Source organism: Sus scrofa, chromosome 3, assembly GCF_054392235.1.
Source record: "Sus scrofa isolate SSC_HxYL_T2T_F1_AM1 chromosome 3, Sscrofa_HxYL_maternal_Yorkshire_Landrace_v2.0, whole genome shotgun sequence".
Classification (NCBI taxonomy): domain Eukaryota; kingdom Metazoa; phylum Chordata; class Mammalia; order Artiodactyla; family Suidae; genus Sus; species Sus scrofa.
The window spans coordinates 138,081,710-138,223,658 of NC_139385.1; the positions used below are offsets into that span (position 1 = coordinate 138,081,710).

At 49.0% G+C, this 141,949-nt stretch overlaps 1 protein-coding gene and 1 pseudogene across 4 annotated transcripts; one reads left to right on the plus strand and one right to left on the minus strand.

Moving 5' to 3' along the window:
- Positions 1-13,143: 13,143 nt before the first annotated feature.
- Positions 13,144-108,129, plus strand: NOL10 (nucleolar protein 10). 4 transcript variants are annotated; one of them, XM_021087848.2, is made up of 21 exons: positions 13,144-13,342; positions 18,979-19,024; positions 21,133-21,231; positions 23,155-23,232; positions 25,443-25,480; positions 28,094-28,230; positions 29,317-29,382; positions 31,775-31,835; positions 34,039-34,124; positions 38,543-38,621; positions 40,949-41,098; positions 43,803-43,869; positions 51,966-52,018; positions 81,196-81,322; positions 85,213-85,292; positions 85,481-85,579; positions 86,953-87,042; positions 94,558-94,731; positions 94,986-95,233; positions 104,627-104,729; positions 107,405-108,129. In XM_021087848.2, the coding sequence occupies exons 1-21, from the start codon at positions 13,277-13,279 to the stop codon at positions 107,522-107,524; spliced, it is 2,067 nt and encodes a 688-aa protein (XP_020943507.1). In that variant the 5' UTR covers positions 13,144-13,276; the 3' UTR covers positions 107,525-108,129. The 4 variants fall into 4 exon arrangements, 1 of the variants encoding a protein (XP_020943507.1); XR_014842553.1 differs by lacking the exon at positions 81,196-81,322 and having other exon boundaries at positions 94,986-95,619; positions 102,055-104,729; XR_014842554.1 differs by lacking the exons at positions 81,196-81,322; positions 104,627-104,729; positions 107,405-108,129 and adding an exon at positions 96,366-96,407 and having other exon boundaries at positions 94,986-95,850.
- On the minus strand, positions 39,723-40,149 carry LOC146404966 (small ribosomal subunit protein eS12 pseudogene; annotated as a pseudogene).
- Positions 108,130-141,949: the final 33,820 nt, after the last annotated feature.

Consider the following 141,949-nt stretch of genomic DNA (forward strand, 5'->3'; position numbering starts at 1 on the left):
AGCCACAATGGGAACTCCTAATCATTTTTAATTTAATTATTCATTTATTTATTTATTCAACAGACACTGAGTGCTATCATGTATCGTAATGAGGGAGAGATTTCTATAACCAAGCATTCCATGGTTGGGAGTTCCCTGGTGGCCTAGTGGTTAGGATTTTGTGCTTTCACCACTGTGGCCAGAATTCAATCCCTGGTCTCGGAATAGAGATCCTACATCAAGCTGTTACATGCCAGGCCCCACCCTCCCCACCCCCCAAAATTCTATAGTTTATCTTGCTATTGGCCATTTGTAAACAGTGAAAATATTAACTATTTCTTTCTCTTTCTTACCCAAGTCACATAAAATGGACAAAAGGCATAACGTAAGGCCATGCAAAAGGAGAGGGCAGGGGGGAGTTCCTATTGTGGCTGAGCGGTAACAAACTCCACTAGTATCCATGAGGATGCGGGTTTGATCCCTGGCCTCACTCAGTGGGTTAAGGATTGTTGTTGCCAAGGTGTGGTGTAGGTTGACGATGTGGCTCTGGCCTTGCTGTGCTGTGGTGTAGGCCGGCTGCTGTAGCTCTGATTCAACACTTAGCTTGGGAAATTCCATAAGCCACAGCTCTAAAAAGCAAAAAAAAAAGAAAAAGAAAAAAAGGCAGGAGTTCCTGCTGTGGTACAACAGGATCAACAGCTCCAGGTCACAGGTTTTGGTCCTCAGCCCAGGATTTAAAGGATCTAGTATTGCCGCAGCTGTGGCATAGGTCGAAACAGGCTTGAATCTGATCCCTGGCCGTGACCTCCATATGCTAAGGGGTGGCCATAAAATTAAAAAAAAAAATAGAGGACAGCACCAGTGTGCAAACTGCAGGTGCATCCCTGCAAATGTTAAAATTATCCAATATATGCTCTGCAACCTGTGTGCCAGCTCAGCCCAAGAGAAAGACTTCCAGGTAACGTCTTATTTTTCTACAACAATGTCATCTGCAAAGCTTTTTTTACGTGTCATCTCACTTGAAACCTGCCTTCTAGAAACTTAACTTAAAGCAGACATATTGGCAAATGTCTGAACTACCTGCAGTAGTAACTCAGTAGCTATTCGTGGACTGAGTGTATGAATGGATATGGTTACAGGACATGTGAGAGTAAAGCTGTATTAAAATATTCCAAAACAGGAGCTCCCTTCGTGGCTCAGCGGTTAACGACCCCGACTAGGATCCACAAGGATGCGGGTTCGATCCCTGGCCTCGCTCAGTGGGTTAAGGATCTGTGTTGCCGTGAGCTGTGGTGTAGGTTGCAGATGTGGCTCGGATCCTGCATTGTGCGGCTGTGGTGTAGGCCAGTGGCTAGAGCTCTGGTTTGACCCCTAGCCTAGGAACCTCCATATGCTGAGGGTGTGGCCCTAAAAAGACAAAATAATAATAATAATAGTAATAATAATTAAGGTTACTAACCACTCGATCTCAAGGTCAGGTCCACCTACTCACGTGAACCCTTTGGAAGAATCTTCCCTGCTGGGCTTCCCATTGTGGCTCAGCAGTTAAGAACCTGACTATGAGGTTCCAAAGTCATCCACCCACGAGAATGTGGGTTTGATCCCTGGCCTCGATCAATGTGTTCAGGATCTGATGTTGCCATAAACTGTGGTACAGGTTGCAGATGTGGCTGGGACCCGGCATTGCCGTGGCTGTGGCATACGCTGGCAGCCGCAGCTGCAATTCAACCCCTAGCCTGGGAACTTCCATAGGCTGTGGGTGTGGCCCTAAAAAAAAAAATCTCTGCTGGATAAAGAAGGGCAGTCAGAGACACACACCCAGACAGGCCTGAAAGGACCCAGGCATCCACGCTGTGGGCTTTCCATGAGGTCACAAAGGAAGGACCTGAGAATGGTTTCAGGAGCTGGGAGTGGCCCCACGTGACAGCTAGCAAAGAAACAAGGGATCTCAGTCTAACAACTGCAGAAGACTGGAAATTCTGCCGATGACAAGAATGATCTGGAAACCTCTCCCCAGAGCCTCCAGAGCAGCCAGCTTGCCCGACGACACCTTGATTTCTGCCAGAGAAGCCAGCCATGCCATGCCCGAATTCTGACCTGCAGAACCAATAGTTACGTTGTCTTAAGCCAGGAAGTGCCTGGTAATTTGCTATATAGAAAAAGAAAACTAATCTGGTTGTTTATCGCATTTTTAAGGTGCAGAAACTTTACGGGGAAACCCGAGCGATGATTCAGAGACGTGTGGAAATGGGTGGGCTTGGTATCCTGGGCTGGAAAGGGAGCAGCTCCTTGACAGGCATCTGGATGTTCTAATGTGGGGCCCGACGGGCGAGAGGAAGACCCCGAGGTGTGCAAAAGCCTGGAAGACAGAAACCTGATCTCTGGGCGTCACTTTCAGCAGCATCTTCCTCTTTCCCTCATGCAACGAATACTCACATTTGCCCTGTTCTCCGTGTTGCATATAATTCCATATACCGCTAGCAGTCAGACTGATAGTCCTCACGGGGCTCGCATCCTGGCACACACAGAGGAACCAGAGGAGGGGACACTTGAAGTGTGACAGAGCAAAGTCACTTGAGGTCGTAAATGCGAGAAAGACAAGGAAGCCCAAGGATGCGATGGAGGCTGCCGGGTGGGGGCGGGGCTGCTGTGGCTCTGAGAAGCCATCGGGGTGGAGGTGGGGGTGGGGGTGGGGGTGGCATTTCAAGTGAGACCTGGACGGTGCAAAGCAGCCAGCTCTGACAATGCTGAGGTCAGAACATTCTGGACAGAGAGCACAGCGAGTCCGAAGAGCCTGAGGCCAGAAAACCCAGAAAACAGTGTTGCTCAAGTCACTGGCGAGAGGGAGGTAGGCTGGAGCATCTTGTCGGCTCAGGAAGGAGTTTGGAAGACGTGAGTGCGCTGGGTCCTGAGCAGGGGAGCGAAACCATCAGATGTACTGCTTTCAAAAGATCGCTCTGGGGCTGAGGGTCAGGGGGGGATGAGAGCTTCGAGACCCACCGACGGCTCTGGGCAACCAGGCAGTAGGTGGCAGTGGTTTGGGCCAGCGGGTGACCAGTGGCAATGGAGAAATCCAAAAAACCTTCTTTGGAGACAAAGCAGATGGGACTTTCTGGTGGCTCTGATTTGGAGAGTGAACAATTTGGTGCCTATAAGCCTGTTCTTGAGAGGGGCGTGGCTATGGGTGAGGGGCGTCAAGGGTTCTGGTTTTCCAGGTGAAGCTGGGGCTATTCACGAGCCTGCTGTGAGTCTTCATGGAAGGAAGACAAGGAAGCAGCTTGTAGAAGAAACAGAGACCTCCAGAGGCCTGGCAGCAGAGCCACCGGACACCTGGCTTCCCTGTGGAGAGCACGATCGGTCAGGTGTGCGGCTCTGGCGAGTCCTTCTCAAGGCCCAGACCGGACAGCTGCTCCCAGCCTTCTTCAGGCCCAAGCCCTCTAGGAATCTGATGAGACGTGCCTGTTCCATAGGGAAGCGCACACCTACAGATCTTCTCTGCATCCGTTTGGGGGTCTTAGAACCCCTGAAACCCATCCATGGACTCCCAGCCAAGGGGCCCCCAGGTCGGTTAGCTGAACTAGGAGGGCCTACAGTGGACTCACCTAGGGGAAAGGTGTTAAGAGAATTCACGTTGACCAGAGGCCTGGAATGCATGCGTGATGGACACGTGTCATCACTGACTGCCCAGCATTTGACCTACCTTCCAAGGTAAGCAGAATCCATCTTGGTGCAGAAGCTGAGAACACGAGGTATCTCCTTTCAGCCTCGCATTGACCTTGAGCATGGACCAGGACCTAGGTGTTCTGGTCAGATGTAGATGGGGTCTGAAATGGGAGGAAGTGGTGTCAGGACGAAAGAATGAGGAGTTCCCGTTGTGGCTCCGCAGTAAGAACTCGACTAGGATCCATGAAGATGCAGGTTCGATCCCTGGCCTCGCTCCATGGACTAAAGATCTAGCCTGGCTGTGAGCTGTGGTGTAAGCCGGCCCTGCAGCTCCTATTCAGCCCCTAGCCTGGGAACTTCCATATGCCGTGGGTATGGTCCTAAAATCTAAAAGAAGAAAAAGAGGAAGAAGGAGGAGAGGGAAGAGGAGGAGGAGGAAGGGCAGCACCCCTCCTTGAGCTGGTGGCTGTGTGGCAGCAGAAATGTTGAGGTTTCAGGGGGTGCACATTATGGAGTTTCACTGGCAATGACAGCAGTGTCCTCACGAGGGAAGGTCCAGCTTCCCTTATTCCTGCGTGGTTTCTGGGTTGGATTCCTTGGTTCTAGAGGACTCTGTGTCTCTCTACTGCTCCCTATAAATTCCCTTTCTTTTTGGTGTTCCTGCTGTGGCCTAGCGGGGGTGGGGAGTAGAGCAGCAAAGATGCGGCATTGTCTCTGCAGTGGCACAGGTTCGATCTCCAGCCTGGCGCAGTGGGTTAACGACCTGGTGTTGCTGCAGCTGTGGCTGGGATTCAGTCTCAGGAACTTCCATGTGCCACGGGTGAGCCCCAAAGAGAAAAAAATTGGTGCAAATCTGTGACAGTTGTTTGCAACTGAGAACCCTGACAGACATGAGATGAAACCACAGAACAAGGGAAAAGGCAAAGGGATGAAGACTGGGGTGGGGGGAGAGGAGGGGGCAGAAGGAGGGGGAGAGAGAGAGAAGGAGGGGGAAGAGGAGGAGGGGAAAAGGGGAGGGGGAAGGAGGTGTAAGAGGAAGTGGTAGGGTTTGCAGCCTGCCCCTCTCATGCATCCTGGGGCAAATTTTTTTTTTTTTTTTTTTTTTTTTTTTTTTTTTGGTCTTTTTAGGGCGGAACCCACAGCATATGGAGGTTTCCAGGCTGGGAGTCAAGTCAGAGCTGTAGCTGCTGGCCTACGCCACAGCCACAGCAACGGTGGCTCTGAGCCGGGTTTGCAACCTACACCACACACAGCTCACCACAACGCTGGATTCTAAACCCACAGAGCGAGGCCAGGGATCCATAGGGATACTAGTCAGATTCGTCTCTGCTGTGCCACCATGGGAACTCTCATCCTGGGACAAATTTGTTTGCTTTTCTTTTTAAACTTTCGAAACTACAGAAAAGTTGAGAGGCCTATATTTTCGACAACTCCCATGCCCCTTACATAGATTGGACAATTATTAACATCTCTGCAAGTTTCTTGTTTTGTGACCCTAAGTTTCATTTTCTTCATTTGTAATGAATTAATTAATGAATTAACACTAACTCCATCATAAAGTTTTGGTGAAGATTAAAAGGGGTAACGCATGGAAAAAAATTTAGCCTAGAGGGAGTTCCCGTTGTGGCTCAGTGGTAACAAACCTGACTAGTCTCCATGAGGACATGGGTTCGATCCCTGGCCTCGCTCAGTGGGTTAAGGATCCATTGCTGCCATGAGCTGTGGTGTAGGTCGCAGACGCGGCTCGGATCCCGAGTTGCTGTGGCTGTGGTGTAGGCCGACAGCTGTAGTTCTGATTTGACCCCTAGCCTGGGAACTTCCATAGGCCACAGGTGCAGCTCTAAAAAGCAATAATAATGATAACAATAATAATAATAATTTAACTTAGAATGCTTGCAGTGCATTCAGTGAACTTTGGTGGGTTTGTTTTTACTAATTCTCCCAACATACACTTCTGGAGCATTGACATAGGATGAGATACTTTCTTTCTTTCTTTTTTTTTTTTTGTCTTTTTAGAGCTGCACATAGGGAAGTTCCTAGGCGAGGCGTTGAATCAGAGCTACAGCTGCCGGCCTACACCACAGCCACGGCAAGGAGGGATGCAAGCCGCATCTGCGACCTGCACCACAGCTCATGAAAATGCTGCATCCTTTAACCCACTGAGCGACGCCAGGGATTGAACCCACATCCTCATGGATACTAGTCGGATTCATTTCCCTGCACCACAACAGGAACTCCCTTTTTTTTTTTTTTCTTTTCTTTTTTTTTTGAGGATGAGATACTTTCTACTTTCAAGGCATCGGGGATTTGATATGATATCTTGCAGTTTGGAAATCTATGGACAAATGGGTAAGTACATAAAACATTACAATAATAGACAGTGTTCTTGAGCATTGAATACTGTTCAGCCATGAAAATGGAAAAGAAATCACAGACTCAATGCTGGCTTAATCTTTAAAAAAAAAAAAAAAAAAAGGGCTCTTGTATTTATTTATTTATTTTTAAATGTTAGGTTGATTTATAAGAGCAGCTCCAGGCAGTTAACACAGTTTGTGTACAATGAGGAGTTATCTAACTCTGAACACACCGAATGTGGCAACCAGAAGTCTGGCAATTAAAAGTCGTCGCAGTTAAGAGAAAACCACAGCCCACCTGCCGCAGCCAACACAAAAACAGGCAGAAACAGCAGTGAAAATATAGGGACCAACGGTGGGGGTTTTAGCATAAAAGGAAAAAAAAAAAAAAAACCAACTCCTCAGGAATTTTAGCAAAGGAAGGGAGTACTTCATGCTCAAAGAGAATAGACTCCAGAATACAAAATTACAAGTGTGTGGCCTCTCTTCAAGACCCACTTCCCCCAAGAGCAGAGAGGAAGGAGACGGCTGGAGCAAACAAGCCATTCTGGAAAACAAAGACTTAGAAACCCTACAAATATGATTAAAATCTAAACTTCTGTTTTGCTTTAAAAACATTTTTTTTTAATATAGCAAAAGACCTGCTTTAGGGACATGCTGGTGCCACCGGAAAATAACCCCAATACCCCCTCGTCAGTAACATGCTCAAGTGACCAGCCAACTCAGATTTCCAAACCCCTGTGTGTATAAGTACATGTGTATCTTTTTAAACCAAAGCCCCAGGGATCAGGGGACAGCTCTTGCTGTCACCTGTTAACCAGCCAGTGTTGCCCCCCTCCCCTCCAAGAAGGGTGGGCTGAGCACAGAGAAGCCCTGAAGCGGTCGTGAGGGAAGAACAGCCCCAAATAGCTAACTTTTCATGCACCCCACCGCCACCCCACTTGGAAGGACATCCTTTTTTATTTTTTTTATGGCCACACCCATGGCATATGGAAGTTCCCCGGGCCGGGACTGAATCCCAAGCCACAGTTGCAGCAACTCTAGATCCTTTAACCCCCCTGCACCTGGGTGGGGATTGAACCTGCACCTCCATAGCGGTGCAAGCCGCTGCAGTGAGATTCTTCACCCACTGCGCCACAGTGGGAACTCCAGAAGGTCCTTCTTTCTGCTCAGACTACCTTCTCAGATTTGGCTACCAGGGACCAGAATGGTTTTTTCTCTCTTGGGGTAAAAAAAAAAAAAACAAAACCACATTTATCTGCATACCCATATATATAATTTTTTTGTTTTTACATTTAAATATAAAAATACTACTCTTCTTTGTGTTATTAATGGAGGACCAAACAGAACTTGTTCTTTTTTTTTTTTTTTTTCTTTCTTTTGTCTTTTTTTGTCTTTTGTTGTTGTTATTTCTTGGGCCGCGCTCGCGGCATATGGAGGTTCCCAGGCTAGGGGTTGAATCGGAGCTGTAGCCACCGGCCTACACCAGAGCCACAGCAACGCGGGATCCGAGCCGAGGCTGCAACCTACACCACAGCTCATGGCAACGCCGGATCGTTAACCCACTGAGCAAGGGCAGGGACCGAACCCGCAACCTCATGGTTCCTAGTCGGATTCGTTAACCACTGCGCCACGACGGGAACTCCAGAACTTGTTCTTTTAAGGTAGGGTTAGCCATCCATTGCCACTGAACTTATCAGGGCATTTAGCCCCAGGCAAGGGAAGTACCACCCCAAATCTAGGGCATTTTCCTGCCTCATTTCCCACCCTTCCTTCTCCCCTAATTCTCACCCTTAATAGAAAGTTGGTTCTAACCCTCTAAGCGATGAAATTTCCACCAACCAAGAAGGGGACTTCTAACCCAACCAGAGTCAGATCCTCTGACCCCCACTCAACTACCACTCAGAGAAAGTCTGCCCCTTCCCTGCACAAAAACTATGTTCTCTGTCTGGATAGCTGTGTCTACTGGACAAACACACCCGATGAAATGGAAGCAGGAAAACCCTTTTATTTTGAAATATTTTTGGAGGTTCAGAAAATTTGTAAATATACTACAAAAAATGTCCATATACACTTCACCCAGCTCCGTCTATTCGTCTCATCTTACCCCTGGCATATTTATCAAATCTAAGAAATTGGATTTCTGCAGTAGCTGGGCAGGTTAAGGATCCAGTGTTGTCACTGCAGTGGCTTTGGTTACCCTCGTGGCACAGATTCAACCCCTAGCCTGGGACTTCTGAACAGGTGCACCCAAAAGAAACCCAAAACAAAAACAAAAATAAAGACAAAAAACCCACAAAAACCCTAAGAAATTATCATTGGTGCAGTACTATTAGCTAAACTACAGGTTTTATTCGGATTTTTGCCATTTTTTCCACTACTGTCCTCTTTCTGGTCCAGGATCCAATCTAGCATACCATGTTACATTTATTCTTTTTAGTGTTTCACTTACGTAAGTACAAATGTAAACCTAGCTACGTTTATTATGCTTTTAGCTCTTGGATTCCTATACCCCAGAATACATTTATACATCATTTCCATGCAAAACTTTAAAACTTCAAACCAATATAATTCAAATTAATTTACTAGGAAGATTGATACTGTTTTGAGGAAAACGAGTTGCCGCTTGGCTTGATGAATACATAACACTACTATGGCATACGTTCTTTTGTGTTCTCTAGCCCTACCTGATTTACTTCTTCCTCCCACTGTCCTCTGTTTGATCAATTACAAAACCTTCTTTCACACAATGGGCCCTGACGTCATTGGGCTCTCACCTGATGCCCACTAGTTCCTATCATATTACTTCATACCATCCCCTTCTACTTCCAATCACTGAACCAAGACAATGAAAGTAGTGGCACATGGCACCGGCCAACTGTAAACTTAAATTCAAACTTGGCACTGACAGGAGCAGTAGGACTTTTCAGAAGATGCCAACCAGATAATCAGATATGCTTATAGCAATTGTTAAATCGATGTAGGCAGAAACCAAACAAACCCTTGAAATGTTTTGCAATTACAAGTGTAAGCCCCAGTTTAAGAAACACTGCAATGAGATTATATGTAATGGATGATGAGAATTTAGACAGCTAAGGCCTCATGGAAAAGAGGAAGGAGGCCTGGGAGTTACTGAGGTACAGAGAGGTAAGTGTTAAAAGTAGTTGAAAGCGAAGGTGCAAAGACTCCAAGGAGGTCTGAATTTTTCAAGCTGGAAGTAATTTAGCATGGGGACTCCAGGAAGTGAGGGTAGGGGGTGAGAGAAGAGATGGGGAGGGGGCAGCCTCAAGGAGCATGGCTGGGAAAGGCAGAAGGGGCCAGCGAGGGTGTTCGGATGTGTTCTTCTAGGTTTGGGGAGAACTAAGGGTTAGAGAGATGACTTTGTCAAATCAGTTAGAGAGATGACAGATTTGAGGCAGGAAGACTAGAATAGAAGGATTGCAATGGGCCAGGTGAGAGGGGATAGGATTTGAACTCCTCTGTAGGAACCAAGAAGACTGCATTTGACATCTGAAAGTTAGAAAGATTTGGAAATGGATGCAACCACTATGGAGAATAGTATGGAGCTTCCTTGAAAAACTAAAAGCAGAACTATCATATGATCCAGCAATCCCACTCCTGAGCACCAGTCTGGAGAAACCCATCATTTGAAGACACATGCACCCCCCTGTCCATCGCAGAACTACTGACAATAGCCAAGACATGGAAGCAACCTACATGTCCATGGACAGAGGAGTGGATGAAGAAGATGTGGTGCAGAAATACAATGGAATATTACTCGGCCATAAAAAATGAATGGGGAGTTCCTGTCGTGGTGCAGTGGTTAATGAATCCGGCTAGGAACCATGAGGTTTCAGGTTCGATCCCTGCCCTTGCTCAGTGGGTTAACCATCCGGCGTTGCCGTGAGCTGTGGTGTAGGTTGCAGACGCGGCTCAGATCCTGTGTTGCTGTGGCCATGGTGTAGGCCGGCAGCTACAGCTCCGATTGTAGGAACCTCCATATGCCGAGGGAGCGGCCCAAGAAATGGCAAAAAGACAAAAAAAAAAAAAAAAAGAATGGCCATTTTCAGAAACATGGATGGACCTAGAGATTATCAGACTGAGTGAAGTCAGTCAGAGAAAGACAAATATCGTATAATATCACTAATACGTGGAATCTAATTTAAAAGGGTACAAAAGAACTAACAAAATAGAAACAGACACAAAGATCTTGAAACCAAATTTATGGTTACTAAAGGGGAAAAGGGGGGTAGAGATAATTTAGGGGGTTTAGATATACACTACTATATCTAAAATAGGTAGGTAACAAAGACCTAACTGTTTAGCAGAGTGTAATCTACTCAATAGCCTAAATGGGAAAAGAATGTGAGAAGAAACGATTTACTTTGCTATGCACCTGAAACTAACACTACTTGTAAATCAACTATACTCCAATAAAATTTATTTTAAAAAATTTGGAGATTGGCAATGGAGGTAAAGAATTGGGAGAGTAGGGTGTTCCCACTGTGGTTTGGTGGGTTAGTAGCTACTCAGTCTCTGGCCTCGCTCCGTAGGTTAAGGATCTGGTGTTGCTCTGAGCTGTGGTGAAGGCTGCAGAGACGGCTTGGATCTGGCATTGCTGTGGCTGTGATGTAGGCCAGCAGCTGCAGCTCCCATTCAGCGCCTAGCCTGGGAACTTCTATATGCCATGGATGTGGGCTTTCAAAAAAACTTTTTTTAAAAAGTTGTATACAATAAAATAATAAAAAAAACTTAAAAAGGAGCCCATCCGGAGTTCCCGTCATGGCTCAGTGGTTAACGAATCCAACTAAGAACCATGAGGTTGCGGGTTCGATCCCTGGCCTTGCTCAGTGGGTTAAGGATCTGCTGTTGCCGTGTGCAGTGATGTAGGTGGCAGACTCGGCTCGGATCCCGCGTGGCTGTGGCTCTGGCGTAGGCCGGCGGCTACAGTTCCGATTGGACCCCTAGCCTGGGAACCTCCACATGCCGCGGAAGCGGCCCAAGAAATGGCAAAAAGACAAAAAAATAAAAATTAAAAATAAATAAATGAAATAAAATAAAAAGGAGCCCATTCCTAGTTTAACAAAAAAAGGAAGCTTTATTTATTTATTTTTTTAATTTTAGTGCCGTACTGATGGCATATGGAATTTCCCAGGCCAGGGGTTGAATCAGAAATGCAACTGCCAGCCTATACCACAGCGACAGTACCTGGTGACACTGGATCCTTAACCCACTGAGCGAGGCCAGAGACACATCCTCATGAATACTAGTCGGGTTCATTAACCACTGAGCCACGATGGGAAATCCCTATCAAAAAAAATTCAAGTGTAGTTCATTTACAAAGCTGTGTCAATTTTTTTCCTTTTCTTTTCTTAGTATGCTTTTTCCTTTATTTCCTTACTTAGTGAGATTGCCAGGAAGAAATTTTTTCTTACCCTTCTAGGTTCTTTTGACTGGCCTAAGAACTAAATTGATATCATATTGCTTAATATGAGAAAATCCAACAGAAGTTTAATAGCATGTGTACATGGGAAAGCCTCAGAAAACTAAGTCCCCTGACTGTCAACCTCTTCGGCTAAAGACAAAAAGAGATGTTTGGGGCAGTGGTTTGGGGCTTCAAAGGCAAGGAAGGCAAATCACAGGGAGATTAAAAAGCAAATGTTTGGTAAACAAATGCTGGCCTGGCGAGGCAGAGACAATGCAACACAGAAAGAAATTTTCACAGACTTGCAAGGGTCTTCCCCTTCCACACAGGTCTTACTAGAGTTGTCTAGGTCACAGCTCCCAGGTCCTCTATTTACATTCTTTGAAGCAGTCCAGGAGGTCAAAATTTCTTCCTTTCTTCATTATTTTGGGCTTTGATTGTTTTCCGCTGAAATCAGCATGCCAAAGAGACATTTTGGGGGCAAATTTTGCTCCCCTACAGGATGGATGTTAAATGAATGGAGATGAAAATAACCTTTTTTTTTTTTTTTTCTTTTTCTTTTAAATGGCCAAACCCAAGGCATATGAAGTTCCTGGGCCAAGGATTGAGTCCCAGACAGCCTATGCCACAACTGCCTCAGAGCCTTTAACCCACTGTCCTAGGCTGGGGATCAAACCCAAGCCTCCATTCCCTGCCTCCACAATAACCAGAGCTGCTGCAGTCAGGTTCTTAACCCACTGTGCCACAGTGGGAACTCCTGAAAATAACTATCTTATTTTATTTTATGTATATATATATATTTTTGCCTTTTCTAGGGCCGCTTCCACGGCATATGGAGGTTCCCAGGCTAGGGGTCCAACTGGAGCCGCAGCCACCAGCCTACACCACAGACACATTAACACGGGGATCCAGTCCTTGTCTGTGACCCATACCACAGCTCAAAGCAACGCCGGATCCTTAACCCACTGAGCAAGGCCAGGGATCAAACCCGCAACCTCATGGTTCCTAGTAGGATTCGTTAACCACTGAGCCACGATGGGAACTCCCCAACTATCTTTTAATACATCAAATCTTTTTGATTTTTAATTTTTTGTTTTTTTAAGGGTGCACCCAGGGCATATGAAAGTTCCCAGGCTAGGGGTCAAATCGGAGTGCAGCTGCCGGCCTACACCACAGCCAGATACAGCAACGTGGGACCCAAGCGGCGTCTGTGACCTACACCTGAGTTTCACAGCAACAGGGGATCCTTAACCCACTGAGCCAGGCCAGGGATGGAACCCACATCTTCATGGATACTAGTTGGATTTGTTACTGCTGAGCCAGGATGGGAACTCCAATACATCAACATTTAAAAGCATTTATTTTTAATGTAATGTTGTAGAAACACTGCTGAGAAAGGACCACACTTCCATTCTGAATTTGCTCACAGGCTGCATTCTCTCCCTGGGATCCCTGACCCCCCGCCCCTCAAGGCTTCGGTCTGCCAGGTCAGCACCGCCCTCCTTGGGACCTCGACACTTCGGCCAGAGCAGCGACCCTAAAGGCTTCCTCCGCTCCTAGCTGAGAAGAGGGAGAGCGGCTCCTGGCTGTCCCCACGTTAAGGTCGCCCAGAGACCCCCGGCCTCGCTAGTTCCTCTTCTCTAACCCCCCAGCTTCCCGCTTCCGGGATGGACGCGTCCACCACCCCCGGCGCCCGGAAGTGCGTCATCACTCAGCGCCCGCGCCGGCGCCCCACGCTGTGCATGGCCTCCACGCTCCCCCGGCGCCCCAGGAGGACCTAAGGTTCTGATGCTCGTGAGCCCTGTAGGGAGCGGGTCCTGGACAAAAACTCGGGCCGCAGCTTTTCGGCGTCGCCATGCAGGTCTCCAGCCTCAACGAGGTGAAGATTTACAGCCTCAGCTGTGGCAAGTCCCTTCCCGAGGTGAGTCCTGCCGGGTCCTGCTCCTCGCCGAGCAGCCGCCCCTCTCCTCGGCCCTGTCCCTGGCCGATTCCACCTGTTTCAGCGGGGCCCGGGTCAGCCCCAGACTCAGGGAGGGCCACTGGCGAGTGACGGTGCCCCGGGGGAGCTAGTCCGTGCTGGGGGACGAGGACTAGCTGTCACCGCGCCAGAAGCTGGGCCCAGAGGAGATCAGGATCGATGAGCTTTGCCTTAACTTTTTTGGGGTAAAGTTCTCTAGAACAGAGGAGGTGTCCCTTTGGGCTTTTAAGGATGTTCACAGTGGCTGCTACACCGAGGAGGAAAACGTGGACCGGTTGATTATTTCTTCCCATATTAATGCCCGCCCAACAGCTGCTGGTTGAATTCCTGTTATATGGCAAGTTCGAGAATACAGCAGTGACGAGAAAGGCAGACTTTGCATCTGCAGCATTTATGGTGCAGACGGCAGTATTTCTGAACCTTGTCTTGATTTCTTTGAGTCTTGGGACCTAAGAATTGGAAGGGGCTTGGAAAGTCAGTGATTCTCTTCCAGTCTTTCGTGTTTAAAACATGCAAAAGATCCACTGAGGGGAACGGTAGCTTTGTCCGAGTCACACACCTAGACTCTGAAGCTGGGATGTTATTTCTTAAAAGTCAGGGTCAAGCCACTGTCAAAGCACTTTTTGTAGAAGCTCTTTTTCATTTTGAGACTACTTGTTGTTTTAAAACATACCACTTTCTGGGGTGCTGCTGTTGGTCTGAGTCTTGCCCTTGGGAATCAGAATAAATGTAACTTGTCCTTGTGTCTGACCCGAAAAGATTTGGAGCCAGTGATTAGGTTCTTCTCAGATGGGAGTCTCTGTTGTGGCTCAGTGGAAACGACCCTGACTAGTATCCATGACGATGCGGGTTCGATCCCTGGCCCTGCTCAGTGGGTTAAGGATCCAGCATTGCCACAAGCTGTGGTGTAGATCGGAGACGAAGCTCGGATCCCTGAATTGCTGTGGCTGTGGTGTAGACCAGCAGCTGCAGCTCCGATTTGACTCCTAGCTTGGAATTTCTGTGAGCCGCAGAAGATTTTTCTCAGAATTTGGGTCAGGGGTTCCTGTCGTGGCTCAGTGGTTAACGAATCCGACTAGGAACCATGACATTGTGGGTTCGATCCCTGGCATCGCTCAGTGGGTTAAGGATCTGGTGTTGTCGTGAGCTGTGGTGTAGGTCCTAGATGTGGCTCAGATCTGGCGTGGCTTTGGCTGTGGTGTAGGCTGGTGGCTACAGCTCCGATTAGACTCCTAGCCTGGGAACCTCCATATGCCGTGGGTGCGGCCCTAAAAAGAAAAAAGACAAAAAAAAAAAAAAAAAAAGGAATCCAGGCAGGTAACTCCTTATGCTCCAGTTGTTTGTCATATAATATGATCTGTCTCATTTTGTTCTTTCATCCTGTGTATTTGCTGAGAAGTGAGTACGTGCAGGCAGCGCTGTTCTGAGTGTTGGGATACGTGATGAACGTGTCAGATTCGCTCCCGGCTGGAGAGAAGGATAACAAGTAAGCAAACAGAACAGCTTCACGTCCTGAAGTGCTCTGAGTGCTGAGTGTCTAGGAGAGGGCTCTTGTGGGTGAAGTGTTCAGAGAAAGTGGTTTTTACTCAACCCTCAGGGACGGCCTCTGTGCAGGAGGTGACACTGAAGCAGAAACTTGGACAGTGGGAGCATGCTCGGCAGGTTGGAGGAACAGCAGAGACATGGTTGTGGCTGCGGGAGGCTCAGTGAGGGGAGAGAGTTGGGCAGGTGAGGCTGCAGAGGGGGCCTTGTAGGCCAAGGTAGGAAGTTAGAGTTTTATTCTTTGTGCTGTTGGATGCTATTTTTTAAATTTATTTATTTTTAAATTTTTAATTAATTATTTTTTTTGCCACGCCTCTGGCATGTGGTAGTTCCCAGGCCAGGGATTGAACTTGTGCCATAGCAGCAATCTGAGTGTTGCAGTGATAAGGCCAGGTCCTTACCCTGCTGTGTCACAAGGGAACTCCTGTTGTTGGGTTTTTAACTGGCTGCTGTGTGGCAGAGTCCTGCAGCTGGGGAGGGTGTAAGTGGGGATGCATTAGGTGGTCCACTGGAGGCTGGTGGCTTGGGCTGGGGTGGTAGCAAGAAGATGCCAGTAATGGAGCTGTCTCGGAGGTGGGCTGAGAGTGATGGGGAGACAGCAGTTGAGGTGAAGGAAAGAATCGAGAGAGGGCTTGGATGGAGTTTCCACCATGGCTCATTGGTTAACAACCCCAACTAGTATCCATGAGGATGCAGGTTTGATCCGTGGTTTACTCAGTGGGTTAAGGATCTGGTGTTGCCGTGAGCTGTGGTGTAGGTCGCAGACACAGCTCAGATCTGGCGTTGCCGTGAGCTGTGGTGTAGGCTGGCAGCTGCAGCTCTGATTCGTTCCCTGACCTGGGAACTTCCATATGCCACAGGTGCGGCCCTAAAAAGACACCCCCCCCCCCAAAAAAAAAGGAGAGAGAGAGAGAACTTGGGAGTTGCTGATATCTTAGTGAGTTAAGGATCTGGTATTGTCATGGCTGTGGTGGGTCACTGCTGTGGTGTGAGTTTGATCCCCAGCCTGGGAACTTCTGCATGCCATGCATGGATGCAGCCAGAAAAAGAGAGAACTCTTTAGGCTTTGAATCCAAACCACTGGGTCCCTGGTGTTGCTGAGAATGAAAGTGGAGCATTGGTACTTTGGAGGCCAGGAGGAAGGTCATGAACAAAAAGGATCAAAAGTTCCCCCCCTTTTTTTTTTTTGCTTTTTAGGGCTGCACCTGCGGCTTGTGAAAACTCCCAGGCTAGGGGTCTAATTGGAGCTGCAACCGCCGGCCTATACCACAGCCACAGCAACGCCAGATCTGAGCCGTGTCTGCGACCTACACCACAGTTTGCAGCAATGCTGGATCCTTAACCCACTGAGCGAGCGAGGCCAGAGATCGAACCCACAACCTCATGGTTCCTAGTCAGATTTGTTTCTGCTGCACCACAATGGGAACGCCAAACGTTTTATTTTTGATACTGAAGGTTTGATGTTCTAATAAACATTAGGTAGAAATTTGAGTAAACAGGTGTGTGTGTCCTAGTGTGGGGATCTCTCTGAATCTGCCTTTTTTTTTTTTTAATTAATTTATTATTTTTGAAAATTAAAATATAGTTGATTTACAATGTTGTGCCAATTTCTGCTGTACAGCAAAGTGACCCAGTCATACATATGTGTGTGTGTGTGTGTGTATATATATATATATATATATGCATTTTTTTCTCCTATTATCTTCCGTGATGTTCTATCCAAAGAAAGTGAATACAGCTCTCTGTACTGTACAGCAGGACCTCATTGCTCATCCATTCTAAATGGACTGGTTTACCTCTGCTAACCCCAAACTCCCCATCCATCCTATTCCCTCCCCTTCCCTGAATCTTCTTTTTCTTTTTTTGTCTTTTGTCTTTTTAGGGCCGCACCTGTGGCATATGGAGGTTCCCAGGCTAGGGGTCGAATCGCAGCTACAGCTGCCGGCCTGCACCACAGCCACAGCCATGCAGGATCTGAGCTGCATCTGTGACCTACGCCACAGCTCATGGCAACGCTGGATCCTTAACCCACACTGAGCGAAGCCAGGGATTGAACCCGCCTCCTCATGGATACTAGTTGGGTTCGTTAACTCCTGAGCCACAAAGGGAACTCCCCCTGAATCTTCTTTTAAAGGAATTCTGACTAATCAACATATTTCCACTTTGGCTTTGCCTTCTTCGAATGTAAGGTCAAGTAGGGGCTTTTTTCCTTTTTCTTTACAACGTGGGGAGGTGCCTGTCCAGTGAGAGAATGAGGTCAGCAGCATTTCCAGAGCTCTTTTTCGAGGTTTCTGGTTAAACCACTTGTCATTGTCATTGGTAAAGTGCCAGTTTTTTCTTCTTTTTTTTTTCATTTTAAAAGTGCCATTCTTTACTAGCTGTAATTTTACAGAACCCAAAGAGGATGCCTGAAATCAGTGACAACTTTCAGTTCTTTGGTGGACGTTTAAAATGTGGACTTACTGTTCCAGTCCCTGCCAGCTCCCTGTCTTCTGTGCTGTCCTGTTACATGCTGTTGGTTTGTACAGAAACTGGAGTGAACTTTCTTTCCTTCCCTTCATCACTGTGGTGCGGAATTTCAGGCCCTTTAGGGGCCCAGGCTTCCATTGAGAAGGAAATTTTAGTCCCCTGCTCTTTGCCCCAAGCTCACGATGTGCGAGCCCAGTTATTGAGTGAACTGCCCCCGCCATGCATAACTCTCTGAGAAGAGGAAATTGAATCCCCTGTTAAGGAGAAGCCCTGGTCAGATACCTGTGTTTTGCTTGTATCAGGTTGATGTAAAGAAAACAGACAGAGAGAGAGACAGAGCGAGAGAGCACACGCGCAAGAGAGGGCCAGTACAGTTTAATGTCACTGTTAATCGAAGCATTATTGCCTAAGCTGAGGTCAGAGGAACAGAAACACAGAGACCAGCCCCGATGTGTAAATCAGCACACTAAATACACAGGCAGGTGGAGAGCTGTGGCTCGGACCCAGGCCCGTCGGAGGGGCACAGGCTCAAAGGTAGCCCTGCCTCGGCGTCACATGAGGGCCTTCAGGAGAGACTCTCTGTGACCAGAGAGTCCTGAGGACTGTAATGTCCCGTGTCTGACACCGGCTGTACATTGGGTTTGTGCTTTAGAAATGACACCTGCTAATTTTTCTCTTGCTGTTCTTTCATTTCTCGAGGGTAGAGTGTCTCACCCTCATCGTTATTGAGATTTGGGGCTGGACAGTGCATTGTACAGGCTGTCCTGCACGTTGTAGGAGCCGTGGCAGCATCCCTGACCTCTGCCCAGTAGGTGTCAGGAGCTACTTCTTTAACAACTGCCAGGGGGAGTTCTTCTCGGGCGCAGCAGGCTAAGGGTCTGGCGTGGTCACTGCTGTGGCTTGGCTCGCTGTGGTGGCGCAGGTTTGATTCCTGGCCCAAGAGCTGCTGTATGCCATGGGCACAGCCAAAAATAAACAAATCAATAAATAATTGCCAGGTGCCCTTTGGGGACAAAATTGCCCCTAGGTGAGAACCCCTGCTCTAAAGGAATCATAATTGATTAGCGCTTCCATGCAGCGGACTGAGGCGGCTCGCTGAAATGAGCAAAACCTGGTAGCAATGAATATGACTTTTAAGAGTGTTATTTTTTATTATCATGTGTCATGTATTTGTTCAGTTATCTATTTTACCTTTTGTAGAAGTATATTTTAAAGTCTTTAAGAAACTCTCTCCATTTAATGTTTTGCTCTTTAAAATTTCACTTAAAGTTGTTCCCCGTATTAGTTGTAACCCATGACGCCTGAAGCTCACTGCTCTCCCGTAGGTTGATCAGGTGGATTAGTTTTCTCTTGTGTAAATCTCAGTACTGACAATGTGTTGTCTAATTTTTAAAATATATACCAGGAAAAAAAATCCTTATACTGGGATATGTTAACAGTACAATTAGGATTACAGAATATTTTCATTTTCCATGTTACATTTTTTGGTGTGAGCATGTATTGTTTTTGTAAGCAGAAAAACAATTCAAGTACATAGGTTTTAAATAAAGTCTCTTCATTTTCTTTAGTGGCTTTCTGACAGGAAGAAGAGAGCCCTACAGAAGAAAGATGTTGGTGAGTACCGTTTTTCATTTCTGCTTCATTTCTGATTCCTGTTAGAATGCTCTTGCTCACATATTATTATCATATTTAAGGGAAGGTTTACAAAAATGCAGTGGAGTTAATGCAGTGGAAAATAAACTTTTTGCTCTTTTCCTTCTTAAGATACCTTTTTTTTTTTTTTTTTTTGTCTTTTGGTCTTTTTAGGGCCACACCCGCGGCATATGGAGGTTCCCAGGCTTAGGGGTCTAATTGGAGCTGTTGCTGCCAGCCTGCACCACAGCCACAGCAATGCGGGATCCGAGCCGTGTCTGAAACCTACGCCACAGCTCGCGGCAACGCCAGATCCTTAACCTGCTGAGCAAGGCCAGGGATCGAAGCTGGAACCTCATGGTTCCCGGTTGGATTCATTTCCGCTGCGCCACAATGGGAGCTCCATCCTTCTAAAGACATCTTTTGTTGTGGTTGATAGAGTCTGTGGGTACGGGGCTGGACTTACCTGCTTACACACTAGGAAGTTAACCTCTAACAGTTTCCTGGATGACATGAAGCCTGTAGCAGTTTCATGGATGACAGCAGAAGACTAGGACTCCCGGATCAGAGACAGGGACTCTGTTACTCACGTGACACAGCAGGTAGTATGTATGGGCCCTTGCGTTCTTCTGTCAGCCCCCTGGCCTGAAGTTCCCCAGGGACATTCAGTGTGGCCCACGTGGGTGGCTCTGCACAGAGTGGGTCTGTGTTGCAGCTGAGGAACACTGAACTTGGGCAGGCCGATGCTTTTATGGCCAGCAGTAAGCAAGAATGTTGTCTAGTGGCGACTCACCTGTCTAGGTTCCCAGCCACATACATAAAGCTGAGAAATGGCTCAGGTAGGGGAGGGGCCAGGGCCTTGCAGTCACGTGCAGGGGTGCAGGAGGTCCTGGCTCGCTCTCGGAACGGTTCCCTAATTGCTTTGTTTTCCAGTGTATCAAAAACTTTTCCACTCCGTAAATCCACTTGTCAGTTTTTGAGATAAAGAGACAATGAGCATTTTCTTTCTGAATGAGGTAATTTTACGTAGAAGACATGTAAACATGAACAATGAGAGATCATTGTAGGAGATTTTGGTTTTTTAGGTTATGGCAGTGGGGAAGATAGGCTTGTAAGATCAGTTGTTTTTTTTTTTGTCTTTTTTAGGGCCGCACCCACGGCATATGGAGATTCCCAGGCTAGGAGTCAAATCAGAGCTGTAGCCACTGGCCTACACCACAGCCACAGCAATGCCAGATCCCAACCGTGTCTGCAACCTACACCACAGCTCCTGGCAACGCCAGATCCTTAACCCACTGAGTGAGGCCAGGGATCAAACCCATGTCCTCATGGATACTAATCGGGTTTGTTCCCACTGAGCCGTGACGGGGCCTCGGCAGGGAGCCAGTTTTGGTATGAGCGCATTTCAGCATCCTGACCCAGAGAGGCTGCGCTCGGTCCCACTCCAGCCTGGATCCTCTTGGCTGCAGATCAGCACTGCCAGAAAGAGGCCAGAGTCATCTTGGTGGCAGTTTCTTACATAAACTTAAGTTTTTAAAGATTTAAACTTGTTACTCTTGAGAAGATGGTAAAGATTTTTGTATTCGCCATGGTTAAATAACAATAGTGATTAAATGTCTCTTCTTTTTATTTTGGCTGTGCCTGTGGCATTCGGAAGTTCCGGGGCCAGGGGTCGAACCTGCACCACAGCTGTAACCAGAGCCACAGCAGTGATAATGCCAGGTCCTTAACCTGCTGAGCCAGGAGGGAACTCCCTTTTAATGTTTCTTATGTTCCCCTGCTATCCAGGGCTTAAAGTTGGAGGTTTGATGCATCTTGTGGACATTAAAAAAAAACAATTTAATGATGGTACTTTTTCCTCTTTGAAAAGTAAAATAAAATACTTCGTTTAGCAAAATAAGGTATGAGCTAAGAGGAAACGTTGCAGTGTCATGGGTGGTGCTGTGTCGTGTGCCTTCCCACGGCTGGGAAGCAGGGCGCCGTTGTCCGCTGGTCTGCGGGGACTGCTCTGAGTTCTTGGTCTTCCTCTGACACAGGATGAGCACAGGGTCGTTAAACCAGTTCCCCGTTTTCTCTCTCTCTCTCTCTAGATGTCCGTAGGAGGATCGAACTCATTCAAGATTTTGAAATGCCTACTGTTTGTACCACTATAAAGGTGTCAAAAGACGGACAGTATATTTTAGCAACTGGTAAGCGCCTTTTCAGTTACGATTTACAGACATTTCATAGCAAGAAATGCTATGGTGGGAAAGGTCACTTTCAAAAAATTACCCTAACATTTTATTATTAAAAAACTTAATAGAAATGTGAAGAAGTTGGACCTACCATTTAGATTCTTCCGTAGCTTGCTCAATTTGCTTTATCACGTATCTATCTGTCCTTCTGCTGTCCATCAACCTATCCTGTTTTTGATGCATTTTCAGAGTACGTTGGAGATATTACTATACGTCACCCTTAAATACTTGAGCACGTACGTTGGTGCTAGAATTCAGTGTTTGCTTATGGCTTTTTTTTTTTTTTTTTTTTTTTAAGATAAATTTATATACAGTGGAATACACTGATTTTAAGTCTGGTAAGTTGGGGCAAATGCATACACCTGTTCAGCCCAAAAGATTCCTTTCACCCAGGAACTAACTTCATGGCCCTCGCCAGCGGTCCTGCTGCCATCCGTGCTTAGCCAGCCGCCACTGCGATTGATGTTTTCGCCACGGACACGTATAACCTGTTTCAGAACTTTATGCAAGTGCGGTCGTACACCATGTATTCTTTCTGTGTAGCCTTTATCTCACTTAGGACTTCCTAGTTGAGATCATTCCCGTCATCATATGCGTCAGTAGATTGCTCCTTTTTTATTAGCAAATGGAATTATTCCTTGTAGGAATACGCCCCTCTTTATTCTCATCTGCTGGACACCTGGGCTGTTTTCATTCTTTGGCTGTTATTGGTAAAACATGCATGAACTCGTGCGAGTCTGTTTTGAGGACATTTTTGGGGTCACAGGATAGGTGATTTAGTTTGATAAGAAACTGCCAGATGTTTTTCCAAAGTGGTCGCATCATTTTCTACGCCACCAGCAAGGAATGGGAGTTCCGGGAAAGGTCCCTTTTGTCGTGATGACTTTCTCTATCATGTACTAGTAATTTTTTCTGTCACTAAGATTTTACGTTGACAGTGCCATCGGTATCAAAAAGCCGGGGATAGAGGGAACTTTTAATGTATTATAATTTAGAGGAGCATTACGTACCCTTTTTTGGCGGTGATCTTGGCGCGTGAATCCTGTGTATTGTCCACCTACTGTTTTTGCTGGCTTAACATCGTCCATCTATATCACTTTCACAACCGCTTTCTTTGGCAGAACTTTCTACACCGTGTCCCAGTCTCTCTTGTCTTGTGTCAGTGGTTATTCAGCACTGACCTTAGCCATATCTCTCAGCCTTCAGTTTTATGTTTAGAATATAGACCGTAGATTATATATATATATTATATAGAGAGTATGTGTGTGTGTATATATATACTCTATGCTGTTTTGTGGGTATTTTTGGTCTTTTTAGGGCCGCACCTACAGCATATAGAAGTTCCCAAGCTAGGGGTCAAATGGGAGCTGTAGCTGCCAGTCTACACCACAGCTACAGCAACACAGAATCTGAGCCGAGTCTGCGACCTACACCACAGCTCATGGCAACACTGGATCCTTAACCCACTGAGCGAGGCCAGGGATGGAACCTGCATCCTCAGGCATCCTAGTCAGATCCATCTCCACTGCGTCACAGTGGGAACTCCCAGGCCAGGGAGCTCCTGAAAGCAGAACTTTTTTGAACGTCCTAATGCAGATATTGACCATCTTTCATCTTTGCCATTGAGTGTTTTAGTCTACTTTGTTAGAGTATTTGTGACGTAGGTTAGTTATTTGTGTTTTGTTTTCTCTGTCTCGTTTGCGTCTCTCCTTTATTTCTTTTCTCTTTGGCCTGTGGGGAAGGCTGCTTTTGAAACCATTTTGTTTGATAGGCTTATAAGGAATCAAAACAGAAAGTGTGTTCAGCACGTCTGCAGGATATTGATAATTAAAAAGTATGTCCTTTAGGTTTTACCGTCACGTTCCTTTTTTTTTACAGGAACGTATAAACCTCGCGTTCGATGTTATGACACCTATCAGTTATCCTTGAAGTTCGAAAGATGTTTAGATTCAGAGGGTAAGTAAGAGGTTAAATTTGAATTCATAAAAGTAGTTTTTATATTTGGCTGCTTTTTTGCTGTTCAAAATGCACATGGGGAAAAGAAAAAAAAAACAAGAGAAAAAACCAAAAACTAAAAACCAAACGTTCATGAGTTTTGTGTTAGTTTTCTTTGCTGTGTAACAAATTACTGTAAATGTAGCAAATTAAAAAATCTGTGGGTGAAGTCTGTCCAGGCTTTGCTGAAGTCTTTGTTCAGCGCTGAACTCGAGGTGTCAGCCAGGCGGGACCCCGCCCAAGGCCCTGGGCAAGATCCTTTTTCAGACCTGCAGGTCGTTGGCAGAGTGCGCTTCCTTGCGGTCGTAGCCGAGGGTCCTGTGTGCTGCTGGCCGCTCGCGGCGTCGGAGGCTGCCTGCGTTCCTCCTCGCCGGCCCCCTCCTTCCTCAGGCCAGCAACCGCCCACTGGAGCCTTCTTGTGCTCCGAGGCTCTCCGACTTTCCCTTCAGCCGTCAGCTGGAGAAAACTGCCTTTTTTTTTTTTTTTTTTTGCTGCACTGACGGCATGCAGAAGTTCCCGGGCCAGGGACTGAACCTGCACCAAAGCTGTGACCCAAGCCACTGCAGTGACAGCGCCAGATACTTAACCCACTGCCCCACAAGGGAACTGAAGAAAACTCTACATTTATTTATTTATTTTTGTCGTTTTAGGGCCAGACCCGAGGCATATGGAGGTTCCCAGGCTAGGGATCTAATTGGAGCTGCAGCTGCTGGCCTACACCACAGCCACAGCGCTGCAGGATCCCAGCCGCGTCTGCGACCTACGGCACAGCTCACCGCATCGCCAGATCCTTAACCCACTGAGCAAGGCCAGGGATCGATCCTGTCTCCTCATGGACGCTGGTCAGATTTGTTTTCCCTGAGCCACGAAGGGAACTGCAGAAAACGCTACTTTTAAAGGGCTCATGTGATTATAAATCTCTCCTTTGCTGTTTAATGTGACATAGTCACAAGGGTGGTGTCTCATCACTTCCCCAGGGCCGCCTGCACTCTCCAGAGGAGGGGCCTGTATGAGGCAGAAGGAAGGACGGGGGGCTGTCTTAGCATTCTCCCCGCACAGAGGGCGGTTTGAGGGAAAGCTCAAGAGTGTTTTTGTTTTTTTTTTTTTTTTTTTTTTTTTTTTTTTCTTTTTAGGGCCGCACTCTCGGCACATGGAAGTACCCAGGCTAGGGGCTGCATTGCAGCTGCAGCTACCTGCCTACACCACAGCCACAGCAGCGTGAGATCCGAGCCACATCTTTGACCTACGCCACAGCTCATTTTCGACCTACCCACTAGCAAGGCCAAGGATCGAACCTGCATCCTCTTGGATACTGGTCGGGTTCTTAACCTGCTGAACTGCATTGGGAACTCCAAGCTCAGGTATTTTTTTATCAGGTGGCCTCATACTTGAGAATGAGGGAAAAGAAGTTAATGAGATGGGTATTCTCCTAACTTACTTCACTCTTCTTAAAAAACAAACAAACAAAAAACCCAAAACAAACCAGGAGTCCCTGTTGTGGCTCAGTGGTAACAAGCTCTACTAGTATCCATGAGGATATGGGTTCGATCCCTGGCCTCGCTCAGTGGGTTAAGGATCCGGCATTGCCATGAGCTGTGGTGTAGGTTGCAGATGTGGCTTGGATCTCGCATTGCTGTGGCTATGACACAGGCCAGCAGCTACAGCTCCAGTTCGAACTGTAGCCTGGGAACTCCCATTTGCTGAGGGTGCGGCCCTAAAAAGGGCAAAAAAACACAAAAACCAAAAAAGCCAAACTCCATGTCCCACTAATAACTTTTCAATCTTTATTTTTGTTTAGCAGGTATATTACGAATGAGTAGGAAGTTACTGTTACCTATTTTAAGCGAATGTGTTTGTGTTTTTAATATCTGTTATTTTACTTTGACCATCTCAGAAGAACTGGCGAGTTTGTGTTTTGCGAATTTATTATTTAATTTGCTTCAGTTCTCTAGAAAAATCTAGTTGATCTTTATTAAGAAATTATAAAGCTTTATTTTGCATGTGGTGTTTTGGCGGCAGTATAGCATGACAACTCAGTTCTTGTTTTATGTGGGGCAAAAAAGAAAGAAGAACTCTGCATTTGTATATAATGTTTGTGTAGAATTAGAATCTTTGCATCAAGTTTTTATTTTATTGGTAATTTTTTTTCCCTACTATTTCTTATTTTTCAGTTGTCACCTTTGAAACTTTGTCTGATGACTATTCAAAGGTATGCTTTACAGCAGTGGTTCGTACTGCCTTTGCTCAAGAAATGAATGAGTGGCATTTAGTTTTATAAGTATTTTTATGATCCCATTGTTAAATTAAAAATGGCTGTGTGGGCTAGAGTTCCCGTTGTGGCTCAGTGGTTAACGAATCCATCCAAGAACCATGAGGTTGCGGGTTCAATCCCTGGCCTCGCCCAGTGGGTTGAGGATCTGGCCTTGCCGTGAGCGGTGGTGTAGGTCGCAGATGCGGCTGGGATCCTGTGTTGCTGTGGCTGTGGTGTAGGCCGGCGGCTTCAGCTCCGGTTAGACCCCTAGCCTGGGAACCTCCATATGCCGTGGGTGTGGCCCTAAAAAGACAAAAAGGTTAAAAAAAAAAAAAAAGGCTGAGTGGGAGTTCCCATTGGGGCGCAACAGAAACAAATCCATGGCCGTAGCGTAGGCTGGCAGCTGTAGCTCCAGTTTGACCAGTAGCCTGGGAACTCCCAAATGCCATGGGTGCGACCTTTAAAAAAACGACCGTGTAGTAAAATAAAACCTATTGTTTTCTGTTAGTATAGTTCAGTTTGTCCCATTACGTAAGAGTGGTGATAGAGACAGCCTTTGGCCAGTCTAATTACGAAACAGGTTTTCCGTATCACACATGAATGAAACCTTATCTATATTTTTAAGAATTGGTAGCTATTCACTCATAGAAAAGAATGAAATCTTGCCATTTGCAGCAGCATTGATGGACTTGGAGGGGCATTATATTAAGTGAAATAAGTCAGACAAAGAAGGACAAATACAAAAGAAAATACAAAAAGAAAGACAAGTCAGACAGAAAGACAAATATTACTTATATTTGGATCTTAAAAATACGACACATTAGTGAATATAGCAAAAAAAAGGCAGACACAAATATGGAGACGGGACTCGTGGTTACCAGCGGGGATCGGGGTGGGGAATGGGCCGTGGGGAGGCGGGGGATTAAGAGGGACAAGCCATTAGGTGTAAAGCGAGCTGCAAGGGTATAGTGGACAATGCAGGGGATACAGCCAGTGTTGTATAGTAACTGTGGACGGAGTGTCATCTTTAGCAGTGGGGAGTGCAGCGTAGTCATACGTACACCTTATGCGATAGTGTAGAGCCCCGATACTTCAATTAAAGAAAGAGAGTTGGTAGAAGTCGTCTTTTTAGACTCTTATATTCTGGATGTGTGCTTTTCATTGTTGCATTTAAACTGGTTTTATTTGCCAGGTTGCTTTCATTTTGTTATTCATATAAAAAGTAAAATAGCAGTGTTGTATGTTTAATTTTCTTAATCCTGCAAGTGGTTGTAGTATATAGTGAAACAGTTTAAGACATAGCTAATATACATACACACACACATATATAAACGTGTATATATATATATATATATATATATATGTTTTCTTTTTTTCTTCTTTGGTACCATTAGTGCATCGTTGAACCTTGTGGTAATTTTTAACAGTTATAAGATTGCCAGTAAAGTGCCTTATTCAGTTTATTTTTTTGACAATTCAAACCTCAGATTTATTTTTTTGAGCATTTACAAACATCATTTTTATTTTTAAAAAATTTTTTATAGTTTACCATGATTTTATTTTATTTTTGTTTTTTAGGGCCACACCCACAGCATATGGAGGTTCCCAGGCTAGGGGTCGAATTGGAGCTGTAGCTGCCAGCCTACACCACAGTTGCAGCAACGCAGGATCAGAGCCGAGTCTACGACCTACACCACAGCTCACGGCAACACCGGATCCATAACCCACTGAGTGAGGCCAGGGATCGAACCCGCAACCTCATGGTTCCTAATTGGATTCGTTTCTGCTGTTGGGAACTCCTAATTTTATTTTTTTTCCAATTTTAAGTTTTATTGAAGTATAGTTAATCTACAAGGTTGTGATCATTTGTGCTGAACAACCAAGTGACCCAGTCCTACTAAAATGAAAAGTTCTGAGGGATGTCAGATGCCACCTTGAAGGAAAGTAGAATGACCAGAGCTGACGGAGCTCTTGCGTCCTGCAGGCTGTGACGCATCCTTTTGCCCATGGTGGCCATGTAGCATATGTTTTGGAACATGTGATTTTTTAAGGTATTTTCTCTAGAAATTGATAAATTTGCTTTCGAATACCATTTAAAATCAGATTTTTAAGATGCCTGTTTTAGTACGTTAAGGTTAAGTTTATGTGAGGAGTATATCAAACCCTGTGTGATAATCGTGAGATGATTACAGTGTGTTCTTAGGGAAACTAGGAAATCACTTGTCGAGGTCACTGAGCAGTGTTCAGCATTAGGAAGTAAGTGCTGCTGCCAGGTCCGAGAAGGAGAGCTGCGGTGCGTCTTTGCGTTAGAAGGTGAGGTTTGCGAAAATCAAAAAACCACACGCACAGCTAGCTAGGATGCAGGAAGGCCTTCAGTACCTAATGGAGAGGTTTGAGTCTTAAACACAGGTCTTGACCGTGAGAACAGGTTGTGTGTACACGTGTGTTTACAGAAAGGCAGAGGAGGGGGAGAGAAATCAGTGGTCTTGCTTTGCCAGTTTCGGTGATGACAATGAAGTAAAACACTTCACCTGGAAACCTCAGCAAACTCATTTTCTTGTTTTGTTTCAGATTGTCTTCCTACATAACGATAGATATATTGAATTTCATTCCCAATCGGGTTTCTACTACAAAACCAGAATACCAAAGTTTGGGCGCGATTTCTCGTACCATTATCCATCCTGCGACCTGTACTTTGTCGGTGCAAGGTATTTATTGCGTCTGATCCTCCTTTGTTTTCTTCCCACCTCCCTAAGCCACCTGTGTTCTTGACACAGAGGAGAGGGATTAGGAGAAGAAGACGTGATCCCTGCCTCGCATTTGCTGGGGGGGCGGAGTTCCCGAGGGACTGGCCCACTGAGGCGTTCCGCCCTTGGCTTTTATAAGCATGGTGCTCTAAAGCCGGAGACATGCGGGTAACCCAGCAGGCGTGAAGTCAGTATCCTAGCCCCATTGCATGCATCTAAAAACTTTTTATTCCTAAATGCTGCCTTCTTTATGATTACAAAAATAATAGGTACACATTTTAGAAAATTGGGAAAATGTAAAAAAGTATACAGAAGAAAAAAATCCCATGATTATGCTATCCAGAGAAAACCTTTATTAATAGTATTGATTCGTTATTCCCCTGTAGTCGTTTTTTCTGTTTTTGGCTGCGCCTGCAGCATATAAAAATTCTAGGGCCAGGGATCAAACCTGAGATGCAGCACCAACTCCAACCACAGCAGTGACAACACCGGATTCTTAGCCCACTGAGCCAGCAGGGAACTCCCTTTGTAGTCTTGTGTGTGTGTGTCTGTGTGTATTTTTAGGGCCACAACCATGGCATTTGGAGGTTCCCAGGATAGGGATTGAATTGAAGCTACAGCCTCCAGCCTACACCACAGCCACAGCAATGCCGGATCCTTAACTCACTGAGTGAGGCCAGGGATTGAACCTGCGTCCTCATGGATGCTAGTCAGATTTGTTTACACTGGGCCAGGGCAGGAACTCCCTGTAGCCTTTTTGTATATACACTTACAGATACACTTTGTATCTTGTATTCCCTTGTTATTTGTAAATAATATTCTACTTGACGACTTCATAATGTTTCCTTGGCACCTGGGTGGTTTACATCAGTTTTATGTGGAAACAAACTCACAAGATAATCATTTTTTAGGTTTTGAATACATTTTTGTATCAGTTTTGCAGACGAAAATGATGCTTTATGATAGGTACATATTTCTAAAAATTTTATTGACTTGAGAAGTTCATTATAGTTTATTGGATTTGTAACTTTATTCCTTGTTTTGCAGCTCTGAAGTTTACCGATTAAACTTGGAGCAGGGACGGTACCTGAATCCTCTGCAGACTGATGCTGCGTGAGTATTTTAAGATTGGCGCTGTAATTCTTTCGGCCAGCAGGTGGAGCTGGATGCCCAGGCTATTGTCAGATAACATGTTGCGTTCAGTTGCAGAGCTCAGGGCAACTTAGGTAAGATTAACGTGAAATTTTTTCTTATACAAAAAATGTACTACAAGACCTGGTGATATCTTAAAATTAGGGGAAGAAAAGGTTTTTTAAATGTACGCAAAAAATTTCATACGCATCCCAAAAATTCAGTGTGTTATTTTTTGCAGTACTCTTTACATTTTTATTTACGGTTTAGTTTTGTGCTGTTTTCTCTTACGGCGAAATTTTGATTTAACTTGTTTGGAGTGCCATTTTTTAGTTTTTATTTTTAATGTCTTCGTTAGCAGGTACTTAAGGTTTTTTCAGGTTTTCTTTTTCTGTATTACGGTTTATGCTTTTGTTCAAAGAGAAATACTTCAGGAATGAGTCTGTCATAGTATTAATAATACTGAGTAATAGCAATAACAATAGCGAAAGCACCTACTGTGTGCCAGGCATTCAGCATTTTTAATATATATATTCACTCACTTTAAACTTAAATTTTTGCAGTAGGTACTATTATTACCTCCATTTAACAGATAGGGCAGCTGAGACTCAGAGGGTAGGAAGCTTGTTCACGGTCACACAGCTAGCAGAGTGGGAGTTGGATTCCTTCTCATCTGTAGATAAAGGACTTGGGTTTTCCTTATTGCTTTGAAAGGGGTTTTTATTTTTTATTTAAAAATTTTTTATTATTGTTTTTTTCTGTGCCCATGGCATACAGAAATTCCTGGGCGAGGGATTGAACCTGAGCCAACAGTGACGGCAACAACACTGAATCCTTAACAACTCGGTCACCAGGGAACTCCGGAAAGGGATTTTTAAGTGTTGAAAGAACATAGAGTGATAGAAACCAGGCAAACTCCTGGTATTTTTTTCACATTGGCTTAGAATACGCTTGTTTTCTTTCAAAAAAAAAGAAAGAAAGGAGGTTCCATTGTGGCTCAGTGGTAATGAACCTGACTAGTGTCCATGAGGATGAGGGTTCGATCCCTGGCCTTGCTCAGGGGGTCAAGGATCCCGTATGGCCATGAGCTGTGGTGTAGGTTGCAGATGTGGCTTGGATCCTGCGTTGTTGTGGCTGTGGTGTAGGCCGACATCTGCAGCTCCGATTCGAGCCAAGTCTGGGAACTTCCATATGCCGTGGGTGCGGCCCTAAAAAGCGGGAAAAAAAAAACCCAAAAAACTATGGTAACTTCATGGTGCATCATAGAATAGTACAAAGTTGGGAGTTCCCGTCGTGGCGCAGCGGTTAACAAATCCGACTAGGAACCACGAGGTTGCGGGTTCGGTCCCTGCCCTTGCTCAGTGGGTTGACGATCCGGCGTTGCCGTGAGCTGTGGTGTAGGTCGCAGACGCGGCTCGGATCCAGCGTTGCTGTGGCTCTGGTGTAGGCCGGTGGCTACAGCTCCGATTCAACCCCTAGCCTGGGAACCTCCATATGCCGAGGGAGCGGCCCAAGAAATAGCAACAACAACAACAAAAGACAAAAAAAAGACAAAAAAAAAAACAACAACAAGAATAGTACAAAGTTATTTGCTCTTTAGCTGCAGAATCTTCTGTTTGTAATGACAGCTTTTATTTATTGAGTGTCTTGTAAATTCTAGACACTGTGCTAATAAGCATTTTGTAGATTTTTTTATTTAATCCTCACAGTAGTCATATGCAGTTGGTGAAATAACCATTTTGCAGGGGGAAGAAATGAGCTTAGATCAGTGTACTCAAGCTGGTCACATCTCAGGATTGGTGCAGTGATGGCCTGTATTCTTTTTGTTTGGGAGAAAAATATGTTGAGAAATTGATCCCTGTGGTGGCGGAATAGTAATTTTGAAGAAAGCTTTCCTTGTTTCAGTCCCTAGAGTGTGCCCCAGGGATCTGAAGTCCTGGGGACTGTGTGCCGAGCGCTTAACCCTTTGATGGCTTGCTTTTCATATGCGGTTAGTGAGGGACTCTGCTGTCTTTTGTCCACAGAATTGGGTTGGCTGTTTATTTTCTATTTTTTTGTCTTTTTAGGGCCGCCCTTGAGGCATATGGAGGTTCCCAGGCTGGGGAATTGGAGCTGCTGGCCTACACCACAGCCACGGCAACACCAGATCTGAGCTGAGTCTGTGACCTACACCACAGCTCACGGCAACACCAAATCCTTAACCCACTGAGTGAGGCCAGGGATCGAACCCGTGTCCTCATGAATGCTGGTCAGATTCCTTTCCACTGAGCCACAATCGGAACTCCGGGTTGGCTGTTTATGTAGAAGCGTAATTGGGAGCCCTCTCTCTAAAGTAGTTGCTAATACTCTCTCCCTCATGACTTCGCTGTTTTAGGGAGAATAATGTTTGTGACATAAATTCAGCGCACGGCTTGTTTGCCACGGGAACAATAGAGGTAAGCACCCGTTGACTTTGTTTTAAGATCTTTGCTCTGCATTTGGGAACGAATGGAGTTTCGTTGGCAGACAGGCTTGCTTGGTTCCTAAGGGCAGGTGCCGAGGAAGCCGCTGGGGTGTCTTGCGTGTGGATGGTGTGTCACGGCCACGCAGACGCAGCCGTCCTCTGGCTGTAGACTGTCCCTCGCACGTCGGGTTTGCCGTGCGTTGGCAGTCAGCACCCTGAGCTGGAGCAATGTCGCTGCTGTATTGCCAGCTCCAGGGGAGCAGGGCGACGGCCACTTTTGTTCTCAACAGGGGGCAGTATGTCGTGGAGTCCCGGCTCTGCTGCTTATTCGTCTTATAAGTGAATTGCTTTCCCAGAGGCTTGTTTGTCTCATCGGTGAAATGGAAGTGATACTACTTATCACCTTGCCCCCTTTATAGAGGGGCTGGTGAAGAATCCTGTGCAACAACTATTGGAAAATACTCAGCTGTCAAAGTGTGAGGAGTTGCCATTTGTATGTCCTATAGAGTAGCATTCAACAAATGCACACTTTCTTTTTAAACTGCAATATCTTTGAAGCAGTGTCCTTAATACTTGTCAGGAGTTTTCCTAGATGTGCACGTTTTTTTTGGTTTATTTTTGTGGTCACACCTGCAGCTTGTGGAAGTTGCTCGGCCAGAGATTGAACCCACGCCACAGCAGCGACCTCAGCCTCTGCAGTGACGATGCTGGATCCTTAACCCATTGCACCACAAGAGAACTCCTACATTTGCATTTTAATTACAATGTTGTTAAATATTCATAGTCCAAAAAAAGACAAATATGTTAAAAACATTTTTTTAAAAAGTGCCCCTCTGTGCCTTGCAGGCACCACATCCTCCACGCGTGGTGGCTCTTTCGGGTTTCCCGTATTCCCCGTTCAGTTTTGTTTGTTTATGTATTGGCAGGTATGCATATGTGGTAGTCATAGGTTTTTTAAAGTTTTTCCCACAATTGAAATTATATCACAGATTTTCATTTGTCTCTTTAAAAATTGTAATGGTACATGGGAGTTCCCCTGGTGGCGGCGGCGGCAACTAATTCGACCAGTATACATGAGGATACAGGTTCAGTCCCTGGCCTCCCTTAGTAGGTCAGGGATCCAGTGTTGCCTTGAGCTGTGATGTAGGTTGCAGATGCAGCTTGGATCCCAAGTTGCTGTGGCTGTGGTGTAGGCTGGCAGCTATAGCTCCGATTAGACCCCTAGCCTGGGAATTACCATATACTGCAGGTGTGGCTCTATAAAAGCAAAAAAAAAAAAAAAGTAATGGTATATAATGTACATCTTTATATATTGGTGCTTGCAATTATAGAGCTAAACTAGTTTTTTTAAATTGATGCTTAATGGAGTTCCCATCGTGGCGCAGTGGTTAACAAATCCGACTAGGAACCATGAGGTTGTGGGTTCGATCCCTGACCTCGCTCAGTGGGTTAAGGATCCGGCGTGGCTGTGAGCTGTGGTGTAGGTTGCAGACGCAGCTTGGATCTGGCGTGGCTGTGGCTGTGGCGTAGGCTGGCGGCTACAGCTCTGATTAGACCCCTAGCCTGGGAACCTCCATATGCCGTGGGAGCAGCCCTAGAAAAGGCAAAAAAAGACGATAAATAAATAAATAAAATAAACTGATGCTTAAGATGCTATTGCTCGAGTGTGCTGCAGTTTATTATTTTATTAAACCAACCTTATGGATGAAGTTTAGGTTTCTTTAGTCAAATTATTATCAATTTTTTGTCTTTTTTTTTCTTTTTAGGGCCGCACTTGTGGCATATGGGAGTTCCCAGTCTAGGGGTCTAATTGGAGCTGTAGCCACTGGCCTACACCACAGCCACAGCAACTTTGGATCCAAGCCACGTCTATGACTACACAGTTCACGGCAATGCCAGATCCTTAACCCACTGAATGAGGCCGGGGATTGAACCTGCATCCTCATGGATACTAGTTGGATTCATTTCCGCTGCGCCACAACGGGTACTTCTCTTTTCTTTTAATTATGAAAGAAATGCAGCTCATGATAAAACATGTAACTAAACTAAAAAGAGTATAAGTAAAAAGAAGGTAAATTCTTATTCCCCATGAGATAGTGTTAATAAGTCTTTTTTTCTCTTTTTTTCTATGTATTTGTTTATAGAAATTTCTAGTAGCAGCTGTTATTTGTAAATGACTGTGTGTGTTTGTTCAGGGCCGAGTCGAGTGCTGGGACCCGAGGACGCGAGGCAGAGTTGGCCTGTTGGATTGTGCCTTAAGTAGCGTCACGGCTGATTCAGAGTACGTAGAAATGAATTTGCAGTTAAGATTTTCATCAGCTTCTGATTTAAACAAACATATCAATATGAAATTAAGATCAGTTGCTGAAAGGAGTTCCCTGGTGGCCTAGTAGTTAAAGACTTGGCATTGTCACTGCTGTGGCTTGGGTTCAGTCCCTGGCCCGAGAACTTTTGTATGTCATGGTCACAGCCAAAAAAAGCCAGAAATCAGTTGCTAAAGGAGGACATTTTTAGACATACCGTCTGTCTGAGGTTGTGTTTTGTGATTTTTTTATGTAAAAATCTTTTCTTATGAAAGTGGGTAGGGAATACAGAATTCCTTTCTAAGGAAATAGAGTGCCTGTTTATTTAGCTGCCATGGACTTTTGTTAAAACAAATAAATACACTGACGGAATTGATATTTCCAGTTCTGTGGGATCTGATGAGGGAACCAGGAGTCTACTGCTCCAGTTAACAAGCAAAGATGTGTGCTTTGAACTCTAAGGTGGAGAGAACCAATGTTTTTGGTATTTTCTTATTCCTGTTTGCTGATTTCCTGCCCTTTTTTTTTTTTTTTTGGAAAAATAATGTACGCTTAGAGGATAAAACTTCTAGAAGCTTGAATTAAGTAAGAAGTATAAGCCCCTGTTCTTACCCCACTCACTAGAGTAATTATTGCACTTTCCCTATGTTTTCAGATATTTTTCTATGCTCCTGTTGGCACACATGCAGACTTAATCACTCTCATTGTCAGATCCTTGACATGGGATTAGTTGCTGTAATTGGTTCAGAAACATCCTTTTGGGTCTTGCTATTCCTGGAGATGTCATTTTACCAGCGTGTACTCTTGCAGTTGGTCAGACAGTTATCTAGAGCTGTATCACATGGGAGGTGGAGTGTTTGTAAAAAGCATCCTTGACCTAGAAAAAAAATAAGAACCACTTAAGTGGAAAGATGTCTCTTTCTAATATGTACATTGTTTTCCTCTGTGGCAAGTAAAGTTCATTTTTTCCATCTTTTAATTATGACACTTAAAGTGAGTATAGGAAGGAGTTCCCACTGTGGCTCAGCAGTAATGAACTCGACTAGCATCCATAAGGACTCGAGTCTGATCCCTGGCCTCGCTTGGTGGGTTAAGGATCGGGCGTGGCTGTGAGCTGTGGCGTAGGTTGCAGATGCAGCTGGGATCTGGCATTGCCGTGGCCGTGGTGCAGGCCGGCGGCTACAGCTCCGACTCAGCCCTTCATGGGGAACTTCCACATGCCGTGGGCATTGCCCTGAAAAGATAACAGATAAATAAATGGAGTATAGGAGAATTTCCTTCCTGATTGTTATTGCCGAGTGTTATTAAAGTAATGCTGAGGAACAGCTGCATTAATCATGATGTAGAATATATGTCATACTATTTTAAAATGCAAAGTTCCATCTTTCTACATTTGCTTTTTCTTTTCAGAACTAATTAGACATTTTTATTGTGACATGTACACAGACAAAAACTCATAAAACATAAATATGCAGATTACTGAATTTTATGAGCTACTCTGTTAGAATAAACCCGTGGAAAATGCTTGGTCGTATTTCATCTTGAAGATGTGAGAGCAAATGAATCAGAAACGTCCTTATTTTTAGAAAGGAGGAAATCAGTTTTAACTGGAAGATATTGACCCACTCCCTAGGAAGCAGAGCGCTTAGTTTTCTCTCTCTCTTAAATATCAGCTTGTCTTTGTTTTTCTTTAAATTTAATTTAATTATTTATTTACTTAGTTTTGCTTTTTAGGGCCACAACCGAGGTATATGGAGGTTCCCAGGCTAGGGGATGAATTGGAGCTGTAGCTGCCAGCCGACACCACAGCCACAGCAACGCAAGATCCAAGCAGAGTCTTTGACCTACACAGCTCATGGCAGTGCCGGATCCTTAACCCACTGAGTGAGGCCAGGGATCGAACCCGCAACCTCATGGTTCCTAGTCGAGTTCATTTCCACTGCGCCACAACGGGAACTCCCCAGCTTGTCTTTGAATTAGAATAAAGAGACTCGTGTTCTAATACAGGCTCTGTCAATAATTGTTTCTTCTTAAAAAAGTCATTTAAGAAAGCAGGCCAGGGAAGGTCCTGCCGTGGCGCCGTGGAAATGAATCCGACTAGGAACCATGAGGATGCAGGTTCGATCCCTGGCCTCGCTCAGTGGGTTAAGGATCTGGCGTTGCCATGAGCTGTGGTGTAGGTCGAAGATACAGCTCGGATCTGGCGTTGCTGTGGCTGTGGCAGAGGCCGGCTACAGGTCTGATTAGACCCCTAGGCTGGGAAACTCCACATGCCGTGGATTTGGCCCTAAAAAGACAAAAAGATGAAAATAATAAAAAAGAAAGCAGGCCAGCAGGAGTTATTTGCAGTATGTCCTAAGGCTAGTTCTATTTTGAGTTTAATGACTGTAGTAGAAGTAACATAGGAAATTAAGGAAGGAAAAATAAAAAAGTGTGGTCTTGAAACATAGGCGTATTTATTCTTTTGCGTTTTTATTTTTGTTTTTTTCTTTTGTTGTAGTTTGTTTTTATTAATTTTTTGTAATTGTTATTTCACCAGTACAGTTTTTTTTCTCCTGTACAGCATGGTGACCCAGTTACTTGTACATGTACCCATTCTGTTTTCTGCCATTATCAGGCTCCATCATGAGTGACTGGACATAGTTCCCACTGCTACACAGCAGGATCTCATTGCTAATCCATTCCAAAGGCAATAAATAGTCTGCATCTCTTAACCCCAGGCTCCCAGTCCATCCCACTCCCTCCCACTCCCCCTTGGCAGCCACGCGTCTATTCTCCAAGTCCATGAGTTTCTTTTCTGTGGTCTTTTGCTTTTTAAAATTGAATATTGATGTACAAAAGTTTTCAGTGGCCTCTTGCCCTTGGGAATAGGGCATTTTTCAGCTGTCATGATGTCATGGGGGAGGTTTTTTGGTTTCTTTAGGGCCCCTCCTGGGGCATATGGAAGGTCCCAGGCTAGGGGCTGAATTGGAGCTGCTGCTGAGCGACGCCAGGGATCAAACCTATATCCTCATGGTTACTAGTTGGGTTCTCAACCTGCTCAGCTGCAACGGGAACTCATGGGGGTTATTTTATTTATTAAAAGTTTTAAAAAGTTATTTTGTAAAAATGATTTGTACTTAGTGTAAAAAGATACTAAGCGGTTTCACGAATACACAAAAGGAAATAAAAATGACTTTTGCGTGTACACAGACAGGTCTGTTTTAAGAAACAGGCCACTCTTGGTGCCCGAAGGAAACTTAGGGTTTTCTCTTGCTTCACCTTAATCACACGGTCACATCTGTGGTTATTTCCTGAGAAAAAATATCAAGAGTTTGGATTTCTGGATGAAACAGCGCATGTGTTCTTAAGGCTTGGGGCACCCGTTGCCGCATTGCCTGACGGGAAAGGAACAGCAGTTGAACAGTCGCCGCGCACGTGCAGATGCACCTTCTCCCGCCCTCCGGAGCCTCAGGCGGCCGTCCCGTGTCAGTGAGATTAAAATGTCAGAAGGAGCCCAAGGATATCAAGTAAAAATAGAGCTTGGTAGGAATTAGAGCACCAAGAAATGAATGAAGAGGAATCGACCGAAAGTGATGTGGCCGAGAGGCCTCCAGGCTCTCGCTGACGCTTCCCTGTGGGTGCAGGCCAAGGCTTTAGGTGGCGTAAGAGACTCGTGGATGCCAGCAGGTGGCGGCCTGGGCCGTAGGTCCTGGTCCAAGGACACAGAGACAATAGGTATTGAAATCAGGACTACTGCCCACTTCTGACTTGTCACCCAGGGCCCTCTCCACCACGGAGCATTACTCTTGCTTACTGAGTGAGTGAGAAGCCTATTCCAGAGTCGTAGCCATGAACTTCCATCATGCTGTCACTTTTAGAGGTACTAGGTCCCCATCTGGGGACTAGTCTGTTGTTTTAACTTGACATTGCTAACTTGAAAAATGAAATTGGTGGGAGTTCCCTGGTGGCTCAGCAGGTTAAGGATCTGGTATTGTTACTGCTGGGACTCTGATTACAGCTGTGGCGAGAGTTCATTCCCTGGCCTGGGAACTTCCACATCCTGTGGGTGAGCCCCCCCACCCCCGAAGGAAAATGGTTATGCTCATGCCCAATTAGAAAATTATTTCCTCTTAAACAAAAATGGTGATGTTTTTGTAAATACCATGTCCTGGCTTAATCAGAGTGAAAGGTGTTGGCGTACTGATGCTTTCAATTGGTTTTATATTTTCAGAAACATTTTTTTGTTTGTACCTACTTTGAGGATATTTAAGAGCTTTTAAAGAAGATAACTTTTAAACAGAAGACTAGAAATGTGCTTTTCCCATGAGAATTGAAGTGTTGAGTAAAAACGAATTTGTTACTTGGAAGCAAGTTTGGTCATAAATGCATGGAACATGAATATTTTGCCTTTTAGGATAAACAGTTTACCAACAATCTCTGCTCTGAAATTTAATGGTGCCTTGACCATGGCAGTTGGAACATCCACGGGGCAGGTAAATATGTTTAAGTCAGAAACTTCACACTCAAGTTACTGTTTTATTTTATGCTGTGTTATGTTACATTATTGTGTGTGGTTTTTTTTTTTTTTTCTAGGGCTGCACCTGCAGCATGTGGAAGTTCCCAGGCTAGGGGTCGAATCAGAGCTGCAACTGCTGGCCTACACCACAGCCACAGCAACACAGGATCCAAGCTGCATCTGCAACCTACACCACAGCTCATGGCAAGGTCACATCCTTAACCCACTGAGCGAGGCCAGGGATCGAACCTTCATCCTCATGGATACTAGTCCGATTGGTTTCCCCTGAGCCATGACAGGAACTCCTTCAGTTACTGTTTTAGAGGCGGGTTTGTATCATGGGAAACGTTCACATATCTGTTGCTAAGGCAGCAGAAAATAAGGCCTTATTGTTCTGGCCAGAGGAGAGGGTTGTCCGGCAGGCTGTGTTCTTTCAGTCTCTTGAGAAATTCTAGTTCTGGCCTTAATGGTTGGTCTGAGAGTCTCTCGAGCTAAAGCTGCCGTGGGACATGCCCCCGATGTTCTCTGGCCTGTGGTTAGAACAATGCTTTTCAGAGTGTGTGGAACCGAGTTCTGTGGTCAGAGAAGTTTAGAATTCTCCAGATTCCTTCCTACTCTGCCAGATTTATACTGTATTTCAGTATATGTTGAAGGCTCTGAAAATTCCTGTAGGTGAAAAGCGTGTTCCGTAAGTAAGTATCCAAAAAATATTTGCTCAAGGAGCCTCTTTTTTGACCCAGCGCTATTAGCGGTTTCCTGCGTGCAGCGCCATCAGTGGAGCTCCCTCAGCAGGCGCGCGTCTGAGGACTTGGACTGCAGGAGCCCCGGGGTGGATGTTGTCTTTCCTGTCTTCCTTCAGGGCAGAGCCCAGGCTCGTGAGTTTGTTCTGACCTCAGTGCCGGGCTGAACTCAGTTGCCAGTAGAGGTTCTCCCTCGGCCGTCCTGGTCTAGAGAGGATCCGCCACCTGGGGCTGAGGTCCCGCTCTCCGGGACCCTTGCCTGTCCTGACCCGGCTCGGAGAGACCCTCTGCCCTCCCCCAAAAGTCCTGCCTCCACCATCTGTCTTTTTCTGATTTCTTTAAGAGCCAGCTTTTCTGTTTGGTCGTTTCTTGCGTCTGAAGTACTCCTCGATGGCATCCTTGGCCTGAGACCCTTTGCCGTGGCCCTTCGCCACCACCGAGCAGTGGCAACCAGCCACTTGGCTGAGCTTTCCCCGGCCGTCGGCTTTGCGGAGGCCAACCCGCTCCCTCGTTTCTTGTCATCCTAGACCTTAATTAGGTGGATCTGCTGCTCAGCGCCAAGGGCCCCCCAGCTGGACGAGCCTCGGCCCCTCACAGCTGGGGGCCAGCGCGCAACGACGGGCTCGGCGCGGGTCTCAGGCTCCGGCAGCTTCGCGAAGTGCACGTGCTGGGCCGTCGTGGGTGAGGGCGGGCCTCGGCACCTCTTACACAGCGGTATCGACGGCCAGTACCCCCCCACCCAGCAGTGGGGCCTTCCTGGGCCATGGGGGGGGCGGGTTACGGGTGGAGCCGAGTCTTGAGCCCACCTGAGCCTCCGCCTCCGCGACTGGGCGGCCGGCAGGGCGGGAGCTCCACCGTCTGTCCTGAATCTCCCCGGCCTGTCTGCATCCTGCCTCTGGTTCTTGGTCCCGTCAGTTGCTGTGACAGTGCCTGGTGCGGAATGGCCCTCTTGACTTCCTTCCCGAGTGACACGACTTGGCGTGTGCTTTCCTTTCCTCTGGGCTCCTTGCTGGCTGTGTCTGAGCGGTTCTCACGCCCAGCGTGCCTGGAAATTACTCTCAGGATTGCATTCACGAAGCCATGTACTGGAAGGGGAATCGAGGAGATTTTTCGGGAGTATTTTTGCCGGCTGATTTTAGAGTCTTGAGTGAGGGTATTCATTGTGGTGACAAAAAAAGGTGATGAAACAAACGGCAGCCATCATTCTAAGTTCTCAGAGGTTTTGGTGTTTTGTTTTGTTTTGTTTTTTGTCTTTTTACCTTTTCTAGGGCTGCTCCCACAGCATATGGAGGTTCCCAGGCTAGGGGTCGATTGGAGCTGTGGCCTACGCCACAGCCACAGCAACTTGGGATCCGAGCCGAGTCTGCGACCCACACCACAGCTCATGGCAAGGCCGGATCCTTCACCCACTGAGCAAGGCCAGGGATGGAACCTGCAACCCCATGGTTCCTAGTCAGCCTCGTTAACCACTGCGTCATGACGGGAACTCCAAGGTTGTTTTTTTTTTTTAAATAAATGTTTATAATTTGTTGAAACAAAAATAACATTTTTCTTTCCCTTTCAGGTTTTGTTGTATGATCTTCGATCTGATAAACCATTGCTAGTTAAGGATCACCAATATGGGCTGCCCATTAAATCAGTTCATTTCCAAGATTCATTAGATTTGATTTTGTCTGCCGACTCACGGATTATCAAAATGTGGAATAAGAACTCAGTATGTATTTTTTTTTCTTATTAAAATGACTTATTTGCCCATTTTCCTAATGTTCCTTTTTTTTCTGTGGCCTGTCTTGAGTTATGTGAGTTCTTGAGAAAGAAGTACTAACTTATCTATTTGGAAACTTCTTTGGAAGTCAGGTACTTCGGGAGAGATACAGGTAATACTCATATTCAGAGCAGTCAAGAGTGTCTTCTTCCTGTTAAGAAATTTTCCTCATTTGCCAGAATTAGCATGCATTTTTACATATTAGGTAGAGAGTAAACCATTGTTTAAAGAAATTGATCTTGGAGTTCCTGTTGTAGCTCCGAGGGTTAAGGACCCGACAGTGTCCATGAGGATGTGGGTTTGATCCCTGACCTTGCTCAGTAGACTGAGGATCCAGCACTGCTGTGAGCTGCGGCATAGGTCACAGGTGCGGCTCAGATCCCATGCTGCTGTGGCTGTGGTGTAGGCCTGAAGCTGCAGCTCCAGTTCAACCCCTAGTCCAGGAACTTCCATATGCTGCAGGTACAGCCCTAAAAAAAGAAAAAAAAATTGATTTGTGAACAAAACCCCTAGATCTTGAGGCTCTCTTACAACCTTAGGAAAGTTTTGTGAGCCATACTCCCGCTCGTTCCACCCCAGTATTATTATGTCTCAATTTCTCTTTTCCCATCTCACACCATTGAATTTTAGGTATGACACCTTTACAATCATTTCTTACAGTGTTTTTCTTACAAGTAGTATTTCCTTAAAAATATTTGGTGCTCCCTCCCCTTCTCAGTGTCATTTACAAAGTAACAAAACCCTCTGCTGCTGGCTTTGACCTTCCTTGGGCTTTTCCTTTTTCCTTTTAAATCCTGCGTATTTTGCGAGAACAGTAGGAGGTGAGCTCATCATCTATAGGAGGAGAGTCCTTCGGCGGAGCAGTTGCTTTTACGAGTCTTTGCATTTACGGATTACAAACTTAGCATCTTTATTCCAAAAGTGTCCCTTTTTTCTTTTTAATTCATTTTCGAGAGGCGGGGGGTGGGCAGCCACTTTTTGTTTCAGCAGGAATGTGAGACGAAAGGGAGGCAGCTGTGTGAGTTTCATTGTCTTGATGGAACCCGGCTAGTGTTTTTCATTGTGCACAAAATCAGTGGGTTTTTTTTTTTTTTTTCTTTTTTTTTGTCTTTTTGTCTTTTCTAGGGCTGCACCTGAGGCATATGGAGGTTCCCAGGCTAGGGGTCTAATCGAAGCTGTAGCCGCCCGCCTACACCACAGACACAGCAATGCCAGATCCGAGCCGTATCTGCCACCTACACCACAGCTCATAGCAGTGCCAGATCCTGAACCCACTGAACGAGGCCGGGGATCAAAGCCTCAACTTCATGGTTCCTAGTCGGATTCCTAGTTCCTAGTTAACCACTGAGCCACGACGGGAACTCCAGAAATCAATGTCTGAATTGTTCCGGCACTTCATCAGGGAGCCTGCCCTAATGAGCTAGTAAATGCAAGAGGAGAGCTGGCGGAGGCCTTGAGCATCGGTTCTGAAAACAATGTTGTAGTTGCTGCTGTAGGTGTGATGTAGAAATGAGGAAACCCACCTTCTTCCCTAGACCCCAATGCCGCAGTTGTGCTGGACTGGCTTTCCTTGTTCATCTTTCTCGTCACCTCTCTCCACTTCCATCTTCGTCTCGTCTTCTCTTCTTTTCCTTAACTTCTCTTAATTTTTAAAAACATAGCATGTTTCTCCTACATTTAAACTAAAAATACTTTGGCCTTCACTATGTAGTGACTAATTCTTTGTGTACCTATAGGATTTGTAAGTCATTTCATGCTGTCCTATTGGACCCCTCAAGTCCCCATGAGACCCAGGCATGGCACCTGGTGTCCTCATTTTCCCGTGCTGATCATCTCTTTGGTTTCGTTGAGGACATGTGTAACTCAGAGGTATTTTCCAGATTATGGGAATCTTTTTTTCTTTTTTTCTTTCTAGGGCTACGCCTGTGGCATATGGAAGTTCCCAGGCTTAGGGACTGAATCAGAGCTGCAGCTACTGGCCTATGCCATAGCCACAGCAACGCCAAATCCATGCTACACTACAGCTTTCCTTAATCCCTTGAGCGAGGCCAGGGATCGAACCTGCATCCTCATGGATACTAGTCGGGTTCTTAACCCGCTGAGCCACAGTGGGAATTCTAAGCTTATGAGAATTTTTTTTTTAAGTTGATGTACAACTTTATTTTAAAACTTAACCTTTCCTGTTGCGTAGGCATTATCTTTAAAAGTTTGCATTTTCCTAGATAAATCACTTCTCCCTCCAGGCCTCTGTTTCTTTGTCTGTAAAATGAGAGGATTTGAGAAGTCGATGAAAGAAATTCTCTAAGATTTTTTTGGTGCTTAAATTCTGTGGTTTTATTTACTTGCTTATCTGTCTATCTATTTATTTTATGGGCCACACCTGCAGGATATGGCAGTTCCTGGGCCAGGGGTTGAATCTGAGCTGCAGCTGCGACCTAAGCCACAGCTGCAGCCACACCGTATCCTTAAACCACGGCCCCGCAGTGGGAGCGCCCCTTCACTGCTGTCATGGCTAATGAGGTGGTTTTCTCTGTTCACGTCAGGAGGTGCAGGGGAGCTAGGTGAGGTCTTCAGCTTCTTTCCTGTGTATCACGTTGCCGAAAGTTGTTTTCCTTGGACTGTTTTAATCATTCCTTTTTGCTTACTCTTTTAGGGAAAAATATTTACTTCCTTGGAGCCAGAACATGACATTAATGATGTCTGCCTCTATCCCAACTCAGGTATGCAATGCACAGCAGTGGGCTCTTCCGGGAAATAAATCTGGGCTAGGCCTTGTTGGGTTTCAAACTCATTTTATTTCTTAAGACAGGGTTTGGCTTGGTTGGGACAATTCTTGGATATTATATTTTCTTAAAAAATTAAGAGCAGGAAGTGGTGTGGATGACTCAGAAAATGACACTGCCAGTGACTCAGTTCTCAGCCAGCCCAGCTATTAGTAGAAACTGGTAACAGTCTATAGGTCGGTGGCAGGTGAGGTGCTATTTTCGTGTGTGCTTTTTAGCCTTTTATGTGATTAGTAATCGTGTGTGGAAATTGAGGTTAGGGATTTGCCTGATGATCCACCAGGCTCATGAGGCCATGGGTTTGGTACATTCGCTGGTGCCTGCTGCTCAGTAAATTACATGGCAGGTTTCAGGATTTAACAACACCTTCCAGGCAAATTCCAAGAATTTTGGGGAACGAGCGAAAACGAGAATACTTCCCATTCTCAAGCAGGGTTGTACACAGATAATTCTGATGGCGGGATGCGAGGCAGAGCGGGAGAAGTTCTGTTGTCTGTGTAAACAGCACTGGGACTGCATGGGGGGCGATGGTGTCAGCTGAGACAGGGAGGTTTTATTTGTACCGGGTTTGCGGGGCTGGTGAGATGTGATGGGCAGAGTTGGAGGTGAGGAGCTCCACACGAGGGGACAGTGTCAGGAGGGCAGGGACGGCCTAGGACCCAGCAGGATACACGGTGGAGCTGCCGCGGCTTCTGGGAGGAGTGAGGCAGGAGGCAGGTGGGGCCCGGGCCGTGGGGTGGGCGGGGTCCAGGAAGGAGATGCCGCATGGCCGGGCGTTGTTTGTGGTCGAGGTCTCTTCCGACCCTGCTTTCAGAAGGCTGTTCTGTCCATCTTGTAAAAGGAGGTCAGTTCTGAACTAAACTGAGCAGGAGGCGATATTCTGGGCTGCGATTGGGAGCACTTTTGGGGAGAACGGTTGTTTTCTTGGAGCATTTGAATATGAGGAGGCAGTGGCTCACAGAGGGTCTCAGAGCTGGCTGCCCACCAGTATGACCTGGGAGCTTTTTACAAAGGACAGGGTCCTTGGCGTCCTACCAGGGGTACTGGCCCTGGGTGTCTGGGGGGAGAGCCCAGAAGTGTTATTTGGAACATGCTTCCAAAGTGGTTGTGAAGCCTTCCCCTGGGAGCCACGTCCAGCGACAGTAGAAAAGCAGGTCTGCACACACGGTTTGGTCCACAGAGGTCACTTCCCAGAGAAGCAGGGAATGAAGGAGACGAGACCGTTGGGGACAATGGGGAGACCCGACATGAGCAGGACCTTTAGAGGGAAACGAGAAGGAAGAGCCAGCCCGGCGGCTCCCGGGAGTGGACAGGGACAGTGAAAGAACCAGCGGCGGCTGAAGTAGAGAAGCCGAGAGGGAAGGGGTGCCGAGGGCATCGCTTAGCAGGTACGAAGTGGCACAGAAGCGGAGGCAGGAGCGGACTCGGCGCTGGGCGGTGCTGCACTGCCCGTCTCAGTGATGGACGCGGCAGTATCATGTCATCTTTCTAAGAACCCTTTGTAGTTGGTGGCGCTTGTCACCCACACCCCCCTTCCCTCCTCTTAAATCTTTGGAGAAGAGAAAGCTGCTGTTTTTTGCCCAGGGCTGGTCACTTAGCTGGTGTGTTGCGGCGTCTCGATGAGAGGCGGCCGTTCCTGACTCTGGAGCCCAGGCTCTGTCTTGGCGACATGGTCCACTCCCAAGGGAGAGGTGGCCTTCTGCATCCTTGTAGTTGGCCTTTCATCGGCCAGAGTTGGGACAGGGTTTCATAGTTGTGAAGGTGAGTCGCATTGTGATGCGTGCAGGAGTTACTGCCTTCGATGCCGGGGTCCGAGTGCGAGGATATTGAATGATCTGAAACGGGGTCTGGGCTGTAAGCACCAACAGGAGTAAAACCAGGTGAAACTGAAGTTGGAACAAGAGTTTAGCTGGACTGAGGGAGTGGGGGTTTGACGAGGACAGACAGGGATGAGAGAGAGAGAGAAGTTCTCGACCTGGGCCGACCAGCTGGGGAGCCAGGAGCCACGTGTGGCCACCGAGCACTTGCGGAGTGACTGAGCTGAATTGAGCCATGCTCTACATGTAAGATATACACCAGGCTTCAAAGACATTTTATTAAAAAAAAAAAAAGAATGTGAAGTAAATCCTAAATTTTTTATATTGATTGCATGCTGAAGTAAACACGTTTTGGTCAATATATAAAAATTAACTTCACCTGTTTAAAAAGATTTTGGGGGCACATCTGGGCCGGGGATTAAACCCTGTGCCCCAGCAGTGGCCCGAGCCACAGTATTGACGGTGCCAGATCCTTAACCTGCTGAACCACCAGGAACTCCAAAGATTTTTTTACAGGTGTCTCCCAGAAAAATGCAAGTCACAAATGTGGCTCGCACGAGATTTCTGTTGGGCAGCGCTGGCCTGGACGCAGAAAGCTTTGACAGTTTGGGATGCTGGGCAGGAGCAAGGCATCTAGGCTGTGGGCACCAGGTGCAGCCTTGATCTCTGCCTGGATGCTAGAGGTGTTCTCCTAGCATCAAAGATGCCGTTGTCCCACCTGCGAAGGGAACGGTCACTCCCTGATAACCCCTTCGTCAGTCCATTTACCGTCTCCTTGATTGTCCTCCACATGCCTTTTTCAGGTCATTTTTTGGAACTAGGATATAATTGAGGTTGTGAATTGCATTTAGTTGTTGGGCCTTTTGTTTCTTTCAAACCAGAGTGGTCTCCCATCCTTTTTTCTGCCTCTTCCATGACACTGAGTTTTGCAATGATGACCAGGTCTGTAGTCTTTTAGGAGGTCCTGTGTCCTGGATTCCTGTGGTTGTTTTTTATGATGTCCTTTTTTGGGGGGCTGCATCCGGGCCACGGGTCGAACCCGAGCCACGGCAGTGACGACGCTGCATCCGAAACCGCTAGGCCATCCAGATGTGCTTCAGCTTCTTCCTCCGGCCCTGATGGTTTTTTTTCCAAAATGGAAGTTAACTGTAATGGCTTCATGCACCGTAGGTTAGATCTTTCGGACAAGGGTGCTGCACGGGGCGCTGGGTCCTCCGTGTGGATGGCATCCCATCCCACCCGCCATCCCAGAGCCAGAGGTGGACTGGGCGGTTCCCTTTGTGTGGCCACCCGATCTCCCCATTGCAAAGTACCCTCTTCTGGAGGGAGCAATTTTAAGAGTGAAGGTTTGGACAGAGGAAAGACTTTACCGTCAGATAACTTGCAAGAGGTTAATCAGACAGGAAACCCAGCCAAAGAGGCGATTGCACGAGCTGGCAAGCCCGGGAAGGCGGGGCCTCCGCTGCTCCGTTGGGGTTTGTGGCGGGCGCGCTTGGCTCCCAGGCCTGGCTGGCGGCCCCGGCTTTCCGCTCCTTTCCCTGTAACGCTGCTCTTGAGGGTTGTGCTTACTCACGGCGCGCTCAGTCACAGTTGGGGAAAGCCGGGGCCTGCCTTCTTTACCTTTTCACTTACTCATGTGGGAGTGATGAACGCCAAATCACGGGTGCTGTTTCGTCATGTGTTTCTAGTACGAAGGCTGCTCAGGACGCGGAGAAACGGACCCGCCTCCCGGCTCCGCGCACCTGCTCTGGCTGCTCCCCCCGAGGCAGCTGCTGGGGCAGCCGCTCGGCAGGTCGGGGCCCGAGAGGCCCCCGCCCCGCCCTGGGGAGTCGGGATGGCGAGTCCCCGAAGCCCTGGTGGGGAGGAAAGGCGATTTCCGCGCCGAGAGACCTAATTCAGGCCTCGTAATTATATACATGAGCCTGCCTCTTGTCTCACCTGCCTTCCAGGGCTGCTGCAGACGGCCTGTCCTGTTCGCCGTGAAAGGCCTTTTCTTCTCTGTCGGCAGCCTCTGGGTACAGAGAGAAAAGCTGTTCTGTCGGCCGCCTGACCCTGGGTGCCCGGGTCGGTGGATCACACGCTCTGCACGGAGCGGTGACTGCGGTGGGAGCGCCCGGCCTTCGCCCTCGGGCGCAGGCAGCTTCCCGGCCTGTCTGCACAGAGCTGCTGCAGTGCTGCTTAGAAGGGTCTGGTGCAGGACCAGGGCTTGGCTTTCAAATTTCCAACCCATTGCTGGCGAATATGTGAGTAAAATCCCATAAAAAGGCATAAGTAGAGAAAGGGTCGCACGTTGCATCTCGCTGCAGCGTCAGCCGGCTGTAGGTTTGGAGGTCCTTCCCCTCGGCTGCCGCACCTCCCAGCTCAGTCGCCGTCCACACACTGGCCCCAGAGCCCATGGGCACTAGTCGCAGCCTAAGGGGCTGTTGGATTCTGAGCTGTGACCGTCAGTGAGTCCTCGAGCCCTCGAAGCACAGGCAGAGGAGAGCTGTGCGCGCTTCTGTCTCTGGGAACAGCGCTGCGGCCCGCACAGCGCGCCGTGGCCTCTGCGCCGCTGCTTCCCCCCGCAGCCGTGTTCTCCTGACTCCAGAGGCTGATGACCTTTGCCTTCGCTTTCATTTATTTTTTTATTATTATTTATTTATTATTTATGTATTTGCCTTTTCTCGGGCCACTCCTGCGGCATATGGAGGTCCCAGGCCAGGGGTCTAATCAGAGCTGTAGCCGCCGGCCTCCGGCAGTCACAGCCACACGGGATCCGAGCCTCGTCTGCAACCTACACCACAGCTCACGGCAACGCTGGATCCTCAACCCACTGAGCGAGGCGAGGGACCGAACCCCAAACCTCATGGTTCCTAGTCGGGTTCACTCACCACTGAGCCATGATGGGAACTGCTATTTATTTAGGGCCACACCCGAGGCATATGGTAGTTCCCAGGCTAGGGGTCAGATTGGAGCTACAGCTGCCAGCCTACACCATAGCTCATGGCGACGCTGGATCCTTAACCCTATGAGCGAGGCCAGGATCAAACCCGCGTCCTAATGGATACCAGTTGGGTTCCTTTCCACTGAGCCACAACAAGAACGCCTGCCTTCCCTCTCAAAATTCATATTGCTTCTGTTGAAACCCTAATAAACATCAATATAAGAGAAATTTAAAGGGAAAATTTACAATCTCTTCATGAGTATCATTTTCATTAGAGAAATTCTTGTCACATTAATCAGGCATTCATGTTTTCAAATTGTCCTCACACTACGTATGTAATTGTCTTGCCTTTCAATTCGACATTCTATTGAAAATGTTTTCCTGTTGCTGTGTCTGCTTTTTCATGGTTTATTTGCTCGTGTGGGGAGCCTCTCCATTCTCTCTTAGCTGTTATTGGAGTTTTAGGGCCCACGTGCCATGGGTTTTAACGTCAGTAGAATATCAGCTACTCCTCCTGCTAGCTTTTTGGGGACCTTGAGTAAATTACCTGAGTTTGAGGCTACTTTCTTACCTGTGGATGTAGCCCGCTGGCTTCCCTCTTGCCTGTGATCGTCTTAGTTTCTGCCGAACCAACTCTTTCCCTGGCGTGGTTTTCCTGCTTCTTTCTTGTTAGAAACGTCGAATATTCTTTGGGCTTTGTGAAGTTATTTTTCTCCTTTATAGCTGGTGTCCGTCCTGACCTTTACCGCTTTAGTTTGGTGGTGGGTCAGCTTGTGTCATGGTCTGTATGTGGCCACGTGAGGTCCTGCTGCATCGTAGGAGACCATCGGCTGCAGTCAGTCGGAATTCTTCGCGTATCAGATGAGCGCCTCTTCGGTGGTTTGGTAGGTGTGGGTGTCTCCCCGTAGAACATTCCGTGCCGAACGTCCAGGGTTGCGCCAGTGAAGCCAGGCTTAGGGGATGTCTCTGGCAGGAACCTTCTCTTTGGTTGTAACACGTCTCCCAAGTCCCCAGACCTTCTCCTCCGGTCATGTCCAGCGGTTTAGGAGAGGCTTTGCAGTGCTGTTCGAGAGGCTTGGGAAGCAGCAGTCCGTCGAGGTGGTTTCTCCTGATACGACCTCAGTGAGCATTTGTTTCCAGGGCGAGAAAAATGTTCAGATGAAAGACTTTATAGAGGCCACCAGCATCGAGGACGTCTCTGCTTCTTGATTTGCTTTAATTTAGATGCATGTTCTTGCTTTCCTCCGCCCCGGTCTGTTCCTTTGCGTGTCTTCGTGGTGCATGTGTGTACTTCGTGGAGCTTGGTCCCAGTTCTGGGCTTGCCCCCCCCCCCCCCCCAGTCTCTGCGCACGCCGGGCTTCTGCTCAGGGAGCGCCGAGTCCCTGCTTTCTGGCTGTTAGTGGACCTCATCCATCTCAGCATTTTATTGCACTTAACAGCGTTAAATATCATCCCTTTGACAAGCTCTTGCATTAACAGAAGAGCAACGAAAAGTGCATTTAAAATCATGGAATCAAATCATTGTTCTTAACATTTGGTATCTTTAATTATGACCATGTAGTCTGATATTTCAGATGTCTTTCCTCTGTGGATTCTTCTATTATATTTTATAAATAGATTTATTTAATGACTGTAATTTGATCTGCCAAAGTATAAACGAGGGCTCTTAAGTGTGAATTTTGGCTCCAAAATTCTCTAGCTTGTGATGAGACAGTACTTTGAGCTTTATTTTTTAATGATCTGACAAATAAGGATGGTATTTGTTTTGAGAGTTGTTGCATGTTCACTAACACAAAAGGTTGCGTGTTAAGATAAAAGTTCTGTAAATTGTAAAGGACTCCCTGCATGGTTGCTGATTTCAGTTTTTTTGCAAGTGCCTCATTCTGGAACAGGGGCTGCGAGGACTGGGGGCCCATAAAGGGCCTGGGGTGGAGGGAGGAGTGGGTTGCATTTGTGGCTGAGAACTGAGAACAAGACTGAGATAGTCTGAGCACTCTGGTCTGTACCAAAGAATGATGTGGAGACGTTACCGTTGCTGCCAGGGTCACAGGGAAACCATTATTGAATGCCATGAAGTTGTCTTTTATTTCATTTTTACTTTCTTAAAATACTAATCCCCAGATGAAATTATTAACCACTAGTCTGGTTGATGAGTCTGTTAAAAATCCCTTGTGAGTGAATCATCTCTGGATAGTAAGGGTGTTAGATGCGTTTTTTGTTTGTTTTGGTTTTTGGTTTTCTTGCTTTTTAGGGCTGCACCTGTGGCACGTGGAGGTTCCCAGGCTAGGGGTCTAATCAGAGCTGAGGCCACTGGCCTACACCACAGCCGCAGCGACGCCAGATCCTAGCCACATGTGTGACCTACACCAGAGTTCACGGCAACACCGGATCCTTAACCCACTGAGCAAGGCCAGGGATGGAACCTGCGTCCTCATGGATACTAGTCAGATTCATTTGCCCTGAGCCACGGTGGGAACTCCAGGGCCGTTAGATGCTTACAGGTCTTTTCCAATGTAGCTACACATAGCATTTCCCCTTAAGTCATTTTGTTTTCTGTTCGGGTGTAAAGTTGAATGGAAACGTACTACTCTGCTGTGACATTTTTTGGGAAATACTTTTACCTTGGTTCTTTGATTCCTGATTAACAGAAAGAAGCCTTTTTTTTTTTTGCTTTTTAGTACTGCACTCGGGGCATATAGAAGTTCCCAGGCTAGGGGTTGAATTGGAACTACAGCCACTGGCCTACACAACAGCCACAGCAGCATGGGATCCGAGCTGCATCTTCAGTCTATACCACTGCTCACGGCAATGCCGGATCCTTAACTCACTGAGTGAGGCCAGGGATCGAACCCGCATTCTCATGGATACTAGTCTGATTCATTTCTGCTGCGCCACAACAGGAACTCCCAGAAGCTGTTTCTTAACTTCCTTGTTATTATCATAATCAAATGTAGTACATCAAAACTACATTTTATCTGTATGCCTGAAGCTTAAAACGTGCCCTCTTAAAAATGACGGCAAACTTTAACCAGACCTGAGCACTTTATGGTGGGAACCAGCTGGTCACTAACCAGTCTGGCCTGGGCACTTTGCAGATGGGGAAGCTGGTCTTCCTGATACTTAAGGTACCCTGTCTCAGAGGGTCAGGGACCTGACTCCGACGGTGCCTGGCTGCCGGCCCGGCTCTTCTCTACGCCCTGTTCCGAGCATCGCCCACACTGCCACATGTGAAACAGAGAAGGGAACGTTTCTTTTCCCCGTGTGTTTACCTTTTTCATTGTGTTTATTTTTAGGGATGCTTCTCACTGCCAACGAATCTCCCAAGATGGGCATCTATTACATTCCGGTAAGTAATACAGAAAGGAGTTACGCTAAAAATAGGACCAGCAGAGATACTGTGTTTCTAAACTGGCTGTGTTAAGGGACCTCGAGTCTGCATGTGGCTGTGTAAATTAGACACAGTGGCTCACTTGTAAATTCGCTTTGCTTCCTGGAGCCAGTAAGATGATGCTGAACCATTCTTTTATGGGAAACTACTTACTGTCCCATCAAAATAGATAGTAGACACTCATCTTTGTTCAGATTGACATTTGTTTTTTGTTTCCAAGTGTTTCAGAATCTTCAGCTTTCAACTCCTAGAGATCAGGAGATCTAATCCTCTAAAACACAAGTCTCATATGCCTGCCATCATCTCACTGCAGTTAGTTTCTTTTAAAAATGAGTTGCATGTAAGAGGCCGTCTCATAGACGGCCGTGGTCAGTGAGGACACGCGGTTTGCCGTCTTGTCCCTCTTTCCTTCCTTGAAGAATTCTTCTCTGACATATGCCAGAAGCTTCCCTGCATTTACCTAAGATGAGAAGCGTAGAGTACAAAATGAGCATTAGGTTACGGTCGGCAAACGTCTTCCTCTTCTGGGATTTGGGGAGAAGAGGGTGGGGGTGTCAAAGGTCAGACCTCGGGGGACGGACTGCAGACGGGGAAATTCTTCACATTGATGATGCTTCCTTTTTTTGAGAGGCTGACGGGCCTGTGGCCTTTACTACTTATTCATTTATTGAAGCCTGGTTGGTACACAGTGTGGTACTAATTTCTGCTGTATACAAAGTGACAGAGTTACATGCTCATATACACTCTTTTTGCATTCTTTCCCGTCATGCATCATCCCGAGATACTGGCTAGAGTTCCCCGCGCTGTATGCAGTAAGACCTTGTTGTCTCTCCCTTCTAAATACAGTAGTTCGTGTCAACTAACCACAAACTCCCAGTCCATCCTCCTCCCTCCCCACCACTCCTTGGCAACCCCAAGTCTGTTCTTTATGTCTGTGAGTCTGTTTCTATTTTGTAATAGCTTCATTTGTGGCGTATTTTAGATTCCACAGGTTAGTGAGACCACGTGGTACTTGTCCTTCTCTTTCTGACTTTACTTAGTATGAGAATCTCTAGTTGCATCCATGGTGCTGCAGATGGCATTATTTTGTTCTTTTTTATGGCTGAGTAGTATTCCATTGTGTACATGTGTATCTCTCACATCTTCTTAATCTATTCTTCTGTTGAGGGACATTTAGGTTGTTTCCAAGTTTTGGCTATGAACGTAGGGGTGCATGTACCTCCATACTGTGTTCCATAGTGGTTGCACCAACTTCTATTCCCACCAACAATATAGGAGGCTTCCCTTTTCTCCACACCCTCTCCAGCGTTTGTTACTTGTATTCCTTTTTACTGATGGTCGTTCTGACCTGTGTGATTAGTTTTGATTTGCATTTCTCTAATAATTAGTGATTGAGCATCTTTTCATGTGCCAGTTGGCCGTCTGTGTGTCCTCTTTGGTGAAATGTCTGTTTAGTTCTTCTGCCTATTTTTCAATTGGGTTGTTTGGGTTTTTTTGGTTGTTGAGCTGTTTATGTATCTTGGAGGTTAAGCCCTTACAAATATGTTCTCCCATGCCGCCGTTTTATTTGTTTATGGTTTTCTTTGTTGTGAAAAGCTTTTAAGTTTGATTAGGTGCCATTTATTTGTTTTTGTGATAGTTCTCTTCTTTTTTGGCCACACCTGTGGCATGTGGAAGTTCCCGGGCCAGGGATCTAACCTGTGCCGTAGCAGTGACCCAAGCCAGTGCAGTGACACCACCAGGTTCTTAACCCACTGTGCCACAGGAGAACTCCTGTGATAGTTCTTTTGAAATAGCTCAACCATGTGCGTCTTTCCAAAAAGAAAGAGTATTGTGTTTGATGTTGCTTTGCTGGGCTTTTAGGAACCTGACATGTTACTGAAAGCACTTTGAGATGTTTCTTTTGGTTGATGATGAGATGAAGGCCATTCAAACAGCAGCCTTTCCATTTTTCTAAATTGTGTTTTGTTCCTTCTCCCCCACCCCCGGACTCTCAGATCCTGCTCCATTAGTTTAGATATCACTTTCTATCAGTTTATGTATCTTTCCTTGTCAGTAAATATTTATGGACCAACTGTGTGTCAGGCACAGTGCCAGAGGCTGGTGATATTACAGTGTATAGGGCACTGCCCCTTTCTTTAAGGAGTTCATTATTAGGGAATAAGACAAAAAGTAGGCAATTTCAGGCCAGTGTGATGCCTGCTGTAACGGAAGTAAGGCGAGGTACTGCAGAGCACTTGGGAGGAGGAGCACTGAACCCACAGTGGGGCTGGGAACTGGTGGGGCGTGTCGGGGATGCTCGGAGAAACCTTCCCAGAGGAGGTGATTTCCAAGGGGAGACCAGGAGGATGGCTCTGCGTGTGGATGAAGAGGGCGGGGCGCAGAACGGGAGAGGGTCTTGGGAGTAGAGGGCACATCATGTGCCAGGATCAGGGAGAAGGGAATCCACGAGAGCGAGCTTGCAGCCGGAGGGATGGGGGCTCAGGCTGGGGAGATGCCCCTTGGCAGGCTGGGAGGGGTTCGGGGCGGGATCGGGGCTCAGGTTGGGGAGATGCCCTTAGGGGAGCAGGGCAGATGCGGGCTGGCAGCCCCACAGCCGTTCTCGGCGGGAGAGTGGTGGGATCAGACTTGCAGCTTTGGAGGATTGTTTTGGCTGCTGCCCGGAGAGTGGATTCAGTGGGATCTGGTCCGGGAGCTGCAGGAATAGGCTGTGGTAATCTACAGGAGAGCTGGTGCCTGGGTTACCTTTGCCAGGCCTCCCTTTTTAGTGCTTGGAGCTCTGGGGGTTCTGGGATGTTTTAGAGGCAGTCATTTCAGAAGTTCGCTATCCTCGAATGGCCAGGTGGCGTGTCCGGGGTGTCCTCGGCGCAGCTGTGTGCAGGGCTCGGGCGGTGCCTTCCCTCCGCCCAGCACGGATGGCCGCCTCCCAGCTCAGCCCCTTGGGGAGCGTCAGGAAAGGGGGCTAGGCCCGCTTGCCCCCGGCCTTCACAGCTCCCGGCTCGGGACTCTTCGCTTCCTCCTAGGAGCGCTTCCTCCTAGGAGCGCTTCCTCCTAGGAGCGCTTCCTCGGTCTTGATCTTCAGCAGCCGCCTCTAAGGTGGTGGCGTCTTGAATCCAGGAGCCTTTCCCAGTGTCCCAAGGGTGTAGACTCACCTGTGGGAAGGAGAAGGTTCTCGGAGGTAGAGCGTGGAGGCTGCAGATGTCACTCCCTGGGGGAGTGTTGAACTGGCCTTCTCTTTGGTGCCCTGTTCAGCATCTTATGAGACGACCTTGAAAAGGAACGGACGCGCAGCCTTTTTGCTTCTGCAGACCATGCACGCGTGTTCCCGTTTCTCCAGGGGTTGGGCGGGAGGAGAAAATGGAAGCCACCCTGTCTCACCTTGACCGTCGTAGAAGCACTGCTGATATTTATCTGCGTGTCCTTTCATTGCACCCATGATGTTATGTATGTGAAGGTTTTACACACGAGTTTGCTTTCTGGTTTCTTCGGTTAACCCTAGAAATACTGATTCCAAGGTACTAAAATTGCCTCGGACAGTTTTCGTTATCTCCCTGATGGCGGCTTAGAACCAGAGGAGCCCTGCTCTGGCCGCTCCTCGGAGGGCGCTCTTCTCGTCCAAGTCCCGGGAACTTGGTAACGAGCACGAGGGAGCGGGGCCGCAGGCTGGCCGGGCGTTGAGAAGCTGCTTTCTTGACCCACGTTAGCTCATCTTGTAAGACCTTTTTAGTTTCAGCTCTAACTCAGATTCAACCCGGGGCCGTCGGGAGCAGTCCAGAGCCGCTCCCGGGCCACGGAGCGCGGGGGTCAGAGCGGAGCTGCTCTCGCCCAGCTAAGCGCGGCGCAGCGGCGTGCGCGGAGGTGGTCCTTCCTGGCCGGCCTTTCTGCCCCGCTGCCTGGCCCGGAGGGACCTCTTAGAGTGCCACCCGTCTGTTCTTGGACCTGTGCTTCGTGATGCTCTTCAAAGCGAAGAGAGCTCGGGGGCCTGAAAGCCTGCCATTCTTCATAAGATTTTATCAGCCTTGCCAAGCTGTTTGGCACAAAGCTTTATTTGAGGCCTGTAGAACCAGGGAAGCATGTGTGTAATAGGTAATTCATGCCAGATATAGGCGATCTGGACCGTGGTTTGTATTTTGCCATCTTAGAAATCAGGTATGAAAACTTACTTTTCCCTGCTCTGGGGCTGTGCGGAAAATGAAGACCGCCTAATGTTCTTTCACTTGTTAATGTTTGCCTTTCTCTCGGATCCCATCTTTCTTGAATACTTGACATCTTTTAGATTAAACGCAGTCCCTGATTTATATGCTCTCTGTTATTTTGTTTGTTTGTTTGCTTTTTAAATTCCAGGGCATAATTCAACTGCAGCTTCCAGGACTAATGCCAGAGATAGTGTTTCAAGTTTGGTTTCCTCTGAAATGTAATTTAGTTGGAGCTTAGTTCTTCCTAATTAACACCTTCAGCAACTGTGTAGGCTCCAGACTGAATCCAAGTCCTGTGACCCAGCCTGAAACCTGCTGCCCATGTGCTCGGTACTGCAGTTGGAAAGGCTCCTGAGCGCCCGGGCCCCCGGGGGCCCTGGGCACCTGAAACTGCTCCTTATGGGAGACTGGACCGCGTGCTTGCCTGATGGTCTGTGTGGGTGTGTAAGCTGGAGGAGAAGAGAATAATCATTTGTTTAGGGAGCTATTTGAATTAGAATGGAAGTTGATTGAGGATATAGGTTTTGTTTTGTCTTTTTGTCTGTTTTTCTTAAAACATGTAAACTTAAGCCACTATAGAGATTATATGCGGTGTCACTGAACCCAGCTTTCTTTTTTTTTCCCATTTTAAAAAGCGTAGAGTTGATTGACGAGGTGTGATCATCTCTGCTGTACAACAAAGGGATTCAGTTACACAGAGACACACATCCCTTCTCCTGCAGACTCTTTTCCCACACAGATGATCACAGACTATTGATAGGGTCGAGGTCCCTGTGCTGCACAGCAGGTCCCCACCGGCCGGGCACTCGGTATACAGTGCGCATGTGCCAATTGCACATCCCCAGTCCGCCCCCCCCAGAGGTCTCCTTTGGAACCCGAAGTTTGTTGACGGAGTCTGTGAGTCTCCTTCTGTTCTGCAATAACTTCATTTGTGTCTTTTTTTTTAGATTCCACGTATAAGTGATATCATATGATGTTTGTTTTTCACTAACTTCACTTAGTATCTCCCTAGATCCCATCCATGTTGCCGCAAATGGTATTATTTTATTCCTTTTTATGGCTGAGTAATATTCCTGTGTGTGTGTATGCGTATTTTCTTTATACAGCATATATGTGGGTCTTGTTTTTGTATCGATTCAGGCAGTCTGTGCCTTTTGGTTGGAGCATTTAGTCCATTGACATTTAAGGTCGTTATTGATAGGTATGTTCTTATTGCCCTTTTGTTAATGGTTTTGGATTTGGTTTTGTTGATCTTCTCTGGCCCTTTATCCCTTGGCCTTTTTTTTCCCCCTTTTCTTCTCTTTTCTTGTGGTTTGATGACTATCTTTAGTGCTGTGTTCGAATTGCATCTATTGTCAATTTTTGGTTGGTGGTAACCATGAGGTTTTGATGTAGGCGTCTATATATACACACAAGAGTGCTTTAAGTTGCTGGTCTCTTCATTGCAAATGCAGTTCCAGGGTCCTGCGTTTGTCCCTCCTCTGCTCACAGTGGCTGCTTTGGTGGCACGTGTGTGTGGAGGATCTCCTACCTTCACTGATGTTCGCCTTTACTGTTACTGGGGAGCCTCCTCGTTTGTAATTTCCCTCTTTCTAGTTGTGGCCTTTTCTTCCCACCTAGAGAAGTTCCTTTAGTGTTTGTTGTAAAGCTGGTTTGATGGCACTGGTTTCTCCTAGCTTTTGCTTGTCTGTAGGGGTTTTGATTTCACCTTCAAATCTGAAAGAAAGCCTTGCTGGCTAGAGGTGAACCCAACTTTCAATATTGGCAGATAGGTATTTTATTTTAAAAGCTTTTCTTAGGGAAAAAATACTCATACTGTTTGCATTGATTCATATCCTTTATAATGAATCCACAAAATATATTAGTGAAATATTTTAACATTTACTATTCAATTTAAAACTATATTTTAAATTTAAAAAGTACTTTTGGCGCCCATAGGGCAGAGTTAAAAACATAAAGGACTATATTTAACCTGCACTAGTGCTTCTGTTTCTGTTGGGAAATGGCATTTGAACTGATCCAGCATAACACATAAAACCTGCTAAACTCTTGTTTTTGCCGAGTGAGATGTATTAGGCATAAAACCTCAAGGATACTTGCTTCATTCAGTTGTAACACACACCCGCCTGTCTTCACAAAGGCACAGAGAGCCTAAGGGAGTGCAAAAGACGAGTGAAACGTAGCCACACTTGATGTAACAGAAGATTCAGTCTAATGAATGTCCTGACGTCTCTTGACTTCAGTGAGTTGGGGCTCACCAAGGCCGAAGGCCTGCAGAAGAGCCGCGGTCTTCAGGCACCCTTGCCAGGGTCACTTGCTCCTCTCCGCAGGGCTTAGTCTGGTTTAGATTGAAGCACCCGTGCTTCCGTCCTCACGAGGGAGACAGGAGGTCAGTGAGTGCTGCCTCGTTTTGGGGGCTGGTCAGAGGAGATGCTTTTGAAATACACTTGTCACATTCGGAAGTCAGTTTTTGTGAAGTGGCATGAACAGTGTTGTAGTAAATAAGTGGGTATTTGCATTTGGGCAGAGTTTGGTATTGTCACTCAATAAAGAGTTAAAAATGGGTATCACAGTCTTTTCATCAGTATTTTTTCCTCTGTGAGTTTTTGGGACTAAAACAAAGAGATTTTGATTTGAACAATTTTGACTGCTCCGTCTGTGGTGAATTGAAATTGTGAGTCTAATGCTTCACTGGTCTGTTAAGAGTGTCTGTTATCGAGGTATTTTCTGTCTACTTTTTGATCTTTCCACTATGTCCCCTCCCTCAGAGATGGCATCTGTTTGTTTGTTTTTTTTGCTTTTTTTTTTTTTTTGCTTTTTTTGCTTTTTGGGGGCTGCACCTGCGGCAAATGGAGGTTCCCAGACTAGGGGTCAAATCAGAGCTGTAGCTGCGGGCCTACACCAGAGCCACAGCAACACAGGATCCAAGCCGAGTCTGCAGCCTACACCACAGCTCATGGCAACACCAGAGCCTTCTTAACCCACTGAGTGAGGCCAGGGATTGAACCTGCAACTTCATGGTTCCTGGTCAGATTTTTTTCTGCCGTGCCATGATGGGAACTCCTGGCATCTTTTTCCAAGGCCAGTATTTCAAGTATTACTGCTGGATCTGTTCTGGCATAATTTTCCAGAAAGCCTACGAACACAAGCACAGCTTTCTAGCAATTCCTCCTCACCGGCGCCTCTGAGGAAGAGAACGTATTTTTATCAGCCTTCCAAATTGTAAATATGTTCGTGTAGCTTAACATTAGATTTGACGGTGTTTTAAAAATGAGTGTCTAAAAATCTCAGGAGGGTATATTTTCGTCTTTTCCTGTGTTAGAAAAGTGAATGTAGGAGACCAGCCGGTACTTTCCTTTCTTCAGCAAGGATGCCGCGGGCATTGTGCCAGGAGCCAGGCACCCCCTGCTGGGAGTTTGCCGCTGGGGTGGGGCTGGGCTGGGGAGGTGATGACCAGATAGGCCGAGAGGCAGGGGCAGGTCCCGGGACAGGGAGTGCTGAGGGCGGCCGCAGGATCAGGCAGCGATTACCCGATTACCTGGCTCCTTTGCATGTGGATAGTTTATGTCTCCTTTTTCTCTTTTTTTGGGTGGGGGGGTTTAGGGCCGCACCTGAGGCATGCTGAAGTTCTCAGGCCAGGGGTTGGATCAGAGCTTCAGAGCTACAGCTGCCGGCCACAGCCACAGCCACAGCAACGCAGGATCCATGCCACGTCTGCGACCTACAACTCACAGCAACTCCAGATCCCTAACCTGCCGAGGAGGCCAGGGATCCAACCCACGTCCCCATGGTTTCTAGTTGGGTTTGTTAACCACTGAGCCCCTACGGGAGCTCCCTGTGTCTCCTTTTTATGTAGACTTTATCTTGCCCGTCTTAGTTTTATAGTTTAGGGTCAGGGACTTGGTGTTCTTTTCGTCTTTTGATCGGAGCACATACCTGGAGGTGAAATAGTGAATGACAGGTTTGTCCCCCCTTTTCTAGAAATGACACAAACAGCAGAGAGAATTTGGGCCAGCAGAGAAGGTTGAGATGAGTCTGACCTGAGTTCGAATACTACCTTTGCCACTTGAAGATTTTGTGACCTTGAATCAGTCACTTTGCCATCTGAGCCGTGGTTTCTTGAGCTGCAAAGGAAGAGTGGTGCCTGAGGCAGCTGTGTGCAGACGTACTTAGTCCTGGGAGAGAGGCACGCTCAGCTGGTCGTTACTGTTTCGCTTTCTTGAAATGAGCGGAATTTGATGGGTCCAGTAGCAGAGGGCATATTTAGCATTAAATGGACATGAGCTTTTATGTAGCTTATAGGAGGAATGGGATATTGAGCAAAATAAAGCTGTGTTGAAAAGGCAGTGACAAAATCATAGCTATGAGTGAGGAAAATGGCTTCAGACGTGTGATTTGGGATCGTTCAGTCTGTTACACATTATGTAAAATAGAGGTTGAGGAAGAACCATTGAACACCATTGGTTGTGTCGTTATTGAAACAGAAAGCAGCGATGAAACCTGGTTACTGATATTAAAAATCTGACTTTTAAAAGTGAAGTCCAGGAGTTCCCGCTGTGGTGCAGTGGGATGGGCAGGATCTCGTGAACGCCGGAACGCAGGTTCCATCTCCAGCCCGGCGTGGCGGGTTAAGGATCCAGTGTAGACCCAGCGGTGGCTTAGGTCACAGCTGTGGCTTTGATCTGATCCTTGGCCCGGGAAGCGTACATACCGGGTGGGGGGAGCCAGAAAAAAAAAAGTGAGATCCATTTCCCCATGTTCTATCGTCAAAACACACACTTTGTAGAAAATGGCAAATAAAGACAAGCGGAAGAAAACTTCAGTCTTCCATCATCCAAAGGCAAACACACTTTAACATTTCACCGTATTTTTTTCCATTGTTTTCATCTTCAATATTGTTGATATGGGTTCATATCTTGCTTCTTTCCCCACTTAATTAATGTTTCCCTATGTTATTATAAACTCTTGGAGAGCATTAAAAAGTGGGTTTTGTGTGTGAATGTAAAAATAACATGTAATTTGAAAAAAATGTTTAAATATCAGAAGGAAAGGTGAAAACACCAACTATAGTCTCACTCAGAGACATTCCTTCCTTCTTTTCTTCTTCTTTTTTTTTTTTTTTTTTTTTTTGGTCTTTTAGGACCCCACCCAGGGCACATGGAGGTTCCCAGGCTGGGGGTGGAATCTGAGCTTTTAGCTGCCAGCCTATGCCAGAGCCACAGCAACACCAGATCTGAGCTGCATCTGCCACCTGCACCACAGCTCCCGGCAACTCCAGATCCTTAAGCTACTGAGCGAGGCCAGGGATCAAACCTGTGTCCTCATGGATGCTAGTCACATTCATTTCTGCTGAGCCACGATGGGAACTCGTCAGAGGCATTCTTGCTAATGTTACATTTTGTTTATGTTTGGGAATATCTTAGTGGCTGTTGATTAGATTTTCACTTAATTCCTATGTTATGCTCACTTGGCTTAGGTTCATTTAAGTAGAAGTCTTTCGAGGTGTTGGGGCTGGGGAGCGGGTGCAGCCCTGCCCAGCCCACCCCATGGGCCTGAGTCTCCATTGAACTTAAGGCAGAAGGTCGTTTCTCAGCTAAGAGAATTTGGTCCTGATTCGCTAAAGCATCCACTGAATGCAGGCAGCCACTGTGTCTTCTGGGCATCTAGGAAGGCGCAGTTATATGTATCGTTCTTGGGAGACCTGAGAAAATAGTCAGTTCTTTTCTGTGTTTCGTAGTTGAGATGAGAAATGCTGTTCAGAAGGGCTGCTTGAAGGTTGTCTTCAAAAGGTTTTTGTTCCCAGTGCCTCCCAGCATTGCCACACTGAGTGCGACTCGGGTCATTAAGGATAAAGGGCTTTTTGGTATAAGGTCCCCGCTGCAGGTCGCCCACTGTATCTGATCCCGGTCCAGCGTCTGAGGACTCCCTGCTCTTCAGACCTGCTGAAAACCTCCCAGAGGGATTTTCACCTTTGGCCTCGATTCTGTTCTACTCAGTCTTACCTGCTTGACTCTAGAACCTGGTCTCTATGTAAGAGGTTAAACCCGTGCAGTTACAATTCAGAAATATTAAATGCAGTGGACAGGGTCGGAGAAGACTTCAAAAATACAGTTGGCAAGTTCCGAGTGAGTGCGATGGGGCTTAGCAGCGCTGTGAAAAAGGTCTGGGGTTTTGTTCAGCTGTCGGTCAAAGGCGTAAAGGTTAAGCAGAATGTTGGCAGTGCTTCCTCATGTGAGGGGGGCACGGGGTGCAGTGAAGGGGCGATCTTGAATGCTCACTGAGAAATACTTCTTAGATCGAGAATTAGAGAAGCTCAGAGAAGAGTTCAGGAGTTGTGTTATCAGGTGTCATCCTAGCGGAGGCATGTTTTTGGGAGTCAGGAAAATAGTTCCTAAGAGAAAGTCACCCCATGTGAGGTAAAGAAAATGATGGGATATTAGACTAAGGAAGAGGCTTTGCATTATCGCAGGTGTGGGAAGAGTGGTCAGAATACAGCGGGGGGTGTGGGAGTGGGATGGATGGGAATCTGGGCTTCAGGGAGCAAACTGTTGCCTTTGGAATGGGGAAGCGGTGAGATCCTGCTGCGCAGCACTGGGAACCATATCCAGTCACTCATGATGGAGCATGATAATGTGAGAAAAAGAATGCATACATGCATGTGTGACGGGGTCACTTTGCTGTACAGTGGGAAATTGACAACACCTTAAACCAGCTGTAATGGAAAAAAAATCATTCAAGACTTGCAAATGTATATATATATTTCTGTGAAAATCTCAAGCAATTAATAAATCCTGTTTAAATGCAAAAAAAAAAAAAAAGAATACAGCAGGAAGTGAAGGACTGACCTCAACTTCCAAGATGCGCATTTTTAGACGTCTCTATTCATCATAATGCAAACAGGACATATGCTTAATTTCCTTAAAGATAAAGCCAAGCCATTAAGAAAGATCTGGAGGAATAAGACATATCTGGAAGGTAATAGACCTAATTTTATGAAGAAAAAAATGCGCAGCACTTAACAAGCTGTAGGTTAGAGGAAGCGTTAGATTCCCAAGTTTACGCATTTTCCTAATTACAGGAAAAAGGGGGGATGAGAAGCAAGGCATTTCTTTTTAGTGAGCTTCCTTTCCAACCCAAGCTCACATCGGATCTGTTATAACTGAATTTTATCTTCTGCATGAAATAGCTTTCTTTATAAGGTGTTGTGTTCTGTTTGTGATTTTTCAGTTATATACTCATAACTGTGAAATGGGAAGTAAGCCATAAATGTCAGGTGGCTAATAAAGTATTCTGTTCCAATACAAACAAGTTGTTTGTGTCTCTACGAAGGGGAAACGTGGACTTCCTACCTTAATCTAAACACTTTCAGGCGGTAACATCGTGTCTGTGGCATTATTCTCAACAGAGGAAATCCTCTCCACTTCCCATCACAATTTATTAGGTCACGAGAATAGCAGACACACAGAGAGCATTAATGTGTGACACTCAGGAAGTAATTTTCTGAGCATCCTGTCACATTTTCAGAAGTTAATTGCGGTTCCGGCGAGGTAAACACGAATGTGATTGCTGTGTGGAAATGCTGGGTGCACGTGGGGCAGTTTCAGCATGTTGCTACATCAGATGATAGTTTTGCGTAAACGGTCGCACATCTGACACGCCCCTTTTCTTGAAAGTAAATGACAACTTCCTAGTCAGGTGCTGATCTTTCAAATTTTGAATCAAATCTTGACCAAAGATCTTCCTCCTCTGCGGCAGTTACTTCCCCCTGGGCACTTTTGCCACGTTGGCCTCTTTACTGTTCTAGTTTTGGACAACGTGGAGTTGGAAGAAAAGCTGGTATTCCTGTGTCGGGCTGCTGTGGTCACGTCGCTGGAGGTGATCAGACACGGCGACAGCAGGGCTTGGTTTTAGTTTCGGAGTTTGCCGGCCTGCCTGCCTGCGTCGGGCTGTGTTTTCTTTGATTAAAATGCCCACTACCTGCTCTGGTTTGGGGCAGTGTTTTGTTTTCTTTCCTTAAAAATAGAAGTCAGGTGATACAAATAGACAAGAAGTTAGGGCTGCCTTCTTTTGAAAGGCCCGGCTGTTACAGAACACAGGAACCTTCTGGGACTTGGACTTTCTTGACTGTGATTCCGTGTTTTCTCAAACCTAAAGCACGCGTGCTCGGCTGTCAGCACCACTGGCAGGACTTTTGGGTGTTACACTCTTTCCTGTGTCTAGAGCGGTGCCTTGCGCTTCATGGGCTCTCGCTGAGTGCGTGCTGATTTGAAGGAATGAATACTGTTGACACTGCATTTAAAAATTTGTACTGTGGAGAAACTTCAAATATACATGAAAGTAAAAAGAAATGAGCCCCCCCCCCTTTTTTTTTGCTTTGTAGAGCCACACCTGTGCCACATGGAAATCCCCAGGCTAGGGGTCAAATCCCAGCTACAGCTGCTGGTCTGCACCACAGCTCACAGCCACACCGGATCCCTGACCCGCTGGGCAAGGCTGGGGATCGAACCCTCATCCCTATGGATACTAGTCGGGTTTGTTTCCACTGGGCCACAACGGGAACTCCCTCCCTCCATGCTTTTTTGGGGGTGGTGGTAGTAGGATTGGCTTGTGTTACTAGTAGCAGTTGGCTAGTAGCAGTTTAAATTGCTCTAGAAGGTAGTTACTGAAGATTGTTTGATGGAGACAATAAATGACCTTCGCGTTGGCACAGACCTGTAGTTGGGTCGTATATTTTCCTTCCCGAGGAACGCATCATTCGTCTGGGTTGGAAACGAATACTGTGTCCATGAGAACAGCGCACACAGGGAGAGACAGGTGAGATCTGTTTATGTTTCTTTCGTAACTGCACGTGGGTGTATCAGTCAGTCCGTCGGTCATTTGTTTGTATGACCCTTTTTTAGACCAGTTTTTAAGAGAGTCCCAGCGAAGTTGTGTGGAAGGTTTTCCACCTGCCCCCTCATACACAGCCACAGCCACAGCCACACAGTGCACACAGCCTCCCCCACCACCAGCATCCTGCAGCAGAGGGTGCATTGGCTGCGCTTGATCAGCCCGCCTTGGCCCATCCCCGGCGCCCAGCCGTCAGGGTGCACCCTCGGTGTCGTACGTTGTGGGCGTTGACAGATACACCAGTCAGAAGAGCTTCCCTGCCCAGCAGCCCTCTGGCTCTCCGCTGAGTACTCCCTCCTCCCCCGACCCCTGCCAACCACTGCTCTTGCACCGGCTGCAGTGTTCTGTCTTTCCTAGATGTCACGTGGTTGGAAGCAGACAGAGGTGAGCCTTTCCCGGTTGGCGTCTTGTGACGTGCCTTTAAGATCCCTCAGGTCTCTCTGTGGCCTGAGAGCTCATTTCTCGTTTTTGTGGAACACCCTGCCATTGTGTGGATAGACCACGTTGGGTTGAGTCAGTCACCTGTTTTTCTTTTTCTTTTTTTTTTTTTTTTTGTCTTTTTGCTATTTCTTGGGCCGCTCCCGCGGCATATGGAGGTTCCCAGGCCAGGGGTCGAATCAGAGCTGTAGCCACCGGCCTACGCCAGAGCCACAGCAACGCGGGATCCGAGCCGCATCTGCCACCTACACCACAGCCGGATCCTTAACCCACTGAGCAAGGGCAGGGACCAAACCCGCAACCTCATGGTTCTTAGTTGGATTCGTTAACCACTGCACCACGATGGGAACTCCACCTGTTTTTCTTACTGCTGCAAGTTGTGGCCTTGATGAATAAAGCTGCTGCAAGCGTTCCTGTGCATGTTTTGGTGTGGACATGAGTTTTCAGCTCTCTTGGGTAAATAGCAAGGAGTGTGACTGCTGCGTTCTCCGATAAAAGTGTGTTTAGTTTTGTAAGAAGCTGCCAGGCTCTTCCAGGGTGCCTGCGTTCCCACCAGCAACAAATGAGGATTCCTGTTCCGCTGCTGGTGCTCTCACCGTTTGGGATTTTAGCCATTCCCTTGGGCGTATAGTCATATCTCATTGTTTCACTCTGTAGGTATCGTTTATTTTTATATGGGTCACTGACGGGAACCCCACCCTTTGTTTTTGGCCTCCATGGGCTTGAGCAGAGAGTCTGTGGGACTGGTTCTAGTTGGAGTATTTTCAGGAGCTAGGATCGTTGGCAATACTTCGCAGGCACCTTTCACGGGCCTACACTAAGGCCGAGGATGCCAAAGACATCTTATTTGCTGCCTTGGAGCTTCCAGTTTTGTAAAGGAGCCGGCCAGGCCGTAGGTAAAGGGCCTGTGTATTCCAGCTCGTACGGGAGCTCGATGGAAAGTCACCTTCCCAGGGCAGGAGGATCGGAGGGAGTCCTGACCTTTGAGGTGAATTTTGCAGGACATGTCGGAGTTAACCAGGGAAGATGTAGAAGGGAGGGGGTGGGATTGCGGAGACCTGTCTCCACACGGGGAGTCGACCACAGACACTGAAGCCTGCGTCTGTTCAGTGTGCCTGGAGGGTGCTCCAGTTTTCCGAGGGGCTGGGGCTTGGGGGAGGGGGGGCTTGAGGGACGGGGGGAGGTGATAAATAAAGTCGAGAAGAACTAAGGGGCGCAGATGTAAACCTTCGCTGTGGTACAGTTTTGCTGTGGTGTAAAGTGGAGTGGCGTATGCCTCTGAAGGGTTTCATTCAGGGGAGTGGGGTCAGGGGTGTGCGTCTGATTATTCTGCCTGTGGGCGGCGGGGCGGCTTTGGAAGCGGGGGCTGAAAGACAGATTGCAGGTGAATTCCTGAGGCTCCCTCTCGTGCAGGGGCCGCGGCTGGTGCGGGAAGGGACAGATGGAAGAGAGGTGACGCGTCCTTGGGGCCTGGCGATGGGTGGGAGTGGAGACCCAGGGGCCCTGGGAACTGAGTGAATAATGGGGCCGTTCACAGAGGCCGGAGATGCAGCGATGCCAAGCCAGGTGTGGGAAATGTTGACGGGTCCTGAGATGTTCTCTCCCGTGTGCGTGGTTTCAAACGCTGAAGCTTCAGATGATGCTACCCTGCTTCCTATCGGAGGCGGTGTTCATCCTTTGGTTTTTTAGTTCATCTCCATGGAAAGGCTCGAAAGCTGTGAATGAGTTAGGCTCTTGAGTTTTCTGGAGAGAAAAAAGATCTTTTATCTTTCTTAAAGGTCTCTCTTCACTCACTGTCACAAATACCAGGTCACAGCCACCCCTCCCGCTCCCGCTAGTAAGGAGATGGTGCGCGTTCTTTGCCGAGCGAGTCAGTTCTCCCTCTGTCTGTGCCTCCCCCCCCCCCGGCCCTACACGCATGCGTGTATGCTATACCCCTTGATGCATGCTGTCCTGAAAGGGTTTTGGGGTCGTTTAATATATCCTTCTAATCAGATCAGATCAATGTAGAGTAAGCCCATTCTCCTTTTTAAGTTATTTTTTCCATTCTTCTTGATAGATGTGTAGTGTTTCCTTATACAGATACGTCATAGTTTATTTACCTAGTCTCCTGTTAACGGGTACTGACCGCTTATTCCTTGGAGCTCCCTAAGCCAGTGCTGTTTAATAGAACTTTCTCTGGTGAGAATGTTCGAGATCTGCTTCGTCCAGCATGGCAGCCACTAGCCGTGTGCCATCACGGAGTGCTGGCAATTTCACGCATGGCAGCCACTAGCCGTGTGCCATCTCGGAGTGCTGGCAATTTCACGCATGGCAGCCACTAGCCGTGTGCCATCACGGAGTGCTGGCAATTTCACCCATCTTGGTTAGTGCAAGTGCAAGTAGCAGCACGTGGCTGGTGACTACTGCATTGGACCGCACGACTCTCAACTCTGTGAGGGTCAGCTTAGGTCATCAAGCCGCTTGCTTGGATCCCGTTACCCGGACCTTCTTAAGTTACAGTTTGATGTTTCACAGTCATGTAGTTCCTTTCAGAAGTGTTCTTCAGTGTTAGAGTGCCTTCAGGTTCGGTGAAATGCTTCCTGAGTTTGGTTCAGGAGAGTTTCTTTTTCCAGACATCAGTTCACTTCCCTGTATCGAGTAAATCCTATCAGTCTGCTTTATGGTGCCTCTCTTTTAGCCTTGGTTGCCATGGAATCCAAAGGGAAATTTTTGGTTCAGCTACAGCATGTGGTTTTTTTTACCTCTCGTCACCTCTCTACTCCCAGCCCCGGGCCCCCCCAAGCTGCAGAGCTTCCCTGTCATTCTGAGTTTAAAGATTTCATTATGTCTGTGGTTTTCCTTGTAAAGCACTTCTTTTTAAAAATGATTCTATTTACACGAAGTTTTTGGAATCTATCCTAAGACGTCACTAAAAAAAGGAGACTACAATATATATGCTACTCCCCCCCCACACACATCATACACCTTAACGGGGCTTCGATGCTGTCATGTGGGGGAGTCCTGTTGTCATCACAGTGGGAAACATACATATTTAAACTCCGAAATAGACCTTCTACCTGGGGTTAAGGAAATCACCTAAGAACCTTATGGTTACATTTGATTCTGTTCTGAGTCAAAATCGGATTCTTCTCCCTTCTCTTCTTTTGCTCTGCCGGTGTGATGCTGCGCTTTGGCTTTCTTTGGGAACATAAGGGAAACCTTATTTTGCTTGAATTTAAAATGCATTCTTCAGGATCTAGTTCCACGTGTGACACCTTGTAGCCGGGCATTAACTGCCAAACGGTGGTAAAACCTGTGCCGAGCCTCCTCGAGAGCACTGCTAAGGTGTGTGACCTCGGTTTTAAGACACTTTGCTCTTCATCTCTGCCACGTTTCCATCCCTAGACGTGAGAGCACCCTGATTTCTACATAGAATGAAGAGTTGGAAAGCCTAGGGGTATGCCGGAAAAGTATAAATAAGTTCCTTTGCTTGTAAGGAAGTAGGGTAGGGCCAGGAAACTGCTGATGTGGTAACCAGGATAGCACAGTAACACCATCTGTGTAACTCTTGGCAGCAGTAAAATGACAAAACAAGATCTTGGAGCGTGTGCATTACCAGGTGTGTGATCAAAAAGATAAATCCATTTCCAAATGATAAAATGGGCCCAGTGCCATTTGCACCCGTGGGGCTGTTGTGTGCACCCACGTGCGTGGCCGTGGCCGTCAACGTTGAGCATTTTGAGCGTAGTTAGGAGGTTGGGGCAGGAGAAGGCTGGAGGTAGAGGACTTTAGCATTGCTTGGAGTCATTGTCTCTGCCAACTCTGGATGTGAACTTGAGGAGCTGCGGGGGTTTCAGGTGTGAGCTGATGATGAACAGCAAATGGTGATGTGCAGCAGGGGTGCCGGCCAGGCTCTTGAGGAAAGACTCCGGGGGAGACGTTAGAAGAAACGTATTTGTCCTGTGTGAGGAACAGTGTGGACTCTGAGAAAGGCAGGGACCGTAGTAAGGAGGTCTTCCTTTTCCTGAGCTTTGAAGGAAGGTAGAAGCTGCTATTTCATGACTGTTTGCAATTTTCATGAAAAGCAGACAGAAATGTAACGCTTTTCATCCTAACTCAAATTAGAGTGACTTAGATTAAATATACTACAGTGTTGAATACCCGAAAGAGAACGTGAAGGGCTCTGGTTAATGGGGGAATGTCCTGGCTTTGAGTAGGATTTCCTTCTCTCTCACATGGCAGTGGCTCCCTGGAGAGGAGTGCTCTCTCCCCTCCGCCTCCGTTTCGTGGGACCCTGTGGTGTCCCTGAGTTGCCAAGCTCAGGCTCACTGCACCGCCAGGGGCTGGCTGCCTTTCGTTTCAGGGCACCGTTACGTTGGTTTCCCAGAAGCACCTTGACATCCCAGCTCCTCGCATCCCTTCAGAAGTTTAAGCAAGGGAAGGAGCGGTGTGACTGTGTGGGTTTGTCTGCGTGGCGAAATAACAAACAGGAGGGGTATCTGCTTTCCGGTAACTCTCTTGGTCTCTTCACCGTCTGTGATGTGTCCTTTGAATTTGTCCTAAGTGGAGTTGAGCTTCTTGGGTGTGCAGATTAGTGGGGGGCGGGGGGGTTCAATCAAATTTGAGACGTTTTGGCCCTTAGTTCTTCAGATACTCTTTCTGCCCCTGTGCTTCTCCTCTCCTTCTGGGACGCCCATTGGGTGTGTGTTGGTTACACTGATGACACCTCCATGTCCCTGAGCTCTGTCCGGTGTTCTCTTTCTCAGACTGGATAATCTCGTTGACCCATCCTCAGGTTTGCTGATTCTTTCTTCGGCCAATTGAGGTTTGTTGAGCCCTACTAGTAAGTTTTTTATTTCACTTATTGTGTCTCTCAACTCCAGGACTTTTTTTCTTATGGAAGTTAGTCGATTTGCAATGTTGTATTAGTTTCAAATGTGTAACACAATGATTCAGGTGTACGCATGTATACATAGAGTTCATGTCTTTCTTTTTTTCAGATTGCTCATGAAAGTGGTATCACATGATATTTGTCTTTGATTTATTTCACTTGATAAAATAATCCCTAGATCCATCCATGTTGCTGCAAATGGCATTTCTTCTTTTTTTTTTTTTTTTTTTTTTTGGTCTTTTTTGTTGTTGTTGTTGCTATTTCTAGGGCCGCTCCCGCGGCATATGGAGGTTCCCAGGCTAGGGGTCTAATCGGAGCTGCAGCCACCGGCCTACGCCAGAGCCACAGCAACGCGGGATCCGAGCCACGTCTGCAACCTACACCACAGCTCACGGCAATGCTGGATCCTTAACCCACTGAGCAAGGGCAGGGACCGAACCCACAACCTCATGGTTCCTAGTCGGATTCGTTAACCACTGCCCCACGACGGGAACTCCCATTTCTTCTTTTTTATGGCTGAATAGTATTCGTGTGTGTGTGTGTATGTGTGTGTAGATACACCACATCTTTACCCACTCATCTGTCAGTGGACATTTAGGTTGTTTTCCAGGTCCTGTCTGTTGTAAATATGCTGCAGTGAACATTGAGGTGGGTGTATCTTTTCAGATTAGTTTTCTCCAGATACATGCCCGAGGGTGGGATTGCGGGATTATATGGTAACTCTATTTTTAGGTTTTTAAGAAAACTCCATGCTGTTTTCCACAGTGGTTGTAGCAGCAGTGTGGGAGGGGTCCTTCCCCTCCACGCTTTCTCCAGCATTTATTATTTGCAGACTGTTTAATGGTGACCTGACTGACGCGAGGTCATACCTCATTGTGGTTTTGATTTGCCTTTCTCGAATAATGAGCAACGTTGAGCAGCTTTTCATGTGCCTTTTGGCCATCTGTATGCCCTCTTTGGAGAAATGTCGTGTAGGTCTTGTGCCCATTTTTTGATTGGATTGTTTGTCTTTTTTAAATGTTAAGCTGTATGAGCTTGAATATTTTGAAATGAATCCCTTGTTGGTAACATCTTTTGCAGATATTTTCTCCCAGTTCTTAGGTTTTCTTTTTTGTTTATGGTTTCCTTTGCTGTGCAAAAGCTGTTTATTTTGGTCCCATTTGATTATTTTTGTTTTTATTTCCAGAACTTTTATTTAGTTCTTTTTGTAATTTCTATCTGTTGATAGTCTCTATTTCATGAGACATTTGTTCTCATATGCTTCATTAGTTTTCGTTTTGTTTGTTTTTTGTCTTTTATGTCTTTTTAGGGCTGCACCCATTGCATATGGAAGTTTCCCGACTAGGGGTCGAATCGGAGCTGTGGCTGCCAGCCTGCACCACAGCCATAGCAATGCAGAATCTGAGCCTCATCTGCAACGTACGCCACAGCTCATGGCAACGCCAGATCCTTAACCCACTGAGCAAGGCCAGGGATCACACCCGCATCCTCATGGATACTAGTTGGGTTTGTTAACACTGAGCCACAGTGGGAGCTCCCTCATTAGTTCTTTAGACGTGGGGTTTTTGTTGTTGTTTTTTGGTTCTTTGTGCATATCTGTAATAGTTGGTTTAAGGTCTTTGTCTGTTAAGTCCAACGTATGATCTTCTTCAAGAAAATCGATTCTGTTGACTGCTTTTCTCCCCTATGTATAGGCCATGCTTCTCTTTGCATGTCTTACACTTTTTTGTTGAAAACTAGATGTTTTAGATCATATACTTTGGGAGTTAATGGAACGCAGGTCACCCTTACCCTGAGTTCGTTGTTATTGTTGATGTCTGTCTGAGTTCAGGAGTGGCTTCCGTCTCACGCAGAGGAAGAGGTAAAGTCCTGCAGTGACCTGCAAGACCCCACCTGATCTGGCCGCCTCCTGCCTCCCTCGCTCCCTCTGTTCAGGCCATACCGGCTTGGTCTTTTGCTGATTCCCAAACGTGCCAAGCACTTCTGACCTCAGGACCTTTGCATGTGCCAGATATTCGTTTATTCCCGCTTCTCCTCTTGGTCCGTGTTCAGTTACCACTTCAACGTGGGCTTCCCTCCCCCCCCCCTTGCCCTTCACTGCTTTATTTTCCCTTTGGCTCTTGTTGCTGTTTACTCGATACTGTCTTTCCTTTGTTTACTGTGCCCCATTCTGGAAGGTGAGCCCTTTAAAAAGTAGAGGTTCTCGTTCGTCTGCTTCACTGCTCAATCTGCCGTGAGGAGAGACACGCTTGGCTGTAGCTCTTTGCTGAGCGATGGTCTTGGTGACCTATCCTCACTTAAGAAGGAGGCACTAAGTGCCGATGGGCAGCTCCTTGTGGCGGCCTTGCTTCCTGGTAGTTTCCATGCTAACTCTTTGGCTCATGACCAAAGGCCTGCCTTAGATAAATCACAGGTTTGGCTCCAAACCACACAGTGAAGCAAATATTGCTGTAAAATGAGTCACATGAATTTTTTTGTTGCCCAGGTGGATATAAAAGTTAGGTTGACATTGTACTGTATGTAGCCTGTTAAGTGTGCGGTAGTATTATGTCTAAAAGACGGTGTACATATCTTAATTTTAAAATACTGCTACGAAATGCCAGCTGTCATCAGACAGCACAGGGTTGCCATCTCCCTGCAGCTTGTGAAGAACACAGCGTCTGCAAAGCATGATAAGAGGCGGCTGTGCTTGTATTGGAGGGTTCCCAGGTACCAGCTTCTGGAAGTCTGTCTTAGGGGACCTTTCATTTTCTAAGAGGATCCTCCAGTCTCTTACCAGGAATGCTAGGGGGTTAGGCTGGCAGGAGTGGATGCACCGCAGCATATACTTGGCCTTCCGGGGGCTGAGACAGGACCCGGGGGGCGCACAGTTCAATATGTAGGCTACCGTTTCCTTTGCTCATTTCAGCTGGCGATTCAAGTCACCCACGCCTGGCATCCACTCTCACAGAGCAGCTTTCCTTCCTTTTCTCCAGAGGATTGTCCTCTGGGTCCCTGCAGCGTGGAGGGATGTTGGGTAACCTTCACCTCTGTCCCCTGCCTCCCAGCTTCTCAGAGCCTCCAGGTGCTGGCTCTCAAGGGCTCTAAGGAAGGACTTCGCTCCTTTTCTTCGTTGCTACACGTCTGCAACACCCACCAGTTAGACCGGGTTAAGTCCCTCAACTGCTCTGTTTTCTTCTTTTGTTCTTTTGTGTTGGCTTATTGTCACTTTAACTAGGCTTGGAGGGAGAGGCCATGGAAATATAGAGCAAGCGTGCCCTCTAAGTGTTCGCTTGGGGTGTCCTGCCTCCCCAGCTCTCGCCTAGCAGCCCCTCCATCTCATGCGTGTTGTACTCACAGGGGGTGCCTAGATTAACTCTTGGTTTGATTGGCTGATAGTGACCCAGCGACATAAGCTCTCTTACCTTTTTCCCCTCTTGGCCATATTTTATTATCATTTTATTTCAGCGCCTAAACTACTTTTTGAAAACGGAATCCAAATTGAAATCATGGCTGCTAATAGTTTTTCTCCTTTTTGAAATAAATATTTTTAAATGTCAAAATTCAGTTGTTCTTCTGCTAATCTGGTTTGTAGGAATGAAAGGACAAAGGACCACAAGTAGAGTACCTTGAGATGACTCATCCTTACTCACGCAAGTGCATGTAAACTTGGGCTTGCAATTAGGCAGCTCATTATGTTGCAAATGAAATTATATGCTTACATTCATGGCCACTCCCTTGGCTCACCCAGCTGTCTCTCCTGTCCTAGGCTTATGATCAGTTATTATTAAACCCCAGCTGTCAGAATTTGAAAATACATGCTGGTGCTAGTGGTGCCTTTCAGCTAATAATGGAGGAAAAGTTTGAAAAGGAAATTTGCCTTTGAGTTTATGTAGCGCAGAGCTGGTTGTCGTAGTTGGCCAAACCTCATTCTCCTTCCAGAGATGCAGGCTGTACATTTAGAAAAATCACCATTCATCACAGTTTTGGCTGATGGTATTTATAGTATAGTATGCCTCCTTTGTCTCTGCAATTCTGAAACCCCAAAACCCCTGATTTTTTTTTTTTTTAATAACTCATTGGTGGCAAAACCTGACCTGCTTCGTTAGAACTCAAACCTGACATGTAATGACAGGGCTCTTTCTAGTCTCTTTATCTAAATATGTATGTGAAAATGTGTGGATTTTACGCAGAGAATTAGTAATGTGTTTCATTATGGACCACTGACCGGACCCCACTTAAGATGTTACGTAAATACAGTATACATGCAGCGTTTGAAGATGCAGAAAAATCAGATTCAAATGCTTTTTGCCCCCGTAGTTTCTGGTAAATATTTATGGCCTTAGAGTAAAGGCAACAGATTTGAGGTTAGATGTGGGTTAAAATTCTAATGGGAGAGAAAACTCCCTACCTCTTAAGAGTGTGGGTTGCTACTGCCGTTATTACTTTTGCTTTTCTTATTGCTTTCATTATTGCTCTAATTCTAGAAACTGATATTTATATTTACATTTAGGATGTCCTGAGAACAGCTCTGTAATAAAATTATTAGATAAGTTACATGGTGGCTGGGCGGTAAAGTTACTTTATATTCACATTCTCCATTGTTGCTTATCAGTAAGAGTAGTTCTTATCTGTTCAGTGGTGTTCTTATAACATAAATAATGTTTCACTTGAGTTTCTAGGATAATAGGAGTAAAAGGTCACTAAGAGGTAAAATTGACAGATCCTCCAACTCAACATCTTCCGTATAACTAATAAGAGCAAAATTAGATTTATATAGCACTAAATGCTATTTGCTGCATTAAATTCTGTGTACTGAATGTGAGATCATGACTTCTTAAGAGTTTTTCAAGGCCTAGATCAAATGCCTCCTTCAGAGCTGCTTATTTTGATCTCCTGCCTCAGCAGATAAAAGGTTCCCTAGAACCATTCTGAAATTTCTTTTCTGTGGCACTGATCACATTATATTGTACTTGATTGTGTTCCAGACTTTGCCTTATATGTACCTAACAGCACTCAGCAGTTCTTCAGCGCCCAGTTAACCTTTAGAATAAATGAATGAAGTTGAGGAATTGAGAATCACCTAGTCCTTTGACCCAAGTGTTGCTGTGTATGAATTAACTTTTCCTCAGGGAAAAATTTCATTCTGCCTCCTAATTCATATAGGGTATATACTGCACCTAGGACATAGTAGCTGTGCAACTCACATATGTGATAAATGAAAACTGAATTGAAATCCGCCTCCTCCTGGGGGGCCCCAGTGTTATTTGAAGAACACACTTAAATTCTTTTTCCACGTGATGTTTTCCCCTCTCACGCCGTCCCCGTTCTCTCTCCAGTTGTCACTCAGAGGGCTGACACTGTGTGTGCCACGGTGTGTGCTAAAAATTGCACAAAAGAATACTTTAAAAAACCAGCTGCCTGTACTTGGATGTGCTGTATACTTTTGTGTGTTCTAATGATGTTGTGTGTCAGAGTTTCCCGTGCATGCGCTTATTGTGCTTCAAAGTTATTGTAGAAGAAACAAAACAGAACAAAGTTATTTAATGTGTGTTGAGTAAGTTTTTGAATTATTTTTGAAATCATCAGTTAAAAACTCCAGATAACAGAGTTCTGGTCGTGGTGCAGCAGAAACGAATCCGACTAGGAACCATAAGATTGCAGGTTCGATCCCTGGCCTTGCTCAGTGGGTTAAGGATCCGGCGTTGTCATGAGCTGTGGTGTAGGTGGCAGATGCGGCTCGGATCTGGCATTGCTGTGGCTGTGGCGTAGGTCGCCAGCAACAGATCTGATGGGACCCCTAGCCTGGGAGCCTCCATGTGCCACTGGTGCGGCCCTAAATAAAGGACAAAAGACAAAAAAAAAAAAATCCTCAAGATAACAATTTCATATTTAATTGCTATTCATATTAATTATCAGTGATTTTCATATCGATAGTAGAAATACTCAGCGGCATTTAAGTAAGTGGGATAAATTATGGTATTTATCCTGAATTAGTTCAGTTTAGTTCTTTGTTTCTAGTAGCGTTAATAATGCTTGGTTGTTATTCTAATCCCCCTTGATCTGTTGAAGCCATCCATCCAGTAGTCCTTCGTCCTTATTTCTGCCTTCACCCAGCTTTGGGATGAGGCACAGTGGTTTTTCAGAAAAAGAGTGGAGGAGGGTACTCACTCTGTCAACTCCCTAAGAATTTTAATTTTCGTTGTTTTTTCTCCACATTCTTAATCATTTTTGTCTACCACCAGAATATATGAGAATGTTGAGGGGGTTTTTTTGTTTTTTTTAATCTTTTTTTTATGCCTGGAACCCTCAGCACATGGAGTTTCCAAGCTAGGGGTCAAATCCAAGCTGTAGCCGCCCGGCCTACACCACAGCCACAGCAGCGCAGGATCCGAGCCAGGTCTGCAACCTGCACTGACAGCTCACAGCAACGCCAGATCCTTAACCCGATGAGCAAGGCCAGGGATTGAACCTGCATCCTCAGGGGTGCTAGTCATATTTGTTTCCGCTGAGCCACACGGGAACTCCAGAATTGCGAGTTTTTAAATTAAGCGTATGTATGATCAGCATCTTCCAGGTAGACTGTAATCACAGAGCGCTGAGCTTGGGTACGTGGCGTGTATTTTCCTGTACTTTAAAAAGTGACTCTTGTGCCCAGACGGATTGGAGCAAGCAGATACAAGGCCTTCCCCTGGCACACTCGTAAAGATTCCTTCCTATTTTCCAGGACAGTGTATTTCTATTTAGATTAGCTGATAGGGTTGTCTTTAAAGTTGCTAAGGGACCCATGGTATCCCTTACAGAGATGGATCTGTTTCTGCTTCTCTACTTTTACCAGTGACTTTAGGAAATTCTTCCTTTTTTTTTTTTGGAAATTCTTATAAGGAAAAAGTGGAAGGACATCAACAGGTATTAGAAGTTTAAAATAGAAGGGTGTTCACCAAGTCCTGAAAAAAACTTTTAGGGTGCATAAAAATGTAGATGATCAAGGAGTAGTCAGGTTGGACTGCAGTGTAGACTACAGCAAAATAATGACAGGACAGAAAACCTGGAAACTTTCGATGTAGCAGTGCTATTAAACACCAGTTATTTAAAAGGATATTTTGGGGCGTTCCTGTCGTAACTTAGCGGAAACGAATCTGACTGGTATCCACGAGGATGCAGGCTCAGTCCCCGGCCTCGCTTAGTGGATTAAGGATCCAGTGTTGCTCTGAGCTGTGGTGTAGGTGACAGATGCAGCTCGGATCTGGCATTGCTGTGGTTGTGATGTAGGCCAGTGATTGCAGCTCAGATTCAACCCCTAGCCTGGGAACCTCCATGTGCTAAGGGTGCAGCCCTAAAAAGACAAATAAAGAAAGAAAGAAAGAAAGAAAAATGAGATGTTTTAAGTTGTGAAGCCTGAAATTTAGGAATAAATAAATCTGTTTTTAAAGTATTGGTTGAAGGATCAGTATGTTTTATGAATAAAGATAGCAAGGGACTTCTACACCTTAATTAATATTGTGGTCGTGGTGGGTACTTGAGAGCTGCGCGTGTGGTTAAGCCAGCCACCGTGTTTGCAGTTTAATGGTAGACTTTGAAGAAAGCTCTAATGTGGATAAAAGCCACAGTTACGACAAGTTAAATCAGTGATTTCAGCTCTGTTATGGTTATTCCGATGTTTTTTCTCTGAATAGGAAGTGGGGGAATGTGATTAATAAAATCAACCCATTAGATTTGATTTTGTTTTTGATGGAAATGTTTCCTTCGGTAAAAGTTAATGGCCGTTAATTTGATCGCTGAGATTATTTACCATCACCCGACCTATCCCTGGAGAGGCAACTGAAAACAGTTCCATTAGATTCCAGATAACTAATCAAAAGGGTCTCGTGGAGCCTTGTGAAAAAGACTGGGGAAAAGTAAGTTCAGATCTGGTCTGACCTTTTGGTGTCCCTCCCTCCCAGCCCCAGGAGGAGTTAGTAAACCCAGTGTCATCTCCTCACTGTCTCTGAAGACCAGGCTTATGACCAGGTTAAGGTTTAAAGGTGAAGCCACTCTGGTAACCTGCCCCCTTGCATAGGAGGCAAAATAGATCTGACTTTTACCAAAACATGTTCGTATATCCAGTAGTTTTATGGTGACATATTTGAGTATTTTAATCTGAATAAAGACAGTTTAAAAAATACTTTGGCCAAACAGAACCCTTTAAGTCTTAATACCTTGGGCAGTGACATTTGTGAATGCATTTGTATGTGGATTATGTATGAATTGATTTATTGATGAATTTATTTATCCAACGCCTGTTACTTGGCAGGCAGTGTTGTAGGGTCTGGAAATGTGATGAAGTTTAAGCCCGCCGGCTCCCCCACCCCCTGGCCAAGAGAACAGTATCTTCAATCGTATGTTTTAGAAAAGTGCTAATAGCATACTTTCTTCCCGTTTAGAAGAGAAGGTTGTCGTCCTAGGTCCCACACCAGTGCATGGTAGAGCTTTGCTTTTGCGGGTTTGTGGCTGATGGGGACCAGATACCCTCGTGGTTGCAGGTGCTTAAGCTCTCACTCTCAGAAGGGGTGCCGTAGTTTTTCTGGCTTTCTCATATGTTCGTTCCAGCTTGGAATCCTTTCAAATATACTTATCTAGTGTCCCAGCCCGGCCTGTTTCATGCTGCCCTTACCCGTCTTCCCTGTGGACTCAGTACAAGTTCCGTTCACTGCTTTAAATAGCCAAGTGTGTGTGTGCATGTGTGTGCACACCCGTGCATGTGCCATCTGCACCAGCTCTGCTTTTAACTCCTTCGAGGAGAAGAGCATGGTAGGGGACTTTGGTTTAGCACAGGGCTTTTTATGTAATCGTGGCAGTTTTTTTGGTTTGTTTTTGGTTTTTTTTTGAGCTGCACCTGCGGCATGTGGAAGAGTCCAGGCTAGGGGTTGAATGAATTGGAGCTGCAGCTGCCGGCCTACACCACAGCCACAGCCACGCCAGATCTGAGACTGCGTCTGTGACCTACACCACAGCTCACGGCAGTGCCAGATCCTTAACCCACTGAGCAAGGCCAGGGATCGAACCCATGACCTCATGGATCCTAGTTGGGTTCGTTACTGCTGAGCCACAACAGGAACTCCTGTAGTAGCGTTTAGCATCAGTATTTGTCAACCTCGTTACTGTCCTAAAATTGCTTAAAATCACAGTAGTTTCTTTTCTTTTTTCGCCCCCCCCCTTTTTTTTTTTGCTTTTTAGGGCCACACCTGAGGCATAGAGAAGCTCCCAGGCTAGGGGTCCAATCGGAGCTACAGCTGCTGGCCTACACCACAGCCGCAGGGGATCTGAGCTGCGTCTGTGACCTACACCACGGCTCATGGCAGCACCGGGTCCCTAACCCACTGAGCGAGGCCAGGGATTGAAGCTCCTCCTCATGGATCGTAGTTGGGTTCATTAACTGCTGAGCCACAGAGGGAACTCCCACAGTAGTTTCTTTAAAGTGATTTACACTTGAATTTTTTTTAAATGCCTTGTATTTCTTGAAGGTTTGTCTCTTATGGTTATAGTCAAACCACTTAGTGTCTTGAAATCTTTACTTCAGTTTTTAAAAATTGTGTATAGGTTATGCTAATAAGAAACTTCTCGATGGCACTGTTCAGTGCTCACCCGGAGTTGTTTCTCATGTTCCTGAGTCCCATCGCCTTTGGCGGGAGTGTGGGATCGCCCTCTTTGATCAGGCGGAAGAATAGAACTAAAGTGGCAGGGCCTATCTGACAGCTGCTCCTTTTCTTTTTTAGTGATGAGGAGGATGTTAGGGGCCATTCTCTTTGTTATACCTCTCTTCCTCCTTCCTTCCCTTCTCCCAAAAGTTTAAGCGAGATTTAATGACTTCCATTATGTTTGGGGGGTTTTTTCCTGTGTAGCTGATTACTATCAAAACACAGGGGCAGGTAGTCATGGAAGTTCCATTTCGTCAGCGCCCCATGGTCTCTTCTGAAAGCGCCACCAGGAGAGGGCGAGTCGGTGGCATGGCTTCCCGCTGAGCGTGGCTTCCTTTGGGAAAAGCGTTGACCTCGGTGGGTGAGGCATCTGTTGGGAAAGATTTGTATCAAGGCAAAAAAGTCAAAAGCAATCACAGTATTTTATGGCAGTAATTGGGTTACAAATGGAAGTAGGCATAGTTTACCGTTTGGTTATTAATTCTGTTCGGTCCTTTGTTCCTCAGCATTTTATAGGGGGGCTAATCGTGGATCCTGGCAACCCATTTTAGGTTCAATCTGAAGAATTCTGTGTACAGAATTTTAAGGTTTAATGACTTAAACAAGCTAGACCATATAAGGTGGAATGTAATTATCAAGTAATTAGTTGAAAACCCTTAAAGGTAATTCTCATTTTAGACGTTTGTTTGTCATGAGTGGAGAGCTTAACAAGCCTGGTTGGTGTGACAAGCGCGCTTTTGTGGGTTCGAGTGCTGTTCTGAGTGAAAGAGGTGGTGGGGTTCTGGGTGGATGTCATTGTTAGCACCGGAGTTATTCGTTGTTATTTCGTAGTTCCCCGTAGGAATATTCATCAGTATTGTATCCAGACTGAGATTTTCCCCTTATGAGCCTAAGTCCTTCCTACGTTGTTTATTCTCTTCTGTTATAGACTCGATTAGGCATTATTGCAGTTGGGTTTTTTTAAGTACTTTTGATAGAATCAAGGATTAAAAACCGTGTGGAAGGAAAGGTGGCTGTGAAATCCCTAACTCTTAGTCGAGGTGGTGAGCTGTGCACTTGCTCACGTCTTATCAACGCCGGCAGGTTCTGGGTCCTGCTCCCAGATGGTGCTCCTTCTTAGACAACTTGACGGAAGAATTAGAAGAGAATCCAGAAAGCACGGTTTATGATGACTACAAATTTGTCACCAAGAAAGACCTTGAAAATTTAGGTAAGAAAACATAATGGTGATGAAACGTTTATACAGTTCTCTCGACTCGGTTTGGTTTTTGTTTGTTTGGGAGTTTTGAACGTTGCAGGTGATGGGGGGGGGGGTCTCATTTACCTGCTGCTCCAGGTCTTCTCCCTCTGACAAACCGGACGCTACACATTGTGTGTATAATGTCTGCTTAGAAAAGGATTCCGACAAATTCAGCCCACTGAAGCTGCTTTTACTCTCACATGAGGAAGAATTTTTTAGCCCACTCCCGTGTAGGAGAAAGATCAGTCAAGGATGCTCTTTCAAGCACTGTTTGAATGTGATAAGGTCTTGAGAAATCTCAGAGGCTGCACCTAAGAGATTTTTGGCTCCCCTTGTAGGTTTGCTTATTAATAGACCTCATCCAAAACTTAGAACCCACAGATTGAACCCTCAAATATGTAGAACCTTAACAGTTAACTTAGGTTTAAAGAACACAAACCAAGAAATGCTTCGTAATAATGGCCAACCCTTAGGGCTTCCATGCAACAGGCAGTGTTCTGAATGTCTTCCGTGCAGCTCCTTACTCCTCACAGCGGTGGAGTGGATACTGTTTTTTTTTTTTTTGGTCTTTTTCTAGGGCTGCATCCACGGCATATGGAGGGTCCCAGGCTAGGGGTCTAATTGGAGCTGAAGCCGCCAGCCTACACCACAGGCACAGCAAGGCCAGATCCAAGCCACATCTGCAACCTACACCACAGCTCCCGGCAACACCGGATCCTTAACCCACTGAGCCAGGCCAGGGATCGAACCCGAAATCTCATGGTTCCTGGTCGGATTCGTTGACCACTGAGCCACGGCGGGAACTCCAGTGGATACTATCATGACTTCACTTTATAGGTCAAGAAACAGGCGCAGAAAGATGAGCTTACCAAAGGCTTCCGTAGCAGTAACTGTGAGGGTTCGAATTAAACCCAGTGTCTGTGCCCTTCCTCTCAGCCCTCCTGAGCCTCCGATGAACTTAGCGTCTTAGGTGACCAGCACTGGTTTGAGGATAATGAGAGTAGATTTTGCTGGTCTTGGTCTGTGGTTGGGAAGAGGCTCCATAGCAAATGGTTGAAAACGGGAAAACTTAGATGGTGCTGCGTTCTCTGCAAGTCTGGGCAACACAGTTGACTTTAGAACAAATAGATGTTCAGCAGTAGTTGACTGTTAAAAGAAGATAGCCGCATGCAACAAATAGATTAATACGGAGGTTATGGAACTTTATTTTTAACCTGTGTCTTAGAGCACAGTTAATCCAGACAGAATTATTTTCTATCAGCTACCACAAAGTCTTTCTTTAAATTTTAATGTGTTTTTGTAAAAAGAATTGCATTCAGTCTTGAAAAAATGACTTATAAATGAAATACGACTTCCTAGTGATGTGCCTTCTTAAATATCCCCAATGTAATTTTTACATTTTGCTTGTGTCACACTTTCCTACATTCTTAAATTGGAGAATAAGAAAGATGTCACTGCAATTTTGTGAATTTTAAAAAACTGCGTTTAGTGTATTTTGAGTCTCTTCGCTGTGTTAGGTGAGGAAGGCAGTTATAAAGGTTTACATATGTTTTGTTAAACTTCATTCGTATTGCCTATTTTTTAAACTATGAGCTTAGACGTAATACTTAATAAAATAAGTTATACTAGAAATCGTTTTCATGGAAATTATGAACATATTTTAATATTAAATGAGCCATTGGTTATCATTTTCAGCAGACTTTACCATCATACGCAAAACCTTTTAAATAATATATGTTAACAATAAGGCCGTGTAACGACCTTCCCTTATTTCTTAGGATTATGACATTGAAGGCGTGCTTGTTGGGACTTTTCCCGGCTGTGGCCTTTAGCGGGTCCTGTAGCTTGTGTTTTTCCCCAGACGTGTCTCGTGGAAGACTCTACTTCTGGAAGACGTGCTGGCTGGGCGGCATAGTGGCTGAGGTCACGGCCCTTAGAGGTCGACTGCCATGGGTTCCCTTCCCACCTCCACCACTTAGCATCTCTGTGACGTGGCCCGTTCACCTAACCCCATGATGCCTTGGTTTCCTTGTCGCTACGGCAGTAATAGTGGTACCTACCCACAGGGTTGCTTGGAGGATGAATCAAGTAATGCCTGAAGAGTACTCAGCGCAGTATCTAAACACTGCTGTTAAGACACTTGTGGCAGATAGGTTTAAGGGCTGGGTTCAGCCAAGTTAAGTCCGTTGCTTTATTGCACTGAGCCTTTAAGGCACCTCTTTGAGCCTTTACTGTCGTCATTCACTCTAAATCTCCAGGAGGGGGAGGCAAGTGTGAAACATTTACGCGATCATAGAGCCTCCTCTTCCTCAGAGAGCTCTTGGGACCAGTGTTCTGTGGAGCTAATGATGAGACAAGCTGCTGCTGTCAGATTCCCTGTTTAGAATTGTTTTAATATGGAAAGCTTTCTGCTGGCTTTTATTTAGGACCTGACTTGGAATGGGAATAATATAAACTTAATAGAGGATACAAAGGTTATAAAGACACATGTGCATGTAGGCACCTAAATACAAATTGTTGTGCCTGTGGACATTTCATTGAAGTTCAGCTACTGCCAGCCCCCTCTCCCTCTTAAGTTTCCACTGCACATATTCAAACCCTGCAGTTTTATTAACCTAATGCATTCTAGGAAAGTATTTTTCCGACCAAATCTTATAATTACTTTATGAGATTATCCTAAATTTAATTTTGCCTTTTATGTTGTTCTCTAATGCATACTCTTTCGTAGATCTTTGTGACTTTTGCCTCGTGTGTGATTTTTGCATCTGGAATTATATTCATTTCTAAAATGTGGAAATCAGAGTAATATTTTCCTTGCAAACATAGTCACCTAGAAGTAGACCAACTGAAGCTGCTGTTCATAGGAGACTGTCGCAGGTGGTGTGATTTTGGAGACAGATAAATGTGTGGAATGAATAAATAGTGTATATGGCGCAGGTGGAGCCTCCTTCTGTGACCACCAGCACCGTTAATTCTAAATGAAGTCGACCCAACTCCAGGGAAGGTATTGTTTAAAGCAGGCTTCCCAAACACTGATGGGCAGCGACCTTGTCATTCATCCATGATGGAGTAGGTGTGTATATAATATATATGTTGGTGTACATTCGCCAGCTGTTCTTTTTTGGGGGAAAAACCATGCCCTTTATTGTTGTGACAGTATCCTTCGTTTTCGGAAACTATGGGCGATACCGGTGGTGCCTCCCCACCCCTCCTACTTGGCAGTAAAAAGTTGACCACCCAGTTTTGAGCTTAGTGTGGTTTTTAAAATTGAACTGGTTCATGGAATCCAAGAGTCCGAAAACCCCTAGTGTAGGCGCCGTCCCTTCCCAGTCTGTCGTAGTTCTTAAAACCTTTCCATCATTCTTATGCTTAGCATGACATTAAAAATACGTAAGGATATTGCTGAAGTAGATTAAAACTTTCTTCACAGTTATTAAAGAAGAGTAGTAATTCTGGAGTTCCCATCGTGGCTCAGTGGTTAACGAATCTGACTGGGAACCATGAGGTTGTGGGTTCGATCCCTGGCCTTGCTTAGTAAGTTAAGGATCTGGCATTGCCGTGAGCTGTGGTGTAGGTCACAGACACGGCTTGGATCCTATGTTGCTGTGGCTGTGGTGTAGACCGGTGGCGACACCTCTTATTAGACCCCTAGCCTGGGAACCTCCCTATGCCGCAGGAGCGGACCTAGAAAAAAAGGCAAAAAGACCAAAAAAAAAAAAAAAAAAAAAAAGAAGAGTAATTCTAATCCTTAAATTTTTACTCAAAAGTAAAATTATAATCGAATCATTGTCCATGAAAACCAGTTGCATTTTAATCAAGATTTCACAGGGACCTGCTCCCTTCTGGTTACCTTTCCACAGGGCTCACGCATCTCATTGGGTCACCGTTTCTCCGCGCATACATGCATGGATTTTTCATGGACATAAGACTCTATCACAAGGTAAACACAGTTTATTTTTGGTGACTGATGAGCACTCTGTAGCCCCTTCTTCTCTACTTACCTGCATTTTTAGAAAACACTCTCAAGATGTGTAAGCCATCTGTTCTTTGGCGTTATCAGTCCAGGTGTGTGTGAAATGTGCTGCTCGGTGCAGTTGTCTTATTTCTAATTGTTTTCACTTTGAAAAGGTGAAGTTGATGGTAAATCCATTTGCTTATGAAGAATATAGGAAAGATAAGATCCGGCAGAAGATAGAAGAAACACGAGCCCAGAGAGTCCAGTTAAAGGTAAAATGCTCGTCCCTGGAGGCCCTCGAGACGGGCTCCTCGGTTTCGCTTCGTCTGCGAGTCGGAGAAGCGCGCCATCCATGTCTTTGTGTTTCCTTCCTTAGTTTACTCGTGTTCCTGGTGTAGCTTGTTGGTCAGGAGGGTGGATAGTCTTGGCAGCTTTATCATCATGGGCTCGGTGGTGAAGGTATTGTGGCTATAAAGCTGGGGGAACTGATACTGGCAGCCCTAGCGAGAAAGTCTGATTCTGTTTTCTAGTGGGTATTTAGATTCAGAGTGTTGGGGCTTTGCAAATCCCTGTTTCTTACTGACACCCGGCAGTGTCTTCGGCTAGCTGCTTGGGTCCTGGAAAATGATCCTTAGACCATCAGGGTCAAGACAGGAATCAGGCCACACTAGTTCTATTAATAGAGAGGTGGGGTTTTTTTGCGGCATTTGGAGGTTCCCAGGCTAGGGGTCGAATCGGAGCTGTAGCCACTGGCCTGCACCACAGCCACAACAACACAGGATCTGAGCCTCCTCTGGGACCTACACCACAGCTCACAGCAACGCCAGATCCTTAGCCCACTGAGTGAGGCCAGGGATCGAAGCCGCATCCTTGTGGATGCTAGTCGGGTTGGTTAACTGCTGAGCCACGATGGGAACTCCTCCTAATAGAATTTGACGTGAAGAATTGTCACTCTGGTAGCAGAGAACCGAAACGGCAAGAACACTAAGGTGCCGCTAAGAGGCGGCGGCTGCAGGAAGCAGCTAGCATTCCAGGGCTGGGCCTCGGGCAAGAGACGGGCCCGGGGCTGGGGCCCAGACCGCTGAGGAGGGTCCTTGAGGCCGAAGGAGGCCGTTCCTGGGAGGGTGGGGGCACTGCAGACTGGACTCCTTCACTCTGCTGGAGCCACCTGTTGCTGCCAGGGCAGGAGACTGTGACCCGTGACACCCGCCCAGCAGCAAGGAGACCAGAAGAGTAGACTCCGTCTCCTGCTGCCTCCAGTCTAGGTCAGGGTGAACCACCAGTGGTCGAGTCCTTTGTAACTGAATGTTGTCTAAAACACGTGCGCACAGTTTCCATACAAAAGGCTAGTGTCAGCTTTCTCCCTTTCTCCAGATTAAGGGGGTTTTCTGGGTTATTGTTTTGGCCACGCCCAAAGCATGCAGAAGTTCCCAGACCAGGGATCACACCTGAGCCGCAGCAGTGACAACACTGGACCCCAACCACAAGGCCACCAGGGAACTCCTTGTTAAGTTTTTAAGGCAATGAATGCGTCCGTATTAGCCAGGCAGGTAGGACACAGAGCACTTTTGTCCCCGCTCTTTGCTTTAACCTTTAAAGCTAAAATGTCGGTATTTCAGTACGGTTTCTTTTTCCCCTCTGCTAGAAATTGCCAAAAGTTAACAAAGAGCTGGCACTTAAATTAATTGAAGAAGAGGAGGAGAAGCAAAAATCTACATGGAAAAAGAAAGCTAAGGTAAGGTTTTATAAGGCCGGGAAAATAGTAATAAAATTGTTTTTCCATTTCCTTGCTAGTAACTTGTCTTTTTACTTTAAAAATGCATTTAGTTTTCTTCTTTTCCCTGCTTGTAAGGTAGTATATGCTCAATATAAGAAGCTTGCAAAATAGGAAAGAATATAACAAAGTCACCCATATAATTCTATCTAAAGAAAGGCATCATTAATTAATATTTTAGTGAATTTCCTTCCTGTCTTAGTTCTCTTAAAATTGTGAACTATAATTACAGGATACTCTTGTATAAATAAGATGTTTATCCTGGTTCTATAAAGTAACACACATGGCTTCCCATTTTATTAAAAATTCTTTGTGAATAGTTTTCTTCTCACTTGTGGATGTATTTTAAATGATGCTTTTCTGTCCAGTGTTTAGGTTGTTTATGTATTTATTGTTTATACTTCCTAGGTTGGTTAGAGCTTCAGAAGTAACCCGCTTTCATTTAGACATGGCGTTACTGGGAGCATGTGCTCTGAGGAATAACTGCCGTCTGCCTTCTCTTACTGATGTGAAAATTGACAGAGAGTGGTCGTAGACAAAGGGTTACTGTGTCATTTAGCTGATGTTGTCTGGACAGAAGGGGATTTTTGAATTTCCCCCGTGTGGGCTTCCTCCATCCTCCTCGGTGCTGTCCTCTCCTCTGCTGAGATCAGACGGGCGGTGACCCAGCGGGCTGGTCTCTGGAATGAGCCGGGAAGACCTGCTCTCTCCCGAGAGCCCGCAGGACCCGCCTGGGTGGACGGCCGAACTGGGACCCGGCCGGCTGTCTGGAGCTCTCAGGAGGAGTCTGCTGGCTCTGTTCTCTCTCTCTCTCTCTCGTTTTGTTTGTTTTAGGGCCACCCCCGAGGCATATGGGGGTTCCCAGGCCAGGGGTCGAATCAGAGCTGTAGCCGCCGGCCTCCACCACAGCCACAGCAACTCGGGATCCGAGCTGAGTCTGCGACCTACACCACAGCTCCCGGCAACGCCGGATCCTTAACCCACAGAGTGAGTCCAGGGATCAAACCCGCAACCTCATGGTCACTAGTCGGATTCGTTTCCGCTGCCCCCCAACGGCACCTCCGCGGGCTGTGACCACTCAGTGGGTTCACACTCACTGCTCCCTGTCGTCCTCTGCCTCCTTGTGTGTTCTGTTCTTTTAACGTATTTCAAGCTTAACTTTTAGAAACCCAAGTAAATAATTCATGGATACACAGATGGCCTTTATGTTTCCATTTGCACTGTGTGAATAATGCAGCAAGGTGGAAACAGTTCCTTAAACTTACATAATGTATGTATCTATGTGCTGAGGCGGAGCTCCTTCCCAGCTTCCTCGGGGTAGGAAGGGAAGGTGTGTGCCGTGAGGTGCCTCGGCTTTGTGCTCAGCGTATTCACACGGAGCCTCTCGCTGGCTCAGCCTGAGGACGATTAGGCAGGTGACCTTTCAGCTGTATCAAGTCCCTCTTCAAGACCGTGAAAGCCATCTTGGGCTTGACATGTCCTAAAGGCTCAGCAGGAAGGGAGAGGAGCAATTTAGGCTGCAGATGTGTTCTTTTCTCTCTGTGTTTTATGCTTATGGGTCGTTACCCCACTTAATGTTAGAGAGAGTAGGACACTTCAGTTAAAATTGAATTTCGATACTTGGTGCGGCGTGGTCAACACAGCTCAGGAGCCTTTGTAAAAGCTCTCATGAGTATGAAGATGTGGCGAAAGCCCCCTTTTCTCACAGTGCCCCCTCGTTGCACGGACTTCGGTTAAGATCAGGTGCGACCAGAGAAGGTAGGGGACACAGGTGACCTACAGCTGTGGAGAGTCGAGCGCTGGTAAAAGCGACAACGGGAGCCAAAGCCATGCCGGGTGATCTGCAGTCAGTGGGCACATCACGGCTGTCTGTGCCTGTAAAGCAGCTGTAGTCAGAACGTGAATGGGGTCATCCTGTGACGAAGCGTCAGACTTGGTGCTGTTTCCACTGCAGTGCGGGCAGAGGAACCTGAGAAACCCGCATCTTCCATCACCCAGTGGTTTCCCTTCCGCTGTGGGAGCTGAAGTACCGTGCTTGTCGCCGTGTAAACTGTACAGTCCTGCTAGAAAGTGGGGTTTGTCAAATGGGCCCCTCCTTGGCTTCTTAGTGGCTTGCGGACCCAAGTCAGGCCCCATTATCAGAGATCAGTTTCTTTCCAGAAATCCTTCAATATAATCATTTGAAAACCTGAAAATGTTATCAGACAGTATGATTTGTTTCACAGTTTAATCTAATTAAAATGCCCCTACACATCATTCCTGAGTTAAGGACGGAATCCTTCATTATAGTTGTAAAGAACGCTTGAAAGAATTGTTAAATCCATCCGCAGTTCATTAGTCTTGTCTTTGAACTCAGCTCTTCAAACCCTCAGGAGCTTTAAAGCTCTCACGAGTTCTGCTTTGAAAGTCAGGGGGGTGCGGTTCTGGCTCTGCTCCGGTTCTGCTGAAACTCACGAGGCCGCTGGTGACACATGTTCCCAGATGTCGGTACCACCAATAGCGTAATTAAGATCTAACGAGGTGTTTACCGTTCGGTTGCTGTTGGATCTGCAGGGGCAGATGACCCACCACACGTCTAGAAGCACTGTCTGGACCTTACCCGAACTTAGAAATGTGGTGGTATTAATTCTAGCTAAGAATTAATCCATTTATTCTTTCAGCTAATATGCATTAGGCCCCCAGTATGAACAAGAAGCTTGAAGAGGCGTGGGGGCACTGATCCCTTTGATTTGTAAGGATGTGAGTTGTGGCAGAGCCGCCTTTCTTACAGGTGCCGTATCTCACCTGTTGGCCTTTTCTGCCACATTTTCACTGCTGCCTTAAGGCTTTGTATGAACGTTCTTCTCGCAGATCCTGCAGCCTCTTGGTCAGGTCCATGGCATCCGTGGCCTGGAGACCGTGGGACAGGTGTCCTCACAGCCTCAGAGATTGCTCCCTGCCCGTGACGGTTTATGTGTAGGGAATGACTCATCTCTCTGGGAAAAGATAAAATAGACACTCGGGGGGAGCAGATCACTTTCAACATCCAACATACTATTTTTTAAAGCTTTTAGTGCCAATTAGAAGTTCGTTCTTTCTTTCTTTTTTTATTACGCGTCTACACACAGAGGTTTTAGGGATTCTTCGGTTTGTTTGGTTTTTTGCTGCACCCATGGCATGTGGAAGTTCTAGGGCCAGGCATCGAATCCACCCCACACCGGTAAAGACAAAGCCAGATCCTTAGCCACTGGGCCACCAGGGAACTCCTTGAGTTTTAAAAACTAAATATTTCTCCAAGTTTATTCGGAATGTTGGCTATCCATCTGTCCTTCTCCCCCCCCAAATCCCCATTTTCACCTTTCTTGACACCTTTGCCTTTTTAGCTCTAATTTTGGTGTGAAACTCTGCGTCTCTCACTACTGCTTCTTGACTTTTACATGTCAGGCGTTGTCTGTGGATGACCTCAGGTAAGTCGATGTTCGGCGTTGACTGCGTCAGGACCTGCAAACGCTCTTCACGTCCGAGTCTCTGTCAGGCAGGTAATCTCCTGCACAGCCTTAGCCTTCTCTGGACTAGTCATTGACGTTTTGTGAGTTCTCCGTGGAGTTTTCCCTCGGTTCCTTGCCAGTTGTCTAAACCTCATCTCAAGATAACGGTGTGGAAATCAGGTATTGCGTGGCTTCTGCTTTTCTGGGGAAGTCTCTTGGACCTCCTTCTGCCCAGGTCGCTTCTGGAATGACCACCACTGACTCCTGCTTCTCCGCCAGCATCCTGGCGCGTCTCTCCACCTCCCGCAGGTGGGACGCAGAATTACAGGCACCTGCTCTTTTCTGAAGGAAAATTGTTTCCAGCCCGGACAGGCAGTCCGTGTGCAGACGAGGAAAGAGAGTCTCAAACACCAAAGTTCGCACGTGCCTCTTTTCCTCAGGAAGTTCTCTAGGACTTTCTCCTCCAAAATAAGAGAGGAAGGCAAGGAAGAGGAAGAGCCTGAGGCGCGTCCGTCGCGGCTCGGCGCCGGGCGGGGGCCGCTGGGGACCGTCCTCCTTCCAGAGGCCACCTGGGAGGCCCTGCCATCCAGGGACTGAGGCTTCTTAGTGCTGGGAAATTTTCTCAACAAAAAACTTTTTTTAAGTAGTTTTTCCTGCTATGATCCACGGCGATTTGTTCAGACTGAAGAAGCCGAGGGGACGCTCTGAGGTGGACCCAGGCCCCAGCCGCCTCCACGTGCTGACCTGGCCCCGCTGTCGCCTGTGGAGGCCTCAGGTGGCAGTGGCCTTGCAGCCTTTCTCCTGGCTGGTCGGATGCTCCTGCGTCGAGGGTGACGGCCTGGCCGCCAGCTCTCCAAGGACTGAGAGCTGGCGTCAGGAGGGCCTGGGGGGTGGGCTGCGGCCCTGGTGCCAGGAGCGTCCTCGCCCCCCAGAGGCCCCCCGCTGCGGACGAAGGCGCTGGCCCTTCCTCTCTCGCTGCTGAACCTCACTGCTCATCTTTCCCTTCCTGGTCTCCTCGTCCCTCAGGGTTTGTGTCTTTTTAAAGGCCCCTCTCTGTTGTTTGAGCAGGGTTTTAGCAGCGATTGGAAGGAGGAGCTTCTGTACTCCGAAGGCTGCGTCGCCCTGGTTCCGTGATATCACAGCACTGCAGGAGGTAGCCTGTTTTAAATGACAAGCATCTCACGTAGGTCACTAGATGGGGACACAGTGTTGCTAATACGTAAGCAGCCTTCTCAGACCTCCGCATCCTCTACCTCTCGGAGGCGGGGCCGCGGCACAGGTTTAGTGGGTACCTGGGTATTTGCGGGCCAAGCGCTAGCCCGATGCTTGTCACCTGCAGCGGAACATGACTGACGGCATCGCAGCTGGCCTTTTTTTTTTTTTTTTTCCTTAAATAGGAAAATAAGCAGTTAGACTGGGAAAAGTCTCTGGGGGAAATGGTTTCGTAGCTGGGTGAGAGGAGTTTTTCTTTTGTTTTTTCATCCAAGGCTCAGTTGTCTTTAAGCAGTGCAACTTATTTGTCACTTAATCACCTCCCCCTCGGGGTCCCCACCAGAGGGGCCGATCGTTACGCTGAGACGCTGTGATCACGCAGGGCCCGCAGGTTACATTAGGGTTCCGTCTGGGGGTCGCTCTTTCTGTGGTTTGGGGCGAGCGTGTCCCCTATCAGGACGTCGGCCCTCCCGTGGGAACCTCGGGTCTTTTCGGTGTTTCCACTCTGGACCTGTTCGACAGCGTCGTGCGGTTCGTCGAGTGCAGGCTTCTCAGATGAGCCCCTGCTGCTCAGTCACATGCGTGCGGGGCTCCTCCGTGGGCCTTGGCTCGATACCCTGGCTGATACCCTGGCTCTTCTCGGAGCTCAGTAGGATCCGGGGTCGCGTGTACACAGTGCTCCGTCTCCTTAGCCACCGGAGGGCGTCTTCGTTTCTCGGAGCGAGATGTCTTGCCCGTATTTCTTAGGTCTCTTTTGCTGAGGGTCTCCAGTGCTGGATCCCGACTCAGGGTGTGGCCAGCTTTCTAGTCACTTGAGCTGAACCCTTCAGAGAAATTTCTTACCCTCTTTTCCAGGCTACTGTCTCCTCCAGAGCGAGGGTTGCCAGTTCTCACGGAGAGGTGGATTTCACAGCCATCCTTTCCTAAAACCCCCTCTGGCCCCCATCGGCCTGTCTCTTTCCCCGGGGTCCTCCCGAGGCCGCTTCGTCTTCATGACCTCGGTTCCTCCCGCCACAGCCGTCGTGCACCACGCCGCTGCCGACTCCCAAAGCCGCCTTCTCTTCTGTCCTCGAGGTTCTTGTCGCGCTCTCCTGCCTCTCCTCCTCCTCCTCTGCGTCCACCTCTTCCCTGGAGTTGCCCTTCCAGCAGAACGCAATCACCGTATTTAAAATCCTTTCGAGTCTTGCCTCACCCAAACTTGCTTTTTCGCATGTTGCCATTCTTCTTGCTATAGGGCTGCCCACCACTCCTCAGTGGGCTGGAAATGCTCTCGAATTTCTCTGTGGCCAGCCTCCTCCCCCACGCACACCCCCGTGAACCGTTCTGAGATGGCTCTTGCCGGAATTAACGTTTCGCCCCTCTGTTTCTAGTAGCTCTGTTTAGCATCCTTCATAAGGTGCGTAGAGGTTGGTTGGTTTGTTACTCATTAGGTTGTGAGTGAGTGCCTTAGGATCAAAAATTAAATCTCTGTTTCATCTTTGCACCTGAATCTGTCTTAGAAGTGATATTTAATCAGGGAAGACATCAGTAGATTTCAAATTATATATTCAATTGACAGCGCACTCTAAATGTTCTGGACATTCAGAATACTATCAACCAACTGTAATGGAAAAAACAGACCAAAAGAGAAAAAGAAGAATCATTTGTAAAAAAAAAAAAAAAGAAGCTAAAAACCCCACAAATATATGTTCAGTATCTCATAGAATTCTAGTAAGGGTTGGACAGATTTTCAGGGCATGTGTGTAATAAACAGCCCAGGCTCCGTGATGTCCCAGGTTTTACCAGCTTCGGTGTTTGTAGCCCTGTATCCAAGTACAGATGTCAGACTTCAGCTACTTACAGCCTTATTTACTCTGCAAATAGTACCGAACAGGCAGTGAAATCAGTCTGTTACGTAGCCGAGCCCGCCACCAGCAGGTTTGGTTTTCCAGCCTGTGTTCGTGCTGTTTACTTTGCAGTCCGCGGGAGGTAGGTTGACTTATCTGGGTTCCAAGCCTATGGCAGATAAGGAGCAATAGGAGAGCCCCGAGGGTATAAGATGACCCTCTCTTTAGTGAAGAGGAAAGTTTATAGTACATTCTAGAAAACTTCGTGTTCAGAAGTGGTACAGATGAAAAGGAGCTGAGTGCAGTCCTGAGCTATTCAGGTCGGGCTCAGGTGTCAAGTTTTTTGAGTCAAGTTTTTTGATGCCAAATCGGTATCCCTTGAGGACAGTGAAATGGCCGGGGGTGGGGTGGGGGAGCCGAGGCTGACCTGTAAGGGAAGGAAGTCTCCCTGACGTTCCCAGTAACTCCTCGGTGCCGTCGGTCAGCTCCCCGCCAGCTCCCCACCGCGTCAAAGCTCGGCGTGTGAGCGGTGTGTACCTCCTCGCCAGACGGCGAAATGTGGCGTGAAAGACTCACTGATCTTCATTCGGTGTAGTAGCTTTGCTTGAAAAGCCGTATTTCAGAAACATCTATTTCCTTGAAAAATGTTTCGCATCGAAAAGTGTTCATTGGTGAACGTCCTTTCAAATGTTTGAAGCATAAAGCCAGCTCAGAAGACTCCCTCTTGGCTCTTTCTGTGTAACAGCCAAGTGATACATATTTTCTGGGCAATAAATTAGTAGAATCTGTGGGTAAGAGATAAGCAATTAGCAGTTCTGGAAACGAGTCGTAAAACAGTGTCATGGGGATTTACTAAGTCCTGCCTTGTGCCGCTTGTTGATTTCGTGTTGGGCGAAATGTTTTGAAGCCACCTTTCTGGTCAGATTTTATGGTGGTGTTCATGTTCAGTTTTGGCATCCTTCTTCTTTCAGAGCCTTCCTAACATTCTCACGGATGATCGATTTAAAGTGATGTTCGAGAACCCTGACTTCCAAGTTGATGAAGAGAGCGAAGAATTTCGGCTTCTGAATCCACTTGTTTCCAAAATCAGTGAAAAAAGGAAGAAGAAACTCAGACTCTTAGAGCAACAGGAACTTCCTGAAAAAGTAATGCACTCTCTTGGTCACATAGAACTTGCTCCCGTTTGTGGGCCGTAATGGTTTCTGTACGTTGCAAGAGGCGTCACGCAAACTCGAGCTGTCCTTGACCTTCAGCCTGGGCGTTTCTTCAGTTGCAGGCGCCTCTGATGCCCGCGCTGTCCCATGCCCCCAGGCGCGAGTGCTGCTAACAGAGAACCGGGGTGGGGGGGCAGTGCTGGGGGGCTGGGGAAGGAGCTGCTGCTTACTCATTTCATTTGCAGGAAGAGGAGGAAGAGCCGGAAGGAAAACCAAGCGATGCGGAAAGCTCCGAGAGCTCAGATGATGAAAAAGACTGGGTGGCAGAGGTCAGGAAGCAGCGCCGGCTCCTGCAGCAGGAGGAAAAGCGGAAGCGGCAGGAGCAACGCAGGGAGGACCAGCAGACCGTCCTCAAACCCCAGTTTTACGAGATCAAAGCAGGCGAAGAATTCAGAAGCTTCCAAGATTCCGCCACAAAGCAGAAGCTGATGAAGTGAGTAGCGCTGCCCTGCTGCCCTCGGTGGTGGCTGGACAAGCTGCCAGCCTTGCCCTTCCTGGCTGGGCCCTTGCCCTCGAGGTGGCATTTTGATCTCTGGAGTGAATGTGAGGGAAGCGCCACAAGGCCTGAGGAAAAATCGACTGGTCTTTGTTGGGAGTATTTTTAACAACTTTTTGAGGTACAGTTTACATACGGTACGTTAAGGGTGTGGCCCCGTGAGTATTGGTAAATATATGCGTTAGTGCGCTTTTTACTGCAAAAGCCACACTCCTAAATTATAGTGGCAATTAAAAGGTAACAACTTCTTGAATAAGCTATATTTTAAAATGAGAATTTCAGTTATGTTTACTTTTACCTTAGTTTACCTAATTATTAAAACGGTCACTTGGAGGAGTTCCCATTGTGGCTCAGCAGGTTAAGAACCCAACTAGTATCCATGAGGATTCAGGTTCGATCCCTGGCCTCGCTCAGTGGGTTGAGGGTCTGGCGTTGCCACAAGCTGTGGTGTAGGTCACAGATGCAGCTCGGATCCCACGTCGCTGTGGCTGTGATGGAGGCCGGCAGCTGCGGCTCTGATTCACCTCTAGCCTGGGGACTTCCATATGCCACAGGTGCAGCCCTAAAGAGGAAATAAAAATAAAATGGTCCCTTGGAAAAGTTGCCAGAAATGGTAAGCCTTTTGTAGCAGAACGGAGAGGCCAGATTGATGTCCTAGAATAATTGAATACAGAGACAGAAAGTGGGGTGGTGGCTGCCAGGGGTCGAAGGGTGGGGGATGGGCATCACTGAATTAGGTTCGGAGAGTCACTTGGAATGATGAGAACGTCCTGGAAATGGACAGCGGTAGTGGTTGCACAACAGCGTGGATGTCCACCATTGAACTGTCCACTCTGAAAGAGTAAGCTTCAGGAGTTCCCGTGGTGGCTCAGTATCAAACCCAGCTAGTATCCATGGCGACATGGGTTCGATCCCTGGCCTTGATCACTAGGTTAGGGATCTGGCTTTGCCACGAGCTGTGGTGCAGGTCACAGACTCGGCCTGGATCCTGCATTGCTGTGGCTGTGGCGTAGGCAGGCAGCTATAACTCTGATTCAGCCCATAGCCTGGGAACCTCCATATGCTGCAGGTGCGACCCTAAAAAGACAAAATAAATAAATAAATAAATAAATTGAATAAAAAGGTAAGTTTTGTTGTAAATTAAAAAAAAAAAAACTTAAAGATAGTATTATTTGAACAGTTTCAGTTTTCAGGTGTCTAAGTTAGGAACTAGGTAGGCAGTTAAGCCCAAAATGTGTGTAAGCTCTAAGTCATGTGAGTCTCGGCTTTGAGAATTTCTGGGCCGAGGGTTGATTCGGAGGATTGGCTGTCAGAGGAGGTGATCTTGAAAGAAGAGCCGGGAGGGCTGGGGAGGAGCCAAGGGAGGGAGGAGGAGGAATGGCCAGGCGGCCAGGACGAGGTCAGGCTGGTCTGTACCTGGTGCTTTTCTAGCTCCTAGCTTCCCGTTCGAAAAATGTGGTTTTCCCAGAGGGAGGGAGGGGGAAGAGGCGGGGAGGGCGCCGAGGGACCGGCTGGAGTGTCTCTGGACGAGAGATCCACCTGTTCGTCTTTATCTCAGCGGTTTCTGGCACATATCTGGGAAGCTAGATGTTGTGTGAATCCTTCAGCTTAGCTCCAGGAGCGGCTAGACATTCTGGCTCTCACAAAGGAAGCAAAGAATCTATTAGGAGGCTTGATTTCTTTTGCAGAAATTTTCTTCACCAACCTCCCTTTTTAAAATAACAACTTTCTTGAAATTTAATTTGTATAACATACAGTTCACCTGCTTAAATTATAGAGGTCATTGGGTTTCAGTCGATTCCGAGTGGTCCAGCCCCCACCGCGATGAGCTTTAGAGCGCTTTCCCCGCCCCGCACCGAACGGCTCACCCCGCCGGTGTTCACGCCCAGCTCCCCGACCCTCCCCCAGGCAGCAGCCGCTAATCCAGGCTCCATCTCTAGCTTTGCCTCTTCTGACATTGCTTTTTGGGGGGTCGGGGGGGAAGCAAGCAAAGTCTTTATTACGGGGAAGCCAATAGCCCCCAGGGCTGCTGGGAGCGGGGAGAAGAGCCCCTGCTGTCTCTTGTCCTGTGGGGGTTTCATCGCTTTCTTCTGACTGTTCGTATAAATGGAGTCGTACAAGAGTGGGCACTTCTCTCCCACTGCTCTTTCTTCCTCGGCGTGACAGTTTTAGTGTTCGTCCATGTGGAAGCACCTGTCGGTGCTGCATTTGTTTTTATTGCCCGGTCCTATTCCAGGGTATGGCCATGCCCCGCTTTATTTATCCACTTATCGGTTGATGGGTGGTTGTGTTGTTTCTGTTTTCTCGGCTGTTACATATAATGCTGCCATGAATATGTGTGTATGTGTTTGCGTGGACATGCGTTTCCATTTCCACGTGGGACCAGACTTGCCGGTGACATGGCAGCGTTACGTCTAAGCTTCTGAGAACCTGCTGACCGTGTTCCTGAAGAGGCTTCTTCCGTTTACAGTCCGGTCCGCGGTGTGCGCCGCCTCGCCTCCGTCTTCGTACCCCCGTCATCCCCCTCACACGCAGAGGGAGGACCGCCTGTTTCCAGGACTCTGACTCGGTGGAGCCAGTGTCTGCTAGATCGCCTGCTGTGTCTGTCTTGCGTTATTGACTTGACTGCCAGCTCCGGAATGGGGAGCTAGACCCGGCTGGGCCCTGGTTAAGTCCTTGTGAGGGTGAACCGTCCACGCCTTGGCCGCATGGCAGGCAACTCGGAGTTACCCTTTAATGATCTGCTGAAAAAGAACCCACTTACCTGAAACCCACTGGCCAGGAGAACCTGGGAGCAGATGGTTTTAGTGTAACCATGGTAACAGGAAGCCGTGATTTGGGGTCGGGGTGGGGGAGACATGTCTAAACGCACGGACGTTCTTGTTTTGCCCGTGGGTTGTAGTAGGATATTAATGTAAACACCAAAAGGGAGGAAAGTGTAGCATTTAGTGATAAATAAGTGGAGACCCTGCAATTAAACATTTTACTCAGTTAAACATCATTGAGTTAAACGATTTTTTTGAGAAGAGAAGCTGTGTAAGTGATAATACTTACACAAGCTTAAAAGAAAAATCCAGTTGCTTAAAATGATAAATAACCCTTTGGTATGAATAGCCTGCAGTGGGGTTGGCATTTTGGCACAAGCTGCTCATTGAATTCTAGTCTTGACTGGATCATTTTGGCAAATCCTGAACTTGCAATATTTGTAACATTATTTAATGAAGCATCCTGCCCTCACCCTTCAGAGAGCCGGAGTGACTCCTTATGCTTATTCTGCAAGTTACCACAAGGCAGTCAGGAACACGCAACATCAGAGTCGAATGTATTGTGTTTCCCACTGCACTTGGCCTTGCTCAGCTTTAAAGCCCTTTCTCTGAAGGGAAGAGAGAAGAGTGACGCTGCCAAGTCGGTGCTCTGCGTGAGTCCTCGTCTTCGCTTGGCAGCGTGACACGGCCGTAGACAAATAGCGTGTCTGTCCGCACATGTTTACGAGCCTGCAGGATGCTGCGCTCTCTGTGAGAGCATTCATCCACCTGTCAGCCTCTCCACCCACCCATTCATCAGTCAGACTTTCGTGGGCCACCTTGTGTGAACAAAGTCCTAGGCCCGGGGCGCGGAAAGGAAAGGCACGCTCCTGTGCCCGCACACCCCGTGCTGGCTGGTGCTCTCTGAGCTGCCCAGAGGCCCGGGGAAGGCGTACAGGTCCTTAGAGATTTAAGGACGTCTCCATCAGAGGTGACATTGACTCTGTCTCTCGAAAGAAACGACGAGCACTGAAAGCAGGGCAGGACGGGGGCACCTGGGCCGAGGAAGCAGGGCGCGCAGGGCACGCGGTGTGGACACCCAGGGGGACGACCTCCGTGCGGCCGGAGCAGCGGTCGATGGGCTGGAAGGTGTGTCGAGCCCTGACCCAGGCGCGAGCCAGCAAAGGGTTTTGAGCCAAGATTGACGTGATCAAGTCTGGTCCAGTCCCTCCCCCCGGAGGTGTAAATGCTTACATGATAAAAGCAGTACATGTTGTAGAAAAATTAAAATATATAGGCGTAAAAAAGTCCCTATTTCCCAGAAACTCTTAGTGAAATACTGCAGTTTTCAAGAGAAAATGCACAGAGAAGCAGCACAGCCAGTTAGAGACCAGCTAACAGACGGTGCAGTGGCCCCGTGGGAAGTAGGGGCGCTGAACTGTGGGTGGGAAGGAGCAGACAGACTTAGAACCGAATTATTCCTGAGACTGTCTAAGAATAAGACATAGGCTGCAGCAGTGTTTGGGTATTAATTTAATATCACAGGAGTCGGGGTGATGTGGCAGTGTCCAGCCGTGCTCTGCTGAGATCAAGAACACAGAATGGAGAAGTGCAAGGCTCACCGCACCGAGCTGGGTATTCAGCCCATAGGTCTGTAGGAGGCAGGTGTCTTCCTGGTACCGTTCAGGGGACAGTGGAGACGTCGGAGGTGGCCAGCGGTACTGGATTAGGAGAGGGCAGCCTCGCTGTGGGAGTGAACCGAGGGACGGAAGAGTGAGGCGAGGCTAAGTGTGCAGCCCTTGGGGACAACAGAACGTCTGAGGAAAACCATGTACCTCTCCAAAAAGGCACACATTCAGGAAACAGAGGGATCACAAATCTACTGATAGCCTCGGGCTGAGAATTCTGATCCGGAGCACAGGTAGGGGAGGAGGTGGGCAGTAAATATGAGCAAGTGGTTGCCCAAAAGGTGGGCGGAAACCTGCAAAGAGCCGAGCACAGAGAAAACGTCCCCGAGCAGGACACGCGGCAGGTGTGGGATGGAGCAGGGAGGCCCCAGGGTGGAGGCCGGACAGAGGCCGAGGGGAGATTGGCTGGCTGGAGGCCATTTCTCAGGCAGCCAGCCCGATGTCCGATGGCGGCTGATGGATGAAGGAGCAGGAGATGGGAAGATGCCGTCGGCTGGTAGCGTAGGTGGGTCTGTGGCCGTGAAAGGAAGGGATCGGGGCCCGTAACTTGACAGGAGAGCCTTTTCAGGCCTGAGAGCCGACTTGTTGGTAGGTAGGGGGATAAGCACCGACGGGGGAGAGGGAGGGACCCAGCCGAGGGGGGAGCGGCCGGGAGCAGATGGGCCGGGGCACCAGGGACAGAGAGACTACAGCTCCAGAGACTCGGAGGCTGTCAGGGTGGCGGGAAAGATCGGGAAGCTCGCCGGCGGGGCCTTGGCGGGGCGTCTGGGCCCATCAGCCCCTTCTGTATCTGGGCCCCCGCGGGCGGCGGGGCGTGATGCCGTCTGTTCGTCCGTGGGCGCCCCCGGGGGAGGGGTCCTCCGCGCACCTTTCTCCGTTCCGGTAGCCGAGGGTCTCTCCTCTTCTGGGGCGATGAGTACGACCTGGCGGGGACGGGGGTCCGGCCCGGGTCGTGGAAGCCTGCTCCGAAACCCCTCCCCTGCGGGGTCCCCGAGATGCCGAGATTTGTGAGACAGCTGCTGCCTCTGAGGGCCTCGTCTTCCTCACCAGCGACTCTAGTGGCCCTTGGCGAGCTGCTTGTCACATCTGTAACCTTACCCGCCTGCAGTTAACTGGCTCAGGGCCAGTTGTACTGCTGAGCTACCGTTTCGCACTGATGGTGGGTGATAAGAACTGAAGAACCGAGGGGGTGCAGTCTTGCTTCAATACGAGCATTTTTGAAGTCTAACTTTGAAAGCAATTTCATCCAAAAACTTAGGCTTAAAAAAGAGCGCGTGCGCGCGCGAATCTTTGGTTACTCAAGTAGCGTGTGCTCCAGGAGCACAGCGGCCGCGCAGCCGCGGGGACACGGAGGAGCACCGGCCGCCCGCTCCTCCCCGCGGACCTCCGGGCGCCTCGTGGAAGCCAGCCCCTCCCGCGTGAGCGCACACTCACACACGCAGTTGTAGCTTTTCCGCCTTCGACACGAATGGATGGCGCGCATCACGCTGCGGACTCTCACGCTCTTCGCCAGACACATTTTGAAACGTCCTCTTTGTAAGCGCCTGAGGGTCCGCTTTACGCTGCATGCGGTTCTCATAAGATGAACGGGACCCAGTGTCTGATTTTGGGTGTTTAGGTTCTTTCCTCCCTTTTCGCAGTTATAAATATGTGCACATGTGCAGGAACTTGTTGAGATTTTTTACCTCGTGATGGAATTTGCTAGATCAAAAGGGGTGTAGGACCCCGTGGCCCTCTCGCCAGGGTGCCTGGCCTCCCACGCTCGCAACAACAGTGGGTATTAGGGATCCTTCAGGATTTTAACTGAGCTGAAAGTTGAGAGAACAGATTTCATGGTTGCTTGAGTTTACGCCCGCTGAGATAGAGGCTTGGAAGCAGCGTGTGCAAACTGAAAGCACCCAAGTCGTTTTCCGTGACGGGGTGTGTAAATATGCCTGTGAATGTGCGTCGGCGTCGGGTATTTCAAACAAAGTTCTTGCAAGTTTTAAATGCTTGAAATTCACCACTTACCTCCGGATCCCGTGTCTCCATCCTCCTCGCCCTCGGTCGGCTGCAGACCGCAGTGGTGACCCCTGCTTCCCAAGGTGACTCCTCTCAGTGCCCATCTACCGAAGCCTCGGTGTTTGTCTGCCACTCCCCTCCCTCCTTTGCCTCCCAAAGTGATTTTTAAAATTGTTCATCTTGTGACAGTGGGATGTTTTTCTCCTTAAATGTCTTTTTCTTTCTTTCTTTCTGTCTTTTGTCTTTTTAGGGCCGCACCTGCAGCATATAGAGGTTTCCAGGCTAGGGGTCTAACCGGAGCTGTAGCCACCGGCCTACACCACAGTCACAGCCACGCCAGACCCGAGCCGTGTCTGCACCCTACACCACAGCTCACGGCAACGCCGGATCCTTTACCCACTGAGTGGGACCAGGGATCAAACCTGCGTCCTCATGGGTACTAGTCGGGTTCGTTAACCACTGAGGCCTGACAGGAACTCCTAAAAGCCTTCACATTACTGTCGATCACAAAGTAGCCAGAAGCCAGCTGTCCCACAGCCTGGACGGGCGGGGGTTGGGGGGCTGTCCCGGGGGAAGGCGGGAAGGACAGGCAGGGTGCGTTTTGGTCTTTGGTCTCCAGAGCCCCTTTTCAGGTGTCTGACCACGACTTCCCATCACCTGACCGAACTCCACCCAAGGTGGCAGCCGTGTTCCGGGAGCCGACTCTCAAGGGAGGGAAGTGGAACTTGCTTTAAGGTAGAAGCCAGTGCACTTGGCCCCCGTGTCTGATCTTCTGCCACGGTTCCTCCTCACTCTCCGCTGTCTCCCCAAGGAGCCCAGACGGAGCAAGTTCCCACAAGTGCACCGAGGCGCGCTGCAGGGACCCGGGGCTTCTGTGCCGCTCAGGGAGGAAGTAGGTCATCCTTCAGAGGGTAGTAATTTCCCCCAATTGACTTGGAGAGGCTGCTTCTCCCCAAATTAGTGTCTGCTGCCTGCCACCTTGTCTCGGTGGCTCCATAGTTATTCCGAATCCCTCTTAGCTTTCAAATCTGAGTAATAGCTCTGAATGGAAAGAGCAACATTGGCATGAATGGCTGCAGAAATTTGCTTAGGCGTGCATGAGTCACACGCCTGCCGGAGTCCGTTTACACTTTGCTTTTGAATTCGTAAAAAAAGGCGGAAACCAAACCTTAATTTCAGTCGGTTTGTCATGTGGAAGCTTGTCATTTAGAATACTTAGTGGACATATTTCCTGAGCCAGCCTTTATAAATCAAGCATGGCCCGACACATGCCTGGAAACCCAAAATTCTGAAATTGGAATTTTGGCTTTAGATTTGATCCTTGTGTGGCCTGGGGCAAGTGATAGACCATCTTAGCTCCCTTTTTGCCGTCTATAAAGGATAAATACTTCTGTCTCAGGGATGTTGAAAGGATTAATTAGTTAGTCTGTTAAGAGCTTTGAAGATGAAAAGTACTTTAAAAGTGCTTCTTAACAACATTATTGCCTAGAAAAGAGGGCCACCTTGATGCCAGCCACTTTATGTCTCAAATTATCTGAAGAAGGCATGGTTAGGACTTACTGGTTGTCGTAAACTGGAGATGGCTCTCAAGGTGTGAACATCAAACATGGGCTTCCGCATTTCAAAGGAGCATCGCTGTCTAATGGATCATTTGGGCGCTGTGTTCTACGCAGTAATTAGCTGCAAAGGCCACATTCCGAGGAAAAAAAGGCCCTTTCATATATGCACTGCCCCCATTTAAACATTCAACCAAGTGTGTTTGGTACTAACTTTGAAAGGGTACATTCAGTTTTAAGTTGCTTCAAGGAAGGTTGGGGAGGAAGGGAGCCCAGTAGAAGAGAAACCCACGTTCCTTTTTCCTTCCCTCTCCTCTCCCAGCTTCATCCCAGGGATAGGAGGTGTTGCGTTCGCCTTTTCTGAAAGGGTTCGAGGTAACTTTAAAACTTGCCAAAAGGACCTGTCTTTAGACTCCATTCTGTTTTCTCCCCTCTAAACCAAGTTAACAGTGATCCGATTTGATGAGAAAACATCCTAAGAACATGCAGTGACGTTTCCATAACTCGTGCAGATTTCAGATTTAACCGCGTGGTTGTTGCGGACGGCAGTGAATTGCAGGGCAGAGCAAACCATGACAGGGACCCAGGTTCCAGAAGGAGACCTTAGACAAGTTTGGAAAACAGGGTCAAGACACGGAATGAAATTCAAATTCGGGCCAAAGTGTGTCAGGAAGAGTAATTCAAGTAAGAAATGGAAAAGAAGGCCAGCCGGAGAAGCAGCAGCGAACAGGGCTGAGTCAGGCGGAAGTTCCCCTCCGCGTCACTGCCTCTCTCCTCTCTGTGTCATCAGCCCAGTTCACGGTCCAGGTTGCTCACCACTGTGGGTGACACATGTGGCCCGCCTGCGCCGACCGAGCGGAGGAAACCTCTGCATCGTCACGGCACTTTCTGGGCCCGGCCCGGAGGGCTCCGCCGCGTCCCCGCCTCTGTGAAGGTGAACGAGCTGCTGAGATGCTCGCGTACCCATCGTGTGCGTGGTTTACCTATAAAAATGCTTTGGAAGCTTAAGTGCCGCTGACCATTACGGTAAATTACAGGCTTCAGAAATTATGATTTAGTAAGATAAGTAGCAACCACTGAAATATCTGGAAGCACCACTTAAAGTATTAAATGACTGGGTGTCGGGGGGCAGCCGCTGTTGCCGCCGCGCATCTGCTCAGCCGAGGGATGCCCGAGCCCAGGGTTCTTCCCATCCAGTGTCTTAAGCAGAAGCCGTTTGCTGTCTTTGCCACGTGGGTGAGAGGTGTTTCTTCACGTGATCAGTTCTCAGTAGCACTTGTTTCAAAGAGCACATCGAAACATAATGCTCACTGGCGTGTCTTTCTCTCACATTTCCTCCAGTAAAACCCTTGAAGATCGGTTGAAACTCGAAGCAAAACACGGGACTTTGAGTGTGTCCGACACCACAGTTGGCAGCAAACAGTTGACGTTTACATTAAAGAAGGTAGGTTGCTTTTTAATGTTCTTTTTTAGTTCACCGAAGTAGGCAGCCAGTTTGTGTGTGTGTGTGTATATGTGTGTGACTGCAGAGCGGCCTTCCCGAGCTTTCCCTGGAGGAGGCCGTGCTCCGGCGGAGCGTTGCCCAGCCAGCCAGAGCCACTCCGGGGGGGGGGGGGGTGTTTGCTGAGCCAGCCGTGTCTTTGGTGTCCCTGGGGGAGGCCGGGCCCCAGCGACCCCAGAGCTGGTGCTGTTGGCGAGGAACCCCGGCACGGATTCTGGGCCCCCCGAGGTGTGGCCCTATAAAGCGGGAGTCCTGACTGTCCACAGCTAGAAAACACTCATCAGAGCTTCCATGCAGTTCAGGAAGATCGGGAACTGGCGAGGTCTGATCCGGTCAGATGGTGACATCAGCCCTCCCGGGACAGAGGGTCTCAGAGGGCAGTCACTCTGCCAGGAGCGGGTCCTGATATGAACTGACTTACAAGGGCCCTCTCCTTAGCTGGCTTTGCTAGTGCTTGGCACACAGTGAAGGCGGAATACGCCGCTTCAAATATTTGCAATTAACTAATGAATGAAACCGCGTGGTTTTATATTTCAAACATTCCGTCCCCTCCACCTCGAGGAGTGAGCCTGTGGGGATGTGAGCACACTCCGGCCACCTTCTTGCCACCTTCTTCCTTCATCGGAAGGCACTGAGCTGAGTATCAGTTTGCAGTTTGTGGTCGGGTGACAAAAGATGGCTTTGGCCTTTTTCTCCTCTCTCTCTTTTTTTTTTTTTTTGCTGAAAACGAAAGAAGCACCAGGTAAAAAATACTTAAAATAGCCTCATGGTTAAGTCTGGCAGAGGCTTTGAAACTCTGGAGGAATGCATCAATTGATATTTGACTTATGCCTTTTTTTCCTCATTTGACTGAGAAAATTTTAACTATTAATCTCAGTTTTATTTAAGAGAATTTAGGGCATTTTTTTTGTTTTTTTTACGTACAAATCTCTTTATACTCAGTGAGCGATATATTCAGGTAAAACCTTAGGGTCTCCCCGTATTTTCACAGGTACTTGCTAAAATGCGAGTCAAAGTGAAGGAGGAAACCTGGGCTTTGATAGCGACCACGATTGTAGAGCAGCCGCAAAACTGAGATCGGGTCCCAAGTCCTGTTTCCAGTGCCCCGTAGTAGCTCAGTCCCTTCGCTGCCCTGGGCCGGCGCTGCTGGTATGAGTGTGTGGCTTTGCGGTGGCCTCCCCTGTCTGTGACAGGGCTGCTGTGGACGCAGGCACAAGGAGGGGAAGGACGGAAAATCGAGACTTGAGCTGGTTGGCCCTGAAATCATAATGGGCCCCTCCCACGATGGCAGCATCTTCCAGGAGCAGCTGCTTTTCGGAGCGGCCGGGAGTGTTTGCAGGGAGGGTTTTGTCTGCAGGAACGTCGCTGCTCCCTCCAAGCTCGGGCGTTCTCTGGCCTTCCCGGGGACCATCGCGCAGGGCCTTGCAGAATGTGCTCCGGGAGGTGGGGGCTCCTGCGAGCTTGCTCTGCCCCCAGACACACAAGGGAGCTCTCCGACCGATGCCCGAGTTGGAGACACGGGCGTACCTGATGGCAGCGCTGCAGCTCACCTGCTTACCTTCATTTCATGCATCATGTCCCGAAATTATTTGGGCAAGAAACACTTTATTAGGGGTACCTTTTTTCTTTTGGCCACAGCACGCAGCAGCTTGACGTGGCATCTCTGTTCCCTGACCAGGGGTAGCACTTGGGCCACAATGGAGGAAACACCGAATCCGAGCCCCTGGGCCCCCAGGGGACACTCTAGGGACACTTCCTAATGTGATGAAACAGAATCTTAAATAAGCAGCCTTCACTAACTTTATAGGGTCTCCATGACCCCATTGTTTGCTCTGCGGTCCCCTCGGGGTTTTCTGGGGGTTTTTTTATGGCACATGGAACTTCCCTGGCCAAGGATTGAACCCGAGCTGCAGCTACACCCTACACCACAGCTGTGGCAACACCAGCTCCTTTGATCCACTGCAGCAGGCTTGAACCCGAGCCTCCACAGCGACCTGAGCAGCTGCAGTCTGATTCTTAACCCAGTGCACCACGGCGGGAACACCTGACACAGTACTTAAAACAAAAAAACCAAAAAACCTCCTCATGGCGGTGCTGGCCCAGGGATGGGGGAGGCAGCCCCGCCCGGAGAGCGGCAGCCGGCAGCCAGCGAAGGACCGTGGGTGCCCCGGGCTGGCGTGGGCCGGGCTGCAGCGCAGGGGAGGTGAGGAGTCCCCCGTGGGGCAGGATTGCCTTTGAAAGGCTTTGGGAAGATGGCGATGATCAGAAAGAGAGCTGCACGTGGGGACTCTCACTGAAGAGTCCCTTTTCACGCGTTGCTTTCCTTTCTCACGACTCCCTCCCCGCCCAACTCTTTCATTTTAAACTCTGGGGAAATCACAGCCAGAGTGAAACACGGAGACTTTCTTCTTCAGTTGTACAGCAATACGGCACCAGTGCGAATCTGCAGGTGCACAGGAAACGCAGCTCCCGGCTGGGCTGGGCCTCGGCCTGCGGTCCCGGCCGGAGCCCGCAGCCGCGTGTCCCCCACAACGGGGCTGTGATCAGGGCTCCTGCTGCTGGCCTTGGGATAGCCCTTCCTTTCTCTTTCTCTGTCCTTATGTCATTTTCTCTTTCAGTCTGAACAGCAGAAGAAGCAGCAGGAGGCCGAGAAGCTGCACCGGCAAGAGAGGAAGCGCCTCCGTCGCTCAGCCGGGCACCTCAAGTCCCGGCCCAGGAGAGGGCGGCCCTTCCACTGAGTCTGGGAACCGGCCCACGCGAGGCAGGGGGAGCGTCTCCCCGACGTGGGCATCACTCGGGTGTATGTGGGGGCTGGGGCTGTGCGTTTCCGATTCCCGTGATGCAGAGGGGGGGGCTGGCAGCAGGTGTCCGGCCTCTGGTCAACTGTGAGGCTGGGGGCGCTTCTGTGCTTTGGTCCCCGGAGCACATCAGCCTTCCCTGGTTTTAATCAAGGAAGCCAGGCGGCGGCTCCACACTGTTAGGAACCGTCCTGGGCTGAAAACCAGGGCCGATGGTCTCCCAGAAACGGACTTTTCTGCCCTGCCTGCCGCCGCTCCCTCCCACCTGCCTGTGGGCATCAGCCGTGTCTGCGTTTACAAGGACAAGCTGGAGGCCTGATGCTTGTTTCTGTATTAGTTTTGGATTTTTAACAAAATATTTTTATACCAAGAGATTATAAATGAATGGTAATAACAAGGTATAATAAGAAGTGGAAGCTCCTGGATATTCGTTTAACTTGGCACAAGATTAAATACAAATTTTTTTTTTTCTGTTCCTGAAGTACGATTAGAGATACTCTGGCTGAAGAAAACGTTTTATATAAATAAATGCTTTCATTCGAATAGCTTCTTGGAAAGAGACCAATTCCTTTAGTTAATTTGAAAATTAACTTTGGTTTCCTTAGGGAGTTCCCCTTGTGGCTCAGTGGGTTAGGAACCCAACTAGTATCCCTGAGGATGCGGGTTCAATCCCTGGCCTTGCTCAGTGGGTTAAGGACCTGGCGTTGCCGTGAGCTGCGGTGTAGCTTGAAGACGTGGCTCAGATCCCGAGTTGCTGTGGCTGTGGTGTAGGCCGGCAGCTGCAGCTCTGATTCAATCCCTAACCTGGAAACCCTCCATGTGCCGTGGGTGCAGCTGTAAAAAGAAAAAAGAAAAGCAAAAGACACTTTGGTTGCCTTCGTTTTTAAAGATAAGCGTAAGATTTTGGAGGTGCATTTTTTTATGTACAACTGGGAGAGTGACCTTGGATGGTGAATGCGAGGCCCTAACTGGAAGTGCAGTGAGCGGAAGGGCAGGTGCGTTCACTGCCTGGGCCGCCCCAGCGCAGGCCTCCCACGTCCAGGCAGGTCCTCCCTCCTGTTTCCGCATCGTTCCTTCTCTCTGCCGGTCTCCCTCCCCCACCCCCTCCCCGCCGCATCGCTGCTTCTGTGCAGACCGGCTGCTCCCCGGGCAGGGAAAGCCTGGGAGAATGTATGTTTCCAGGAAAAAGTGTGTGTGTGCGCGCGCACATGGCCACCGGGAAGAGACTTGTTGCCCTGGCAGCCAGCCCAGCCTGTGTCGTGTCCCAGAGGGTCCTCCGCCTGTTGGAGCCCCTGGCCCTTCTCTCTCAGCTCATCCCCTCCTCTGCTCACCGGCAGCCTTTAGCTTTGGTGGCTTTCTTTTCTGTTCCCACGCTGCTGTCCTCAGGGCTGAGACCGGAGACGTTAGATTCGTTTCCTCTGTGCCATGACGGGAACTCCAAATACTTCTCTGTTCTGTGAACAAGTGTCTACACCTTTGTTTGCGTGACTGTGCTGTCACCACGTCCACCAGGGTGCGATGCATCGGACGGTTTGTGACGTTCTGGGTACTGTGACGTGCTGTGCAGGTGCCAGTTATGGATGTTTTATTACACCTGCAACTGAAACCCCTCGGGGTCCTAAGACAGCGGAGTTCACTTGTAGCTCAGCGGGTTAAGGATCTGGCCTCGTTGCTGTGTCACAGGTAGCAACTGCGGCACAGGATCAATCCCTGTCCTGGGAACTTCTGTGTGCCGTGGGTGTGGCCAAAAAAAAAAGACAATTGTACGGATTTTCCGTCTCATGAACAACCCGCGTCGCTCCCAAGAGGAGCACGGGCCGAACGAGGCAAGGACACGAGCCCCAAGGAGCTCGGGCCAGCGGGGCCCTGGCCAGGGTGGCCGTGGTGGAAGGGCCTGATTTGACCTGAAGGGGTGTGGACAGCGTTTGCGGCCGGAGTGGCTGTGAGGTGTGATGGGGAGAGGGGTCAGCAACCCCGCAGTGTTTGGCCGCAGCTAAGGGGGCTGTCACTGGCTGATCGGGGGACTCCACTCTGACCAGCGCTGAGCGCTGAGCGTTTGAACTCTAACCCAGCGCAGGGCCCGTCTCTGCACACACTCCGGGGGCCACTTCCAGAGCAAAAGCCAGAGTCAGCAGAGCCTCCGCTGCATGCGCGGGTCTGGGCCCTCACTTAATCCTCACCACCTCGCTGACTGCTGTTTCTAGAACACTCCGAGTGTTCTCCGGAGCAGGGCCTTCGCAGCTGCCTTTCCTCTGCCTGCAACGCTCCCTCCTTGGCTCAGAGCCGGTCTCTCTCGCCCTTCAGGTCCCTACCACCCTGCGTAAAATTGCCACACATCCGCCCCCCAGGACTCCCTAGGCCTTTATTGCAACTGATACCCAACCAACCCAACCTGCTTTTAAAAAACCCGTCATGTCAAGGAGTTCCCATCGTGGCTCAGTGGTTAACGAATCTGACTAGGAACCATGAGGATGTGGCTTCAGGACCCAGTGTTGCCACAAGCAGTGGCATAGATGGCAGATGCCACTCGGAGCTGGTGTTGCTGTGGCTGTGGTGCAGGCGGGCAGCTGCAGCCCCGGTTCAACCCCTAGCCTGGGAACTTCCATATTGCCACAGGTACGGCCCTAAAAAGACAAAAATTTAAAAAATGAAAAATAAAAAATAAAAAAACTGTCATGGAGTTTTCTTCATGGCTCAGCGGTTAATGAACCCGACTAGTGTCCATGGGGACGCAGGTTCTATCCCTGGCCTCACTCCTTGGGTTAAGGATCCAGCGTTGCTGTGAGCTGTGAGATGAGCCTTGAATCCCTCATTGCTGTGGCTGTGGTGAAGGCTGGCGCCTGCACCTTTTTTTTTTTTCTTGCTTTTTTAGGGCCGCACCCGCAGCATATGGAGGTTCCCAGGCGAGGGGGTGAATCCGAGCTGTAGCCGCCGGCCTACACCCCAGCCACAGAAACACAGGATCTGAGCCACTTCTGTGACCTACACCACAGCTCGCGGCAACGCTGGATCCTTAACCCACTGTGTGAGGCCAGGGACTGAACCCGCATCCTCATGGATGCTAGTCAGGTTCATTACCACTGAGCCATGACAGGAAGTCCAATTTTGTCAGCATTTCTATCCAAGTTGCCATAAATTTTTTTTCTTCTCCTTGGGAAGATAGGGAGTTGCCTTATACATGGGGTTTCCTGATATTTAGGCTGCATGGTAGCTTGATTTGGGATGGTACATGCCTTTTTGAACATGGAGGGAAAACTCCAGTCCTAATCATTTTTATTCTTGAAATTAGCTTTTATCCACATGTTGATTCTCCAAAATTTGTGCAGTAACAAAGTCTAGCGGTTACCGCTGCATGAATTCTTTTGCGAATTAGGTGAGCACATCCCGGATAAACGGATTTACTAGAAAACATGCTGCCCTTGGCCTTGAAGAGGTGATGGCCCAGAGCCCGGCTTCGGGAGGGCCACAGCTCAAGGTGTTTGGGCAGCGTCCTGCCGCCCAGTCTTCCTGCAGGGGCTGGAAACCCACGCCCTGCGCTCCCCGTCTTCCTGCCCACGGAGCCCCCCCACGCCCCACGTTGTGATGGAGGGAAGTTGTTATTCTCTGATGGTGCGGAGTCCAGACTCTGCGACTCTTGCGCAAAGCCAGCTGGAACTTCAAAGTCGCAGCGCCAAGCCCTTTCCTGTTGGGTGGGGGGAGGCCCGCTGCATTTGTTCCAGTGGCCCTGGGTTTCGGGCAGATTCCGGGCAGCATCGTGAATCCTAGACGCTCCGGATTTGGCGGGACCTTCAAGTTGAGCTGGTCCCAAAACCCTGCTCGACTGGATTTCCCCGCCGTGTCCCTTTGAACGCACTGCTCAGTTTCTGCTGATGCCCCTGCTGACAAGCCGCCCTTCTCCTTTTTCAGATGCTCCGATTGGGAGTTAAAATCGGGGGACTGGACCCCTCCCTCCCCGCTCCTCCCCTCTTCCTCCCACCCCTGCTGAGTTGGCCTCCCAGGTTTCTGCAGGGCAAGTTCAATGTCTTCCAGTGGCCCCGCTCCCTGCCCCCCCGCCCCAGCACCCTGCACACTGTACACAAGGCAAGATTTTGCGGGATCTGAAACCCGCGTCTCTCTGCAGCTTGACTCCTTTGCGTGTTGAGCGCTGTCTGACCTTGGCCTAGCCTCATGCACCTGCGCAGGCGCAGACGGACACCGCAGGGATTTCCTCTTCCTCTCACGGGACCACCTCTCCTACCAGCAGACCTCTGCCCCTCTGGTGCCTCAAGTCAACATGCCCAACATGTTCAAAATCCAGTGTTGTCAGTCACTGCAGCAGCTCGGGTCTCTGCTGTGACCTGGGTTCGAGCCCTGGTCCAGGAACCATGCCACAGGTGTGCCAAAAACAAAACCGCCCAGGAGTTCCCTTTGTGGCTCAACGGAAATGAATCTATTGGGACACGGGTTCCATCCCTGGCCTGGCTCAGTGGGTTAAGGATCCAGGGTTGCTGTGAGCTGTCGTGTCGGTCGCAGACATGGCTCGGATCTGGTGTGGTTGTGGCTGTGGTGTAGACCGGCGGCTGTAGCTCCGATTCGACCCCTGGCCTGGGAACCTCCATATACAAGTACAGCCCTAAAAAGCAAAAATAAAAAAAAGTGGTTCATATCAGTATCTATCAATCACATTGTGCAAGTGACAAGCGGAGGCCATGCCCTCAGGGAGCTTATATTTTCCTAGGGGACAGACAGTGTCTTGAAAACATAGTGAGGTGACAGTGCAGTGGGGCCCGGGTCAGAGGGAGGTGGGAGGGCAGGATGGGCCTGTTCCTGAGCTCACCCGGCTGGACAGACCTGGTTGAGAAGGTGAGGTAGGGAGTTCCCGTCGTGGCGCAGTGGTTAACGAATCCAACTAGGAACCATGAGGTTTCGGGTTCGGTCCCTGCCCTTGCTCAGTGGGTTAACAATCCGCTGTTGCCGTGAGCTGTGGTGTAGGTTGCAGACGCGGCTCGGATCCCGAGTTGCTGTTGCTCTGGCGTAGGCCGGTGGCTACGGCTCTGATTAGACCCCTAGCCTGGGAACCTCCATATGCCGTGGGAGCGGCCCAAGAAATGGCAAAAAGACGGAAAAAAAAAAAAAGAGAGAGGTGAGGTTGGAGAAAACGCTTGAAGAAGGGAAGGGAAGCTGCCCAGGATGCCGGGGGAGGAACGTTCTAAGCAGAGGCTGGAGAGGCCCCAGAGAGCTTATAAAACAGCCTTGGATCCAGCAGGGCAGAAATGGGGCCAGGGACGTGGGGTTGTGACCTCACAGCTGCAGCTGAGCCGGAGCCGCTTGGAGAGCCTTGGGGCACGTGCCCAGCGCGGGCTTTGCCTGGATATTGAGAGAAGATCCTGCTTCTGGCACGGAGTGTCACACTTGTGGTGGAGGCAGGAGCGGCTTGGTGTCAGCTGTGTGCCCCTGCGGTCCCGCCACCCCTGGGAACATCTGGCCAAGTGTGCGGGCCACCTGGGCCCCGTAGATGTTGGCTCTGCAGTGCAGGCGGGTGAAGCAGCCCCTCCTGCCCCCAGACTCCCAACGGCCCTGCCTCCACTCCCCGCCGCCCCCCAGCATCCTGGTGGGCAGCTTTTTCTGCACAGGGATGGCAGCGGAATCTGGGGTCCCCCAACCACGCTGTGGGAACCTCTGAGCCTTTCATGATGAAGGGCTTTCAAAACCCAGGAGGGAGTCTGATGAGTCGAGAAAACAGAAGGAAACAAGAGGAGAGCTGGGTCCGGCCCAGACTTGCTCGTGGTTAAGCCGCCCGTCAGTGGCCAAGTCGCTTAACCCATCCGTGCCTCGGTGTCTACATCTATAAAATGGGTTTAATTGTCTCTGTCCCCTAAAGACTTCAGAGGAAGGCGCTTAATGAATGAGGTCCATTAAATGTCTCAGAAGAAAGGTGTAACTAAATATAAAAGCCCGATTGTAATTAGCTCTCAGGTTCTTTAAACCAGGTCGCATCTTGTTTTAAGAGGGTTACCATGACAACGGGTTTGTTTGAAAAACACGTGTAAAAAAGGCATGCCTGTAAATCTCACGATAATAAGTAGACTTTATTTTGCTGGTTTCTAGTGTAATTAAGAACCATATAGCGCCCTACCAACGGCCTTCCACGGACAGCCAGCCGTTGCTGGGACTATTAGCTTCTGTCTCTCCTTCCGTGGCAAAAGGACCGTATGATAATCCTGCGCACACAGCAGGCATTTAATAAAGGACTGAAGGAATGAACTCCCAGTGCCTGGCACTCCAGAGGCTGTGGGTGTTTTGTTGGCTGCTTAGAATGGCCGTATCGTTAGGCTATTGACAGCCCTGGTTGTGTTAGGGTTGCCCAGAGAACAGAACCAATAGGAGACCTCATGTGATAAAGAGAGTTTATATATTTATATTTTAATATAATCTATGTTAATATATGTACCCACAAGAGATTTCCAATAAGAAATTGGCCCACGTGACCTTGGAGGCTGAAGGTTCCAAGATGTGCAGCCAGCGAGCTGGGGACCTAGGGGATCAGGCGGAGCTCCCTTCTGAGTCTGGAGGCCTGAGAGCCAAGAGAGCAATGGTGTCATTCCAGGCAGAAGCCAGCAGGCTGCAGACCAAGAAGAACCAACTTCTGAGCCTGAGGCCACAGCCCAGAAAAAGACAGATGACCCAGCTCCTGGTCAGGCAGCAGAGTCCTCTCCAGCTATGTCTTCTTGTTCTAGTCGGGTCTGCACCTGATCAGGTGAGGCCCACCCACCCTGAGAAAAGCCTTCTGCTTTGCCCATCCTGCCCAGAGGCGCCCTCACAGGCACACCTGGGATCGCGGCAGGGCATCCCAACGCCCAGCCAAGTTGCCGCATAAAATGAACTGTCACACCAATGTTTACTGCCCCCTCCTTATGCGCCAGGCTTGGAAGCCCACGCTCACTGAGTTGTTGGCCCAGCCTTGCTGAATGAATCAAGGATCAAGGAACAGACGGACGCGGGGAGCTCGCTGGAGTCAGGCAAACATGGCACAGAGGCTGGGTTGATTTCAGGGCATCAGCAAAAGTTCGGGACCAGCCAGGTGTCTTGGGAGCAGATGATAATAAAATACTAAACATCCAGATTGGAAGATGAGGCTAAAAAGGCTAAGGAAGATGAATTGTGCTTAATCCATAATAATGAGCAAAACAATGAGGTTTGGGTCTGAGGAGAACAGAGGCCCCGCGTGCATCCCAGCTCTAAGAATCGCGACCGGTGTTGGCTGGGTTTTCCTTCTCTCTTTGAACAGGAAATGTGCTGTCTGTCCATGAACTTCACGTGAAACAGCAAATCCCCTCCAGACCCAGAAGGCCAGATTCTGCACATCTCGAGTTTCTGGATCTGCCAACACCGAACCATTCCCTTTAGAGAGCCCAACCCAAGCCATGTTTGCTGCTCCTGCACCCAGCCTCTCTGACCAGAGACCTGAGCCCCTGCAGGGTCAATGCTGGGCCCTTAACCCCCTGCACCACAAGGGAACTCTAATTTTTTTTTTTTTTTTTTTTTTTTTTTTTTTGGCCATGCCTGTGACATGCCATAGTTCCCAGGCCAGGGATCAAACCTGCACTACAGCAGCAGCCTGAGCCCCTGCAGGGACAATGCCAGATCCTTAACCCACTGAGCCATGAGGGAATTCCTTGCACCCACCCTCTCTGAATGGCAGAGAGGGACTGCTGGCCGGGTCTCAGGGCTGGCAGGAGCTCAACAGGCCCGGAGTCGGTAGGCATGGCCCCTTAACCTCCCCCACCACCCCATCCATCTCCCCGGAGAGGGGATCCAGAAAATGGAGAAAGGTGAAAGAGACCAAGTATGTTTAAGACTCTAATACATAGGAGTTCCTGCTGTGGCTCAGCGGTAATGAACCTGACTAGGAACCATGAGGATGTGAGTTTGATCCCTGGCCTCGCAGTGGGTTAGGGATCCAGTGAGCTATAACGTAGTTCACAGAATCAGCTCAGATTTGGCGTTGCCGTGGCCATGGTGTAGGCCGGCAGCTGCAGCTCTGATTCGATCCCTAGCCTGGGAACCTCCATATGCCGCGGATTCGACCCTAAAAAGACACACACGCAGAGAATTTGGAGCCTCAGATCCATAATGAGGTCAAAGCCTTTCCACCCACATTTCAAATAAGCTGCCTGGGAAAACGCAAGCTCTTAGGGACACACCACAAATTGTCAGAAAGGAGTGGATTCAGGAGAATCAAACTTCGAAGGAGAAAAGGCAGAAGCAGACGGAGGAGCCCACGGGATCACACAGCTGGGGGTGCCGAGCTCAAATCCAGGCAGATGGCCTCATGGGGCCCTGACGCCAGCCTGGAGGGCGACTGTGGTGGGAAGACTGAGGTTCCAGTGGGGACCTAACACTGGCTGCTAAGTGGCAAAGCCAGGACTTGACGGCCGGGAGGCTAACCTTGCCAAGGCTGGACTGGGGATTTAGCCCCGGGGCTGGGATGGGCTGGCGGGGCTGAACCGATGGGCCAGCGGGACAGAACTGACGGCAGCTGATGGCTTCCCAGCAGAGCTTCTTGCAGATGAGAAGCAGCAAGAAGACGCTATGAGAGGAAGGGGCGGACAAGCCGAAGGACCCCTTCTCCTAATTAGAGCGTCTGGTTGGCAGGACCAGCGGACATGGCAACTCTCTTAATGGCAGATGGTTCCAGAACGGTGGGCTTCTCCTCACCCACCAGGGTGTGCCTCCTGCCAGAAAGGAGATGGTGCATGGACCTTTGAAGAAGCATTTAAGAAATGTCTGCTGGAAAATAATTATTTTCCCTCCGGGTTTGGCCTGGCAAGGAGGGTCCTTGTCTTTCATGCAGTCGCATATGGCCCCACACGCAGGAGTACCAGCCCGTTCTGCTTTCTCCATGGAGAACCGAGCAGCAGGCACTGCATGAAAAACTCCAATTTGGGGGCTGGGACCCACCAGCTCACTCTCAGCCTGGGGAGCCCTCAGGGGCTGATTCTAAGGGTTCGGGCCGCATCGCCTCAATTTGTGTTCTTCCTCCTCTCTTACTGGGACTTTCTTTCTAAATCTCGCATTCCGTTCACAGGGCCACCTTCTCCGCCCTTCACCCACCAATTAACGCTTCCAGCCCCGGCAGGTCCCAGGAGGCAGACGGGCGGCTGGCTGCGTGCAGCCCCGGCTCAGCCAGGCTGGTTAACGGGGAGGGAGCTGGAATAGAATATGCTACATGGCTCTACCATGTTGTGGCTCCTGTCGCACCCTCTGGTGACAGCAGTGACTTTGGGCAAGGCCGGGGACGTGGGGCCGAGAGTGCCCTTAGAAAAAGGCCATGAGACTGGCCTGCACCTTTGTGAACGTTATCAAGCGTATGGATGGAGCGGTCCTCCCTGTACCGGTAACCATAGCAACCACCTCCACCATGGACCACACCCACTGCCCAGGTTCCTACCTGCAGGGCTCCAGGCACCACGGGCTCAGAGGAAACAGCTGGGGTTGCCATTCACCTATTTTAGCTAGAAAGTTGCAACTTTCAAAACTTCCTGGATTTCTCTCTCTGCCAGATTTCCACCTCATGAGGCTGTGGGGGCACTTATTGAGATAAGGTGTATAAAGAACCAGGCAGTGCCGAGAACACGGTAGGTTCCTCATGGAAGTTCAATACCCACCCCCTCGCACCAACCCCGCTGCCCGGTCTTGCTGACACACTGGGCCCAGCATGGACCCAGCTTGGGTGCAGGTGCAGCACTGCAGGAATATACTGCTGGTGGGTTCTGCCCATAGGACCGTCATCTGACTGTGACCAGGTGGCACCTTGGTGGAGTTTCAGCCCCAAACGAGGTCCCAGGCCCTGTGTCAGCAAACCGGGCTCCATACTTGGGTCACAGGCTGCGTGGCCATGGAGACAGCTGATGGCATCCCGGGCTCTGCCCCCACTACCTGGCCCCATTTGCACCACCAGTTTCATACAGGGGAGACAAACGTCCAACAGGGTCACTCCCTCTTCCTGATACAACCTACCAGGCGGCGGCTTCCTCTTTTTTTTTTTTTTTTTTTTTTGCTTTTAGGGCTGCACCCGCAGCACAGGAAAGTTCCCAAGCTAGGGGTTGAATCGGAGCAGTAGCTTCCGGCCTACACCACAGCCACAGCCACGCAGGATCCAAGTCGCAACTGCAATCTACAGTACAGCTCATGGCAACACTGGATCCTTAACCCACTGAGCGAGGCCAGGGATCGAACCTGTGTCCTCATGGATGCTGGTCAGATTCGTTAATCACTGAGCCACGACGGGATCTCCGAAGCTTCCATCTCTGAAGGGCCCTCCCCGAGGATGCGGTGGACAAAGACCAGAGAGAGACCACCTCCTGCTTCTCCCCCCTCCTCCCCGTGCCAGTCGCTGGCCTCCCCCCCTTGCTCACAATATCGCCAAGACCCCTTGTGGAAAAATCCCTCCTGGCCTTTCTCTGCGGTTTTCTGGGGGAAATGAGAATAAACCCCAGGCTTTGGTGAACTTCTCGCCTTCCCCTGCACCCACGCACCCCGTGCTTCCTCTCCCTTTGATGTCAGAATGGTTTTTCTTTTTATAGCCCATAGAAGATCCCAAGTCAGGGCGCAGAGGTGCAGCTGCCGGTCTACACCACAGCCACAGCAACACCAGTTAGGAAACATAGCCCACAGCTTGCAGGAATGCTGGATCCTTAACCCACTGGGCGAGGTCAGAGATTGAACCTGTATCCTCACAGAGACAACGTCCTGTCCTGTCCTGACCCCACTGAGCCACAATGGAAACTCCTGATTTCAAAATTTTAATCTCTTGGGTGTCAAATATGTGGCTTTTTCCAAAAGCAAATCTGTGTTGGGTTTTGTTTGTCGGGCTTTGTTTCTTTTTTGGCTGCCCGGTGGCATAAGGAGTTCCCAGGCCAGGGATCACATTCGAGCTGCAGTGGTAGCCTACGCCACAGCTGCAGCAATGCCAGCTCCTTAAGCCACGGGGCCGGGCCAGGTGTTGAACCTGTTCCCAGTGTTCCAGACACACCGCAGATTCCGTTGCACCGCAGTGGGAACTCCTGTGGTTTAAATAACAACACGCAGTACAGAAATCTGCCTCTGATCCGTAGTTTAGAAAATATTTTCATGATATTCTAGGCTGCAGAATGTCAGGCAGCAAAGCCTCGTGGCACATCCATTTCTCCGCAAGGTCAGGGCTGACGGCGGGCGGCGGCCAGGCAGGCATGGTTGTGATGGGTTGGAGAAGAAGCCCCCAGAGCTGGGGGCAGCCAGGCCCCCATTCGCAGCTTCCCTTACAGGACATGCTCTCTGCCCAGGACCTGAGACTTCAGTGTTTATGTCTGTTTTACTTGAAAATACCTGTTGCAACATTTGCTCTTGGGACTCTACAAGCAAGATGTGTTCTGAAACCCCAGGATGTGCCTGCCATTGTCCAGACAGTGGATGGAAGGCAGGGGACATAAAAGAGACAGATAAGACGTGGTCCCTGCCTCCATGAGGACACAATTCAGCCAAGAAAAGCAGGCAGGGCAGAGCAATGCCAGGCAGGGGACGGGGAGAGGGGTTAGAGTCACACACCCCAGGCACGGGGCCAGCCTGGGGAATGAGTGACCGTCAGCAATTGTGCCAGGATGTGCAGAAGGCTTGCTGGGAGCCCTGGGGGCCGGAGGGACTGGGCCTCACTCAATTCTGGAGCTTGGGTGGCCGGGCGGCTTCTTGAGCCCAGGGGTGACTTGGCCAACTGGAGCCCCTGCCTCCTCTATAAGCACACGGCCTTGCTCATTCCAACAAGGGTCTTATTCAGAGGTGGGGCCAGGGTGCCCCAAACGCCTTGAGAGGAAGCTGGGGGCCGTGGGCGAGGATCTGATTTCGTTTATTCCAAATGGCTTTGCAGCTCTCGGCACCTTGGGTGGAAAAGGCCTGGAAGGAGCCAGGACACCGGGCTCTGGCCCATCTTGAACCCCTGGGCATCCCAGGAGGCAGCTCAGGGCACCATGAATGGAGGGGGTGACGTCCAGACACCCCTCACACTGAGATGATTTGCCAGGGCCGTGTTCTTAAACCATCAGGCCCCAACTCTTGGCTTTCTTTTATCTTATTCTTCCTAATTAGAACGGAAATACATGCTGATGATTGACAGTGACTTAAACTTCATAGGGAGTTCCCGTTGCAGCTCAGCAGTAACGAACCTGACTGGTGTCCATGAGGACATGGGTTCGATCCCTGGCCTCGCTCAGTGGGTGAAGGATCCAGCGCTGCCGAGAGCTGTGATGTAGGTTGCAGAGGCTGCCCAGCTCCCGCGTCGCTGTGGCTGTGGTGGAAACTGGTAGCTGTAGCTCTGATTCAACCCCTCGCCTGGGAACCTCCAGATGCTGCAGGTGCGGCCCTCAAAAGGAAAAGAAAAAAAATAAAATAAAAGGGAGAGTAAGATCGGGAAAACAACACGCCGTTTGTTGAGGTGGAAGAAGCGCAAGACTATCTTGCAGGCTGGAAGCACCGGGGACTCTCGCTCCGGGACCACCTCCCAGCGCCAGGGGGTCAGGGAGGCCCGTCGGATGTTCCCAGAAAAGCCAGCAGAGGCCCCACCTGGACTTCAGTCCTCACCCTCCCTCTCAGAGCCCTGGATACGTCACACGAGAAGGGGACAATGACCCGGTATCGGTATGGGGAGGGCAGAGGCTGGCTTCCGGCTCTGGTTCAGGCTCCCCTGCCAGCCTTGCGGGAGGCTCGCTGGTTGCCGATAAATACGAGCTTTCTGACTCCCGTCCCCGTTTACAGTCGTTTCTCTGCTGGAGATCAAGTCCAGAAAGAGGCTTGGAGTGTCCCTCGGCTTCCTGTCCCCTGCTGTTGGCCTCCGTTGCCACGTTCCTGTTCAAACACTTGAGGCTCATTGGGGTCGAGGGAATTGACCCGCAGGCCCTGAGAAGCCCACTTCCTTCTGGTTCCTTCCCTTGGACGTGTGTTTATGAAGGTCTCTGCAAGCGAGACTGTTTGGAAAAGTCTTGAAAGAGGAAACAGAGTCCCAGCTGAGTGTCTAGGTTACATGAGAGTCTCAAAAACGTAAAACCATTTCCTCCAAGGTTGCCAAGTTTGGAGGCCCTGCCGGCCCTGCGCATCCTGCAGACAATGCAACTCCCCCCCGCCCCGGACCCCATTCTGCCACCCTGGCCCGGCCTGCACGCTGGGAGCCGGCACCTGAAGGAGCCAGTGGCACGGCAGAGGGGCCCGGGCCAGCCCCGGGCTCCATCACTATGCCAGCTCTTCCCCGGGCCGGGCTCCGGCCCCCGTGCCCAGCCAGCTTCCCTCCGCTAAGCACCTGCCCTTCTTAAGACAAGGAGCAGTGGCCTGTTCTCTTCGTGGGGGAGAAATACTTTTCTATTTTAACCATTTTTAAGAGAACAGTTCAGTGGCGTTAAGGATATGCATATTGTTGTGTATTCATCACCACCATCTATCTCCAGAATTTTGGGGGGTCTTTTTACAGCTGCACCCACAGCATATGGAGGTTCCCAGGCTAGGGGTCCAATCGGAGCTGTTGTTACTGGCCTACACCAGAGCCACAACAACGCAGGATCCAAGCCGCATCTGTGACCTACGCCACAGCTCACAGCCATGCCAGATCCTTAACCGACTGAGTGAGGCCAGGGATCGAACCCGCAACCTCATGGTTCCTAGTCGGATTCGTTAACCACTAAGCCACGACGGGAACTCCCAGAATTTTTTTATTCAAACAGAAACTCTTTACTGGAGTTCCTGTCGTGGCTCAGTGGTTAACAAATCCGACTAGGAACCATGAAGTTGCGGGTTCTCTAGCCTCGCTCAGTGCGTTAAGGATCCGGTGTGGCCGTGAGTTGTGGTGTAGGTCGCAGATGCGGCTTGGATCCCGTGTTGCTGTGGCTCTGGCATAGGCTGGTGGCTTCAGCTCCAATTCGACCCCTAGCCTGGGAACCTCCATATGCCGTGGGAGCGGCCCAAGAAATGGCAAAAAGACAAAAAAAAAAAAAAAAAGTAAACTCTGTACCCTTTGATGTGGTCACCTCAATTCTACTTTCCATCTCTAAGAATTTACAGTTTAGGAGTTCCTGCAGTGGCTCAGCAGGTTAAGAACCTGACATAGTATCCATGAGGACACAGGTTCGATCCCTGGGCTTGCCAAGTAGGTTAAGGATCTGGTGTTGTCACAAGCTGCAATGTAGGTCACAGATGTGGCTCCTGGATCTGGAGTGACTGTGGCTGTGGTGTAGGCCGGCATCTACAGCTTAGATTCAACCCCTAGCCCAGGAACTTCCACATGCCATAGGTATGGCTGTAAAAAAGAAGAAAAGAATTTACAGGTCATAGAGTAATTTACACAGTGAATTTGCAGTTCATGAACTTACCTCGGAATCACACGAAATCTGGTCCTTTTGTGTCTGGCCTATGTCACGAAGCATGTGTTTTTAAGAACCATCCGTGTGGCGGCAGCATGGGTCCACTGTTGGCTCTTTTCCATGGCTGAATAATACTCCACTGTGGCATATATACTGCATCTGGTTGATCCTCCATGGCTTGATGGATGCTAGGATTGCTCCCACCGTTTGGCCCCCGGGAATAAAGTTGCTGTGGATTTCAGGGTTCGAGTATCTTTTTGAGTCTGCTTCCAATGCCTATGGGTATATACCTTGGAGTGAAATTGCTGAGTTGTATGATAATTCTAGGTTGAATTCTTTTTTATTTACATTTTTTGCTATGCCTGCGCACATGCCTGCAGAAGTTCCCGGGCCAGGGACCTAACCTGTGCCACAACAGTGACCCCAGCCACATCAGGGACAATGCTGGGTCCTTAACCCACGAGGCCACCAGGGAACTCCCCATTTTACCTTTTTACCAGCAATGTGCCAGGGTTCCAATTTCTCCATATCCTTGCAAACACTTTATTTTCTGTTTTTATTTCTTATTTTTAAAAATGCCTCTTTTTTTTTTTTTTTTTTTTTTTTGGTGTTAATCTTTTTAGGGCTTTAGGGCAGCACCTGAAACATATGGAAGTTCCCAGGCCAGAAGTCAAATCGCCAGGGGTCAAATGGGAGTTACAGCTGCTGGCCTACGTCATAGTCACAGCAATGCAGGATCCAAGCTGCGTCTGTGACCTACACCACAGCTCACGGCAATGCTGGATCCTTAACCCACTGAGCAAGGGCAGGGATCGAACCCGCATCCTCCTGGGCACTGGTCAGGTTCGTTACTGCTGTGCCACGACAGGAACGTCCGCATTTTTTTATCATAGCCATCCTAGTGCATGAGAAGTGGTCTCTCGTTGCGGTTTCCATCCGCATTTCCCTGCTGACTACTGATACGGACAATCTCTGCATGTGCTTCTTGCTATTTGCATACCTTCTTTGGAAAAACAGCTGTTTAAGTCTTGGCCCATTTTATTTTTTTATTATTTGATTTTATGCTTTTGCTTTTTAGGGCTGCAGGTGCAGCATATGGAGGTTCCTAGGAGTGGAATTGGAGTGGAATTGGAGCTACAGTTGCTGACCTACACGCTACAGCCACAGCAACACCGGATCCTTAACCCCCTGAGCGAGGTCAGGGATCGAACCTGCAACCTCATGGTTCCTATTCGGATTTGTTGCCACTTTGTCACGACGGGAACTCCAAGACTTTGCCTGTTTTAAAAAATCGAGTTGTTTGGGATGTTTTGTTGTTGCATTGCAGGAGTTCTTTATATTGACTGGCCATCAAGCCTGTGTTGTATTTGACTTGTAGCTGTGCGTGCACACGTACCTGGGAGAAGAAACTCAAGGTGTGCACATACCTGGGTGGACCAGGAAGAGCTATTCTTAGGCAGCTCATGCTCCAGGAAAGGCTGTCTGGGTTAATCAGGTGTCTCAAGGGGCCTGATGGGGGGTGGACGGGAAGGAGAGGAGATCAGAGATAAGCGGCCGGGAGAGCTTCACCCAGGGTGGCTTTCAGCCCTGCCCTCCAGCCCCGATCGCCACAAAGCAATAGCTGGAGGATGCTTCAGACTCAGCTGAGTTCAGGAGTTCCCGTCGTGGCACAGCAGAAACGAATCCGACTAGGAACCATGAGGTTGCAGGTTCAACCCCTGGCCTACGCTCAGTGGGTTAAGGATCTGGTGTTGCCGTGAGCTGTGGTGTAGCTCACAGACGCCGCTTGAATCTGGCTTTGCTGTGACTATGGTCTAGGCCAGCAGCTGCAGCTCCGATTGGACCCCTAGCCTGGGAACCTCCCTATGCCACAGGTGCAGCCCTAAAATGCAAAAAAAAATAAAAATAAAAAAAGCCAGTCTCGGGTGAGTTCATGGGGCCTTACCTGGAGCACCCCATTCAGCACGGGGCCCCCCTGTCCTGCTGAAGGTAACGCATGTCCAGCAAAACCCACACACCCTTGGCGATCTGATCTGGACAGCCTTCCCTGCAGCTGCGGGAACTCTGCTCACATGGAAGTTACCCGATTTATTTGGGAAGACTTGACTGTAAGAAGGAAAGTCACCCCGGAAGCATGCAGCCCATCCCTCCCACCCTGGCCTCTGAGGGGCTTTAGGCCCGTGTGCATGGCTGAGGCTACGGCAGTTTTCACATCGTAGGACCAAGGCTACTAAGTAGGGGCCCCACGATCCTCAGGGTGGGGCGTCCCCTTGGCGGGGAGCACTTGGCTGGATCTGGGTTTGGGCGGAGGAGGCTGCCGTGCTTGAGAAGGAGCCCTGGACTGGGGGTCAAATGTCGGCTCTGTGACCCAGGGCAGGTCACACCACACCGGGAGCCTGTTTCCTCGCCTCCCCAGAGCGGATAACCTGGGGCCAGTGATAATGTGGGTACCTGCGCCTGGAAGCACGCAAGCCCAGGCTATCTGGCAGCTGCCACAGAGCTTGTCTTTCCAGCTCTGGTTCAGGCCCGCAAATGGCCCTCAGATTCTGAGCACCTGTTTTCACACACGAATGTGAAAATAATAAACCTTAATTCAGGGTAACTGATAGATAACAGGCTTATCATTAGGAGGCACTTAGAACATTCCAGATACCGAGCCAGTGCTTTTCCATTTGTGGAACTCCCGAGGGGCAGAGTCCACCCTGCTTTGCAGGAGTGAAAACTCAGAGGCGGCTTGCTCCTGTGTCCCCGTTGTCAGGGCCAGAGCTGGGGCAGTGACCCAGGCTGCGGTGACACCCAGGCCACAGTGACTTCCAGGCCTGTTCTACTCCGCCTGTCACTGCCGCCTGTGGAGGTGACTGCTAACTGTCCCCCTGGCTCCTATAGTCACGGGACACCCCTAGTTTCAGTTGGGCGCACAGTGCACCCTAAGGCTGCTTCCTGGACCCCCGGGGAAGTGAGTGTGCTGAAGCCACACGTGTCACTTCCATGTAGCCAGATTGAAGGGCAATGTCTCAGCCTTCGCCTTCCCTTGTCCCCTTCCTGGGGTCTGGAGCGCAAATGCACTTCTGACCATGCGTACAAGCAGGTGGCCGAGCCACAGGGCAGAGGGAATCTGGGACCCTGGGTGAGTTTGCAGCTGGGGCCCCATCTTAGCTCAGACACTTCCTTACAGACCATTTCATGACGGAAAGACAAGGCTCATTCCTCAGACGACTGTCATCTCCAGACTTCTGGCCACCGTGGGGGTGTGGCCCAAAGCCTCGCTAATGGGTGGAAGGGCTCAGGTGACATCCCCGTAGCACCACCAAGGAGGACACGCCAGGCCCATGTCCTGCCAGCCCTGGGCTCCCTCTAGACGTGTTAGCGTAAGAGTCAGGGCAGCAGAATCTCACGCCTGGGCAGTTCAACCTGTTCCCTAGCCCTCAGGGGAAAGTTACCCCTTCTAGCAAAAGCTGAAAAGTTGGAGTTCCCTGGCTGCCTAGAAGTTAAGGATTCAGCATTTTCACTGCTGCAGCTCAGGTGTGACCCCGGGACTGGGAAATTCCAAGTATCATGGGCTTGGCCAAAAAAAAAAAATCTGGGAGTTCCCTTCGTGGCGCAGTGGTTAATGAATCCAGCTTCTGTCCCTGGCTTACCTCAGTGGGTTAAGGATCCGGTGTTACCATGAGCTGTGGTGTAGGTTGCAGATGCATCTCAGATCCCGAGCTGCTGTGGCTGTGGTGGAGGCCGGTGGCTTCAGCTCTGATTAGACCCCTAGCCTGGGAACCTCCATGTGCCACGGATGCAGCCCTAGAAAAAGGCAAAAGACAAAAAATAAAAAAATTTTAAAAATAAATTAAAAAATCTGAAAAGCTATGCATTCCTTTGCTTGGTGCAGAAACGAACTGGGCATGGCTGGTGCTTTGTTCGGAAACTCAGGCATCACTGAGAGGACTCCAGGGGACACGGAGGACGTGGCCCCCTCAGTGCCCAGAACTGCCCAGAACTGCCCACCCATGTTGGCTGAGGGCCACACTGGGGGATTAAATGGAACCTCTGTTCCAGGAACCCAGTCCTGAGGGCCAAGCCTGGGTCTTCCTCAGCAGGGAATCCCCAGGGGGTGCCCAGCCCCAGGCCTGGCAGCAGGAGGCACTGCCCCGGGGTGGGTAGGAAGAATGACGGTTCTAGGGCCCAGCCTGCAGAGACACTGCTTTGACGGCAGAGCGGTGCCCTTTGAACATGAGTTCTCCTCATTGTTCTGGGCTATTTTCTCTCAAGAATGGAGAGCAGAAGCCAGATCCTGAGTATCTGCAAGTCCTGAGTCCTTCGGCCCTGCTGACTCGAAGTTGACCTCACTCTATTGGAACGACGCAAGCCCTTCTTTGCAGCCCCGCAAAAAAGTTTGAAAATGAGGAGTTCCCGTCGTGGCTCAGTGGTTAACGAATCTGACTAGGAACCATGAGGTTGTGGGTTCGATCCCTGGCTTTGCTCAGTGGGCTAAGGATCCAGCGTTGCTATGAGCTGTGGTGTAGGTTGCAGACTCAGCTCAGATCTCCGAGTTGCTGTGGCTGTGGTGTAGGCCATCGGCTACAGCTCCGATTAGACCCCTAGCCTGGAAACCTCCATATGCCACAGGTGTGGCCCTAGAAAAGGCAAAAAGACAAAAAAAAAAAAAAAAAAAAAAGCTTGAAAATGAAACATAGCAAAAGCAGACTCTGATGAAGCCTCTCTGGGATTTTCCTGGTGGCCCAGTGGCTAAGTGCTGTCACTGCAGTGGCTCCAGTCACTGTTGTGGGACAGGTTTGATCCCTGGCCTGGGAACTTCTGCATGCTGTGGGTGTGGCCCAAAAAAAAAAAAAAAAAGAAAGACCCTCTTCCGTCCATTCCCAAGGAACATTCCAGAATTCCCTCATCTATCTCCATTTCTGTCTTAGGTCACCCATCATCAGTTGGCCACAGCCTCAGTATTCTCTTCCAAATGCCCTTTTTTCATTTTTCACAATATGGGTAGGCTGAGAAGTTTCCAGATCTTTCTGTTCTGGTTCCTTTCTGCGTGACAAGTCTGGGTTCAAATCGTTCCTCTCTTCTGGCATCTTAGCAGAAGCAGCCGGGAGGAGCACGACAGCTCGTCCTCCACTTGGCTTTGAGATCGCCAGAGCGAAATAGCGAGTCTGCTGGCTCCCAAGCGCTACTTTCCACCCACCGTTAGAACGTGAACACCGTTCAGCCAAGGTCTTTGCCATTTCATCGCAAGGATCGCCCGTCTCCAGGTTCCGATGGCATGATGCTCATTCCCATCCACAGCCTCATCAGAAAGGCCTTTCCCGGGAGTTCCTTCCATGGCTCAGCAGTAACGAACCCGACTAGGATCCATGAGGATGCAGGTTCGATCCCTGGCCTCGTCCAGTGGGTTGAGGATCCGGCATTGCCGTGAGCTGTGGTGTAAGGTGGAGATGCGGCTTGGATCTGGCACGGCTGTGGCTGTGGTGTAGGCTGGCGGCTACAGCTCTGCTTGGACCCCTAGCCTGGGAACCTCCATATGCCGCGGGTGTGGCCCTAAAAAGAAAAAAGAAAAAAGAAAGGCCTTTAGCGTGACAATATGCCTGCTGGCCTTGTGCTCACAGCGGCTCAGGGCTTCCCTGAGAAGATGGGGCTCCCTCCCAGCTCTCCCCTCTTCCTTCTGAGTCCCCACCAGAAAGAGCCTCAGCTTCCGCATTTCCAGCACCTAGGAATTCCCGCAACCTCCTCGCATCAGCCAGCTCCAAAGCCACTTCGGCATTTTAAATTATTTGTCGCAGTAGCACCCCACCTCTTGGGAGCCCATCTGCAGGGGAGGGGGGGGCTGGGATTCTTGGTCTTTCCTCTTTGGCTTGCCGGATGCACGTGAGCCCCAATCCCGGAGCTGTGGAGTGACTGCAGAGACGGAGTGGGGATGGCGGGGGGGGCAGCCTGGCCCCTCCTGTCCAGGACATTCTGTTCCTGCCTGGTTCTGCCCATCACACCCATAGCCCTCCCAGCCCCCACCCTGCACACCCACACCCCCTCTCTCCCCCCTGTTCAGCCCCTTCCTGCACCCATCAGCACCCATCCCCTCTGGGGGCAGGAATTTGGTCTTGATGGATCTCTGCGGATGCAGTTTCATCACTGAGGGAAGCAGTGAGGGTGGATCTTAAATAAATAGTCATGGAAAAAGAGAACCAAAGCCACGCTGGTATCATTACCCCAGGTGTGGTGCCTTCGAAGGAGGACGGTAGACTTACCCATCTGAGTCACACCCCAGCTACTCGTCAGATTCCTCAAATTGTGCAAACAGCCCAATTCCTCATCTAATGGGTGGGTTTGCCACCCGCAGTCAGGCTCCAAGGATTAGGGCCTTGGATTTGAGCTTTTCCAAGAATAAACACCTTAGACACCACAGGAGCTGGGGAGAGGTAGTGAGCGGCAGGTCAGAGGGAAGATGCAAGCCAAATGCGATGGATCCAGGTCCTAGACTGGAATGGGGTGCTGAGGGCAGCTCCAGGGGATGATAGGGCCTCTGTGGCTGCCAGGAGCAAATGCCACTCTGTCCCTCTGCTCAGCTGGGCTGTGCTAGCTGGACGGGGCGGAGCTGGCCCTGAGCCACTAGGCATAGATGCCAGAACCCTGTTCTCCCGAAGCTTCGGCTGGGCCCTGCTAATTGCCCCTTGTCTAATTGCTGCTGAGTCGCACTGCCGACACCGTGATTGACCGTCAGCTCGTCTGCGGTGGACCTCGGCTCCTTGGCACAAAAGAACTTGGGGGGAATTCTTTTATTTTTTATTTTATTTTATTTTTTTGTCTTTTTGCCTTTTCTAGGGCCGCTTCCCCCAGCATATGAAGGTTCCCAGGGTAGGGGTCAAATCGGAGCTGCAGCTGCCGGCCTACACCACAGCCACAGGAATGCGGGATCCGAGCCACATCTGCGACCTACACCACAGCTCACAGCAATGCCAGATCCTTAACCCACCGAGCAAGGCCGGAGATCAATCCCGCAACCTCATGGTTCCTAGTCGGATTTGTTAACCACTGCGCCGCGACGGGAACTCCCTTGGGGGGAATTCTAACCTCATCGGACACCGTCTGTTTGGGTAGCTTTCCTGCCATTCTCCCCGGAGCCTGCTCGCCACGGTGGGAAATCTGGGGAACACGAGTGGGGTGACCGGCTTTGGCTTCCTAGCCCGTCTCTCAGTGGCAGGAGCGCCGAGTGCTGGTGGCCCACGGCCAGGCTGGCTGCGTCCCTGTGACTGAGCAGCTGGCTGCATGCAGAGGGCCAGGCAGCCCGGCACATGCAGGCCAAGGGCCCCTTGCGTGTTCCTGCCCAGGACGCCTCTGGCCTCGCGTGGATGGCTCGGGTTCCCAGCGTCTCTCCTTAAGGACGGAGCTCACTTCCCCGAGAGAACCCAGACCCCAGCCCAACTCGGGCACCTGGGCACCTGCCCCTGCTCTGAACCCCCTAACCTCACTTACCTGCCTCTCTGTGTCCCCTGGGCTCCCCATCATCACCTGGCCGCAGGGTTCGGCAGGTTTGTACCCCATCCTGCTCACCTGGAGAGGCTCAGATGTCCGGCCATCTGAAGCCCAGGACCGAGGCTGCCACCCTGCACCCAGGTGGGCGTGTGTGTGTGGGGGGGGGTCGGGGGACCGGGAAGAAGCGATCTGCGTGCAGGTGCGACTGAACTCTAAGCGTGGACCACAGACCCTCGGCAGTCCTGGGCCCCAGGCCTGGAGGGGGGATCCCCTACCGAGCTTATCCCTGATGCCCTCACACATCTGGGGGCACAGGTCCAGAAGGGCTCCAATGTGGCCCCTCCCCAGATCCACCCTCCGCCCTCTGTCCCCCGGCCCCAGACGTAGGACAGGCGGGGGCGGGGTCCTGTCTCTGCGCAGGTGTTGGTCCTTCCCCTAATTGCTACCATCAGGGGAAGATTAATTACCCTGGTTAATCTTCTCCTCTGATTAATCTTCTCACAAAGCAAAGAATCATCCCATTTTTCTGTTGAGAATATGAGTTTTCCTGCCTAGGGTTTGCTTGAAGTAGGGTTGCCAAAAAGAAGTCTTGAAGGCCTAGTTAAATCTGAATTTTAGAAGTTCGCGTCGTGGCTTGGCAGAAATGAATCCGACTAGGAACCATGAGGATGCAGGTTCGATCCCTGGCCTCGCTCAGTGGGTTAAGCATCTGGCGTTGCCGTGACCTGTGGTGTAGGCTGCAGATGCGGCTTGGATCTCACATTGCTGTGGCGGAGGCCGACAGCTGCAGCTCCAATTCGACCCCTAGCCTGGGAACCTCCGTAGGCTGTGGGTGTGGCCCTAAATCAATCAATCTATCAATCAATCAATCTGCATTTCAGATAAACAAGTAACGTTTTAGTGTATCCCACTTCCTGTGTGGGTCACGCTGATATTCACATATGACCGCAGGTCCTGGAGTTTATTTGCTGTTTTTATGGGTTGCATTGTGTCCCCCCCCCCGCAAAGTCTCCTGTTGTAATCCAAACCTCCAGGACCCACGAGTGTGGCCTTATTTGGAAATAGGGTTGATCTGATGACCCAGTTAAAACGGGCTCCTTAGAGGGGTCTTCACCCAACTGTTCTCACAGGGAGAGAAACTGGGACCTAGACTCAGACACAAGGAGGCTGGGCACTGATGAAGGCGGAGACGGGGGTGCAGCTTCCACCAGCCCAGGAGCCCCAGAAATTGCCAGCCAACCCCCAGCAGCTGTGGACAGATTCTCCCTCGCTGGCTTCAGAAGGAGCCAACCCGCTGACACCTTCATCTTGCTTCCAGCCCTGGAACCCTGAGCCGGTGGCTTCCTACCGTTGAAGGCAGTCAGCCCGCAGTGCTTTGTGTCGGCAGCCCTAGCAAAGCAAACAGCCGGCAGAGCTCCCTTGGTTTTCAAAAGTAGGGCTTGGGAGGCCCTCGGCTGTCTCCCTCTGGCAGCCTGGGCCTGGGGCCTGGGCAGGGTGGCACAGCAGGCACGGACCATATTGGCGATCTTTTCTGTGGGCCTCGGGGAGAGTGGACAGCAAGGTCACGCGTGGCCAAGTGAGGCTTACCTTCCACATCAGGCCAGAAGGAAGGGCTCCCGGGCGAGAGGGAGCCCGAACCTCTAAAGTGGGGCTTGAGCAAGGCTGCCTGTGCTCGAGGGGAGCCTGGTGTGGCCTGGCGTGCAAGGCTGTGGCATCGTTTGCTGGTGGAGCTCGGTGGCAGTCCTTGGGGACCGCTGACCACCTGACATTTGGGGAAGGATGTGTGTGATGCCTCCTTCAAGCCTGGAGACCACTGCCGAGAGAAATCAGCGCTGCCCGGGGCCTGCTTCCCGCCCCCGCTGGGCTTCCTTCCTGTGGGCCTCGGCCCCCTCCCTGGAAAAAGGCCGCAGACAGGGGTATCCTGGACAGCTGCACTTGAGAGTATTTCCTCTCGATTGTTTGAAGGAACTCTCAGGGGTAAAAATGGAAAAAGCCGGCCTGTGCCTGACCCTGGAGGGGTGGCAGGTCCCCCAGGAAGGTGGCTGTGATATTGGGGACATCCCTCCCCAGGGCCATATTGCCAGGATGGCCCGTAGGGCTCTTGGGCCTTACAGGACAGGACAGCCTCATTTCAGGGGGTGATGGGGGGCCCCCCCACTCCCTGCAGCAAGATGGGAGCCTGGGAGGCTGACACCCAGCCCTTCCAGTCCCCCTCAGTGGAGCTGCCCCCTGGGGTTTGCACTCGAGTCTCCCCCGGGGGTGCAGATAGGAAGCTATTATTGCCAGAGGTGCCGCAGACCAGTGGCCGGGCGTACAGCCCAGCCAGGCACCTGTCTCTGTCCTCAGGGCTGGGGCCGCCCCCACCTTCCTCTGCTCTCACTTCCAGGGTGGGGGGCTCCCCTTGCCCCCCACAGGGTACACTCTGATATCCTGAGGTCCAGCATGGCTCTGTGCCCACAGGGAAGAGTCCCATCTCAGTGGTCCCCCATCCTGCCACCTGCCACGGAACCCACACTCCTTGGGGTTTTCATTGAATTTAGCCTGGGTAAAGCTGGTTAGGGGTTTTGTTTTCTTTTGTTTGTTTGTTTTTTAGGGCCACCTCTGTGGCATACGGAAGTCCTCAGGCTACACGTCGAATGGGAGCTACAGCTGCTGACTTACACCACAGCCCACAGCAACGCTGGATCCTTAACCCCCTGAGGGAGGCCAGGGATCGAACCCGCATCCTCATGGACACTAGCTGGAGTCTTAACCCACTGAGCCACAACAGGAAACTCCCATGAGCTGGTGTAAGTTCAAGCTACAGAAAGACCATCTAAGTTGAAGAAACGAAAACTGCCTTGGGAGCCGAGGTAAGACTGTGAGCCAAGGGGTCTAATAGCCGAGGGGCAGCTGCGAGAGGAGGGCCACGGATGTCACCGCGGGGTTTGGAGGAGGAACAGGTGTCCTCCAGGCCCTTCAGCCCGAGATTCTCAGCATCTGCGTAGCTAAGAGGAGCACACAGCCCCCAGGGTCTGCGAACAAGGGGCCTCTGGCCTCTCAACCCCCAGTGGTTCCTCCCTGCTTATTGAGCAGGAGTGACAGCTTCCCCAACACCGCTCCTCCCGCCTGCCAGGAGAAACCCCAAATGATAGCACACGCCCTTCTAGAATAAAGACCACTCCCCAGCCTCCCTGGAGCTAGGCATGACCATGTGGCTAAGTTCTAGACACAGGGATATGGCAGAAGGGATAAGGGCCACCCCTGGGAGCCAATGTTTCTGAAGGAAGGAAGGAACGTCTCTTAAAATCCCCTGCCTCTCATGGATGGCTGGGTTTCAGCACAACGACCACATTCCAGCAGCCTTTTTGGGCCATGAGGACAAGGCACACACCCCAGCATGAGACACTAACTGCTGAGAGAAGCCTAGATATTGGTGATTTTGTGGAGCTCCTGTGACAACCCCAGGAAGGCTATAGGCTAAATTTCTGGGACATGAGAGCATTGGGCTTTGAATCCTGGCCTCACGATGCCAAATCAAACGACTAATTATCCAAACCCAGCAGTATCTGTGACTTGAAATTTCCCTGAAGGGAAAGACGGGGGTTTGTGTTTCTTTGTATTCTTTTCAGCATGTAGCACAGCTGAGTGTTTTCATTTGATTTGATCCAACTTTTGGGGAGTTCCCATTGTGGCTCAGGGGTAAAGAACCCCATTAGTATCCATGAGAACTCGGATTCGATCCTTGGCCTCGCTCAGTGGGTTAAGGATCTAGCATTGCCATGAGCTGTGGTGTAGGTCGCAGATGCAGCTTGGATCCTGTGTTGCTGTGGCTGTGGTGTAGGCCAGCAGCTGCAGCTCTGATTCGACCCCTAGCCTGGGAACCTCCATATGCTGCATGTGCAGACCTAAAAAAAAAAAAAAAAAAAAACCCAGAAAAACAGTACCCAACTTTTTAAAATCTTATTACCCAGGGAGCAACAAAAGCTCTACAGGGACTTCCTGCTGTGTGCAATAATAGTTCTCTTTTTTCATTCGCAAAACTACCTATTTTAAGCTCCAGACAGGCCTTTTTTTGAGAGGTGTCAAGCTCGCCCTTGACCCAGCTCGTTCAGATGTCAGGTCTGGATCCTATCACTTCTCAGCTCCCGTCTTTCCAGATGGGAAGTTCCCTCCAGCAGGGGCCCTGGCCACGTGTGGGCCAGCATCCTGGGGACCTGCCAGGGGCCCAGGCCACGTGTGGCCAGCGTCCTGGAGAGGAAGGGCCTCCGGGAAGGAAGGGCTGCGCTCAGCTGGCCGAGGCCGGGCAGCCCCTGGCAGGTCCAGCAGGCCCCCAGCAGAAGCGAGAGCAGGGCCCGGCTGTCTGCCCAAAAGCAGCCTGGGGAGAACATGCAGCGTGCAGGAGGCCGGAGCATCAGGGCCGCGAGGCTGGCTTCTTTTGGGTGGAAAAGTGGCGCCTCTTTTTCTCACTCACTCAGTGTCCTCTTGGTTTGGGGGCGGGGGGGCTTGTATTTTCCTCCACACACATTTGTATTGTGTCTAGTTCTTCAAACCCTATTTGCCTTCTTCTGTCCTTGACAAGGAAACGTTTAAAATCGATTCTTAGGCGTTTCCATCATGGCTCAGTGGAAACAAATCTGACTAGGACCCGTGAGGAGCTGGGTTCGATTCCTGGCCTTGCTCAGGGGCTAAGGATCCAGTCTTGCCGTGAGCCAGGGTGTGGGTCACCGATGCGGCTCGGATCCCGCGTGGCTGAGGCTGTGGTGTAGGCGGGCAGCTGCAGCTCTGATTGGACCCCTAGCCCAGGCACCTCCATATGCTGCGGATGCGGCCCTAAAAAGCAAGGACAAAAAATGGATTCTTCAAAAAGAAATCGTGAAAAATTCAAGACAAAAGCCCAGGACTGTCTCTCCACAGCTTCCTCTGCCCATGGGACTTGTTTCCCAGCCTGGGGGCAAGCAGACAGGGGTCACGGGAGAGAAAATCTTTGGGAATTCCAGTGGCTACGAGAAGCTGGCTGTGGGGGGAGGTCAGAATGGAAGCCGGGCTCTGACTGGAAGAGCCGTGACCTCTGGGTGCCAGGTCCCCTGCCCTGCCTTGAACAGGAGCCCAGTCCCACCTGCAGTTTTGTTTCCCATTCTTTGCTTCCTGTGAAATAACCAGGCGGCCGTGGTGGGGTCTCTGACGGTCACATGGAAAGCTCTGGAAGAGCTATGAGGCTGTCCCTAGCGAAAGGGCTCCACAGAATCTCTTTCTTTCTTTCCACCCTCAGTTTAAGTGGGGTGCCTGTCAGAAAAGGCCACAGATGGCAGAGCTGTGGGGTGAGCTGTCTGGCAATAAGCCCAGGTAGTTTGCGCAGGAGAGGTTGCCCTCACCAAGGATGGTGCCTGGGTCCCTCCCCGACTGTGGGCATCACTCCTGTAAGAGTGAGATACTGCTCCATGGCCCCCAGAAAGCCACAGTGCCTGCCTGCCTTTTTTTCTTTTTCTTTTTCTTTTTTGCTTTTTAGGTGGCATATGGATATTCTCAGGCTAGGGGTCGAATCAGAGCTGCAGCTGCTGGCCTACACCACAGCCACAGCCATGCAGGATCCAAGCCACGTCTGCGACCAACACCACAGCCTCACAGCCATGCCAGATCCTTAACCCACTGAGCGAGGCCAGGGATCGAACCTGAAACCTCACGTATACTAGTCAGGTTCTTACCCTGCAGAGCCACAACAGGAACTCCTGGAAGGTTGTTTTTTTTTTTTTTTTTTTTTTTTTTATTGACACCATGATTGTCAGTTGTTCCCCTAAAAAACTGAAGCTCCTGCTGTGGTGTAGTGGGTTAGGAATCCTGCTGTGGCAGCTGGGTTGCTGCAGAGGCAAGATTTGCCTCCATGGCCCAGTGCAGGGGGTTAAGGGACCCGGCGCTGCCACAGCTTTGGCATAGGTCACAGCAGCGGCTCGAATTCAATCCCTGGCCTGGGAACTTCCATATACATCAGGTATGAAAAAAAAAAAAGTGGAGTTCCCGTCGTGGCGCAGTGGTTAACGAATCCGACTAGGAAACATGAGGTTGCAGGTTCGATCCCTGGCCTTGCTCAGTGGGTTAAGGATCCGGTGTTGCCGTGAGCTGTGGTGTAGGTTGCAGATGCGGCTCGGATCCCGCGTTGCTGTGGCTGTGGTGTAGGCTGGCGGCTACAGCTCCGATTGGACCCCTAGCCTGGGAACCTCCATATGCTGCAGAAGTGGCCCTAGAAAAGGCAAAAAGACAAAAACAAAAACAAAAACAAACCACACACACACATAGCAAAGGGAATATTTTTAAACATATTTTGCAAATGCTCAATTGTGCAAGATAAAGCAAATTCTTTCTTAGAATCATCAGAAGGGACATATTATGTATGCACACGGGGGCGTCTGTTTTTGAAGTATCGGCTAGGTGTTAGTCATGTGACCAGAGAAAGGTTCCTATACTTGGAACATGTGGGGGGGTTTTTTTGTTTGTTTGTTTTTTGCTTTCTAGAGCCGCATCTGCGGCATATGGACGTTCCCAGGCTAGGGGTCGAATCGGAGCTGTAGCCGCCGGCCTACACCGCAGCCACAGCCACGCAGAATCTGAACCTCGTCTTCGACCTACGCCACAGCTCACGGCAACACTGGATCCTTAGCCCGCTGAGCGAGGCCAGGGATTGAACCCTCAACCTCATAATTCATAGTCAGATTCATTTCCATTGCGCCACGACAGGAACTCCTGGAACAGGAGTGTTTGGTTTGCTCTCAGGTCAGTGGCTCTGTCTCAAGATCTCCTTTGGGTCTCTGTGGAACAAAAGATTTTCTTCCTGCCTATCTCATTGCAAAGTATTGAAAAGCTCCTGCTCTGTTGAAAAGTCTTGTTTTTATAAAAGTAACCGCCTCTGGTGGAATTTCTCTTTGGCCTCCTCCTCCGACTTCCTCAACAATGGGGACCACCAGTTCCCTGTGGCACTGTCTTTGTAACTTGATTCTGAATTCTTTCTTTCTTTCTTTTTTTTTTTAAAATTCCAAGTAAAATGCCCTCCAGCTGCTTTTGGTGGCTTTGAATACTGCATTGTTCTGAAGAGGCCATTTCAAGCGGAGAAAATACCTTCTCTCGGGTAGTCCTTCCTTTAGTGACTCATTAAAAAATACGAGTTCTTTGTACATTTGATTCTTGAAACCTAATCTTTTCCAGACACAGTAACAATATCTGTAGTTTTGTAGAATTGCATGTAGCAAACGCCCCACTGAATAATTTGTTCTAGTGATTGTTCAGATTTTTACTTGTGTTTTCTAGGCATTTTCCAACAGTATCTGTTGACAAAGAAAGTGTTTTGGTTTGTGACCATATTGTGTCCCACTATTTAATCTGTAATGCCTCTTAGATGTTTCTATTCAAATCAGAAGCAAAAGAAGCTTCTAGAAAATTTCCATTACCTTCGCAAGAGTTTGTGAAGAACTGGATAGAGGGAAGAAACGTTTGTAGAGAAGAGTATTGAGGTGTTTCTCGGGGTTTTCAGGCTTCCTGTTTAAACGGGATGCTAATTGAAGGTGTTCCCGTCATGGTGCAGCGGAAATGAATCTGACTAGGAACCATGAGGTTGCGGGTTCGATCCCTGGCCTTGCTCAGTGGGTTAAGGATCCGGCATTGCCATGAGCTGTGGTGTAGGTCACAGACCCGGCTCGGATCCAGCGTTGCTATGGCTGTGGTGTAGACCAGCGGCTAGAGCTCTGATTCGACCCCTAGCTTGGGAACCTCCATATGCCGTTGGTTCGGCCCTAAAAAGACAAAACAAATAAATAAATAGGCTGCTAATTGCAGAGACTTTGCACAATGCAACACCTAAACATGAGCAATCAACATAATCCACCCCCCCAATGGTCTCAATAGCTTTTTTTCTTTTTTTCATTTTTTTAGTTTTATTATAGTTGGTTTACAATGTTGCGATCAGTTCTGCTGTACAACAGAGTGACCCAGTCATACCTAAACACACATCCGTTCTCTTTCAGATTCTTTGCCCACCTAGATGATCACAGAATATTCGGTAGAGTTCTCTGTGCTCTATAGCAGGTCTCCATTGGTCAGTCATTCCAGATACCTCAGGGCACCTATGCTAATCCCAGCTCCCCAGTCCATCCCTCCCCCACCTCGCCTGTCCCCTTTGGTAACTAAAAGTTTGTTTTCAAAGTCTTTGAGTCTGTTTCTATTCTGCAAATAAGTTCATTTGTATCCATTGTTTTAGACTCCAAATATAAGGGATATCCTATGATGTTTGTCTTTCACTAACTTCACTTAGTATGAGAATCTCTAGGTCCATCCATGTTGCTGCAAATGGCAGTATTTCATTCTTTTTTACGGCTGAGTAATATTCCACTGCACACATATGTATCACATCTTCTTTATCCATTCCTGTGTCAATGGACAATTAGGTGACTTCCATAACGTGACTACTGTAAATAGTGCTGCAGTGAACGTTGGGATGCATGTATCTTTTCTCGATAATTTTTAAAGAATGGCTGCTGCTTGTCACAGACCACTAGATCTATACTGTTTTTACTGGCCAGTTGTCAGCTCCGTACCTATATCATTCAGTGTTTGCTGACATCACTTTTCCATGCCGATAACTAATTCTCCAGTTCTCTGATGACCAGCCCATGGCTGGGTGACCAACCATTCAAGCCAATTCTGACACTACCTGCCCGGAGTTAACGTCAGACCCTGCCAGTTAAAGGCTCGGTCCTCTACGATGGCCCCTTCAGGTACCCTCTACGCTGGGGTCTCCAGGTGACCCACGATTTGGCCCCACTGCCTACACATCCAGGTGTTCTCACAACTCTCCCTCAGGTTTGATAATTGACTAGGATGACTCAGAACTCAGGAAAGTGCTGTACTGACTGTCACAGTTCATTACAACGGGTACATATGAACAGCACAGACCAGGTCTGGAATGGGCTGAAGCACAGCCGCCTTGTCCCCATGGAATCGGGGTGCACCGCCCTCTGGCATGTAGATGTGTTCACCCAACGCCGCTGGTTAGGGGTTGTTAACGGGGTTCCCATTACACAGGCACGATTGATTGAATCATCGGCTATTGGTGATTGAACTCAAATCCCCAGCTCTCTCCCCTCCCTGGAGACCAGGGGATGTGGCTGAACGTCCCAACTCCCTGACCACGGCTTGGTCATTCTGGTGACCAGCCCCGACCCTAGAACTATCTGACCAGCCTCCCAAGGGTCATCTGAGTAGCAGACAAAAGCCACTCATCATACAAGGATTCTAGGAGGAACCGGGACAGAGCCCAAACCCTTATTTTTTAATTTTTTTAAATTGTTGGGCTGCACCCCAGCTTGTGGAGATTCCCAAGCCAGCAAGCCAACCTGTGCCACAGCAGCAACCTGTGCCACAGCAGCAACAATGCTGGATCCTTACCCCACTGAGCCACAGGGGAACTCCTTTTTTTAATAGCATAGGTATTACTCACTTGAGCTTGCGTATTAGGATTATTTGCACTCTTAGGCTTTTAGGGTTGTGTTTCGTGGTGTTTTGCTGGAATATTTCAAAACCACCTCTGGTTGTGTTTTGTTGTGTTTTGCTGGAATATCTCAAAACCATTTCGACACAGTTACTTGAGCTACCACCCGATGATGTAATCCACATATCCGCGTGGATCCTCTGGGTACAAGGGATCTGCAAATGTCACGTGATGCTAAAGAGGGACCAAACGTGGGCAAGTGTCCCCGGATGTTGTGTGCGGGACCGCGCTCTGACACCCAGGCCACGTGGCGCCAGTGTCAGTTTGAGTAATAAACATTTGTAAATCTGACTTTCTTCGGATGACCAAGTCAGGGAAGATTCTGGCGGCTGAGTGAGTCATTCACCCACTCATCCCACAAACATGCGCCAGGAGCCTCCTGGGTTCCAGATGCTGTGAGCTTGAATGGCATGGTCCTTATCTTTGAGACGAGCATGGTATGACCATGCATCCGGAAGGATGGACCATACCAGCATCAGGGGTCAGTGTCACGGGGTGATGACAAGCCCTGGGACCAGTCCAGGGGGCACTTACCTCAGCCATGAGTCATAGGAAAAGAGCCAAAGATAAACTTCCAGGAGGAGGTGATGTTCCGCCTGAGTCTGGAAGATTCAAGTAATGACCTGTGTCACGACAATAAGATTCAGGGAACAACAAGGAAGGCAGCAAAGTCGGGGGGAAATTTCCTGAGGTTGAGCTGGGTGGCAGAGAGGTCACCAAGCCTGGGGAGCCGAGGAGTTTTGACCTTGCCCAGAGTGTAACGGGAGCTGAGGCAGAGCAGAAGAAGGGTGAGGTCAGGTAATATCTGAGTTTTAAGATCTTTCTGGGGAGTTCCTATTATGGCTCAGCAGTAGCAAGCCCAACTAGCATCCACAAGGACTCGGGTTCCATCCCTGGCTCTGCTCACTGGGTTAAGGATCTGACCTTGCATCTAACCAGCATCCTCATGGGTGCTAGTCAGTTTCTTAACCTGCTGAGCCATCACGGGAACTCCTGGGTGTGATATCTTGTAGCTCGAGCCCCACCCACCCTGGTCACACGGTTGGTCCCTCTGATGGGAACAGCCCCTGTCCTGAGCCATCTGTTGGCAAAAACCATCAGCTGTGGCCAGAGGGGCCCGCCATGAATAACAAGACACCCCGTTATGTGGGAAACATGGGCTTAGATGCTCTTCCCAGGAGTGGAATCCCCTGCCCAGGAATACAGGAAATGCTGGAAAGGCAGGGCTTCTGAGAGGTGGTGGTGGGATGGACAGTTGGAACGATGTCAGCGGGGAGTGGCTTGGAGAGAGGGAATCTGGCTTTCTTTTCTTTCTTTCTTTCCTTCTTCTCCTTTGCCTTTATGTCTTTTTAGGGCTGCACCTGCGGCACATGGAAGTTCCCACACTGGGAGTCAAATCACAGCAACACCAGATCCTTAACCCACTGAGTGAGGCCAGGGATGGAACTCGCATCCTCACGGATACTGGTCAGATTCGTTTCTACTGCGCCGCAACGGAACTCCAGGATTTTTTTGTCTTTATCCATCCTGGGCTGTGGGGCTGGTGTCTCTGAACCAGCTTCGCCCAGCATGGACTGCAGGGAGATGAGGGCAGAATGGTGAGCTCTGCCCTTGAGGTAATGCCCCACCCGCCTGGGGAGACCGCGGGACTGTCTGTGCTCCAAGAGTCCCGGGCAAACCAGAACAGCTTGCCCCCCTACACCCGCACCAACTCACTCTCGAGATATGAAGGAACGGGGCTGCTCCCATTCTGGAAATCACTGTCCCAGCCTCTGCTTTGCCCACTTGGCTTCCTTGCTCCAAAGGTGCCGCTCGAGCTAGAATAACCTGCACCAGTTCAAGGAATAAAGGTTTTCCAGGCACGAGATCAAAGCGAAAAGCTAAAAGAATATTAGGTTCCAAGGCAAGAATTTCCAACCCATCAGGCTTGATTGTTTTTGCATCTCCAAGGTTGTCATAGGAAAAGCCCTTTCTTTTCTTGCAGGAACATTGGTCCTAACAGAGCTGAGCAAAAAGCAGAAAGAAGCAGCCAGCAAGAGTGGACTGGTTAAGGAGCCACTGCTGAAACTGGACTGGGGAAGCAGGGGTGGGAGGGGGTGGGGGGGCGGGGAAGCCGGCCAACCGCCCAGGAGCTGGCAGACAGGAGGTGCCTATCTCAGTCCTGGGCAGAGGCGATGCCACGTCTGAACTGCCAGCCCAAGCAGCTGATGACAGCACTGGAGGGCCTGTTCGGAGGCCTGGCCACTGCCGCTCACGCCGCTCGGCCAGCACCTGGTCTAGGACATGCCAGCTGCCATGGAGGGACGAGCGCCTGGGAAAGAGGTGGCCTTGGTCTATGCACCAGGCGGGCAGGTGGCTCTGCGCATGCTCGGGAGACCCGACTTGTCATCACTCCGTCTGGATGCAGGATGCTGGCTGGTGGTCTCTCCATCACCAGGTGGCTCACGGCCTTCGACTGGGATTCAAGGTACCGGCAGGCCAGTCCTGGACCCAGCACACACAAGATCCCCCGAGTATCTGTCGACCTGGCGTCCTTCTCCTTCCAGATGCTGACCTTGACTCCACCCTCCAGGGTCCCTCCAGAAAAGCCAGCTCCCCCATTGCTCCGGCAGGCCCTTCAGGTATCGGAATGTGACACCCTTCCCCGCAAATCTTCCCTGTTCTCTGCGTGGACACGCCCGGCCCTAGCGGGTCTGCCTTTGGCCAGGCCCCTGCCAGCCTGCGCGGGCCCAGCGGCAGAATCTGCAGAAAAATTTCATAATGAAGGACAAACTCACTCTCTCTCTTGTTTCTCTTTTGCTCTCCCGCTGCTGTCACACCCCCACGACACTCCTGATGTGTGGAGATTTCTCCCCCACCGAGCAAGGCTGTGACACCAGATTCTGACACCGTCTTGCTGGAGGGAGAGGCCGGGCCCACGGAGTAAGGATGGGGGCCTCTGAGCCTGCGCCCCCACCCCGGCTTCAGCCACCAGTGCTGAGTGCTGGTGGTCACCCTGCTTCTGACCGACTGGTTCTAAATGGGGCA

Bases quoted from the DNA above. Each gene is read 5' to 3' on its own strand.
- NOL10 (XM_021087848.2), top strand. From the start codon at position 13,277: ATGCAGGTCTCCAGCCTCAACGAGGTGAAGATTTACAGCCTCAGCTGT. The intron at 34,125-38,542 runs GTACGTAGAAAT...TTTGCCTTTTAG, and splicing joins AGCGTCACGGCTGATTCAGA to GATAAACAGTTTACCAACAA. The intron at 85,580-86,952 runs GTAAAATGCTCG...CCCCTCTGCTAG, and splicing joins CCCAGAGAGTCCAGTTAAAG to AAATTGCCAAAAGTTAACAA.